This window comes from Zootoca vivipara, chromosome 7 (genome assembly GCF_965207765.1).
Source record: "Zootoca vivipara chromosome 7, rZooViv2.hap1.1, whole genome shotgun sequence".
NCBI lineage: Eukaryota > Metazoa > Chordata > Lepidosauria > Squamata > Lacertidae > Zootoca > Zootoca vivipara.
Genome location: NC_142590.1, coordinates 23111565 through 23232483, shown reverse-complemented (window position 1 = coordinate 23232483; position 120919 = coordinate 23111565). Strand labels below are relative to the sequence as shown.

The window sequence follows — 120919 nt, the reverse complement described above, 5'->3', positions numbered from 1 at the left end:
ATTATCTATGCGGATGCCGTTTTTGAATCACTCCAAATACAGTAAGAGTTTTGCTTTTCATTATCTGGAACAAGATCAGGGCAACGCATGCCCAGCAAACAGACACCAATCTACCAGTCTTACCAATTCGTGGGTAGGATTGAAAGAATCACAATATGAGCTGTCTGATCCCTAGAAACGCCTGACCTCCAGGTTGCACGCCTAGCTATTGTGAAACCAAGGGGGATTTCAAAGTGGTTTAGAGTATGGCATGGTTTGATGGGGAGAGATATGTCAGCCATTCAAACGCAAAGACATTCTGCAGCGCTCGTTGCGTGCACCCAAGCAAATACTTTGGGCCGGGCCCATGTCTCCAGATCTGATTCCACAGTTACAAGGAGCATGTTAGTGTTACAAGAGCAACAATGTTTTTCCTCACTTCTGTAATCAAATGACGTAGAAAGAACTTTCCCCCAGCTTCTAAACGAAGCATAAAACGAAGCCCAATGCGGCACTGCAGTTGTCATGACTGACAAGGTAATTAGAACCCTTCTAGCTCCTTGATCTCCGCAGATTTGCAGGTACGCAGGAGAGCGACAGGTGAATGCAACTAGCAGAACTGAAATGCAGGAGAGTGTGGACAGCTCTGTGTGGAGGTTTAACTTGCCGGAGACAGTTCTCTGTAGCCATCTGAAGCAGAGAGAGGGAGAAAGGGAGAGAGTTCAAACCAGGGATGGAGAACTTGTGGCTCTCTAGAGATTGGGGGACCTCTCCATCCCTGAGTATTGGCTGTACTGGATGGAGCTGATGGCAGTTGTTCAGGCAACATCTGGAGAGCCTTGCCTCTGGCTTAAAACCCAATTGAAGAAACAGACACAGAGCTAGCATCATACACACACACACACACACACACACACACACACACACACACAAGCACTCTCTTACGGGCTTGAACATGAGGGCAGAGCTAGCTATTACTAAAAACATGGATCTGCTGTAGAGAATGGAAGCTCTGTGTTCAGTTATTGCCTTTTGCTGCAGGATGCAGAATCTCCCCCCCCCCCAAGAATCCTGGGAACAGTAGTTTGTTAAGGATTCTGGAAATTGTATTGTTGTTAGGGGTCTACTACAGTTCCTAGAATTCTTTGAGGGAAGTAAAGTGCTTTAAATGCATAGCATATACTCAGCCATAGTGTCTTGACATCAATCCACGATGCATCTAATATTGTTTGTCCTCCTGAAGCCATTCAGCTTCTGGGTCAAAAACCACACATGATGCTCCCTTGTCATGAGGATGTTTCTATCTTCACCCCTTCCAATGCGTGCCTGCATTTACCCAAACTGGTTCTGGGAAGCTGCAATTTAGAGCAGAGGTTTGTACAGGCAAGCAGGTGCCTGGCTTCCTGTGCGCCCTTTTTTCTTATAAAAATCCACCCCCTGCAAAAATTTATTTTTGCCTCGAGGATGGGGGAAACCCTCTCTCTTCTTCTGTGGGGGGAAAAGCTGGACATGTGCCGTATTTGACAGGGGAAATTGGAGTTAAGCATCTCCCCCCTACTGTTGTGAACGTATTGCAGCTTAATGCGAAAGTGGGCATGCTCCGCGTGCCCATTTACTTCCACGTAAAAGCAAACTCCGAGATGCAGCCTGTCGCTCCGTCTCCCTCGCAAGCACCTGTGCAATATGGCAGTTACTGCAAGATCATTGCACTTCACTGTTTAATGTGTTTTATGGCCAACCTTCAACTGAATTTCTCATGCCACCGACTGAAGAGCTTTGCTTTTGCAAAGAGACCTGCAGCTGGTGTGCCAACGATAGACAGGCAGAGATACTTTCTAGGCAACCTCAGCTGCCCCAACACCAGGTGCAGAGGTTGTCAGCTGCTTATATTTGGATTCCCACTGGGGAAGGTAAAGCAGATGCAATCTACAAAGAAAACTAGACACAGAACTCAAAAACTATTTTTTTTGCTTTTGGGAAACGGCATCATTTTACATCTGAATGGGGGCCGCATTCACCCCGCAGTCCAGTGAAACGTCAACATTTGTTCGGAGAAATGCAGTTCAATGATTCCTGTATGCTGATAAAAATAGCGAAAGCAAAAAAACTGAAAGTTAGAGCAGCTCATAAGGTTGTTTAAGAATTTCCTGGATACCATCTATTTATATGAGCAGGCCTTGCAGACAAACCTATTTCTTCCCCTGTAATTTTCAGCTGATTGGGTTTCATTGTTTGGGCAGCAATCCTGTGTATGCTTACCTGAAAGAAAACCCAACTGAACTCAGTGGGACTTATTTCCAAGTAGACATGCCTAGGAGTACAGTGTTAGTAAATTAAGAACTTTGACCCCCCCCTTGAACTAAAGCAATAAAAAGATACCGTTCAGAAATACTGACATGCAGTTCAATCTTTGAAATGTTTGCTTTTATTTAATTTAGAGGGGCTTCTTTCCAGGTACATGAGCAAGTCTAAGCACTTTTGCTAAGTAAAATTTACTGAATTCAGTTGAACTTCTGAACACATATGATTAAAATCAGGGTACAGTGGTACCTTGGTTCTCAAATGCCTTGGCACTCAAACAACTTGGAACCCAAACACTGCAAACCCGGAAGATGGCTTTTTACTCCATTATAGTCTATATTTTTCCATTTCTTCCTGCAACCAGTCCTAGGTTTCTATCTTCTTCCTTGTACTCATTCTGAGCATCTGTGGCATAACATTCATTCTCCTGATTACTTTTGTTTATATGCTGCTTTCTGTTTCTATGTCTTAAGCTAAGTAATCTTTTCCTTCTCTTATTCATAATTGTCACATATCTCCTAAGTGTATTTTCCTATGAGCTGTTTAACATTTTTGTATGTTTTGTACTATTGTTGTATTTTCTCCTTGATTTTATTGTTAGGTAAAAAAGGTACCGGTAAAGAAAAGTTTGGATTTGATATCCCGCTTTATCACTACACGAAGGAGTCTCAAAGCGGCTAACATTCTCCTTTCCCTTCCTCCCCCACAACAAACACTCTGTGAGGTGAGTGGGGCTGAGAGACTTCAGAGAAGTGTGACTAGCCCAAGGTCACCCAGCAGCTGCATGTGGAGGAGCGGAGATGCGAACCCGGTTCACCAGATTACGAGTCCACCGCTCTTAACCACTACACCAATTAAGTCCAGTCGGGAACGACTCTGGGGTTGCGGCGCTCATCTCGCTTTACTGGCTGAAGCAGCCAATGTTTGTCTGCAGACAGCTTCCAGGTCATGTGGCCAGCATGACTAAGCCATTTCTGACGAAACCAGAGCAGCGCACGGAAACACCGTTTACCTTCCCGCCGGAGCAGTACCTATTTATCTACTTGCGCTTTGATGTGCTTTCGAACAGCTAGGTTGGCAGGAGCTGGGACCACAGCGCCACCCGCATCCCGCTTATTGTAAAGGGTAATAATGTTGAGCTGTTTTAATAAAATAATGAACAGCAAAGGCAGCTGGTGAGTGAAGTTAGATCAATACACATTCCCATTTGATGGACATCTCACCAGTTTTATTCAAGAGATTTCTACCGTGTTTCTCATATTATAAGACACGTCTTATATTTATTTTTTCCTCAAAAAAACACACTATGGCTTATTTTCAAGGGGTGTCTTATTTTTTTCCTCCTCCTCCTGCCGCGGCCGGCATTGCTGCTGTGCCTATCACTATGTCTTATTTTCGGGGTATGGCTTATATTCCTTGAATGCTTAAAAATCCTGCTGTGGCTTATTTTATGGGTATGTCCTAAAATATGAGAAACAGGGTATACCACTTTCAGTAAAATTCCCAGGGCAGTTTATAGTAACCAATACTGTATTTTGAGAAACACTTGAACAAGTAACTGTTTAGAATCTATTAAATCATGAAAAATTTTTATTATATAGTTACATATACACAAAGTTAAAATTTCAGTCAATAGTGTCATTTGGAACACATTTCAGTAGGGCAGGAATATGTGGGTCATTTGGTAAGCAGAGGTCTTAAACCTAAAATTAGTGTTTTTGCCATTTTTCTCATAAACATTTTCCAATTTTACTTGGTTTAAACAGAATTTCATTTCCTTTTAAAATGCTGAGACCAATCATATGGTAACATTCACACTTCCCATACAAAATTCAATGTACATTTTAATGCAGGGCCAAGGATATATAAATATATACAAAATAGACATTATTTGTAGTTAACACTCTCATCAGGTCCATTAGCAACACATCAAAAGCAGATGCACAGAACGGTTAATAAAAGGTTTTCTTTAATCCTTTACAACGAAGTATGACCATTAATTATTGTATAAAATAGCACAAGTAAAGGCTTTAGTTCGGAAACTTTGGTGGTTTCCAATAAAAGAGGTTATTTTAATTAAAAATAAGACATTCAACCAGATAAATGTCATATCTGTTACATCCATCGTGATCACAAACAGTTTATGTAAAAAGAACACATTTGTTCGCAGAGCATTAAATATTGCACAAGTACACTTTTCCTTTGAAGACTAAGGACTTCCCATGTTTACAAACTGTAGTATGGTCCTTGAGTGGGAAGAAGTTGTGAGTGTGCATTTTCTAGCATGAGAAGCATACGGGAAATATTAATACTGTTAAGAGTTGACATCCATCCAACCTCTTCCCAGTCCTACTCTATGGCAACATGAAGTTGGAGAGAAAAGATTTGGCAAATAAGGTGCAACACATCACGCGTCAGATAAGATGTAAGAGCCAGTCGAGTCCAAGAACTTTATGATAGTCCTCTTGACCGTGGAATAAGCTCCTAGAGAATGAAGGCCAATGACATTCACAGTGATCACACAGTAGTAGAGTAAGGCTCCGCTCTTTTTTGGTTATTTTCCTTCTGAACGATTGTGTCTGATGTTTCAGTGTTTTCAGTATCACTGTCACTACTGTTTGCCACGGTTGGAGTCAAGTCCATCGGACCGGTCCTCTTGTGCAAGTGAAAATGGACCCCCGACTCCTGAACGTGGTTCGATATAAAGTCTTCATCGGACGAATGCAAGGACTCATCATCTCCTATCAAATGGTTCACAATATGAATCCCATCAAAGGTGTGTGGGCCTGGGAAGGGTTTCTTGCCTTTTAGACATCTGATCTGTAAAAAGAAAGGACACACACACATATATATATGCATTAGCCAACAAGAAAGGAGAATATGCCCATATTCAACTCATCATTTGTATCTTAAAGTACACCCACAAGTTATAAGAGCAGGAGTAGCATTGGAGTGTACTCAAAATCACTGCTCACCCTCACCAGAAACAAAAACAAATGTGTGTATATAATGATCCCAAGTTGTCCGTCCTTTCATGAGCTGCTATCAGAGGTTCCTGCTGATTGAAGATGGGAGGTGATTTTTGCCAATTCCTCCCCCCCCCCCGTGAACCCCAGCAATATTTTCCTCCACTGTTCAGGAAAGTACTCCAATCCTCTGGAGAGTTTTTGGTGGCAGAGACAGCATTCCTAGACAGCATTACATGGCATGAGGATGGGGGTGGGAAATCTGGGATTTGACATGGTGCAAAGGCCAAAGTTCAGGGGGAAAAGTGTTATAGTAAAGAAGTACTTTCCCCTAGAGCAGGCACCCCCAAACTTCAGCCCTCCAGATGTTTTGGACTACAATTCCCATCTTCCCCGACCACTGGTCCTGTTAGCTAGGGATCCTGGGAGTTGTAGGCCAAAACATCTGGAGGGCTGCAGTTTGGGGATGCCTGCCCTAGAGAAAATAAAATCAGAACACAAGCACAGCAAGCTTTCACTAGTGAAGCCACACTTTTACTCCACCGTCTCCTTCAATACAGTGGTACCTTGGTTTGCAACCGTTTTGGATTACAACCATTTTGGATTACAACCACGTCAAACCCTGAAGTGTGTGTCCCTTTTTTTGGATTACAACCCTTTTTTTGGGGGGGAGGCCCCATTGGCGAAAGCGTGCCTTGGGTTACATACAACCTGTTTTGGTTTACAACCGGACCTCCGGAATGGATTATGGTTGTAAACCAAGGTATCACTGTACACCTTTAGTTTGCTATAGCGTTCTATAATCAGCAGAGTACATAAACACAGCAAAATTTACTTAATATTCATGTTAAATGCACCATCTTCTGTTCACATTGACTGGACAATTAAATTCTACTCCTGGTGCCCATTCTTAGAATTTACAGTGTAATGGTTAGAAACATAAAAAAGATAGAGCAAATACTCTTGCTATTGAAATAAAGAAAGAAAAAGAGTGTGGGGAGAGATTGACTGGGGGCAAGCTGCATTCCAGAGATTTCTAAAGCCATTTCACCAGCTTGTTGAACAAGCGCTTTTTTAGTGCAGTGATCTATACATTACAATAACACTGCAAATGGAACAACCTAGATGCCAGGCCAAAGGGTGACATGCTCAGTTCCTACATGCAGAGCACCTTAAGTAGGATGTTACACTGTAAACAGAGGGACTGCTGAAATGAAATCAAGATGTTTAGACAGGGGCGGATAACCTTTTTTTTTGTTGCTAAGGGGTGTGTTCTGTGGGGGAACTTGGTTAGGGGTGCATGCTGGAGGTGGGCAAGGCAAAAGGCAGACGTTTGGCAACGTATTTCCCTTTTCCCATTTTCCCCTTCCCTTCCCACGTTGAAATTAAGCTGTGGTTCATGTGAAGCCCCCAGGCCGCAAGTTCCCCCAGTCTTGAGCTAAGCCCTTATACGAACTGAAATTGCCATGGCTGCTTTGCATGAAGTTTATGCACAGTGCACGACTCAAGCTGAAGCCAAGTATTGAGCTATGAGTTTTATTTTAAGAATATTTCGCAAGTGACACTTTGTGGGACACTGCACTACATCTACCCTGTTTCTCATATTTTAAGACATACCCATAAAATAAGCCATAGCAGGATTTTTAAGCATTCAAGGAATATAAGCCATACCCCGAAAATAAGACATAGTGATAGGCACAGCAGCAATGCCGGCCGCGGCAGGAGGAAGAGGAAAAAAATAAGACATCCCTTGAAAATAAGCCATAGTGTGTTTTTTGGAGGAAAAAAATAAATATAAGACGTGTCTTATAATATGAGAAACACGGTAGCAATGGTGTCTGACAGAACTAGGAGCCCTCTCTAAACCTGATCTTGTGTAAATATTCACAAGCAGAGCTGTAGAATTCCTCTTTCTGGTTCTGTATTATGACAAAAAGAGGGAGACACCGTTTGGGACATTTCTCAACTTTAAGCATGAATAAACCAGCCATCTTAGGACCAATTTCAACATCTTATTTTGAAGCTTTCTTAAGTTTTAAAGTAGAAATATTCACATCCAAATGATCCTTAAAGTGACCCACACGCCTTCTGAATACCTTTCAGAATTTAAAAACAGCACAGTAATATAACCGAAAGGAACAGACGAACAACAAAATCCCTGTCGATAGCTCAGTCAGCCGAGCATGAGACTCTTAATCTCAAGGTCCTGGGTTCGAGCCCTACCTTGGGCAAGAGATTCCTGCACTGCAGGGGGTTAGACTAGATGACCCTCGTGGTTCCTTCCAATTCAACAGTTCTATGATTCTCCTTATGCTGCTATTGTAGTACTAGGGGTTTGAAATTTGCCTGAAACGTGCAATGATGCAACATGTCCATAACGGGCTCTTGAGTTAATGAGATGGTTAGTGTTCAGTATGTGTCAAGATTAAGGAAGGTTCCATAGGTTTTAGACTAAAAAAAATTTTTTTTTAACCGAGGTTCAACAGATGGAAAAGGAAGCTATTCTTTCCAACTCAACAAAGTTGGCTATGAGTTTATCCTAAGTGGGAAGAAACCACATTCCAAAATGGGGAAGAGTAGCGTGACCTTCCAGATAGAGGACAATTAATCAATAGTTATTGTCCCTAGTTCCAGTCCTTGAGACCCTCCTTCCACTTGTTTGAACATCACACAGAAGGCGGGTGCCATTTCCCAGTTTATAACTAAGGAAGAACATTCCAGGTCTTAGCTCCAACTGCAGGAGAGGGGTGTATTTTCAAAACCAGAACTGGTACAAGTCTTCCTGTTTGTATCTCTTTTGACAGGACAGAACTAGGGATACTGATCACGGAAGAACGTTCTTGTTAATACTAAAAAGTGGCAGAAAATCTCTTGTGTTACCGACATAAATCTGAATTATCCATTCTAAATAGATATGTGGACTCAAGCCCCTTTTAATTTGGTTTAATGGAAGAAGCATGGCATCAGAACACGGGGCTGATCCACAGCGCATGGTATTAAGGAATGGAAATTCTCAAGAGATCCTGCCAAATTTAAATATAAGACACCATAGTACGCTGGCTACTGTCCCAACTATCCCATGGCTATTATAGAGTTGTCAGAAATTACAACTGCCCATCCATTGATGGTTGAAAGTGGCAGAATTGACTAGTGGCTCAAAAGTACCTGATTATACTTACACTTTATGTACTCATTATTTACCAGGCTGTGGATTATTATATTTGAGAACACAAAGCAACCATGCTTAGAAAGGTAGTCAAATTCATTCCACTTGAACTTTCTCATAACATGCTCTTACCTGTTGCTGACTGTCAACCCACGCATAAGCAAAAAGAAAAAAGACAGCAGAGAAAAGTTTAGAGGTTTAAAACATTCCTAAATAATCCAGATTAAAAACGCACAAACTAAGGTAGCATGTTAAAATATGAATATTTGCTTCAATCAACTCAAGTTAATTTCAAGGGCAGATTGATTTTTCTGGAAAAAAATAGTATATTAATTTCTATAGTCATTTCCTTGTTAAGACTCTCTCTCTCTCTCTCTCTCTCTCTCTCTCTCTCTCTCTCTGTGTGTGTGTGTGTGTGTGTGTGTGTGTAGAACTGTAAACATTTAGTGCAAAATTCAGTTGCTAAGTCAAAGTTCGTGAAGAAGCCAGCTGTATTGCCTTGATATCAAACATGCACTTTTTGAAAGTAAGGTCTTTAGAATTACGGTACTTCCATCACCACAAATATAAAAGGTTAAAATCTTATCAGTTATTACTTCCTTCAAAGAATCTTGTAGAACTGCAGTTTTATGGTGGTTCTGAGAATTATTAGAGATCTCTGCTTTTTTGAACAGTTAGCATTTAACTCTTTCTCCTGTATTTCCCTGATCTAAACTACTCTCCCTCAAGTTGCTATTAGCTCCACATTGGTGTTTCCCACCATATGCAGGGATGGTAGGAAGTGGAAACCAACAACTTACCGGGGGGGGGCAAGTTCCCCACCCCCCATGTATATAACATATCAACACAGTTCACATGTCACACTAAACCATGGTTTCATGAGATGCAGACAACCAGGAAGGAGCAACCACAAGCCTCCGTTTCCCTGTCCCTTTCTGTGTCATGTGGACAGTTTGTAACAAATTTTGGTAACTTTCAAAACAAGCCAACTTCAAAACTGTGATTTTGAAGCTGCCTTTTTTCAACTGGAGTTTGTTTTAAACCTTTAACCCAGATCTCAAAATATCTCAGTTGGTAGAGCACGAGACTCTCAGGGTCATGGTTTGAGCCCCACATGGGGCAAAAAGATTCCTGCACTGCGGAGGGTTGGACTAGATGACCCTCGTGGTCCTTGCCAATTCTACAGTTCTTTGATTCTATGATCTAGATAACAGGACAAGCCAAACTTAATGTTGCTGAAGTCCTTCTCCTGACCACATGAGGAGAGGAAAGGGATGGAGTATGTGAGCCCATACTGAGATCAGAGTGGTTCCTCCCTGTTCACATTTGTCTTACAAAATAATAATAATAATAATAATAATAATAATAATAATAATAATAAGTTATTATTTATACCCCCCCAATCTGGCTGGGTTTCCCTTGTCACTTTGGGCGGCGCCCAACAGAATATTAAAACAGAATAAAACATCAAACATTAAAAACTTCCCTAAACAGGGCTGCCTTCAGATGTCTTCTAAAAGTCAGGTAGTTGTTTATTTCCTTGACATCTGGTGGGAGGGCGTTTCACAGGACAGGCGCCACTACCGAGAAGGCCCTCTGTCTGGTTCCTGTAACCTCACTTCTCGCAGTGAGAGAACCCCCAGAAGGCCCTTGGAGCTGGACCTCAGTGTCCAGGCTGAACGATGGGGGTGGAGACACTCCTTCAGGTATACTGGGCTGAGGCTGTTTAGGGCTTTCAAGGTCAGCACCAACACTTTGAATTGTACTCGGAAACGTATTGTGAGCCAATGTAGGTCTTTCAGGACCATAGTTTACTGTGATGTACACAACAGTCCACTGTAATGAAGCAGCTTTGTCGCAACAAACCTCCCTAGGTTATGCAGTAGGCAAGAATACAGAAGCACGAAGGCTATCTATTTAAGGTTATGTAAAAGACTTAATATTAAATTTCAAAATTTCCTTTGTTCTGTTTTAAAAAATATCAAGGTGATAGTGGTTGGGGTTTTCAGCTTTTAGCAGTTATCAAGAGCAAAACAGCCGAAAGGAAACAAGAGGCTAAGGCAGGGCAGCTGTACTGCTTACATGACAAAGATCAAAACTAGCGACACACTGAGACCAGAAGCTTTCAAGTCAGAACAGGAAAGCAACAACTTGATCAGGCAAGGTCATGACTTTTTGATCAGAGCATTACCATATAATCAAAAGTTTTGAAATCTTAATAGAAAGTACGTGATTGAAAAGATAGCAAGTAGTCAGAAGAACAGGCTTCCATGTTGTACTATGTAATTGCACCATCAAATTTTACTTCTCTCGTATGTTGTAAAGACGTTTAAAAGACTTTTGGTGAATTTGGCCCTTGGGTGCCATTTTTCAAGCAACACGTTTCAAAAGAGAGAGAAGTTACTTAAAACAACAACAACAACAAAACCCTCTCCTTTTTAGGTTGACAAATAGAAACTAGCAAAAAATAAATAAATGTAGGATTACAATCCTTGGCAGCTATTCAAGTGCCATGGTTTATTTTAAATCAATAGCTCTGAGGCTATTTCTAGATCTCAATCCAAGTTTTTTCTCGTAAACATCTGGGAAAGGAAAGGTTGTTTAAGGTGACAGATTATGGCCTTCATGTCTATAACTGGGCCAGGAAAAGAAAACGAAAATTTTGTTCACCTATCCAGTAATCTACTGATTTTCTGTGATCTGTGCAAATTCCAACTTATTCTTGAAAAATCCATTCAGCCCTACCTAACCATAGCTAGAATTATGTCCAGACTTCATTCAGTATTTCATCCCAACATCTCAATGCTGAAGTTAGAAATCTACAAAATACAGGCCCATTTCCGTCAATTTCTCTGAAGTGGGATGATTATAACAAACTCCCTTCTCTCTGCCCTTCTCTCAATGTTATTTGCCTATCAAAACTTTCTATTAAATGCATATATATTGATTTGATATATTTTTCAGTAGTTTCCTCTCTTTCTCCATCTCTCAGGTCATTTGTATGTGCTTTAGAAGTTCAGCAAAAGAGACATCTCTTCCACTAGATCATGGCAATGAACATTATTTCAGAGCTAAAACCATCAGCTCTGAAAGTGAAGTACTCTTTTTTGGGGGGGAGGGGGAACGCTAAACTCAGTAACGAACATGAACAACATGATTTTCTAGAATTCTGTAGTGTTTCACCGACATACTTATGTTCACCACCAAGATATAAGAATGAGGTTGAAAACAAAGTATGGAGCGAGACCCTATTATGAAAAATGCTAATGAATCCTCAACTTTAAGTTATTCAGCATGAACAGCAGCTTTGGGTCTAAGAACACAGAAAACACAGCTGAAGATCTATACTTATTTTAACTTAAGGTCCACCAAGCTGCTATTTTAGATTGGGTGTTCGCTAACCACATGACCTCACAAGCGCTATCTTATCACATCACAGTTTCCTCAGACTGACCACAACTATTGAAATCAGACTCCGCCAGCATAGAGGCTCAGTATCTGACACGTACTAGCAAAAACAGCAACTTTCTAGCTGTCCAATAGCTGCGCTGACTTATGGGAGGGCAAATCTGGTGGTCTTGCCCTAACTGCATTTGCAAGATACCATGTAAGGAAAGCGCATGATTTATTGCTCTGTAAGCTTCAACCACAAGTTGAAAAACTCACACTTTAAATCTGAGAGCTAACATGTTTCCTTTTCATGTCAGGGGGTTATGGGGCAAAAAAAAAGGTTTGCATTCTCTCCCATACTTGATTTGGGCTACAACACTGCACCGTTTTTTTTGTTTTTTTTTAATTCTACCTGGAGTAAATGGTGCATTACTTATTTATTTAGAGGGAGGAAATCTCACCCTTAATCTTCCGAGTTGAGGCAAAGCTTTTAAATGCTTATCTTAAGATTATCACAATGGCTGCACTTCAGCGTATTGAAAAAGCTTTGCTCGTGAAAGCCTGACAAGCATCACTCTGGCAGCGTGTGCCGATGAGCCCAAGGGCATGCAGATGAAGACAACAGCAAAATGCATGATAGACCCACAAAGCTGACGGAATTCCATTACAGACCATGATTACCGCAGGGGGTGGGGAACCTGTGGCTTTCCAGAAGTTTGTTGGATACCAACTCCCACCGACCTCGGCCAGCATGGTCAAATGGCCGGGGCTGATGAGAGTTGTCGCCCAGCAACCAGAAGCTATGAATGCCATCAACCATGGCAACCTTGTGGGATGACTACTGCTAAGCAGTAGCTCACTCTTACCAGTCTGAAAGGTCTCCTAAGATGCTGCTGGATGGAATGGCTGTTCCACCTCATGGAAACTATGATGCAACACCGTTTCATATTCCTTTACTCCAATATCCACATGAAGAGACTGGGAGAGATTATCGGAAAGGTTTGGAAAGCGGTGCCATCAGTACACAGATGACATTTATTTCCCATTCCTCTTTTTTTTATCTGAACCAAGTTTAAGTTGGAGAAGCTCTGGAGGTATAGGTAGACTGGAGATCAGCAAATGAACTAAAACCAACATAAACCAAACAAACACGTCATTGGCCAGTAGTTTCAGGGTGCTTCTGGGAGCTCAGCTAATGATTATAGCCAGGAATGTGTCTCTCCCCCCCCCCCAGCTTCAGCCAATTTTAGCTGCAGCTGTTCCTGGAAAATAATAATCCGAAGCCAGTTACACATGCTGCAGCAGTTATCTTCAGGATGTCCTAGCCTAATGTAATTCACCTGGGGTTGCTTAAGAGTGTCTGACAGTCAGCATGTAGGCAGGAGCTGGGCAGCGGGAGTTCCCAGTCAGCTTCAATGTGTTTACTCTGACCAATAAAACCATAAAACAGCTCCAGTGTGTGTGTGTGTGTGTGTGTGTGTGTGTATTTTATATATATATATATATATATATATATATATATATATATATATATATGAGAACGGTTCCTTTCATATATGCAGTTAGGTGGTCAGATGGGGCCCTGATCCAGACGCCAGCATGGTCTTAGACTGTCCTGCACAAAGGAAAGGGTATTTTCTTCAATTAACACCGTCATTATAGAATTCTCTCACTAGAAAAGTTTGGCAGCTCTGCTTGCTTGGTTTATAGAAAGGTGGTATATATGAAGTAGTTCCATCAGCATGAGGATTTTCATTTACGCAGTGGAGCTTATCCTCCTTCTCCATGTGCACCCCCACATCCCCCCCCCAAATCTGAAATGGAGGGTAATGGGAACCCCCAGAACAGATTCAGGCGGCATGCGGGCAGAGGAAAGTTCTGTTGCGCAGCCAGAGGCCACTTTGCTGGATACTACCCTTTGCTCTTGCTATATATTGCTATTTATGTGGCTTAAGTTAATTTTCGTGTCCTGATGACAACCATTGGTTTTAACAATGGGTAGAATGTGGCAGGCAGTGGAGCAGCTACGTAATTATAGATTCCCGACTCAAAAGGTCTTATGGGGCCGCCCCTTTAGACAACCATGTGTACTGCTTCCTTCGTGAAGCACAATTGAGATAGCATTTTTCAGTCCCAACTCTAGGGATTAGACACTGTGCAGCATTCCTTATGTTCACCATGGTTCAATTTAGCCAGCACATGATCTCTTCCAATACTCTGTATAGCCTAACCATGGTGGTGTTGGTTATCTTACTTCTCCATGTTCCAAGAACATCGTTACTCTACAGAGAGCCACGTTACCCCAATGTTTTCTGTTTTGGATCAGCCTTTTCTCAGGTTAAAGAGGAAAAAACCTGTCGGAATTCAAGTGTTTTGTCCAATGTATATTCTGCGAGGTCTCAAGTAACTTAACTTTGACTTAGGGAATCATTCTGTGGAAAGTAAAATTAGGAACCTCAACTTTAAACAATCTAGATGGGATTTCCCACTGATTTAAGGTTTATTCTGCTAGGAACTTTTCTGACTGAGATTCCTTTAATTCAGTTTCCTGGGTAAGTCTGGTTAGTTCTCTAGAATACTATTTCCTGAAGTCGAAGTTTTATTTAGCACATTTATGCCCTTTTGAAAAGCTCAAGGAAGTCGGCACTCTTAAATCAAACTCAGTAGAACAAAATGATCAAGTTACTAAAAGCGGAACAAAAAAATTGCAAAGCAGATATTAATGTACCTGGGCATCTTTCAGCAGTACATGTATTATTATTATTATTATTATTATTATTATTATTATTATTATTATTATTATTATTATCATTATTATTAAAAAGAGGGGGGGGAGAGATCACTACAGGAACTTAAAAACCATACATGCCCCCAAAAGCCTTCTAAACAGAAATGTTTAGCCAACCAGTAGAAGGAAATTTATGATGGGCAAGATGATCCTCCCTTGAGAGAAATTGCAGAGCCTGGGCACAGTGACTGAAAAAGAAAAAGGTCCTTTCCTGTTCCCAACTAAGCACACTTCTGGGGAAACATAGGGAAACCTCTGGTCATAACCAGCTTGCCTAGCGAGGCAGAGCTGCATCAATAGCTTTCCAGCAGCGGGATATCAAATCCAAACTACTACTACTACTACTCTTCTTCTTCTTCTTCTTCTTCTTCTTCTTCTTCTTCTTCTTCTTCTTCTTCTTCTTCTTCTTCTTCTTCTTCTTCTTCTTCTTCTTCTTCTTCTGTGGAGCCAACCTGGCAGACCACAGCTAAGCGGCAGTGATACTGCTGCCAAGAAGCCATTGCTGTGGCTTCACCTCTCCAGGCAGGCTGCTCCAGCATCTGATGAAGATCTCAATACATGGGCAGGCTTGTATGGGAGTGGAAGGTCCTCTGGAAACCCTGGCCCCAAACAGCTTTTAAGACTCTTCATCAGCACTTCATCAGGAACAAAACTGGGAGCCTGTGCAGCTGCTTCAATAATGGAGTTATATGCTCCCTGTTAACAGCTGCCACAGTCTGGACCGTTTATAGTATTGGTGCTCTTTTCATAAGCAGCCCTATGTATATTGTATACTACAGAAAGCCAAGTGTGATGTAACTAAGGCACATGTCACCATGAACAGATCAAGAAAGCAAGTCCCTACATATGCTTCCACTATTCAGCCTCGTCCCAAGGTGGCCCTTTGCATATATGGCCTGAATTATTTATCCACGAGTAATTACTTAGTGTTTACAATTTCATTTTTACGAGCGGAATCGTTTAAAAGCAGGGCATTTGATCTGCAGCTGAAGGTCGATCTTCATTAAGTCCATCTTGAGTTAGTTCAAGAGAAGCGCGATTTGAAGGCGAGATAGCGCCTCTATCAGAATCTGTCACTGTTCGCATTAGGTTGTTAGGACAGAAATATCAGATGGGTTGGAGCACAAGGTGCATGAAGATAGCAAGAATGAGCCTCGAGCTCTGACGCTGGAGAAAAAGAAAGTGCAATCTTCCTTTCTTTTTCACGGAAAATTTCCTATCTGAATAAGCCAAGCAAGTGTTTTTGGTGTGGTTGAAAGTCAATGATATACAACAACGATTGTTTACATATTATTTAGCTAAAAAGCATTCCCTTCTTATCACGGACCCTACCTGAGCAGTTTTAGGCCCCAGCTTATCTCATGTCCCCTTATGTGACAGCTGCCAGAGAGCAAAAGAAGTCAAGGCATCAAGAGGCCATAAATGGGGTTCTTTGGGGCTGATTATATGAAATTGTGTTGTGCATATAGTGGTTGGGGTGAGTGCACATGAACCACCAGAAAGAATATTGTTTTCCGGGCTGCAGCTGGGAACCACTTTTAAATCACACCAGGCATTATTATTGCTTGCACAGGCTAAAGAAGGGGGACTAGACAAGGTTTATTGCATGCATTTACTCTTCTGACAAGAAATTATACTAAGTGTGTGAAATATTAGTAAATATAGTAATTAGTAAATATAGACAGTGGTACCTCGACTTACAAACGACTCGACAACCAACCAAATTTTTCGACTTACGAATAGGGCAAATGGCTGCAAGCTTACAAATTTCTCGACATCAGAACGGAAACCGCGGCAGTTTTAGTTAGGGTTTTTCCGACTTACAAATTTTTAGATTGGGTTGCTTCGACTTACGAATTTTTCCGTTTCCAATGCATTCCTATGGGAAATCGCGTTTCCCACGGCACTTTTCGACTTACGAATTTTTCGACCTACGAAGGTGCCTTCGGAACGGATTAAATTTGTAAGTCGAGGCACCGCTGTACTTTTATAAATATCGATACCGATATGTAAATAACATTACATAATGTATCCATTTAATTGCAGGAAAAACTACAGTACTGCATACAGTTCATGTGATACTCAATCCTAATTGAGGACATCACAGAATCCAACAATTTTTGAACTGGAAAAATATAGGAGGGGCTGTTTCGGAATAGAAAGTTTTCAGAACAAGGTATCAGACGGAGCCTCAACTACTTGACCATCTGAAACTGGAGGTTCAATTAATTCTGCAAGAACGCACGATAGCAAACAATTTGCTTTCGGCTCTCCCTTGGAAGAGTCCCTCAACGTTATAAATCAGGTATTACTGCCATGAGATTTACAATGCAGAAACTAGCTACTGTTGTTGTACAGGAAAATGCTATCAGAAGACGGAAAGGGTCAGAATCTGCGTATCGTGGAACTACAGCAGACACAGAAAACTGTACGACACAAACATATTTTTTTTACGCGGTTCCAAAGTTCTTCTTCAACTCTACAACTAGAAGCCGCTATTCCATGCTTCTGCCTCCCAAAGTATTTTGTGGTCTGTTAAGTTTGTGTGAGAAAGGCTATCAGTTCTAATCTTATGCCCCACTCTTGTAATCTACACTGCACATTTGTTCCTTGCAACATCCAACAGGAAGCCAAGACAACTGTTTAGGAATACAGAGTATATAAAGAAGCAGCAGAAACTCCCCCACTCCCCACCCCGCCGGGCAGTTTAGGCAGTTTATAAATCAATCAGTATGCACTGGGAACTAATGCAAGTGAGAGAATATACTCTAACACGGTCAACAGTTTATTTTAGTCCAGACTGGATGAGGCTGTCTAGATATTTGTTCTGCTGACCCCTTCAAGACCCAATTTGAACTGATGATGGTTCCCAATGCATCTTCCTTTCTATGCATGGAACAAAAGTGCAATGAAGCCAATATGCCTGGCCTTTATGTCAAGCATGAAGCACAAAAAGCTCCTTTTGTGTACCCCGCCTTCTTCAGCTTTCTCATAAACAACAACCATTTCAAAGCAGTTGTGGCCTTGCCTTCGTAGAACATAATACTGGCCAAGAACAGGTCTGCATCGAGTGGACAGCCACCTTAAGTAGGGGTGCCGTATTTCAAAAAGTGAAAATCCAGACACAAAAGTTTTTTTAGTTTTGCCCAACATTTTTGGGGGTGTTTTTTTGTTTTGCAAAATCTCCTTTTAAAAAATGAAGTTTTTGAGCTACTTTTAAAATGAAATCCGCCAAAAATCCACACTTCCAACATGGGTTACATTTGGATTTTCACAGACATTTCAGAGATTTTTCACCCGTACGCTGTTCCTGAAGGCCAAATTCCGGATGTGTGACAACCCTATCTTAAGAGTAGATGGAAATCATTAGCCAATCTTTTTGGCAAATGTGCCACATGTTTAGTCCAAAACATGAGATAACGGCACTCTAGTCTGCGCACTACACAAGGCAGAAAGCTCTCACCCACAGTCATCTTATTATTTTGCATCTACTGAATATAATTTTGGAAAGACAAGCGAAAGGGCAAGCCTTATTAAGCCATGCTCAAGCCCAAAGACCACACGAGAGCCAGTGTGGTGTAGTGGTTAAGAGCGGTAGACTCGTAGTCTGGGGAACCGGGTTCGTGTCTCCGCTCCTCCACATGCAGCTGCTGGGTGACCTTGGGCTAGTCACACTTCTTTGAAGTCTCTCAGCCCCACCCACCTCACAGGGTGTCTGTTGTGGGGGAGGAAGGGAAAGGAGAATGTTAGCTGCTTTGAGACTCCTTTAGGTAGTGATAAAGCGAGATATCAAATCCAAACTCTTCTTCATTTCTTCCTAATGTTTCGCAGACGCCACCTACTCTACTGGCACCATTGGTATAGTTTCACCACCAATTATTTAACAGAGACTATATCATAATCTGCGGCATTCACATGGTGCCTTATTTTGCTAACTTTTAGGTGCAAAACTGATATTCACTTGGTCTTCCTAAGAACTTCCATTTAGGTCAACTCCATCCAGACACATAATTTAGTCACCTATAATTATTTTTAAAGGTTTATCTATTGTATCCTTTGCTTTTAATGATGATGCTGTTATATATATATATTTATTGTTTTGTGAATTTTAGTGGTGCTTTATCTATAACTTTATTTATCAACCACTCAGAGGACTTATTGGGTCAGCGGTTTATAAACAAATAAATGCTCTAACTGCTGTTTACTTCCATTTTTTAAACACTGTTGTAACTCTTGTATACATACATTACAATTTCTTCTTTTGGTTTTTTTTTTATTTGTTAGATGCCTTGGGAAGATTTTAATGGAAGGCTGGATAAAATGTTTTAAACAAACCCCCACCCCCCCACAATTTTTTTTTGCTTATAGTGAAGATTTTGGTGGTGGCCTGTCCAAAAGTGAAAGGATGAAGAGCAGAAGAGAGAAGTGGCTTCAAAAATAGGGTTGGGAAGGTGAAAAGAGGGGTTAGTAGTTGCATGGAGTGGGAGGGGAAGCTCTAGGGGGGTTAATGTGACTTTTTAAGCAGAGCACCTCATAAATACACTTTAGGGAAGATCTTCAACAGGTAAAACTCTGTTGTATACTATTTATAGCAGCTTAAAATATAAACAGGACCAGATTTTTGGGGGGGAGGGTTGTTTTGTTTTTAAAGATCAGGAGTACCATACACTGATTTGTCTTTCAAACTTGAAAGCTGCAGGCATGCACACTAAAGTAACTTCTATTTCTTTCACATGTTTTGCTTAGTCATCTGTGAATGTCTCCCTTATTCAGTTGGCCAAAAGGTTGTGGTCGCATTGTGTATGCCACAACTTTAAAAGAAAGATTAGCTTACAAGGTTAACCATAGCATGCCTATGAATGTTTAGAGAAGGCAAAGTGAGAGGGACCATTAAACATTTGGAGGGCTTAATATATATATATATATTTGCCTTTATTGAGTACAGCCATACCTCTTCTTGCAAATGCTTCATGTTGTGTTTTTTCGGGTTAAGAACACGGCAAACCCAGAAGTGTTTATTTCCGGGATTCGCCACGCACACACATGCAGAAGCGTTCTGCGCAATTCGCGCATGCGCAGAGGCACTCTATCGTGCTTTGCACATGTGCAGAAGCACCACTCTGGTTACGGACTTTTCAGGGTGCTAACGGCACCCCAAAACAGATCATGTCCACAACCACAGGTACCACTGTATAGTGTTGTGTAAGATATGCACTTCAGGTCAGAGTGTGATTCTGAGGAAATTCCTGCTTCAATATTTTTTTTAGTTAATATATTAAATGAAATTACATCCCTTTGAAGTTGTGACATTTCGTTGTCTCAGAACTCAAACCTTTTGTCAAGTGGTTTGATGGCTTACTGCCAGGGGAACAATGCCATGTTTGAGATGGACTGCTGGGTAAAACTCATAACTGCCACTCCCCTCATCTATCCGCCTAGGATGTCTTCTCTAGTTCTCCCTCTGGGTTTTGAGACTTCAAAAGACAACCTATAAATTTTATACCTCTTTACAAAAGCCAGGTCTGAAATTCTTGCAATCCCAAATTGCATTAAGATTCATTATAAGGTGTTTATGTAATGCAGAAAAATGTGTTTTGTCATCCTGAAGTGCTGAACAACTCCGAAAGAGAAGATAAAAGTGAGGTGTCTATCTAGAGTGAATAGGTAGATTTTTTAAACAGAACTTTCATTAGCAGGTCCTAATTTTCCACAGAGTATCACAGAAGTATTAATTTGACGAGAAAGCTGCGTTCCAATGCTTGTTTATCTGGGAATAAGCCTCACTGTACAATGGGACTTGGCCACTATTCTTCCTTATTCTCAAATGGTTTCGGGTTAAGAACGGACCTTCGGAATGAATTAAGTTCATAACCCGAGGTACCACTGTATACATTTGGAAATACCTCTACCCCACAGCCTAAATTGCTTTCCAAGCAGGTAAAGGTAAAGGTAAAGGGACCCCTGACCATTAGGTCCAGTCGTGACCGACTCTGGGGTTGCGCACTCATCTCGCATTATTGGCCAAGGGAGCCGGCGTATAGCTTCCAGGTCATGTGGCCAGCATGACAAAGCCGCTTCCGGCAAACCAGAGCAGCACACGGAAACGCCGTTTACCTTCCCGCTGTAGCGGTTCCTATTTATCTACTTGCACTTTGACGTGCTTTCAAACTGCTAGGTTGGCAGGAGCTGGGACCAAGCAACGGGAGCTCACCCCGTCACAGGGATTCGAACCGCCGACCTTCTGATCAGCAAGCCCTAGGCTCAGTGGTTTAGCCCACAGCGCCACCTGGGTCCCAAGCAGGTACTGGAGTGCAAACACTTGCTTGAACTCGCACATAAAATAAGCTCTTAACCTGCAACTCCCTATATTAGAATGGGCGTCCGGGATATGGATCCGGGATATTGCATCCTTACGTGGATGCAAATTCATTTCAGATGCATATCCGAATCTTTACTGTATGTCCACAGTTCCGAGTGATATGCACCTGTAGGCTGTTTGTTTGCACAGATGTCCTTAGCTGGATTGGAGTATAAATGTTTAATGCAAGATGGTTGGATATTGATTCCTCAAGTGAGTTTAACGATTGTTAAAGGTGCTGTTGATAAAAAGGCAAAGCAGGAGTTCTGCTATAATCTCAAGTGAGATGGGCCCTACAGAAGTCCCAGGCACCTCTGAATTGTTGCCGGTTTGTATGTTTATTCATACACACCAGCGACAAAGCTGCATCTTCCAGCTGCTTCTGTTGAAATCTACTACCGGTATGTTCATGTTTCGGACAACGTGTCCTGCTGCTACATTTTAGAAGTGTGATATTTTCGCACAAAATAAATCATTTGTACAAGTATATCACATTTCTTGATGGCAGAAAGGAAAGGATACAGATAGATCAACATTCACGTTAAGAGTGGAAATGCATAAAAAATTAGGACTGAAATAGTAAAGTCATTTAAAAACTAGAAGCTGTTTTATTTTCAATGCAAGAACTTGTGGAAATTTATTTCACATGCAGGCAACTGCCTCTTAAGATGAAAAATCTAAATAAATCAAATGTTACTGGACTATTACACCTCAACGCACATAATTCTTACAATAAATCTTAACTCAGTTGGGTTAGATGTTCCAGAACATTGTCAGATTATGGATGTTATCAAGTCATGAGGAATCATTAAATGAAGAATGTTAAAAACACTGAAACAGTAGTTGCCTAGGATCAGCAAAAAAGCCCCACATAAACCAAGTGGTTCAAGATAACTGAAAGAAACCAAAGTGAGCAAAAATTATAATCTTTGGCTTACCTCATGATTGAGCTCTGCTATCTGATCTTTCAGTTCTCGGATATACTGACTTGAGTCGGAATTATTAAGCTGTCCTTGAAATTTCCCTTCTTCTTTCTGTTCCAGAAAAGATTTTTTTTTTAAAAAAAGGTTGATCAGGTAGGACTTTACTCCCTTTTATACTACAGTATTTCAGAAAGGTGGATTCAGAAGATAACATCATACTTAGAATACACCATTGAAATCAATGAATTAAGTTATTGATTTCCACAGATCTGCTCCAAGTATGACTTACTGGATACCACCCAGAGCTTTCCAGGTTTATATAATGTATTACCTTTGTTTTCTTTATTATTAAAAAAAACATGCTTATAACTACATTAAAAAAACAGAATTTAAACAGAATACAAACATGCATTCTATTTCAGAAATAATAATACTATCCTTCATCCGCAGAACTTAGGGCAGTTCACAACTATATATCTATATATATAAGCACAAAATACATGATATAAACAGGAACAAAAAAACAAACCAACTAATATCCCCAGCCACCTCCCTTAACGCATTTAAAAGGAGTATAAAGTAAGATTAAAGTAAAAAGGTAGGGGTTGGGAGAAAGAATCTATTTCAAAACCTTTTAACAATAGAATAGTAATTAATTATCCTCATCAAACCTGACTTCAACACAGTGAAAAAACACAATATATTTTAATTAGCCCCAAATCTGTGGGATAACCAGCCTCATATAACCAACATGCTTTATTTAATGCCTTATAACCCTTAAACTTTTCTGACTCATTTTCATATTTTGGAAGCAATTTATACTTTCCTGAAATATAGTAATGATAATAATTTATTATTTATATGCCGCCCATCTGACTGGGTTACATTATTAGTGTTCATAGAATCATAGAGTTGGAACGGACCCCAAAGGTCATCTAGTCCAATCTCAGCTAAAGCATCCATGACAGATGGCCATCCAACCTCTGCTTAAAAAACCTCCAAGGAAGGAGAGTCCACCACCTCTCGTGGGAATCTGCTCCACTTCTGAACAGCTCTTATTGTCAGAAAGTTTTTCCGAATGTTTAGTCGGAATCTCCTTTCTTTCAACTTGAAGTCCAAACATACCCAGCTTCTTCAAGCGCTCCCCATGAGGCAGGCATAGGCAAAATCCGGCCTTCCAGATGTTTGGGACTACAATTGCCATCATCCCTGACCGCTGGTCCTGTTGGATAGGGATGGGAATTGTAGTCCTAAACATCTGGAGGGCCGGAGTTTGCCTATGCCTGCCATAAGGCTTAGTTTCCAGACCCTTGATCATCTTGGTTGCCCTCCTCTGCATATGTTCCAGCTTGTCGATATCCTTCTTAAATTGTGGTGCCCAGAATTGGACACAGTATTCCAGGTGTGGTCTGACCAAGGCAGAATAGAGTGGGACTATTACTTCCCTTGATCTGGACAAGGGCATTACTTTTTACGGCTGCATTACACTGTTAACTCATGTTAAGCTTGTGGTCCACCAAGACCCCTAGATCCTTTGCACCTGCACTGCTAGTAAGCCAGGTGACCCCTATCCTATATTTGTGCCTCTGGTTCTTCCTGCCTAAGTGCAGGAATAGGCTATTGGTGCATGGTTTTCTAGTATTTTGTGTTTTTAATGTGGGCAATTAACTTTACCCCAACATAATTTCCTTTTCTTTATTTAACAAGTAGGTGACATGCTTAAGATTCTCATTTGCCCCTCGATTTTTCATGCTCCTGCATACTGCTAACTGCATTTAAACAAAACCTCCTCGGGAAATAAAATGTGGAGTTTGTAAGCACAATTCTGTGGGGCAGATTTGTAGAAGCTGATGAAAGATAAGATCTACTTTAATGTAAGATTAGCATAGGGTTAGCATAAGATTAGCATCTGCAGCTGGTTATTCCTGCCTAAGTGCAGAACCGTACATTTGTCCCTATTGAAATTTATTTTGTTACCTTGCACCCAGTTCTCCAATCTGTTAAGGTCATATTGAATTCGGAGTCTTTCTTCTGTGGCATTAGCTACCCCTCCCAGTTTGGTGTCATTTGCAAGTCATTTATAAAGATGTTGAACATCAATGGGCCCAGGACAGAACCCTGCAGCACCCCTCTTGTCCCTTTTTTCCAGGATGACGAGGAACCATACCCTTTGGGTTCCGTCAGACAACCAGCTACAAATCCACCTAGCAGTTACCTTGTTCAACCCACATTTTACCATGCGAGAATATCAACTACCTTTCACTCAAGAGTAGATCCATTGAAATCAATGGCTGCAACTCCGATATGAAATAGGGTTTTTAAACCAAGCACGCTGATCCCTCAGGATAATTCTGGTTTGTTCATCAAAATGTGATTTTTAGAAAGTGTGCAAATACTTAATTGCATGCTTCTGTTTTTTTGTAGCCACAGAAGCCACAGAAAGGAGAGATTCTATATAGGCTTAGCAGGGGGAGAAAACCCTGCTTGCCAAAAGGCTTGGCCATGAGAGATGGGGAATTCTGACTTCTTCTAAAAGCTTGGTGGCAACATGAATCATGCTCACCTTTGGGGAAAACAGACACTCTCTTATTTCATATCTAACTAATCGGATTATCCATAGTTTAGTGGGGGGGGGGATGGATTGTGGAAGTTGAGTTACCTTGCAGCCCGTCTCAGTTTGGTCTGCTTTATGAACTTTTGCTATTACATTTTACACTGAACACATAAATTGAGTTTACTCATTAGGGCAGTTGTGAGGGATGCATGGCCTTTTGGTGACTGGGATGATTCATTTTAGGTTTTCAGAAAACACATCACACTGCTGAAGAGTACAACAGAGTTTCCTGTAATTGCAAAAATAGAAATTCTCTCTTTAGAACTCTGCAAGTCCTGGATATTGAAGAAAGGTGCTATAAGAGATAAAGACAGGCTTCTTTCCATGAAACGTAAGTGTTTACTGTTGGGAAGGTGCCTTTAGTTTTTCCTTAAAAGTGAAAGCTGGAGACCACAGATAAATTTGTTCTGCAGAACCTGCTAAACCTGAACACTGACACACAGCAGCAACACAGATTTCTTGTGTGAAGTTTAACTTTTTGTACTTTAAAAAGCATGAAAAAACACATTAACAGGTATATACATATACTTTTGACTAACTTATATATTAGTAGCCTAGAGTACTTATGTAAAAAAAAATAGATTGAGATCCTAGTATCAGTGTAAATACTCTCAATTAAATCCTCTTAATTTGGGGTTCAAAAAAATAAGGTCTCATCTTATACTTAGGGGCGTCTTATACATGAAAATATATGGTAGTTAGAAAAAGAAAGTACAGTATTCAAATTACCGTAGACCAGCATTTACCAACCTTGGGTCTCCGGTTGTTGTTGGACTACAACTCCCATCATCCCTAGCTAGCAGGATCAGCAGTCAGGGATGATGGGAATTGTAGTCCAAAACCCAGGTATGGGAAACACTGTCAGAGATTGACATATAAGGCATAAATTAAGCCCCCCACCTATGTTTTGCCTGGGTGTGTTTTTTTTGGGGGGGGGGGGGTAGCGGGGAAACCAAACACTTTTAGCTAATCCCCCTGACAGCCTTTCCAATCTGTGATTTAGATAGGGACTTGATTGTAATTTCAGTAGTAATGTAGGTGTAGCAATACTAAGGGCACTTCAGATGTTTAATGCCAACATGTCTTACACTTATACCTAAACTCTTCACAGAAAGCAGCATGCTTTAAGGTAATTGCTATGACCCAGCCCTGACCCTGAAAGTGGAACTCCTCGATTCTCAAATGAGTAAAACTACTTTGAAGAAGAGAGGCATCTGATACAATTATTTTTTCCACTGTATCTTTCGTATGCCTCCAGGCTTACGGACACCAAGAAGTTAGCTAGTGATTTGTGTTTTCAATTGCAGTCTTTTTATCATGTGTGCATATACATTTGTTGTAAACAAGTTTTGCCTTTTTTTAAAAAAAAATATTTCCTTATAAACAAGTAAATAATTCTGGAACAGCTTTAAGAAAGAGCTATGAACTATAGACTTCTGAGCAGCAGGTGCACTGCACACAAAATACTTTGCTGCAGTTTTATAAGACTTGAAGTATTGTATCACTGAAGGGATTTGAGTTCCTTGTGCTTAGCAACAGCAGCAATTAGATTTTGGCAGGGCAGGAAGCGGCCACCAGGATTTTGGTTTTAGAATCTTCACAGAAGTTTGACTTAAAAGGAAAGCTCTGTGGCTTCCTCAGAGAAATTGTTATAATTATTATTAATAATCAAATTAAGTGCTGTGTTTTAAGACACAGTTTAGCAATGTCTTCTCGGTCGCAAGTGTAAGGTAAAGGAGCCCTGGACGGTTGAGTCCAGTCAAAGGCGACTATGGGGTTGCGGTGCTCATCTCATTTTCAGGCTGAGGGAGCTGGCGTGTGTCCACAGACAGCTTTCTGGGTCATGTGGCCAGCATGACTAAACCGCTTCTGGCACAATGGGACACTGTGACGTAAGCCAGAGCGCACGGAAATGCCGTTTACCTTCCCACCGCAGTGGTACCTATTTATCTACTTGCACTGGCACGCTTTCGAACTGCTAGGTTGGCAGCAGCTGGGACAGAGCAATGGGAGCTCACCCTCTTATGGGGATTCGAACCGCTGACCTTCTGATCGGCAAGCCCAAGAGGCTCAGTGGTTTAGACCATAGCGCCACCCGCATCCCAAGTGTATGTCCCAATAGGCTCTGCCCACTTCGTGTACATCGTCATGCTTAGACTGGACAGCAAGTCTAAGCAGCTAAAGAACCACATCGTGTATGTACAGCCCCAATGCTATGTTTAACACGCTCCGAAGACTTGAACATACCTATATGCAAGTCCACTCACTTCTGCCTACTTTTGAATGCTGAGCCATCAGTCGAGTGTCTTAATAGAGACCACTGAAAAGCACTTCTCTGTGGTAGTATTCCAAGCAGTCGGTGAATCAGTGTGGCATAGCATGGTTAGAACATGACTAGGACCTGGGATGCCGAGGTTTAAATCCCCATTTAAGCTGGCTAGGTGACTTTGGGAGAGTCACCCTCTTCTCTCAGCTTAATTCACCTGGCAGGGTGGTTACCAGGATAAAACGGAGAAGGAAAACCGTGTGCATTTTGGAAGAAACGAAGTAAATAAAAATAAAATATATTATACCTTTTTTTAAATAAAAAAAGCAGAATTCAAGGTGTGGAGTAGGAGTCAACAGTGATTACTAGGCTCCTTTGGGCAGGGTATCAATTTAATAATAGATAAATAAAATGTTAGCATATCCCATAGTTAATGCAAGTAAGGCATGGCTATTGGCATCGAAAGGGGAGTTCACACACAAGGGCCATGGAAGCCTGTTGCCGATTCCTTAAACCAGTGTTAAGGGCCAGCAGAATTATGTCTACACAGAGAGGAAATGTTAAGAGTTACCCAACGTGTATCAAACTGAAGGGGGGGGAAAGTGAAAACACAAAGCGGTAGGAACTGATAAAAACAAAACAAAGGGAACAGTCGACATTCTTACTTGGATTTCTAGTTCTGCAATATGTTGCTGGAGTTCTGCCACAGCTGCTATGCTATCTGCCTCTCGGAGCCTTACAGCCATTACTTCTTCTTTATTCTAGGAATAATAATAATAATAATAATAATAATAATAATAATAATAATAATAATAATTTATTATTTATACCCCGCCCATCTGGCCGGGTTCCCCCAGCCACTCTGGGCGGCTTCCAAAAAAACAAATTCTAAAATACAGAAATCCATCAAACATTAAAAGCTTCCCTAAACAGGGCTGCCTTGAGATGCCTTCTAAAGGTCTGGTAATTGTTCTCTTTGACCTCTAGTGGGAGGGCATTCCACAGGGTGGGTGCCACTACCGAGAAGGCCCTCTGCCTGGTTCCCTGTAACTTGGCTTCTCGTAATGAGGGAACCGCCAGAAGGCCCTCGGAGCTGGACCTCAGTGTCCGGGCAGAACGATGGGGGTGGAGACGCTCCTTCAGGTATACCGGACCGAGGCCGTTTAGGGCTTTAAAGGTCAACACCAACACTTTGAATTCTGCTCGGAAACGTACTGGGAGCCAATGTAGGTCTTTTAGGACCGGTGTTATGTGATCTCGGCGGCCGCTCCCAGTCACCAGTCTAGCTGCCGCATTCTGGATTATAACAGGGGTGAGGGGGGAATAGAAAAAACTTCAGAAAAAAGGTGATTCCAGGTAAGTTACGGGTAGCAAGCTGACTCACGTTTCAGGAAAACTGGTTTGAGCCAGATGTATCCTTTTACTCTAAATTCATTCAACAAGCTACTTCAAGAGACTGACTGACCATGCTATCAAATTAAATACAATAATATTAATGATTTACTGGTGTTGCGGACTCTCCTCCCCCAAGATTTCCCCCTCCTTTAAAAGAATTTGACCTGTGAGGTTGTAGTAAGCAAGTATAGTCAATCTGTGAATACAAGGATATATAAAACATTTTTTTGGAATGGTGCTGCTCTATCGCCAGTTGAAAGCAGCTTCTAAAGTTACTTTTGCCACTGCAGATCTCTTTCCAGCATTCAAAACGTAAGAAAATTTAATGCATGTTGAAGATACACCCTGCTCTGTACTTCTGCAGTCTGAAGTAGTAAAAGCCGGTCTGTCCCCTATGTGTTACATTTCTGCTTTTCCCATGTGTGTGAGGGTATGTGCACAAGAAGCACAATAAAAAGGGACAAATAATTAAAAACAGGAAACTGTACAATGCAGAATCTCATCCTGTCTTCGGAGGCACATCCTTGACATAAACAGGCATCCAATTAGCATTTGCCTAGCCCTCAAGATATATTATAAAATTGTACATTAGACTCAGTTGTTGCAGATGAATATACACACTCCTGGAAAGTCCCCTCACAAATGATGCATGATTAAAATGTAAGGCGATGACTAGTTTTAGGGTGATAAATGGTGCCAGAAATCATCAAATGTCCTTAGATTTTTGCCTATGGCACCTTTGCTTACAATGGATTCTGTAATCCATCAAAACACTGAAATTGAACCGAACAACTTGCATTCTACAAATATGAGGCAAACAACTTGCATTTTACAAATATGAGTACAGAAATACACAACTCTCTTAATCATAAAGTGAAAGAGTTTTAAAAATCAAATGTGATGTCAGCTTATTTAATACAATTCTGTAATATAAATCAAATATCCATCCTGGGAAAGCTTGCAGGTAGAATTTGCTAGTTCTCCAAGATATCTTGATTTTAAAGTACACAGACAGTGTTCACTGCATTTCTATTTTAGGTTACCTTGCATTCAATCTCCGCCTGCTTTCGCTTTGATTCGGTCAGCTGAGCCAGAAGTCCTTTGTTTTGAGCAGACAGATACTGGACCTTCCCTTGCAAACTAGAAATCTCTTGCTCTGCCCTCCGCAAATGGTTGCTGTTTATCTGGTTCTGATGTTTAGGAGCGATAAAAAGGGGGAGAAAGAGGGATTACGTTAGCCTTGACTTCAGTCTTCTTATACATTTGCAGTAGTAAATATGTGAAAGCTAGTGTAAACCTAAGGGTTGTAACTTGCACTAGCAAAGCAAGACTATGAACATTTATTTGCTTCTGCAACGGTTTGGTCAGTCCCAATCTCTTAACTGTGAAAAAACTTTTTTTGGGGGGGGGTATAATTAATCAGTAACAGTGAATTAATTGAGGAAAAGGTTCAGAATTGATGGGAAGTTACTGTAATTCCAAGATGAAGAAAACGAAGAGAAGAAGAAGAAGAAGAAGAAGAAGAAGAAGAAGAAGAAGAAGAAGAAGAAGAAGAAGAAGAAGAAGAAGAGGAGGAGGAGGAGGAGGAGGAGGAGGAGGAGGAGGAGGAGGAGGAGGAGGAGGAGGAGGAAGAGGAAGAAGAAGAAGAAGAAGAAGAAGAAGAAGAAGAAGAAGAAGAAGAAGAAGAAGAAGAAGAAGAAGAAGAAGAAGAAGAAGAAAAGATAGACACCAAGGGGAGGGAACCAGACTCACTCACACAGAGGAAAAACCTTAAAAACAAAACAAAAACCAGGATTCACTACAAAACAGAAACAACTATCACACAAATAAACCAGAAACAGACGGCCAGAAGAGCACCAGTGGAAAGAAAGGTCTACTTCAAGGAAGGCAGAGGAAAAAAACCCAACTGTTACTCTTAAGGGAGGAGCAACTTAGAAGGTTCTAAGTGTTGGTGTTTTTTCCCTGCTTTCAGGCTAGTGCAGGATAACAATCCCCACTCGGTGGTGCACTAGTACCCATGCAAGAACAAAAAGTTACACATAGCAGTATTTTTGATGTACTTGTTTTGTGTGTGCACTGCTTATATGAATGTGCTGCTTATTCAAAACAAGCTATTTGTACTCAACATTAAGGGCTTTCCCACATCTCTCTTATGGGGACACAAATTGCACATGTGATCATACAGAACAATTGCACCCCCTACAGGCTGAAAGTATTATGGAAACAAGTGACGATTTGCTGCATAATATTAAATAGATTGCTCACTGGAAGGACAGATCGTGAAGCTGAGGCTCCAATACTTTGGCCACCTCATGAGAAGAGAATACTCCCTGGAAAAGACCCTGATGTTGGGAAAGATGGAGGGCACTAGGAGAAGGGGACGACAGAGGACAAGATGGTTGGACAGTGTTCTCAAAGCTACCAACATGAGTCTGACCAAACTGCGGGAGGCAGTGGAAGACAGGAGTGCCTGGCGTGCTCTGGTCCATGGGGTCACGAAGAGTCGGACACGACTAAATAACAACATTAAATAGATTGGTGCAATCACGGATGGGTTTTTAGTTTTGGTACTGATCTGTTTATTAACATGCTACACAGTTATTTTTACTGATGGAGGCTGCTCAATCATTCTAACAACTGTTTCTCGTTGTTGTTTTCTGCTACTTTAAGTAATTTAGTTTTTATGTTTTGCCTTACGGTTATTCGCTACCTTTTATGTGGAAGATATGAATGTCCTAGACAGTGCTTTTATTGCCAGAGAGCATATACTGGCAGGAGAAGCTGGATCAAAACACAGTTTCATGCCAACAAAACATACAGTGGTACCTCTACTTACGAATTTAATGCGTTCTGAACACACATTTGTAGGTCGAAAAAATTTGTAAGTCGAATCCCATAGGAATGCATTGGGAGAAAAATTCGTAAGTCGAAGCAACCCTATCTAAAAATTCGTAAGTAGAAAAAATCCTATCTAAACCACATCCAAGATGGCGGACAGAGCTCCATTTGTAAGTAGAAAAATTCGTAAGTAGAGTTATTTGTAAGTAGAGGTACCACTGTATTGCCTAAGAATCCACATATTTCCACCCAGTAATCAATTTTTTAGATCAGTTTAGGTATGATATAAGTGCCAGTCTATTTAGTCTGACCCCACAATATTCTAAGTGATTTTAAAAGTGGCACCACATTTTCAAGACTGGACAAACCCCACACACTATTTATTACAGGTTAGAATGTACAACAGTATCATTAAAGAATTCTCTTCTCTACTGGTCATTGCCAGCATCCTTCAGACATTAGTAGCACTTCGAACTTATACATCGGATCTGACTAAGATCTAACCCGTTGTATATCCGGGGGGGGGGGGGCTGTGTGGAGAGAGTCTCCTCCTTTAAATTCCTGGGAGTTTACATTAGTGAGGACCTCACTTGGAAAATCAACATAACTCAGGTGGTCAGAAAGGCCCAACAGAGACTCCATTTCCTCAGGGTCTTGCGAAAGAATGATGTTAAACAACAACTGATGAACTCCTTTTACCGGTTCACAATAGAAAGTGTCCTTTCATATTGTATCACAGTGCGGTATGCTGGCCTGACAGCCACGGACAGAAAGCCTCTACAGAGGGTGGTGAATGGGCTGTCCCTTGAGTCTGCTAGATGGCATCGCAAGGGATCGTTGCCTTAGGAGAGCGAGAAAAATTCTCAGGGATGATTCACACCCCGGCCATCACCTCTTTAATCTTCTACCCTTGGGCAGGAGATATAGAAGTATAATCAGCTGTACCAACAGGCTAAAAAATAGCTTCTATCCGCTGCTAGGCTGTTGAACAGAAAATAACATAGTGAAATTGACTTGCGAGGTGGTGTGTTGTTCAATAAGAGATTGAGTGTTTGGGGGGTAAGGGAGGCTCGTTTAATTTCATTGTACATAGGTTGTACAATGACAATAAAAGGTATTATTATTATTATTATTATTATTATTATACTCAAATTAATAGACCCAAGTTAATCACATCCATTATTTTCACTGGGTCTGCTCTCAATGCACAGAGCTCTATACTTCCCAGTTCCAAACCCAACATACATCATTTAGCTATGCAAGTGATTTTCATACTTTGCCCTTAAGGAATTATTTCCATGCAATACCTGACATTCAGTTTCCGTCCTTACCTGTGTTTCCATTTCCATCATCCTTTGCTTTACTTCCTTCAGCTCGGCTTGTGTTTCTGCTTCTCGCAGTCTGACTGTCATGAGTTCATCTTGCAATTCATTTACAGCGTTCTTTTTAGGGGGGTCTTTCCACCTCCCAGTAGTGCAAACTAGATGGCGCTAAAAACATTGCTAGGTTTTAACAAAACCCCCAACTTGGATTAAAATAAAAAAATAAATAAAAATATTCAGCTGGCATAAGGATGCAGGAGAATTCATTCAACTTGAGTAATCAAAAGCAGGGGAAATATGGAACATGGAGATTAAAGCAGCAAATTTTCAGCCGCCGAGCACTAAACTGTACATATACTCATAAGGACAAAAAGGCATGCCAATATCTTGAATGTTTTTGCTAATGTTTTTTAAAAATTGCCCAGCTGTGAAAACACTGTCTCGTCAAATTTTCTCACTCCAAGACAAGGTTTAAATTGCTTAAGACAGCATTATTTGAAGTCCTTGGTAATAGATGACTAAAAGCTACTCTAAGATTATAACGTGTAGTTACTCTCATTGAACTACTCAGTGGAAGTTACTTCTGAGTAAATAAGCTTCGAGACATTCTGCTAACACAGAAAAGTGCATATTTTGCAGAAAGTTTATAGTTATCTCAGCTGCAGAGGCAAATGTAAAACCTGTGTTTGCTAAAGGCATGGGATCAAAATGAATGGCAGGGGCTCTCTGCAATTAGGACTCATTCACTTGCTGTCTCTTCTCATGATCTCCAGCCTTTTCACGCATCCCTCTTGTACACTAGCTCTCTGCAAGTCCAGTTTACACAATGCATTGTCGAATCGATTTTAGGCTGACTTAGCCCTAGGTCTATAGCCTTACCTGCCAGTGCTCCTCCAAATCTTTAACTTGTTGTCTCAGTTCTTTTAGACCCATCAGAGCTTCTGCTTCTCTTAGTTTCACTGCAATCAATTCTTCTTGAAGTCTGGCAATATTGTTCTCATCAGGGAAAGAGCTGTTCCTCTGCAAACAAAGCAAGCCCTTAAGAAACTGAGAGTATAAGGCAGGCTATTTGCGTTAAACGGTACATGACGTAAGGGAAAGAAACGCAAGGGTCATCTAGCTCAAACCTCTTGCAACTGCGTAATACTTTTTGAGGTGGCATTTCAGAAATGCAAACCACAGAAGGAACCCCCTCCAAACTTTAAGGACATTAAAATCTTCGCAAATGAAAATGCATTGGATCAATGGGCTTAAAGTTTCAGTGAAACAAAACTCTCTTTCTTGAGCAGGATCATTATATAAGGAAAGGGGGCCTGCTAGCCTATTTGTTAGTTAGTTCATAAAATTTATACACTGCTTAATTTTAAAGTAAAACCTCAAAGCAGTTTACAAAAAGATACAAGGGGGGAATGCAAACCTACTCTAAGACATACAATATTTTAAACATTAAAACGGGTTAGTTATCTCAACTTTCTAAGCATCTAGGTAGGTTTGTCTAAACAATAATATTTTCTGCATGCACTGAAAAGAGTAAAGCGAAGGTGCCTGCAGTAGTTAATCTCAATAGGCAGGGAGTTCCAAAGTGCAGGTGCTGCCACACGAAATGACCAAGTTCTTACAAATGCAGAACATGTGCCAATTCTGCCGATTGAAGCAGCCAAGTGGGCCCATGCGGGGTAAGGCGATCGTCTTGTTAAGGGCTTTAGATACTAACAGCAGCCCTTTGGTTGATCTGAATTACATCCTATGCCCTTTTAAAATGGTGGGTTTTTTGGGGGGACGGACTATTGGGTTATTGTTTTTGTTTTTATTAGGTATTTTGTGGTTTTATATCTTGATTTTATTCTGTGAACTGCCCTTGAGACCCCCGGGGTGTAGGATGGTATATAAATTCAATAAACACCACCACCACCTTGAACTTGGCCCGGTAGCAGCACACAAGAATTCAATATGGATAAAACAGGCAGGCAGAACTCCAGCCCACACTAAAAGCAGCTTGCCTGAAGTTTAAAGAGAGAACCTCGGTCCAGTATACCTGAAGGAGCGTCTCCTCCCCCATCGTTCTGCCCGGACACTGAGATCCAGCGCCGAGGGCCTTCTGGCGGTTCCCTCGCTAAGAGAAGCCAAGTTACAGGGAACCAGGCAGAGGGCCTTCTCGGTAGTGGCACCCACCCTGTGGAATGCCCTCCCAAAGAGAACAACAACTACCAGACCTTTAGAAGGCATCTCAAGGCAGCCCTGTTTAGGGAAGCTTTTAATGTTTGATGGATTTCTGTATTTTAATATTTTGTTGGAAGCTGCCCAAAGTGGCTGGGGGAACCCGGCCAGATGGGTGGGGTATAAATAATAAATTATTATTATTATTATTATTATTATTATTATTATTATTCCCCAAACAACTGTGCTTCAGAGTAGGACACATGGCCTCCCATGCAAAATGGAGTTGTGCCAAAAGGGACCTACATTTTACGGAATGTTATGTGAAACGGTTTCACCCTGGCAAAGCATTCTGGTTTGGACTTGCCTTTTCCATCTCAAGAACCTTATCTTGCATTTCCTTCAAGGCACAGTGGGATTCTGCTTCACTCAGCCTTGCTTGCACCAACTCTTTCTCCAGCTGCAGGACGAAGTCTTCACTATAGCGGGGGCTGCACTTTTGCTATATGGAGGGAGTAAGTTCAGCATTCAATAAGAGGAAGCAGTGGCATTAAAAGTGCAAGCATGCTCAGAAAGCAAGAGGATGCAATGGGGGGTGGGGGATCTGCTGCTGTGAACGATGAAGGCTTCCCCCCCCCCCACTCAGGCATTTCCATTCAGACTTACAGCCTCACAGCAAGCAGAGGCAAAGTTTATTCCCACTAGGGAGCAGACACTAAAAAAAAAATCCCTTAAAAAACCCTGCTAACTTAGGAACCAGTCCTATTTTACAGTGATTTTTATAATACCCCAAACCTGAAATTTAAGTAGTGCAATAGGTTGCTTTTTTTAAAGCTGTGGAAACACACCTCCAGTTTTCTGAGGTTTTGTTTTGGTCATGCTGTGAGTCAGAATTTTTCAGCATTTTGTGGCGCCACTGCAAGTTTGTCCCTGTTGACAAACTAGACCCAATCTTCAAGATACAGCAGGGGCTATTTTAAGGATTCAATATTTTTACTTCGCCAGCTAGCCATTCAATCATTGTGTTATCCCAAGTACAGTTCATGGTGAGTCAGCCAGTCTGCTGTGGTGACTAATGAAAGGCCGGGCCTTGCAATTCCAGGCCATCTTTATTTGGCAAAGCCGCTAGAGCTATTCTCCTCAAAGCACAATGGAGCTTCGCAGAGCCCTTGCTGGAAACTACTCTTCATAGTAGCAGATCTGCATTTGTGCCTCTGTCGCTGAGGATCTAGCTAAAGGGTTATTAGGGTGGGTCTCCCCTCATGTCCTTCACCAGTGATATCACCATCGCCGCATTCAAGATGTCACCATTTCCTGCAAGTCGCAGCCATTAAACCAGAGAGTTTAATGACAGAATCCCAAAGGGTTATGCATAGAACAATTTAACACAGTACAATAGCACATTGTTTTTACACTATACATTAGTGGAAAGATGTATGAAAAGCGAAGGCGTGTAAGTCATGGGGGTAAGTATTTTCTTCCTGGTTTTCCCCGTAGGGCGGGGAGGACAGAGAGAATGCGTTTAAATATGCAAAGCTTATTTTGGCAAACTTAAACTTACTGCTTAAACAAAAAAACCTACCGTTTACAACTTAGCATATAGAATCGTGTTTCGTTGATTTAGGTTTACAGACAAATTCTAAGGATGTTTGCTCGGAAGACCCTACTTTCGCTAAGTGGCATTTAGGCCCAGGTAAGTATAGGCGGCAGCATCGAAAATATGCTAACCTTGACACTGCAATTCTATACCTGCCTACTCGGGAGTAAGGCCCATTTCCCCCCCAATGCTGGCTAGCGCTGATGGGAGGACAACGTTTGGAGGTTTCCCATTTCTGGTGCACAGGAGTGCAGAGTGAGGTTTCTTTTGTACAAGCAAAAGGTACGGGAGGTGCAGCAGACACGCTTCTAAGAAGCAAATCGTAAGAAAACAAAGGTCCCTGTTTGTTTTTCTCGTGAAAACAGCAACACTCTCCAAGTGTAGAAATGCATATTAGAGCTGAGTGTTCTGCTTTTTCTACAATCTACCCAAGATTTACCATTCTCTAATGCTGTGGGCTGCCTTGCATTTGAAAACAAACGTTCCTACGACACGTCTTGAGCGAATAAAATCTCATATCAAAAAGCATTTCACTCATTCCAAAAGAGAATATATTTCATAGAGCTTCGGGGGTGAGGGCGGAAATTGCAGTGCCACCTAAGTAGATACAATTCTTACCTTGAATCTGCATTTAAATGAAATTTCAGTGGCACGCACTCTCAAGTGAAAGGAAGTCTGAGAGGAAGTTCGTTGGAAACTAAGCTTAGCGAGCCTGCTTTTAGAGAAGTGCCCGATAAAAATGGGAAGGGTTCCAAAAATTGGCCTTTTTCAGAATCTCGGTGTTGTTGTTGTTTTTTATATAAAAAGCTATGCTAGTCCCTCTTCTTGTTCTTTGTTTTATCACCTCAGTTGGCACTGTATGTACGAATTGCTTTTTAACCTCCTTATCTTCCCAATCACCTTGCGACAGTGACTTATCCAAGGCCTTCCCCATTTGATTTATAGATAACTAAGGAGCACCAACCCCAATATGCAGCATCAAACACCAAGCAATTAAAAATGATTTCACGGTAACAATCATCCACCCAAGAACGAGAAAGAAACAAAGCCTAGAAATTTGCGTTTGGTGAGTATAATTATCTCCCCTTAGCTTTCCTAGGAATATGGCTTCTGTGTTTTCACTTGCGCAACACTCTCCAACACAATAGCAACACAACACTATGGTAATCCAAATCAATTATTCAGACTAGCTATATTTCTATCCCTTCCCTGTTCCCCCATCAGATGTATTCATTTACATGTATATTTTAATACCTATGAAAATATCCTTTTTAATTCCACATTTCATTACAAGACATATAGGTAAAGGTAAAGGGACCCCTGACCATTAGGTCCAGTCGTGACCGACTCTGGGGTTGCGCACTCATCTCGCATTATTGGCCGAGGGAGCCGGCGCATAGCTTCCAGGTCATGTGGCCAGCATGACAAAGCCGCTTCTGGCAAACCAGAGCAGCACATGGAACGCCGTTTACCTTCCCGCTGTAGCGGTTCCTATTTATCTACTTGCATTTTGACGTGCTTTCGAACTGCTAGGTTGGCAGGAGCTGGGACCAAGCAACGGGAGCTCACCCCGTCACAGGGATTCGAACCGCCGACCTTCTGATCAGCAAGCCCTAGGCTCTGTGATTTAACCACAGCGCCACCTGGGTCCCCTACAAGACATATAGTCAACACATAAATAAAATTTTGGATTATTCCATATATCGGTTACGAGAAAGCTAAATAACAAAAGTAGGACGTTTCCTGTTTTGGATTGGTTTCAATAATATTACTTGTGGAACAAATTATAGAACAAAATTAAAAGCTACCAGGTTCAATTATCTTTCAAATAAAGTTTATTATTCAGGGCAGGCTAGAAAGGAACATTTCTGCATCATACCAATAATTAATTACTCTTCTTCCAGTAATGAAGTCACACAAACAAACAAACAAACAAACAAACACATGTCTTAAACAATGGCCAGGTGAATTGAGGGCTCATGTTTTACCCAAGGAAACAATCATTCCAACGTTATCTCAGTATTTTAAAGTATGAGATTGAAACCACAGGTATCTATTTAAAAAATAAAAATAAAAATGTCAGATTATTGGTTGGGCAGTGCATTCACCTGTCAGTCACACAAAGTTCAATCGCCTTACTACCTATGTGGTCAAATTTAATTTCTCTTTTCCCACTAGGTGGTGCCCTGTAATTCTGAAACGGCCCTGGAAACTACTGTGCTTAGGATGATCAACCTAAAGGCCTGCTGTCAGCTCAGGCTACGGATAGAGGAGGAATCCACCTTTAAGCAGATTTTGCATTGAACTGTGTCCTCTGTTCAAGTTCCTTATGCATCACCAAGACTCTCAGTTCCCATCATCTCGATGGCTATATTGGTTGCTAGTGATGCGAGTTGGGAGTCTAACAACCTCCGGAGGGTTAGGAACCCCTTAATCTAATTATTAAAAACAGGCTAATTCGTTTTCACTTAATTTTTATTCATGCATATATCACAGAAAGCAATATATTTAAGAGGAACAGAACAGAGATCATGCCATGTCCAACAGAAATAACCAGAAGTGAATGAGAAAGGTAAGAGATTAGGTTACTACCAGGTACCTTACCCCTTGTTGCTGTTGCTGGAGCTCCCTGATGGTATTCTCAGCTTGCTCCAGTTTAGTAATGGCCTCATTACTCTGCTGTTTGATGGTGGCCAGCTCCCGTTTTATGAGGTAGTTTTCCTCAGCCTCCTGGGCCCTTGTGACTTGTCCCTTAGGACATAATTTTCTTTTTAAAGCAATTGGAGGACCGATCCAGGGAAGACCGAGAGTTTTACATATTTATTCTGCCATATGGTTAAAATCTTGCAAATCATCACAGAACTGTTACAGCCAGTACATCAATTTAGCGAAGTAAAAGCAGTTTAGCACTGCATCACATTAAACGCTTTTAGTATCCGTCAGCAAGGTCAATTGTGTATTTGCATTCAGCAGAACTCTGTTCATGCATATATTACTCCATTGTGCATGCACATCTGTTAGAAGTTTGTAGCTGGTCTACAGAATTAGTGCTGAAACAGAATTAGAGCCCAGCAATTACTCAGAATTTCAGGCGCCATTAGAATGAACGTGCAGAGATATGCCTAAATATTATTCTAACTAACACAGAACTGCTAGATTAAGTTGTTTAAATTTACTAGGGTAGATTTGCAGTTGTAAAAATGCATGTACTTATTAATGCATGCATTAAAAACAGAAAGCTGTTTTTTGAGAGTCGGAAAGAATGAGATACTAAAGAAGTATACCTGTATCAATCTATCTGCCAAGGAAGCACTTTCCTACAAAAAGGGAAAAAATTCAGATAGGAGTAAGAGAAAAAAAGAAAAACCAAGTGACAAAAATCAATGGTGGAGAATTATGCCCAAATTCTACCAACTTTCCATATACAACGAACTCCCAAATATTCATTTTTTTTCACCCATTAAAGGTGGTACAGTTTAACAGCCAAATCTCAGCAGCACAGGCAGAAGACTTAATTCAGAAAAATAACAGTGAGCTTCAAATTTAACAATATTGGTTTAAAGAGGGTAATCTGTCTAACTTTCAGTTGGCAGTTTATTGCATGGAACAAGCATTATGCAGATTTATGTAGAGCTCACTTGAGCAAGCTTTGTGAAGTGAAAGGAGGTATAATTTGAGCACATTTTAAAGTTCGGCTAGTGAAAGGGCAGAGCCATTTGTACAACAGCAGTATTTAAAAGGCAGGAGTCCAGTGATGCAAAATGTCAGGCATGAAGAACAGTGAATATATGCAAAGTATATCTGATCTGATTTCGGACAACTCTTATTACTAACGGTATTACAGTTTAATCTTCCCTTGCTCTGATTTTGCAGCAAAATAGAATCTTCACAGCAATCTAATAATCCGGGCAACTTTCAACCCGGAAAGGTACAATTTAACCCGTACACATCAGGTAGTTTACACCTCCCTTAAAGCACTTACAAATTCACAGAGAGGGCAGAAACAGTTAACATATCCACATGAAAATTGCTGCATCGAGGAGCCAAATGAAGCTGTATCAGCAGAAGTAGAAATGTATTAATTAGCATAAATTAGGTGGAAACTATTTTCAAGCTGAACGCACAATTGTTCTCTGAAGTGAGATTTGTTTAAGAAAGAACAGAATTTCCATCTTGCTTTCCTACTTACGTTTTATGACAGTAACGGTCGTCCTGTTCCTCTTGGAACCAGGAACGCACATTGCAAAAAGTTCACTTTCCACGCTTATGGGAAAGACCAAACCTCACTCCCCACATAGGGAGAACTCTTTTAAGTCACAAATGAAGACTCCTGCCAATTACAATTTCAAAAACTAGGAAGCTAAAGCTGTAAAAGATTTGAAGGCCTAGAAAAAAAATACCAGAAACAGGAATCCAATCTACTCCTATCCAACATCCACTAGAGATAGACAGTGTATTAATCAATGGGAACAAGTATTCTACAGCCAAGGGGAAAGGCCACAGTATCTTAAGATTATTGGGCAGAGGGAAATTTTCATATGACAAAGAAAAACCATGAGAAAGTGATTTGGGTGTAGAGAAACACAAAACCTGCCCTTCCAGAGTTGCCCCAATGCTTGAGGAAGAAACACCTGTATTAGAGATCAAGGAAAGCTTGCCTCCTACCAAAAGGATAGCCAGCCACTCTCATAATGAATATCAGTCTCCAGAAGCTTATAGCAGTATGTCGTGCTACAGCAAGCTTAAATTCTTGCAAGGTTGGCACAATGGCAAGAAGGAGGCTGTCAGGGTGTATTGGTGCTAAGGGCAATTGCAACAGACTGGAAAACAGTCTATAGAACCTTTGGGAGGACTGGATTAAATCTGGACTAACCATAGATAAGCAAACTAAGGCCCGGGGGCCGGATCCAGCCCAATCGCCTTCTAAATCTGGGTCATGGACGGTCCGGGAATCAACGTGTTTTTACATGAGTAGAATGTGTGCTTTTATTTAAAATGAACCTCTGGGTTATTTGTGGGGCCTGCCTGGTCTTTTTACATGAGCAGAATGTGTGCTTTTATTTAAAACGAATCTCTGGGTTATTTGTGGGGCATAGGAATTCATTCATCCCCCCCCAAAAAAAAATATAGTCCGGCCCTGCACAAGGTCTGAGGGACAGTGGACCGGCCCCCTGCTGAAAAAGTTTGCTGACCCCTGGACTAGACATTTCTATCACCTGCATTGTTTGGATGCCATCGTTTCCTGGACACTGGGAAAGTAATCAATGTGGATTTTGTTTGAGAACAACTCTGTACTGTCTTGGAATTCAGAACAATAAAGAAAAACATATCACAACCTTCCTCAGACTATAACAGGACAATGTTACAAAAACCTCCTCTTTTTAGAGAACCGTGTCCCTATCACTAAGGCAAAACAGAAAGAAAATAAAGGATTCATAATGGGCTCTCCTATTCCTCCAACTGCCCTTGCCCATTGAAAGAACTGAGAAATAAAAGCAGTAAAAATATTGCCATAGTAGTGGGACTAAAAAAAAAGCAGCAACACTGAATGAGAGGATCATCTAGAGGACAAACATGCTGCCTCAGGCTTGCTATCCCACTGTCTAGTCAAGGCCAATGTGACATGTAAAGAACAGATCCTCAGGAGAGGATGAGTTCCTAAGACTGTTTTCCCACCGGTGCCACAAATATACTCGGAAAATTTCAAGAGGCTGAAAGAATGGAACTGAAGTTCTTCCAAGGCGTCCAAAACACCCACCTACAACACAACTAGGTACAAACACAGTCCAGTTTTTTTTTGCTTCAAACGCTGCCTCTGCAACTACTCAAATTAACAGATTGCCTATACTAAATGGAACAGTTGGGATTTTTTAATAATAATAATAATAATAAAAGCATACATTCCTCGGTGCTTTGGCAACTGTTCATATTATTACGCCTGTGTCAGTTATTCTAAAAAAAATTACAATATAAAACGCTCAACTCTCCTGTTTCAAGAAGTGTTTGAGCACCAACCCAAGGGATGGCTGTTTCGTCTATCACTAGTTTGTCTGGTTCTGGCACCCTGCAGTCCTGTTTCCCCCTAGCCATCAAGTGATCACTAGTGTCCACATGTTTGGACCAAGAAGAAGGAAGCTCTAGTGGCTTTAAGAAGGAGAAGGAAGAAAATAAAGCCAAAGTGGGTCAAGAGATTGAGACGAGGCAGAATAGAAACAGTGAGGAGCCCTTATTTTCCACAGCTTTTTGTTGGAAAAAACAAGAAGGATTGGTCTTCTGCTCTCAACCTGCTTGGGAAGAAAAATCATAATCCAAACTAAGAGCCTTCCCGTATCTACCACACTTTATTACAGCTATCTGCTTTAACCTAAATTAAGAATGAGCTCTCTCAATTTCGTCATACTATTCGGTCCAGGGATTGAACTTGAACAGAATGCCACTAAACTAAGGAAGAAGACTGCAAGTCAAAGCTGTGTATGTGTTTTGGTTTCTATGGTGTGCTGAACAAAAATAAATAAATAGAAACTTGCTTTCGGTTTCTGAATATATATTCTATACGGTGGCTATGCAAAGTGCGAAATCATTTCAGGCACCTGGCTTAATGTTTCAGTGCATCTGGTGATGCAAAGAACCAAAATAACATTGGCAGAAAACTGGTAGAATGGAGATACCTTGATAACTGATCTCTGGTTAATGTGCAGTAGGAACAAGCTGGGTTTGCCCCAGCTTCCTCCTTCCAACAAGGAGATTGTCCAAGGACACTGATCTTCCATCCACAATTCATTACTGTACGTACATATTTCATTTTCATTTTCTGACTATTCATAAAACCAATGCCTTGTTCTTTGATAAAACTGTTAATTATTAAGGGGCCACAGAAGGCTTTGTTGAATTCACTTCTTTAGTTACGGTTGTATGGAACGCAAGTGCTGATAATTTAGAACCCTAAATTGTCTAATTATGAAGAAGCATCGTGACACTGCTATAAAGCAGGCATTAGCAGTGCTGCTATTCATATTAGTCCAGCTATTCAGAACTGCACCGGTATTGTAAAATTTGTCATCAAATACAGGATAATGGTGACTAGAATACTTACTTTTTCTAATGTTTCAATGCGCTGTTTCAAAAGTCTATTTTCTGTCTGTAATCTCTGAAAAGCAAGCAAAATTAACTGAGACCTAAATGCAGTGAGGAGAGAGGAAGAATCCAGTAACCTTCAAGGCCCACTGAAGTTACAAGATACAATATCACCTGGTAAACATTACAGTGGTGCCTCGCTAGATGAAATTAATTGGTTCCATGGGTCTTTTCTTATAGCGAAAAATTCGTCTAGCGAATCCCATAGGAATGCATTGAAAAAAAATTTGCCCATAGGAACGCATTAATTGAATTTCAATGCATTCCTATGGGAAACCGCGATTCACTAGACGAATTTTTCGCAAAACGCATTCATCTAGCGAGGCAAGCTCCGCTCGAAAAATCCTTTCGTTAAGCGGAAATTTCGTTAAGCAGGGCATTTGTTAAGCGAGGCACCACTGTACATGGAAACATCCTAGATTTCTCCCCTAATTACTCCCTTATAAGAGTTTCAAAGCAGATGGGCAATTTAAAATAACTGAGAAGTCCCAATGATCACCTTATATGCATGGTGCCTTATGGTACTGATTCCACACACTTGTGGCAAAGTCATGCTTCTATGAATGTTGTTATATTGGAAGGTCATACGATCAATTATAAATTATACAAACTAATGCCCAGCATCACAAAGAGCTAACTCCTAACCACATTTCCTTGAAAGCAAGACTGTGGGTACATCCTGTTAATTCAAATCAGTACAAGGCCTTCTGAAATTATCAGAATTTCTTCCTATCACAACGCGGATAGCTTTTTTAAATAAAAAAAATGAAATGTTGCTGGGATGCAACGTGGAACCTTTGAGAAAAATAGGTTTAAGGTCTGACGGTCACTTTGGGTAACGCTGCTGGAAAAAGCAGGGTGGAGTGTCAAGCAGCCAGGAGAGAACAGAGAGTTAAAAGAGAGCAGCTCACAGATAAAACTGTGAGATAATGCTTGGAAAGGACTTAGGGTGGGTGGATCGGGATTTGCTAGGCAGGGTAACTCGCGAGTATTTCCCTAAGGGGAAGGAAAAGATCCTAGAAGTGGGCTGGGAGAGTTCTTACTGGCGTAGTAGGACAAACAGCCACTCAAGGAGGAATCTGTTTAATTAGAAACAGTTCTGAAGTGGAAGTTTTTAAGTAAAGTTCACAGTTATTTCTGCAAAGCATTTCTGGCTGGAACAAAAGCGCCGTGCCTTATCAGGGTCACCGTTAAGCTTTAACCCTCATTGAGTGTGTTTACGTAAAATTCCAGTTTTGCTTCCATCGGGACTGATCCTTACTTTGAGGGATAAATGGTCACGGGTTTTCCTTTCACATCATCAAGAGTCATTGCTGGTCGATATTAGCAAACCCTGTACAGAGAATCTCAGACCTCTCAAGCGTTACTCCCAAACCCAGCCACGTTCCCTCGCTCGCATCTTTACTTAGGGAGCCTGCCACATAAGGGGTTTCTTTTCTCACATATCCCTCCACAAAACAGTCACATCCCAGCCCACATATCTTTCACTGCAGCTTTGTTTTTAAAATGCACCTTTGAAAAGTGGAAAGTTACAGGTACTATATTAGCTTTCCATAATAAATGAGAATGCACTATGGAAAGTTAATATGGTACTGGCTTCCACAAAAGAAGACTTGTTATTTATTCATTACCTTCGGATCCTGCCTTTCTTCCAAGAACCTCAGGACAGCATATATATAGTCCCTGCTGCCCAGGTAAGGATTGAAAATATCCATGTTAGTTACAACACTCTCTCGCAAAATTCCACTTACTTTAATTTCAACTTGTTCTTCCATTTCTCTTGTTTTTATAGTGGTATATTCCTTTTCTAACCTGAAGAAAAAATGTAAGACATTACAAACTTTTTTAGTACTGTGTGCATGTGCTGAACAGAATAAGTAATTTACCCCTATTATAAAAATTCACACCCTTGCAATATTATCTGGAATTTCCCCCGAAACGTTACGCAAATTCCTTCTGGAAGACTCTTCGAGCTCAGTATCCTACGCTGTGGCCAAATTCTGCAGCTTAGCTATTAAAAAACGTAAATCTCTTTTATTGAATAAGATATTATAACAATTTGTCCTGCCCTCCGATGATGATATTGCGGCTACAGTTCTTAGTTAAATTTCTTATTCTTTTATAGTGTTTTATTCCGCTGGACCTGTATTTTAAGTATTGTATATTGGCTGTTAAAACCCCATATCAGTTGCTTTCATTGTTCATTTAGAGAATTATGCAGAATTTCTGGTTTAATATGCTGGCTGTTTGCCATAATAAACATTGACTTGACTTGAGAATAAGTAATGTGCAGATGGGCTGTCAATATTGCTCGGCGGGACTCCCACCAAAGCTTTTGTTTTTCATTCACTAAACCTGATTTTCCTCTCGTTTACCCTGAAACTGTAAGTCCATGAAAAAGGCACGATTCTTTGTAATTCTTTTCACCATGTCTATGGTCTTAGGACTCATTGTACATGAGGTTTTGTCTAAAACACACATCACCATGGAGTAGTTCGCACAAGTGCCTATTTTGCTGTAAGTTTACTTGCTGGAAAGCAATACCGGCCAGCATGTGCCTGGCAAAATGAAAACTTGTGTAATTTTCACCCAACAAGGTAAACCTCTTCTCCCTATGTATATCCTTTAAAAGGTAAAGGTAAAGGACCCCTGACAGTTAAGTCCAGTCACGAATGATTCTGAGGTTGCGGTGCTCATCTCGCTTTACTGGCCGAGCTGGCATTTATCTGCAGACAGTTTTTCCGGGTCATGTGGCCAGCATGACTAAGCTGCTTCTGGCAAAACCAGAGCAGCGCATGGAAACACTGTTTACCTTCCCGCCGGAGCGGTACCTATTTATCTACTTGCATTTTTTCCGTGCTTTTGAACTTCTAGGTTGGCAGGAGCTGGGACCGAGCAGCGGGAGCTCACCCTGTCGCAGGGATTCGAACCACCAACCTTCTAATGCAGGAATATGCAGCTTTCCCATAGGGGGATTGAACCTGCAACCCTAGCATTATGAGCACCACGCTCTAACAACTGAGCTATCCGCTTGTAGGAAAAGTGTTGCGTGAAACTGTCGATATATGAATTAAGTGCCCATGTTTCAGAAATTGAGGCCTCATTTAGAACTCAACAGAAAACACACACGAAGTTGTACTTCTTTCAAAAAGCAATTATAAATGGGAATTGTAAAGCCCATTTCAAAAGTCCATAGCTAAAGTGCAGTGTGATAAGATTGCTTTCTAAACAAAACAAAAACTTAGCAGTAGATCTGCTAAGATTGTTTTTCTTAAAAGAAAGAAGTTAAGACCCCTTTAGTTCCCTCGAGATTCTTTGATCCAGTAGAGGCTTATATGAATAAAAGAGCTGAGAGGGAAAGCAGGGCACAGGCAAAAACAGAAGATTGCACTTGGCTCAAAGGTTTCCATGAATACAACAACAGGAATAGATGCTATCCAAAAACAGATTTTATTTTTTATTTTTTTGCCCTAAACAGTCTTAAACAGTAGCTTTGATACACAAATCTCCATCAAGCTCTTTTTTAGTGGCACGCTTGTCTGTTTTGCATGAAGGGTTTCTGAAGCTCAATAACTAGTTTGCCATTTTGTGACTTTCAGTTTATTCTGGAGAAAGTTACTTTGCTAACAAGGCTTTTGCGTATCTCCAATAGGCCAAGGTGGCTGGTGTATCCCCACCCCCACCCCCGGGTGTGATACACAGTCTAGTTAGTATCATTGGCAAAGAAACTGCCGAGACTCTTAAACAGAAGCATGTTAATATTTTAAAGGTTTTAAAGCAATTCAAAACCCAGGGACTGTTTTAGAGAACAGATGCTATTTTATGCAAAACGTACTACCTACTTTTTCATCTTCTTTGCATTGTATTTGACCTGGTAAGCTGCTTGGATTAATTTATCTGGCCCACCATCAAACTGACGCGGAACGACCTTCTGAAAGTGCTAAAAACAAAGCAAACCGTCACAGTGATTAATACCAACATTATATGCAAACATTCCAGCTATTTGATATGTCGACGTCACATTTAGCTTACTTGTAACATCCCTTCCATGTCGAGCTGCATCAATTCTGCTTGATTCATTTGGAGTAGTGCTAAGCCGACCCGAAACACTATCTCCAAACCCTAGGAATAAGGTATATGTTTTATTTCAGGTAAGCGTTTCTGATATCTAATATACTGTAGATATATTTTCCCATTTAGCTGAATACTGACAAAATTAATATTGACAGATTTCAGCGCCACACATAAAACAAATGAGGCTCTGCTTAGACTGACATACAGGTGAAACTCGGAAAATTAGAATATCGTCAAAAAGTGCATTTATTTCAGTAATGCAGCTTAAAAGGTGAAACCAATATATGAGATAGATGCATGACATGCAAAGCAAGATATGCCAATCCTTTATTTGTTGTAGTTGTAATTATTTGTCGTTAGGCGGGTCAATTATAAATGGAATGGAATTAATGAAATGTAATAGCGATGTTTATTTTTGTATTATTGTAACTATTTGTTTTATTACTGTGAAATTTCCAAAAGAAAGCATTTGCAAAAATTAAAAGAAAAAGAAAAAATAATAAGTTGCATTACTGAAATAAATGCACTTTTCAAAGATATTCTAATTTTCCGAGTTTCACCTGTAGAATGTCAACTTTAACCCAAGCATAGGAGCCAACTGCTAGGGACTGAGGTCCCTTCCACGCCCCCCTAAAATATTTAAGGGGACCGCCCCCCCCAATTGATGGGCATTGTCATTCAAATGGTGTACATGTGTTGCATCATGTGATCAATCATGCGGGGGGGGGGGCTTACCTGGACCCCTGTAATATTTTATTCAAGTTGGCACCCCTGAACCCAACTAACAACCACAGTCTACATCAGAAAGAGTTTCCTTGGGAGATACAGTGTTTTGATTGTGAAAACCGGCATTAGACAATAGCTTACCTCAGACATAAAGATATCAAATATTCTTGTTGCAATTGGTAATGGGAAAGATGTAAGAAAAATAGTTAAGAACCATGACGAGGCGTACATAGAAGTATGAAAACTCTGAGCCTGAAAATGCACAAACAGCTCTGGCAGTTGCTCCTGAAAGAAAATTTACAGTTGTTGGGTTTTTTTTAGTTAAGACTTTCATAAATCATACAATAAGTATCTATCTATTTAAAGGACTACACTTTGAAATGGTGGTCTCCCTCTTTCAAGAATACGATTTACAGTGGTACCTCTACTTACAAATAACTCTACTTACGAATTTTTCTACTTACAAATGGAGCTCCGTCCGCCATCTTGGATGCGGTTTAGATAGGATTTTTTCTACCTAAGGAATTTTTAGATAGGGTTGCTTCGACTTACTAATTTTTCCTCCCAATGCATTCCTATGGGATTCGACTTACAAATTTTTTCCGACTTACAAATGTGTGTTCGGAACGCATTAAATTCGTAAGTAGAGGTACCACTGTATATTGTCTGAAGGCCACACACTGATTAGACAGTTCTCATGCAATTTACCTCAGACTGAAATGCTCTGCATTCTACTGTGTGAAAGCATCAATACCCATCTAATGGTTATGAAGCACTCATGTTTTCTCTTACTGAGAGTATTAAAATAGGGATACAGTGGTACCTCGACTTACGAATAACTCTACTTACGAATGTTTCTACTTACAAACGGAGCTCCGTCCGCCATCTTCGATGCGGTTTAGATAGGATTTTTTCGACTTACGAATTTTTAGATAGGGTTGCTTCGACTTACGAATTTTTTCTCCCAATGCACTCCTATGGGATTCGACTTACAATTTTTTCCGACTTACAAATGTGCGTTCGGAATGCATTAAATTCGTAAGTAGAGGTACCACTGTGACAAGGGAGCATGAACAATATACTGGAGACAAAGGTGTTCATCTTTCTTAGTTCAGCAGGGTTTATAGACTGAAGAGCTACTCTCCACTTCCTGAACTCTGGCCATTTCTCTGCACACCATTTCCTTTTGGAAGTGCTTTTAATTTATGGCCTCCCACCTCTCTTCCACCCAGTTCTCCTAATCCACTGCTGAGAAAGTGGGAAATATCTGCAACTTTGAAAACAAAAAGAAATGAACTATGAAACATGCAACCGGTAAAAGATCTCATGTGTATATATATATATATACCTGTATCATGAATTCGAACTGATACATACAAAGGCCGAGCTCAGCCATACTTGGCTTGAAGAGTTCTCGAAGTCTATAATCTTGCATTAATTTAACAAACACGCAAAACGCTTCCTCCTCGGGCATCTGTTTTGAAGGAGAACCGAGTCAGGAGCTCGTTACTCTTTATCATATTGTCATAGTCACCCTGAAAAAGCCCAATAAGTTTCCAATACCTTGTGGCTACAGGAATCATACAGGGATACATCTGGGATGGGGAGAATAATGATGCTTCATAACCCTTCACAACCAATTTTCATCTGTAGCTTTTTTTTTTACTGCAGTATCTGAACAAGCGAAAAGAGAGCTGCTCTTTCTCAAGCCCTCATGGCTTGGTAGTGTCATTGCGGCAGCTGTGGTTACATGGAAAAAGCATTGCAGATACTCCTAGGGTTGCCAGACTCAATAGAGGACAGTACTCCTGTGCCTTTAATTGCTCTGCTCTCTTTTGAGTTTGGAAACCTTAAAGAGAAACCAGCAGACCCTTTGCTTGGAAATTAAACAAAGGGTCTGCTGGTTTCTCTTTAAGGTTTCTAGACTCAAAAGAGAGCAGGGCAATTAAAGGCACAGAAGTCCTGTCCTCTATTGAGTCTGGCAACCCTAGATACCCCCTACATTATAAGTTCACACCCAGGTTTGGAAGCACTGGCCAAATGATTATCCATTTTCAGGTTAATAAGCATGCACAAGATTTCGGCTCTTGCTCACAGCTGCTTCACTTGCTTCTCCACGGGAGGGAACAAGTCAGGAAGCTGCAGCTAACCATAGTTCATTACTGCATTTAAACCAGAACACTATGGCCAATGGCCTCCAAACAGGCAGAATAGGATGCCAGGAGGACTTGAAGTTGGCTTCCAAACAAGCTAGGATGTGGAAATCATGAGTTCAGATGTAAAGGCAAGCGATAGTTAGCTTCCTGGCTTGTTTTGTGTCTTGTGTGAAAGGAGCGAAGAAGCATTTCCACAAGGATGACTAGAGCTCAGGCATAACTTGGCTTATTAAACTGATATTTGTTTGTCTGAATGTTGTCATTGCCTTCAAACACTTGCAACATCTGGCCAATATTAAACACTGCAGTAGGTTTTTTTAAAAAATATATTAAATAATAATATTAAGAGCCAGGAGAGTTAGTGGGTTATGTAAGCCATGCTGGGGAATCTCAAGCTTCCCCAGGAATTTTTATCCCGTAGAACAAGTTTTCTATTACTATATTCTATTACATCTCTGCAGAATGAACGTCACTGTGTCTGGGGCCAGGGGGAAAGCTACCTGTGGCCAAATATTTCTCTTTTAACAAGCAGGGAACAAATACACATTTACATTCTAGGGGCTAGCTGCCAGAAGAGCAACAAGAAGCAAGGCTCCAATCTGACTCACATTAAGCCCGGGCTTAGAATTTACTCAACTGTTACATAAAACAATGTGCGTTCAAAGTCTGTAGTAAAGACTAGTTAAGATACCCCACAAGAAGAGCCCCAGTTCATAGATCCTGTGTTACCCTTTATCATCATCCCGTACTGCTTTGGAGAAAGCAAAATTTCAAAGTAATATATAGTTTCACGAAGCAGTGTGGTTTACTTACCTGCATAAGAAGCAATCCAACAATAAAAGCACTTCCTTGGCAGTAGCCAACCTCGCGGTCCACTAATGAATAAGCCTAGAAAATGTTTAAAATGTTTAAAAAACTGATAAGACCCCAAGCAGCAGAAATCACAGCACATCTGCTTCCAAAACCCATCACATTTATATACCACCTTTTCTTCCAAGGAGGTAGGTTAGACTGAGAGTTGGTGACTCACTCCAAGGTCACTCAGTGAGCTTCATGGCTGAGTGAGGGATTCGAACCCTGCTCTCCCAGGTCCTAGTGCAGCATTCTAAATATTACACCACACTGGTTTACACTACGAGGCAAACCACTTCCAATATCCAAAGGAGCACAGAATATGGTGGCGGTCACAAAATTCTGCTTCTTGGAAGGTGCCAACTACCTATTACCTTTTAAGCATGTTTTTAGCTCTTATTGTTGCAGAAGTGTGTGGGGACTGCCTGCTAACATTTCGAAACTCAGAGAAGTCGCTGGATAAGGTTTTCCATTTCTGCCCCTGCACCCCTGTCTTGAGCAGTAAATGCAGAAGTAACCAAAATAAATGGTTCGAATTCGATCAATGTGCACAGGGTTGTGTTCATGCACAAGAAGAATGGCTGTCCAGGCATGCAAAGGAAATTCCCCTTCATCTCCTCCCCCTGCAGCCAACCACGTGCCTCTTAAAATCTGCTTCAAAGGGTTGAGAGACCCTCCAGAACCAATTCAGGGAAAGAGGAGAAGTCATTTTGGCACCCTTTAATTCATACAGGTTGCAAACTCCAGGTTTCCTGGGCACATCGCTGTCCTCGCTGTCAATAGGTAAAGGTAAAGGGACCCCTGACCATTAGGTCCAGTCGTGACCGACTCTGGGGTTGCGGCGCTCATCTCGCGTTATTGGCCGAGGGAGCCGGCGTACAGCTTCCAGTCTGTGGTCAGCATGACAAAGCTGCTTCTGGCGAACCAGAGCAGCACATGGAAACGCCGTTTACTTTCCCGCTGTAGCAGTACCTATTTATCTACTTGCACTTTGACGTGCTTTCGAACTGCTAGGTTGGCAGGAGCTGGGACCAAGCAACGGGAGCTCACCGTCAATATTATCCTTCTTATTATTTAACACACAAAACACGAAGTGCACAGAGGCTCTGCTAATATCGGATTAAGTTTACATTCTACTGAAACCCAGAGGCTGTATGCATGCTAGCCTGAGAGGATCCTGGCTACAGGCTGAGAGGCTAGGATGCCACAAACGCATGGCAAGAGGAAGAGGCAAACAACAATTACTTGGAGGTGCTATAATGGAAGCAGATCTGAATGTCAGAGGGAAAGTACAGTACCCAAAGGTCAAATGACCACTCATAGAAAGTGTGGGGGAGTGAAGGAAGCAGAGGGCTTCAGGAAGGAAGACAGGAGGCAGCAACAGGTCAAGATACAAGGATTGGGGGGGGGGGGAATGGTGAGCAACAGATGCACAGTACCTGGAAATTTGCCTAATGGGCTCTTTTCTCAACCTTTGTACTAGTAGGGCTGGTATGAGGACACAAGCACAGAAGGGGCTGTGTGCAGGTTGTGAGAAGGAGTGTAGAGGCAAGAAATGTTTGCAATTTTACCCTTCTGCTACCCAGGTTAAAAACCAGCAATCCTAACTGGTAGGCGGTCAACATTTGCATGTGTGCTACTGGTTGAAAGTTGGGTAGTAGGCTGGATCTTCAAATTATCCTTGAAATCGTGAAGGCTTCCCTCTATCCTGTACAAGAACTCCCACTATAGCTGTTAAATACATGTACAAAACAGAGCTGAGATCTTTCTTTCTAAGGCAGACACCCCCAAACTTCGGCCCTCCAGATGTTTTGGACTACAATTCCCATCACCCCTGACCACTGGTCCTCTTAGCTAGGGATCATGGGAGTTGTAGGCCAAAAACATCTGGAGGGCCGCAGTTTGGGGGTGCCTGTTCTAAGGTTTCTGATTTGAGAGATATGAGGGCCAGCCTCCTGGTTATCCCCACCCTCCCAGCTGTATATTTGCATGTTTTATATTCCATGGCATTAGAAAAGGAACGTGTGTTGATCACGTTGATCACGTGTACTCTGATGTGCTGCGCAATGCACAAATAACGAGCTGCACCACATTTCCAATCAAAAGGAAACAGCAATCAGCAGGAAATGTTTCGAGTGCGTTCGTATGAAAAAGTCAATTGACAGTTCAACATGAGCTCATTCTCTTGGCTGGCTTAATGTCTAGAACAGATGTGCCTCACTTGCAACAACAGGGCAATTCTTCCCTTTGCTGTCCGAAAGTCTAATTGCCACTGATGAGCCCAAGTAATTCCCCAAGGGTCAGTCCACGTGCTACATTCCGATATTTCTCTCATGGAAATATTACTCACATGAGCCATACGATATGCAGGACCCAATCTGGCAGCAGTTAATGTCTTTGAAAGATGAAAAATAAAGAAAATGGGGCAGTCGAGATCTACGATATCCTGGCTTATACACTACACTGCTTGAGAACCAACAAGTTATGGGCGTTTCCTTTGTTTTAAAACAATAAACTTTTAACAGTGCCCTGCACCAAAAGCCCTCCTCTAAATCACTATGATTGGTACACCATAGGAAAATAATTCGCTGTGACTGAAAGCTAGTCTTATCCATCAAAAAGATCTCCCTTTCTCCCTTCAAAGATCTGGGACTTTTACCAGTCAACTTGTTTTCATTGCTTAGAGTGGCACATTTTTCCGTAGAGACAAACCACAGAGATACCTAGTAGCAGCCTGGGGAGTCCCTCATCTGCCGTGAGACACCTTGTCATAGCTGCCAAGTCTCCCGTATTCCCCGGGAAACCCCCGTTTTTCCAGCTGTCCCCAGCCGAAAAAACGGATTGTTTTGTTTTCCCCCGGTTTATTCTGGCGCGGCGGCCATTTTGGAAGTGGGCGGAGCATGCTCAGAAGCGACTTTTGGTGCGGCGACCAGAAAATGACTTCTGGTGTGGCGGCCATTTTGGAACAGGGCAGAGCAGCATCAAAAGTCGCTTCTGAGCATGCTCCGCCCAGTTCCAAAATGGCGGCAGCGCTACTTCCGGTCCAGTCCCTTATTTCTCAGGCCGGAACTTGGCAGGTATGCACCTTGTTAATGATGGGATCTGATGGGAAATGCAAAAACCTTCTGCCAAATACCCCATTTTGCCTTCTAATTTGGAGTACACATACAGCTGATGAACACTCATAAATATAAATTCATGTGTATGTATGTGCACAAGTGAAAAAAGAGTGAGTCTTATGCTAGGTTATACCAAGGGATATAAATATAATATAAATATAAATAAAATGGCAGTTTTAAAGCAAATATTTGCTTTAAACAATTACTTTTCCATTAAGAGATAAGAACTGCTGACTTACCTTCATTACATTAAATAAAACCTCCTGCCCAAGGCTGTCTTTTTCTTTAAAAAAGTCGTGCTCGGGGTATGTCCTAGCAATGTCCCTTCTTATAAGCTTTTCAGAAGGTGAAGTCATTTTCAAGAGTTCCGAATATTGATCCTTAATTGCCATATTTTGAGCTGTGCATAAAAGCTGCCAAACTATTGCTCGGAAATGATGGGGTATCCCTTTTCGAACAAGTTCCTAGAGCGTAAAAAATAAATAAATCGATGAGTGTTTATTTATTAACTGCTCCACTTGCAATAATCTCAAAGCGTGCAGTTTACCAAAATCTTCATATTCATGTGCACATGTTCTCATTTTTTTAAGAAGGATGTGATAGCAGAAAGGCGAAAAAGAAAAAGGCAAAAAGGCATAATATTGAACACATAATTGAACACAATTACATTTTACTGTCTATCGCAGTCTAAGATGCCAGGCATTACAGTCTGAACCGCCAGATTTTAGTGAGTGATCTTTCTAAATGCAGACACTGCCAATGACTAATGATGTTGATCACTGCCAATCAACAAACCTTAATTTGCTTCTCTTTCTTTTTGCGCACATCTTCCCAATCATTCACAATTCTTCCCCAAAGGATCCAGGAATCTTCCTCAAGGTGGCTGAGGTTGCTAGAAGCTGATGAACTAGAAACAAGTGAGGACCCGCTGTTTCTTCTTGACCCATCTACGGAGCGCAGCGATTTGCTGTCGGTCTCCAACAATCTGCGGCAAACACAAAACGCTTTGAATCTTCTGGACGAATTGAAAAGAACAGGCCAGATTTTGCATTTGAAACTGACAGCTCTGCCATGAACTAAACTTAAGCACGCTTGTTTGCACGACCTCCTTCATTATTACCCTTTGAGACTAAGCAAAGTAACAACCGGACCAAGTTAAAATATTTTAGCACTGGAATCAGAATCTTGTTCTTTGAAGTGGTCTCTTTCCCCCCCCCCCCAACGTAAGAGAGTATTTAATGAAGCTGATGAGTCAAAAGGTATAATTATTAAAGGGAGAAATGGAACACACAGGTGTGGGTGTGTGGGTGTGTGTCACAGCCAGACTCCAAAAATGGAAAGGGGGCATTTGCCAGGAAGAATCAGCAGGTATTGCAAAGGTCAAGTATGTCCCCTGCTCCGGATCTGACCATGTCTCCTCATCCCTATATTTGCAGTAATAGCATACACACATTTAGGGGAAATGTGTTTGCTGGTAATTCCATTCTAGTTGTAGCTAAGTATTAAGCACAACTTATAAGTGAGGCTGAAACCATGAACATACTAAGTAGTGACTAAGCCTCATTTAACAAATGAGTAAGTCCCGTTGATTGGACTGAACTGATGCTATCGTCATCATTATCATCTGCCAATAACTGGGGGAAAGTTCACTTTCCACTCCTCTTCTCGTCAGAAGCCCTATCAGCAGTTATATATTGCTTACAATTTTGTTGTTCACTTGGATGTCTTATGGTTCTACTTTGGGACATTTGATTTATCAATGGCAGAATCAAATTCCAAACTATTTTCTCATTTGCGGTTTGCTCTGTTGAGATGCCCAACTTAGTATTGTAACCTTTTCCCCAATGCACCCAATTCCCCTGCTCCATTCACAACCTCCTTTCTAAATATATTGGGCAAATGAGCTGAGATTACTAAACATAGCCTGCATTTTTCCTTTAAGGCAGCCTTTGCCAAGCTGGCGCTCTCCAGATGTTTTGGACTACAATTCCCATCACCCCCGGCCAGTCATGCTAGCTAGAGCTAATGGGGTAGTCCAAAAACATCTGGAGAACGCCAAGTTCGCAAAGGCTGCCTTAAAGGAATAGCTGTTTGCTCATCAACTTTATAGAAATACTTTAAACACTTGTTATGCTGAAAAGCAAATACCCAAAATGCTTCTACATTTGCAGTTGTTGGCTTAATGAAAATTGCCAGTTAACAAAGAGAACCACAAATTCTCATAAATTGCCGAGGGAATGAGCCACCTATGATAGAACTAGACCACTTTATGGCTTAACATGAATCCAGGGAATATAGAATTAATGTCCTGGAGGTGGGAAAGGGGGCTTACAGCAGGCTCTCTGCTCCATTTCTACTTCCTTAGCTTTTTAGCATTTAAGATTATCGTAAGCTTATGAATCAGCTGTAACAGTAGCTTTTCTGCCACTGTTTATGTTCAAAGCAACCTTGCACTCAGTTAAAACAGCAATTTACCTGAACAGGCAACACATGCGGATTATCTGTAACTAAAAATCAAGGTAAGGCACAGGACGTCACAGGCAGTTGAGCAGAAGGGGAAAACAGAGAGAAAAGCAAGTACAAGGCTCAAATACAAGATTTGGAATGGTAACTCTTACCATCAGTGTGCAAAGACGGACTAACTTTTGAATATTAAGACATGGCTCATTAAATTTAATAATTTCTTACCCGACTTGTCTACAAGGCAAAACTGCTACGTTCCTTACATTTGAAAAACACAAAGAAAACCTTTCCCTTACAAGCAGCGCCATAAACAAGTCCAAACTCCAAATAAGCATAGAAAGTGTGGTTGCCTACTCTTGAAGAATAAAAGAAAGACTTCACCATAGCAAGTCATAATTTTGCAAACAGGACTGTGGCAAACGTTTGTATTTTGAAGTATTTATCCCAATTCTATGGTGTAATCCTTACCTTGATAAGTCCATGGCTCTTTTTTAATTCAGAATTTGCAGTTTATGATAACGTAAGCAGCCAGTAGAAAAGAAAACGACTTCAATTCCATCAATGATTTACGTTCCTCAAACAGATTCCTGATTGGTTAAGAATGAACCGTTCCAATTTATATTGGAGGGGAACTTAACCCCGTGTAACTTTAAAAAATAAAGAAACCGAGTACTTGTCCAGAGAAAGGTTCCCTACTTCCTTTTTTTTCTCTCCACACTTCCGTTTTTGTCAAATCTTTTGCACATGCTCAGGTCAAAGTTTGTTTTCCACAGTGACGGAATGTGTAATCTGAATCCTGCAGAGCTCCGAAGAACTGTTAGGTTCATACATTTAGTGAGTGAACGCAGGCAATTCCTCAGGTTTCTAAGCAAGTTTTCAATAAGGCTTTCCAAACACTTGGTATTCCGCTTTTATCTCTTAGGATTAAATCTAAAGGAATTTCCCATTTTAAGAGCACACACATACCAGCACCTGAAAGTAGTTACTTCTGTTTTCTGAAGAATATAAGCGTTACTCAAACATTGAAAGAGAGCAAAAGTGAAACAGAGAATGGATGGACTAGGAGAGATCTGTGATAAAATGAAATGACACAAAAGGCACTCTAAAAGAAAAAGAGGACACACACACACACAAAAACCCTACTGAAGTGTATAAATTAGAAAGATGGGCACATTGATGTATCCTTGCTGGCATTCATGATTTTTAGGAGGACAGATAAAACTACTGTTCTCTTTGAGTGCTACAGGAAGAGACAGTCTCTCGGAGACTCACAATCCAATTAAGAAACAAAAATGGTTAAAAGCGGCCATCGAAAGGTAACAAATCAATACACAAAACATAAAACACCAGCTTCTTAAACAAAACAAATCAAAACAAATCAAAACAAATCAAAACAAATCAAAACAAATCAAAACAAATCAAATCAAAACAAAACAAAACATCACCAAACTAGAGGACACCAACCAACATACTGTACAGCCTTAGCACAGCAGGACCATATTCCATCAAGAAAAAAATGATTTAAAATACTTGGGCAATGACATAGAAGGGATAGTTTTGACAGTGGTGATACGGGACAGTTGATATACAATGAGTACCTGTAACACTCCTGTAGTTACACTGCTTATGCAGGGGTCCCCAAACTTACCTCGCTGAGGGCCTGTGCCACCAGCGCCGATCGTGCTGCGGGCTGGAGCACGCGCCCATACGCGTGACCACACACGATATTCGGCGCACTTCCAGGTTGCTGGAACACCGGAAATAGCTTGTGTGCATGTGCATGGGCCTCCTCCGGCCCGGAAGTGCGCCAGAAATGACGCTTGTGCATGCGCACAAGCTATTTCTGACACTCCAGTGACCTGGAAGTGGGTAGCCGTGCCTTGCCGCGCCGTTAAGAGCGGGTGGCGGCAGCGGGCGGCGGGGGTTGCCGGGGGCCACATAAAAGAGCCTCGTGGGCATCCGGCCTGCGGGCCTTAGTTTGGGGAAGCCTGGTTTATAGCAATCAACCACAACTACATACAGTGGTACCTCAACTTACGAAGTCGGCAAACCCGGAAGTATTTTCGCTGCGCGTGTGTGGTCTGCGCATGCGCAGAAGCGGTGCGCGCGGTCTGCACATGCGCAAAGCCGCGCTTCGCGCATGCCCAAAATGGACACTTCAACATCCGAAAACAAAAGGTTTCGACTTACGAAGAGCGCCGCAGAATGGATCACCTTCGTAAGTCGAGGTACCACTGTAGCTTGCTTTGAATTGTGAATGTTCCTCCTGCCAGCCCCTGTGGGTGACACATGCGTCACAAACCAACCATAGTCTAGCTTGTCTTGTTGCATGGCCCCAGATCGTGGTTTGCTTTATCTGATTCAAACAAACTACACGTGGAAAACTAGAAAGACAAGCTAATGTTTGTTCTTGGCTTATTTTTCTGCTTACTACTCACAGTTGGTTTGCAACAAACAAGTTAACTATGATCTAGGTTCACAAGACAGGGGAAACTGTTTGTGCTGCACGTAGCACCGGGGGGGGGAGGGGGGCTGTCACAAATTAAGCCATGGTTTGGTTTACCATGCGCACAAGGCCGAGGAAGAACACAAAACACCAAAGCACAGGGACCTTGATGAAGAGACATTGCTCAAGTCAATTGTATTTATAACTATTGTACTTTTAGGACCTTTTTTGCATTCAAGCCTATTGAGAAGGCATTAACAAAACAACAACAACAACAACAACAACAACAAGACAATTGAACTGCAGTCTTACGTACAATATTCGGGTAAGGTTGTAGTGTCACAACCCTTTATTGTGACAAAAACTATGGTCTGTCTGGTCACGGAGGAATATGAAACTGAACCGCAATGCAAGGTACGTAAGTCTTGATTAAGAAAGAATTCCCAGCGTTTTCCCGAAAAACCAGGTGGAAACTTGGGAGATTTAAAGGAAATTATATGTTCCACATCTTTGAACACAACTAGCTTAGCTTTCCAAGAAAGCACAGGAACGTGCTGTTGTTGTTGTTTTAAAACCAAGCCACCCACCTGCACAATTCGACATGCCGCAGGCTGCCCAGACTCACTCACCTGGCAGCAGACGCATATGACAGAACGGCTACACCCCAGGCTACTGGGATACCTTCCAAGCTGAGCTTATCGCCTTGCCAGGTAATTATACGGCTCGCGACCAATGGCCAGACTAATAAGCTGGAAAACATGCCCCGCCACTGGAACCGATTTCAGAACCTGAGCACCACCAGGAAAGCTAAGCTGCCACTCACCTGTTTTGCTCTTCTAATTTGGCCAATAGCTCTAAGTCATCGGGACTCAATTCCGCGGGGGACAACGGGGACATCGCTGGAGTCGAGAGCGTGGTAGAGGAGGATGCTGTGTGTAATGAAGCAGATGGACTTGCCACCTGGCTGGCCATTTGACTGACAGTGTTCTTCACCCATGAGAGAGTAGAACTCAGCTTCCCTGTAACCTTGTCTGTCGCCACCTGAGGAGGAAAGCAGACAAGGAGGCATTTAACAGCTCCCTGGTCAGGAAGCGAAAGCACATAGCCATAGGTGTTTAGCTGGATCTCTCCAGTGGATTCACACACCCCATCTTTGTTTTTTCTCCTTCCCTTTCCATGCAACTGTAATTTGTTCAGCCACATAGAATCATCTCAGGTATCTACTAATGATCACTGGTGCTTTTATTTAATGAGAAGAAAGAATTGATAGAAAAGCAAGCATTTGCCAGTTCTGAAAAAGCAACATCTAAAGCTAATAAGACTTCCGCAAAAAGGTCTAGTCCCACAGCCAAATTTTACTAGCTGGCCTGCTCACATATATCCATAGCTGCCAAGTTTTCACTTTTCTCGCGAGGAAGCCTATTCAGCATAAGGGAAAATCCCTGTAAAAAAGGGATAACTTGGCCGCTATGCATATATCTTACCAGTCGTTTGCGTGTTAACAAAGAAGGGAACCAGTGCGATGGATTTTTGAGCTTTTTTTTTTAAGGAAATCAAAGTTGTTGAACTTTTCTTGGGAAATCATGGGTAAAAAATACCCCATAAATAGGACATTGCAGGAGGCAGGCTTCTGCCGGGGTGGGGTGGGGGTGGGGGTGGGGAGAACCTCAGATAAGTGATTACTTTCAATGCTTTTCAATAATATTTGTGGATCTAAGGGGACCAGCCCTCCCTTGGCTACACCCATGACCTATTTCACATTTATAGTAAAAACAAAGGAGTTTTGTGGCACCTGAAAGACTAACCTTTTTTAATGGCATGAGCTTCTGCGGACTCAAACCTACTTCTTTAGATGCATGAAGTGAAATCTTAGCTGGCAGGTATATGAAGAAAAAAGAATCAAGGTGGGAAATGGATGGCAAAAAATTACAGCCGGTGATAATTAAGAGATTTAAATGTATGTTAAATACCTTTTACAGTAGCAGATGGGTGATAAATTTTTTCTCAGCATTGCTGAGATGATGAGCAGTGAGATAGCCAGGTTTGCTTCAGGATTAACCATGAAATCATTCTTGGTTGGTTCAAAATTCATTCTTGAGTGGTTCAAAATTGGGAAAGGAGTACGACAAGGTTGTATATTGTCTCCCTGCTTATTTAACTTATATGCAGAATTCATCATGCGAAAGGCTGGACTAGATGAATCCCAAGCCGGAATTAAGATTGCCGGAAGAAATATCAACAACCTCAGATATGCAGATGACACAACCTTGATGGCAGAAAGCGAGGAGGAATTAAAGAACCTTTTAATGAGGGTGAAAGAGGAGAGCGCAAAATATGGTCTGAAGCTCAACATCAAAAAAACCAAGATCATGGCCACTGGTCCCATCACCTCCTGGCAAATAGAAGGGGAAGAAATGGAAGCAGTGAGAGATTTTACCTTCTTGGGCTCCTTGATCACTGCAGATGGTGACAGCAGTCACGAAATTAAAAGACGCCTGCTTCTTGGGAGAAAAGCAATGACAAACCTAGACAGCATCTTAAAAAGCAGAGACATCACCTTGCCGACAAAGGTCCATATAGTTAAAGCTATGGTTTTCCCAGTAGTGATGTATGGAAGTGAGAGCTGGACCATAAAGAAGGCTGATTGCCGAAGAATTGATGCTTTTGAATTATGGTGCTGGAGGAGACTCTTGAGAGTCCCATGGACTGCAAGAAGATCAAACCTATCCATTCTTAAGGAAATCAGCCCTGAGTGCTCCCTGGAAGGACAGATCGTGAAGCTGAGGCTCCAATACTTTGGCCACCTCATAAGTAGAGAAGAATCCTTGGAAAAGACCCTGATGTTGGGAAAGATTGAGGGCACTAGGAGAAGGGGACGTCAGAGGACAAGATGGTTGGACAGTGTTCTTGAAGCTACGAACATGAGTTTGACCAAACTGCGGGAGGCAGTGCAAGACAGGAGTGCCTGGCGTGCTCTGGTCCATGGGGTCACGAAGAGTCGGACACGACTAAACGACTAAACAACAACAACATTCTTGGTTAAAACAAAACGAGATTTCAGGGAGCTCCAAAAAAAGTGAATTATCACTAAAATGGCAAGCACAATTCAATGTAAAGTGATTCACACGGAGTCTTTGTTGTTGTTGCCAACTTCACATATAAACTAATGGGGTCTGTACTGACCAGGAGCAAGACTCCACTGAAAGATCAATGGATATGTTGATCCAGTGTGTGGCAGCTATGAAAACAGGCAAATTCCATGTTAGGGATCATTAGGAAAGGGACTGGAAAAAAAACCTGCCAATATCACAATGCCATTATACAAATCTTATCTCTGCAATTGCAATCTCATGGGTGACGTGGATACCGTTAGGCAGTTGAATGTGCATGCGTACTCTGTCCGCACGGCCCCGGGGTATTGGTAACCCAAGCTACGCCACTGCATTCTGGTCCTCTCACCTCAAAAACGATGGTGTGGAGCCAGAAAAGGTTCAGAAAACAGGAACCGAAATGATCAAAGGGCTGGATCAACCCTCCTAAGATTAAAGGTGTGGGGGCTTTTCAGTTTCGAAAGAAAGTGAGCATGGTTGGACATGACAGGGGTGTCTAAGATTGTGCAAGGTGTGGAGATATCTCTGGGGTAGTTTTTGTTACGGGAACGGTGTCACCATACCCTCCGACATGTCCCAGCACAAAACCAAGCCACACTCTCATGCAAGTCACGTGACCTGCGTTTTTAGGTGCTGCGATCTCACACGCTTTTGGGCGCCATGCTCTCACACGAGAACATGCCCACCCCAACGAGATGACTCAGCATGTGCCACAGAACCCCTAGGAGGGTTACATGGACCCCTCTGTGGTCTGCGGACCACCAATTAGGAACCACAATTGTAGGCATCTGCTTGGTCACTGTGAGAATAAGATGCTAGACTATACAGTGTAGACCTTTGACCCAAGTCAACAGGGCTCCCTTTATCAAGGATGCTGGATTTTTTGCTTTGCTTTGCTACAGGGTGAGCTGTGTACTCATCCTGCAGCCTGTTTGCTCCTGCAGGCCTCTGGTGCCAATGTTTGTCTCTGATTCACCTCCATAAATTTGAATACAGAGAACAATGCCAACCCGGAACAGACGGTCTCATTTGCCAGCCGTATTTACATGCAAGAGGTTTCTTCTTGTTGGTGATACTTCACAAGCCAAGAGATTTGTTTTCTTTGGCACAATGGAAGCAACCAAGAGCAAGGCAGAAATTGCTCTGTGCCAAGAAAAGAGAAAAAACTTTCACTCCGAGAAAATGCTTCTACATTAGTGGAACCCAAAAACACCAGGTTGTGTTTTTTTTAATAGCCACTGACTGAACTTGAAAGGAGAAGTAAAAACTGCAGAAGTAAATATGCATAATTTTAATGTGATAAAAAACCCCCACAAAGCCTCAAAGAACAGCAAACGTTCTCTCTCTTTTTAAAAGCAATGACAGGTATTTATTCCCCCACAAAGCAAGTTTCCACAGAACTTGAAAATGTTGTTTGACCTGAGCCCAGGGGTTCTCTAGTTCACATGACTTCTTGAAGCTTTAATTTGAAATACTTCTGCAGAACCGCAAAATACGGTCACTATGTACCTGTAAATGCCAGCACAGGTTAGCATTTTTGTTTCTCAGGTAACATCATCGTCATGTTTAGCAAAAGCAAGAAAGGGGAAAGTGTCAAGGTACGCTTGGCCTTTCCAGTTTGTCTCTTACAAGTGCTGGGCACAAATACCCGTGTTTCCCCTTTTATAACTTTTTTCCCGCAAAAAAAAACACAGGGTGGCTTACTTTCGGTGGGATGTCTTATTTTTTTTTATTACTGGTGCGGTTTTTACGGCTCAGGGCACTGCTGGGCTCTCTTAAGTGCTCGGCACTGCAGCAGCCACCGGTTCCGGGTGGCGGGGTGGCAGACGTCCTTGGCCGGGCCAGGCAGAGGCCGCTGGCTCAGGCGCTCCGCCCGCCGCTGCAGGGCGCTCCAAGCTCCTTGGCCGGGCCAGGCAAGGAAGAAGCAGTGAGCCCAGCGGTGGCGGCAAGCACGGAAGCGGCAGGGACAGCAGTGGACGAGAAGGCGGAGCGCGGGGATGCAGACAGCAAAGCGGGAGCGCGATCAGCTGTTAAGCGAAACTCTTGGAGCGCCGCTTCACAGCTGATCGCGCTCCTGCAGTGCCGGCCGCATGGAGTGACTCTGTGAGTGAAGGTGCCTGTGGGGGTTGGTTTCCGCAGCGCGGAAGTATGGCTTATTTTCAGGGTATGTATTATATTTCTGAAATGCTTAAAAACCCTGCCATGGCTTACTTTTTGACTACGTATTAAAAAAGGGGAAACAGGGTATATCTAGGTTTCACACAGCAACCTACTGAAAATGCTCTTTGGAGACTTCACGTACAGACTCATGTAAGGGCCAAATCAGACAAGTTGAGGCAGCCTTGTTGTTTATTCACATGTCTTCTCTGAACCCACATTAAACTAGAGGGTTGTTTTTGTTTTTTACAACTAAAAGGACACACGGAGAAGGAAAGTTGTACTTTCCCCTGCCTGTTGCCTCAAGCACTTTTCTGCGCAGATTTGCTCACTCCAGGTTTTGGAGTCAGCTGAAAAGAAGTTGACAGATATTTAGTTTACCTCACCGACATACCACTATTATTGTAAAATTTAATCTACTTAATACATGTACGGTACCAAATACGCTCTCTGTGTGTTTGTACATATATGTAAACGTGATTTTTACTCCTGTTAGTAGATGGTACAGAATGCAATGCTTAATGGATAGCTTTAAAGGAAATTGATTTACATTATGCATTTGGGTAAAAAATGTTCAGATTCCTGCATTGTATTCCTGCAGGTCTACTCAGGGTAATAGTAAGCGTGTAAGTACACACTGTGCTCCTTCTGGGGTAGTTAGTCCCACACCGCGGGAATGACTTCGACCAGGTGGGCGTAGCCAATGGGTCTCAAACTCTTGGTGAGTTAGGGAGTTTCCCTGCATGTGAAGACAGACTCCGGCAGGTTGAGAGGACGAGACAAGTACAGTGGTACCTCTGGTTGCGAACGGGATCTGTTCGCAACCTGAAAAGGCCGCATTCTGAAGCGCTGCGCTTGCGCAGGCGTGTGACGTAATTTGGTGCTTCTGCGCAAAGCACAATTTAGCACTTCTGCGCATGTGCGCACGCCGAACCCGGAAGCAACCCGTTCCAGGACTTCCGGGTTCGGCACGCCCGTATCCCGAAAAGACACATCCTGAAACGGACATAACATGAGGTATGGCTGTAGTGAGTCCAGCGGTCAAGAATGTGGTTTCTGCATATGCTGTAGAGGGAAGTGAGGGGCAGGTGGGGCTCATCAAGCTGGGAAAGCAGCCAATCTCAGAGATGGAAAACTCTGGTCCTAAACCTCCGCTGCCTTGTGGGACATCTTCGGGAGAAGAAAAGGCTAAAGAGAAAACCCTACACAATTCCAGAGTAGAGTCCCTAAGATGGTTGGATGGCATCTTCTACACCTCCTTCCTGCAACTCCGACAGCCAAACACATTGCTCTGCTTTACTTTGGACCACATCAACGAGGACAATGTGGGGCAGGTCTTGTCTTCTGGGCAATCCAGGACCTCCGTACCCACTGTCCAGGCTTGTGTCCCGTGGAAGTCACTGCTGCTGCTGCTGCAGTGGTTTGACTTCACCCTGGAGGCACACTCCATTGTCTCTCGAGACAGACGGATGCCAACAGCTCTTGCTTTTCGCTAACCTGTACCGGAAATCACTAGCTTCTCCAATACATTTTCTTGACTTATACAAAGCATGTCAGATTTTTCATGACTCAATGAGGCTAATGGAATCCGCACCTCAAAATTCATTGCTTTTATATCCAAACTCAAGTGTGAATGCATTCGAACCTAAGTGAGGACAGCTGAAATAATGAGATGCGAAGGAAGAAAAGCACACCTTGGAGGGGGGAAAATATCACCTAGATTTTCCAGCGCGTAAACCAAGCGATGGTAAAATAATAATAATAATAATAATAATAATAATAATTTATTATTATTATTGGCCAAGTACATTTTCCAACATACTTGGAATTTGTTTCGGCTACATTGCAATGTAAACACACACACACTGTTCCACTCACAATACAAATAAGCAAAGAAACCCACCCATAATTGACCTCCCCTTCAGCTGCACATCTACAAATTTAACAATTTAATGGCACAAGGGAAAAAACTGTTCCTGTGCCTGGCCGATTTTGTACATGAAGACCTGTAGTGACGTCCAGATGGGAGTAAATCTAGCAGATGATGGCAGGGATGTAAAGGCTCTGCTGCAATTCTCTCTGCTCTCTTCTTAACTCTGGTAGCATAGATTGTCTCTATTGTAGGCAAGCTGGCACCAATTACCCTTTCTGCAATTCTTACAGCTCGTTGGAGCCTTTTCTTGTCTGTCTTGGAGGCTGTACCATACCAAGCAGTAATAGAATTACAGAGAACAGTTTCAATGATGCTTCTGTAAAATTGGATCAACACTTCCTGGGGCAATTTAGATTTCCTTAGTTGACGCAGAAAATACAACCTCTGGTGGACCTTATTAATAATACTATTGATGTTGCTTGACCAATTTAACTTTTGAGAAATAATAATCAACGAATATTAAAGTGTTTGCCCTCCAATTCATCTCAAAGCACCCAGGAAATTCCTATATATTTGCTGGTAATCTATGGAAAATAGGAATACACAACAGGGATGAAAGATGGACCCTGATACTTGCCAGTAACACCCACCCCATATTCAGCAGTGCAGTTCCAAATGGTATCACACCATATCTGTTATATACCAGTCACCCCAACAAATGGCAGCCTTAGAAATTAACACACAGTGGTTTTGTCTTATTGTTTGCGACCTCTGGATTAAAGACATAATCTAAGACAGGGGATACTAATATGTATTAAGAATGAATTTTCCAGTTAAGAATAAGTATATTCAAATTGCTGGCTAGCGATGTTATTAGAAAGTTACTGGAACGCAAGATCCTGAATATCCTGTTTAAAAAACGAGATGGAAGATATAAGTTACTCCTTTTCACATTCAGCTCTTCAATATGACCAACCATTATCATATATTAATATATTTTTCTTTATTCTCTTTGAACATTATTTATTCAGTAAGTGGATTGTGGAAAATGGAGCTATTAAACCCAACACTTAAGAAAAGACTTTTGTTAAAAAATAAAATGAACTGACACAAAATTACTGTTTTAGATAAAAATTGGCATAGTCTTGTATTTGCAATGACCTAAAGATGAACTAAACTTTCCCTTTCCTGCACTATCAGGGTAAGCAAGATAATATCCAACCAATAAAAACAAACAGGCAGAGCAAAAAAAAAAGTTATAACAACTATGACCATCAGACAGCTCTTGTTAAATGGGAAAGCAGCCAAGCAGAAAACAATTTATACTCAACAAGAACTGAAATAAGATTTACAACGGAATCCTATCTTTGACGTGCACGTGCTGAATGAAACTATTAAATCAGGCCAGACAAATCTCTTTTTTTGATAAGTTACAAGCTTGGTGGATCAGGGGAATGTTGTGGATCTTGATTTCAGGAAGGATTCTCACAAAGTCTCCCTTGTTATTCTTGTGAAAAAGCAAGTAAAACATTGGCTGGGCAAGGTAACTGTTAGGTGGGTTTGTATAGCTGGTTGACTGACCGAACCCCAAGAATGCTCACTAATGGTTTCTTATCATCCTGGAACAAAGTGAGAAGTGGGGGTGCCACCAGGGTTCTTCTGTCCTGGGCCCGTTGTTGTTCAACGTCTTTATAAATGACTTGGGCGAGAAGGAATTGAGGGGGTGCTCATCAAATTTGCTGCAGGTGACACCAAACTGGGAGGGGTAGCTAATGCCACAGAAGACAGAATCAGAATTCAATACAGTGGAACCTCGGTTTATGAACACCTCGGTTTATGAATTTTCGGTTTATGAACGCCGCGGACCCATCTGGAACGGATTAATTCATTTTCCATTACTTTCAATGGGAAAGTTTGCTTCAGTTTATGAACACTTCAGTTTATGAACAGACTTCCGGAACCAATTACACCCATGCTTCAGTTTATGAACGCTTCAGTTTAAGTACTCCGCGGACCCATTTGGAACGGATTAATCCACTTTCCATTACTTTCAATGGGAAAGTTTGCTTCAGTTTATGAACGCTTACTCCGCGGACCGTCTGGAACGGATTAATTCACTTTCCATTACTTTCAATGGGAAAGTTCGCTTCAGTTTATGAACGCTTCAGTTTATGAACAGACTTCCGGAACCAATTGTGTTCATAAACCGAGGTACCACTGACCTTAACAGAGAGGAGAACTGGGCCCAAACTAACAAATTAATTTCAATAGGGACAAATGTTAAGGTTCTACACACCTACGCAGGAATAACCAGCTGCACAAATATAAGATGGGAGACAGCTAGCTTGCCAGTAAGTAGCACATGCGAAAAGGATCTAGGGGTCGTAGTGGACCTCAAGCTTAACATGACTCAACAGTGTGATTCTGCAGCAAAAAAGCTAATGCTATTCCAGGCTGCATCAACGGAAGTCTAATGCCCAGATCAATGGAAATCATAATAATGTTCTATCATGGGCATACCCAGCAAGGGGCGGCGGGGGGGGGGGGGGCAGCTGCCAGTGAATTATGTTGGGGTAAATAAATAATAATAATAATAATAATAATAATAATAATTTATTATTTATACCCCGCCCATCTGACTGGGTTTCCCCAGCCACTCTGGGCGGCTTCCAACAGAAGAATAAAATAATCAATTAAAGATTAAAAGCCTCTCTAAACAGGGCTGCCTTCAGATGTCTTCTAAAATCTGGTAGCTGTTTTTCTCTTTGACATCTGGTGGGAGGGCGTTCCACAAGGCGGGCGCCACTACCGAGAAGGCCCTCTGTCTGGTTCCCTGCAACTTGGCTTCTTGCAATGAGGGAACCGCCAGAAGGCCCTCGGCACTGGACCTCAGTGTCCGGTAAAGTCAATTGTCCACATTAAAAACACAAAATCCTAGAAAGTCATGCACCAATTGCCTATTCCTAGTTAGTCTTCCTCTAGTCTTCATGCACCTCCTTAATACAAGCCCTGCCTTTCTATCCACTTCTTATCAACCATCTGCAGAAAAACCATGTAATTTCCCTCTAACCACAAAACACCAGGACTCAGCATCAAACAATGTGGAGACGATGAGGAAATCGGATCAAGGGGAAAACACAACAGTACCCCATGACTTTTCAATATGCACCTGACAGTCACTCTCCCAAACATTGATGTGAGCTTCTCTGGCCTGGCTCAAAATCTCAGCAACCATCAGAAAAACTACCAGTAAAAAATAGTGTCAAAATGTAAGTAAATCTCAAACTAGACTATAGTAGCCTGCCACAGCAAGGTAACAAATGCTGAGCTGCCTTAGGGACAAATTGCATGCTATGCTGGGAAATCTTTGATTGAGCTCCTGGTGTTTTGAGTTTGTTTGTTTTAAAACAATTGCATGCAGGGAAAGAAGATGCTGATTTGATCAGTAAAGCAGCATTGAAAAAATGCAGCGGGAGGGGGAAGGTTACCTCCCTCAGTCTCTAAATAACCCTTTTGCAAAAATACTATCTGCTGAGCTGATTTGCAGGGGGGGAGGGAGGGAGAGAGAGAGAGAGAGAGAGAGAGAGAGAGAGAGAGAGAGAGAGAGAGAGAGAGAGAGAGGGAATGAGAATATGCAGGCATGATACAGGCACTTAAATATTTCCCTGTGGAGCAGGGGTGCAGCAATTAAGAATGGGAAAATTGTGCAAGGGAAAGTGTGTTAAACAACATCTCCACCCCCGGCACCAGAATCAAATCAGTGCCCCCCCCTTGCCCAATCCAACTATATTTAGTACTGTACAGACAACGTGAGACCAGTGATAATAAACCAACTGTAATGTGTGGCTTGGCCTTCAGCCTATCTCCCAGAGTATTTAAGTTGGATATCCTAGGGGGATACCCCACCCCTCTCTTTTTAACTCAGCAAGCAAACATCGTTGTTCCAACTGGAGCAAGCTTTTGTTTTTCCCTCAAGGTCAGCTTTCTCCTCCCTACAAAGACGCCTGCACAAAATAAGATTTCGGCCTCCTTCCCACTCCACTCGCTACTCCGTGGGGGAATTCCAAACACCCACTGTCTGCACCTTTCCCCACATCTTTGTGGGTCAGCTAAGCCCCACAGGCAAATCAAGAGTGGGAGAAGGGAGGGGAAATGCCTCTATCCCTGTATACACACTGCCTCTAGATTCTGAAGTGCATCGTTTTCGGCTATGCTGAATGATGCATTTTCACCTAGGCCTCCATCATTGGTTTGAGCAACCCTCGCCGATCTGAGCATGCACCTCTGCTTTAAACATCATTTATTCTCTCAAAAGTTTCATCACGGTATCTTTTGGGGTGAATTTTGGAGGAAACATAAACTCTTCGAAAAGCAAACTGAACTTCCCGGAAAGCTATCCCGGACTGAACCTCTCGGCATGCCGAGTATACAAATAGCTGACTTAACAGGGATTTTTTAAAAACACCTTTTTTTAAAAAAAAAACAGGAAGTGGGTTATTATTCTGTGGAAAAATGACAATATCCTTATGCAAGCTCATCACTCTTATGCAAGCTTTCTGGTTTAGAATTAGTCAATCTGAAGATCATGTCTGTCCAAATTGCAACTCTGCAGAAGAACATTTGGTACATGAGTATTTATAATGGACAAAACCTGTTTTGAACTATAGTAGCGAGCAAAGACTCAGACGGATCAATATTTCCAGTGCCTCGGGGATGCAGGAGGATCAGTCACTTTTAAATATCTAGCATCTTCTGAAGGACCACCTCCTCAATTCATTCTACTGCCATTTAAGGAGGAGATAGGCATCAGTTAACATGGTTCGTGTAGAAACTTGTATTGATTCTGTTAGGTGCTTGCAAGCCAGCTGAAATCAACATGTTACCCCTCGTAAAGGCCACTGGGCTCAAACTAGATGTCTTGGGTAATTCACTCCCCCAGGCAAGATCCACACTTATCAACAGAATCTCTCTTCTTCCACTGCAAGGGTAATGGAATCTTCTTATGAGAATGAGCAGTATCAGTAATAAAAACCTTGCTGTTATCCCAGAGCGTCCTATGGGATACCATAGCTGGGCAAAGGGAAGGGAAAAAGCAGCTGAGGGGAAATGGTTCCAAGCCTTAAACAGGGAAAACATACCAGTCTCCGTAATGGGTGGTGCAACCAAGCCAAGTCAAAAGGACCAGAGGACTAGAGCTTATTTTTCCAAAACAGTGTCTCAGACATACTTAAGCTTCTCTAAGGAACTAACTCCACGCCTGAGCTCCTTTGGGGCTCCTTCCTCCTCATCTCAACCAACTGTTTTGCAGGAGAGAATGCAGAGATGTTAAAATGCATGGCATCATGTGTGCATGTATGTAGCTTGCTGCTGCCATAAAAGGATCTGCAAAATGGGCACATCTGATTTAAGACAGCTCCACCTCCGATCGAGAATTACACGCAGGATAAGAAAAATTCTTCTTTGCCATATGTGGTTGGGATGGGATTGGGGGGGGGGGGGCCTCGTGGACCTAGTGCGGACTGACAAGAGCCACTCAGTTCTTAGGTCGGGGGAAAGTTTCATATATCCCCCTTCCCGTACATGCATCCCATGGGTTGAAATCAATCCTCAACAACTGAGCTACAAGGCTGACCTTTTGTGTCATGCCATCTGCGGGTGCAACCTTTCTGTGGTTAAGCAGAAAGCGCTCTGCCCATACTCAGGGGCACTCCTGCTGATGGCTGAGCATCTGTAAGGAAAAACCCGGTCCCATCTCTGAGGGGTTATGCCCTGTCTGATAGTGCCGGGTCAGGTCCCTTCACTTGGAGCTGGTGCTCAGCCTGGGAGAGCCAAGAAAGGACGTTGCCACAAAGACTAACCACAGACACACACAACACAGGGGTCGTTCCCCCACCGCAGAGAGGAAATCCGGTGGGTGGAAAGGAGGAGGAGGAGGAGGAGGAAACCCCGACGAAATCCCGCACCAGCGCAAGCAGCGCGCTCTCCGATGTTTGCTCTGTTGCGATTCCTTTTGCAGCCAAGCGCCTGCAAGACGCGGGGAAGGGAGAGCATTCAGAGCAGCCCTCTTTGCGAGGCCACAACAGGCCCGAGGAGACAGAGAAAGAAAAGAAAGGGGGGGGGGAGAGACGTCCACACCTTCCTGTCATTCGCGTCTCTAGGGCGCGGCGCGGCGACGGGGCTCCGTGCGCCCCTGGCCCTCTCCAAGGCCACCGGGCTCCCCCACCCTGGCACCCCTTCCCCCGGGGTGGTGGGTGGGTGGGCTCTTCCCATGGGGTCTCTTCCTCCTCCCTGGGGTGCAAAGGAGCGATGGGGGCCAGAAGGGGCGCCGCTCGCTCACCTTGGAAGCCTTTGCCGGGGAGAGGAGGCGAGAACATCAGTTTCCTGGGCAGCCAGGCCGGCCCGGAGCCGCCGCCGCCGCCGCCGCTGCTGCTGTTTCCTCGGAGCTCGCTGCCCGGACGGCGTCCCGCCTTTCTTGGTCCTCTCTTTCCCCCTTCCTTCCTTCCTTCCCTCCCTCCTTCTCTCTCCACCCTTTCTCGAGCAGCTCCAGCCTCGAGAAAGCGGGCCACGTCCCTGGGAGAGACCCGCGCGCAGGCGCACGCGCCCCCTCCGCCGTCGGGGCAGGCGACTCGAGGCTGGACGAGAGGGCGAACGGCGAGGAAGGGAATGCCGCCGGGCAGCCGGGCTGCAACGCCCCGCGGGTTGGCTTGGGAGGAAGGCCGGCCTCTCGGCGGGGGCCGGGGCTGCCTTCCCTACCGAGGAAATAATGCAGGCTGCACGGCGTCAAGCAGCCGGGCAGGTTTTCTCGCGCGTGGTTTGGCTGCCTTGAATGCTAGCTCGCTTCTCTGCTTTCTCCCGGCGGGGAAAAGGGCACTATCTCCTTAGGAGAAAACAAGATCTATGATGGGAACTGTGTTGTCATAACACATGGGTTCTTCCTAACCATACTTCTTCCTCTGCTCCTTCCTTCCTTTGCTTCTTCCTCTTCTTCTTCTTCTTCCTCTTCTATTTCTTCTTCTTCAAATTTGTATACCACCCCATAATAAAATATTTAAAATTTTAAATAATTCCGTTTACACAATTGCCTTCAGACGGTTCTGGGGTCAGAGAACTCCATGCCCTCCAACATTTCTCCAATGAAAACAGAGACATCCTACCACACCCTCCAACATTTCTCAGATGAAAATAAGGGTGTCCTAAGGAAAAGCAGGACATTCCGGGATCAAACCAGAAACCGGAATGGCTATCCGGGACTGCCCCTGGGAAACAGGGACGCTTTCGCTTTCTTTGCAAAATCTCAACAACAAAATAGTTTTTGAGCTTTTTAATGGGAAATTGCCAAAATCAACCTTAATTAGAATCATAATATAAAACCATTCTTTCACTCTCCCTTTTTCATAGACACACACACAAGCAGTTCCATGATCCTCTTTGACATTTCCCAAAGCCCTCCCCCCTGTGCTAACCTCTAGAGTGGCACCATTGAGACTCCCAGCCTGTTTGTGTGTGTGTGTACACAAATGCGTTTGGGATGCCAAACTTGGTCTTTAACCCAGGTGAAATCATAGCTTCCAAGTTATCCCTTTTTTACAGGGATTTTCCCTTATGCTGAATAGGCTTCCTCGCGAGAAAAGCGAAAACTTGGCAGCTATGGGTGAAATAAAGCCTAGTTTCATCGCTGTCCCAAGTCAGGAGATCCCAGTTTTGTTGGGCCAACCTATTACCAAACCAGGTAGCGACACTCAAAATTCATTTATTATTACTTTTCCATTTATTAGACTTTAATTAAAGTCACTTGTCACCCAAAAGTCTAAAATAAACAAAACCTCAGCCTTCCCCTAGTCCAAAAAATGTAGGAAGGTTCCAGCCACTAAACAAGGCAGGAATCCTGTACGGACAAGGGAGTTAGCCTCATCTGCTAATGTTTGTGCACTGAAATGTTTTTAAAGACTCAGGAGCAGATGGGTTGATTTAAAAGATGGCAGCTCTAATTAAAGGCATGCATATTAATGTTTTTTTTTAACTATTTTGTTTCTGGTATGTTACCATAAGAAAATGAAAACATTAAAGGTAGCTTTTCCTTCCAACATGGGAAGTAGCTTCGATTGGTTAAACTGAAAGTTCTATTTTTTTAATTAGTGTTTGGGTTAAAAGCCAGATTGTTAAATGGCTAAACTTCTTGAGTGTAGTGACAGCACCAACAACACAAATTCATACATACCTTTTTTTTTGCTACAGAATATAGCTTCATGTCAAGGAAATCTTTTAATACGGTACTGTACTTCCACTCAAGTTACTGTGAAACAACTTGGAGGTTGTTGCATGAGGTGTACATCAGCAATTTAAACTAGCCTCTATTATTATTTATTAAATTTCTATACCACTCTTCATCCGAATATCACGGGGCAGTGTACAATATAAAAACACAAAAATACATAGCATAATAACAAACCAAAAGAATAACCGCTCCGATACAGTTTAATAGGCCAAAGCACAAGTCAGCCTTTTTATTTAAGAGGGACTTAGTGATGTTCAATTCATCAGAGAATTGGGCTATATAAATTAGTCGACCTAGCCTCAGTGCCAGTAGCAAAACAAAACGATAGAGTGGTATTCAACTAAGTTTTACCCAGCATAGACCTACTGAAATTAATGGACCTAACTTAGCCATGTTCATTGATTTCAATGAGTCTACGATGAGTACAACTTATTTGAATATAGTTACAGGTAGATAGCCATGTTGGTCTGAGTCAAAGCAAAATAAAAAAATTCCTTCAGTAGCACCTTAAAGACCAACTAAGTTTTTATTTTGGTATGAGCTTTCGTGTGCATGCACACTTCTTCAGATATCTTCACACTTCTTCGTCGTATCTGAAGAAGTGTGCATGCACACGAAAGCTCATACCAAAATAAAAACTTAGTTGGTCTTTAAGGTGCTACTGAAGGAATTTTTTATTTTATTTGAATATGTCATTTATACTACTACACAAAGCACAACTAGAAATAACAGTATCAGAACAGGCCCTAAACTTTTTGATAACCAATAAAACTATATTCTACAGAACCATATTTACAGAAGTGAATAAAACCCAACCATGTAAGTGTGTTTCTACTTATTTCATAAAATTTATATACTGTTTGATTGTAAACAAACAAACAACCCTCAAAGCAGTTTGGTTCTAAACTTTCACTAGGACGTGATTCTGAAAGTTAAGGAGGAGGGACGAAATCACTTTAAGTAGATTATTTGTTGCCCTCTCACAGAACCTTTAATACTGGACTTGTATACATATTTTTTTTAAAAGAGCACAACAACTACTAGCTAACTGGGTTGTATCCAACATTAGTCATACTCGGAATAAAACCATTGAAATTAGCAAACATAATTTAACTTCATTGGCTTTGAGTAGAACTTGGTTGACTACAACCAACTATCACATTAGGGCACACAAAAACCCTCCATTTCATTTTAAGGACTTTAATGTATAAAGCTTATTAAAAAATACTTTTGTGCTTACTACCGCCTTGAAACCCCTGCGCCTGGAAATAGTATCCCTTGTAGAAGAAGCGAGCATTTCTCAATGCTAAATCACACACCCCAAAATGGAAAAGGGGCTTTAGGGCTTATATAGATAACTCACTCCACCCCCCCCCCAGAAGAGGCGGAGCTAGTGACTTGGCTGGATTCCTCCTACAGTGGTACCTCGGTTTACAAACACAATTGGTTCCGGAAGTCAGTACTTAACCTGAAGTGTACTTAACCTGAAGCGAACTTTCCCATTGGAAGTAATGGAAAGTGGATTAATCCGTTCCAGACAGGTCCGCGGAGTACTTAAACTGAAAATACTCAAACTGAGGCGTACTTAACCCGAGGTATGACTGTATATGGAATTATCATGTCTGCTGTTCTGTTCAGCATAGCATTGGTTGGGGAGTTCTAATAGATTATGGGATAATAGGTGTTTAAAGATCATGGGATTGATATTTACGTGAGAGTGGGAATTCAGTGAAATTTACTTATGAGTATACCTCTTAGCCTTTTCTTCTCCTGAAGATATCCTGCAAAGCATTGCAGGTTTAGGATCAGAGTCTTGAAATTTCTGGGTGAGGTGGGAACAGTGAGGAAAGAGGAATAACTTTTGAGCTGCTTCAGTAAGTGCAGGTCCAGAGAGGCAGGAAGGCAGAGCAGTGAATGAAAAGCAGAAGGTGAAACAGAGTCAGGTTCTGTGTTCTGTGTTGAGAGCTCAGGTGTTCAGGTAGCAAAGTGATTTTTTTGGGCAAAGGATGACTTCAGCATCATACAACAGAACTATAATCCGCATAGAATTGGAGTGGCAGAACCAAGGTGGTCCCTGAAGCCCTGTGTTTATTTGGCTTTCTGCCCAAAAGCTTCAAACCATATTTCGGCACTGAATAGATAGATGTTCATTGGTAGAGCATTTGCCTGCATGTTGGAGGTGCTAAATTGGATCCACCTGGAACCCGGGAGAACTGCTGCCACTCAGTGTAGACAAGACTAGATTAGATGGACCAATGGTCTGACTCGGTAAAAGGCAGCTTCCTAGGTTACTATGGAAGAAGCCTCCTTCCCTATGCAGCCATGTTTTTTCCTAAAGACCAACATAGCCATGTCAGAGCCTTGGTACAGTACAGTCTTTGAAAGACTTTGGTCAGTATAATTAAATTTAGACTCTTGATTGAATCTGCCTATCTCCAGAGGACATTCCTATTGGAATGTTGTCTTGATTGTATTACTTTTTTCCTGTGCTAAGGTGATCATGACTTAGGACTTCATCTCCCTTGAGGTGATAACTTAATACCATCTTCATGCTACTGATAGCCTCCCTTGCTTTGCTTGCATAGGAGAGCAAAACAGCACTGTTTTAAACTATTATAGTAGGCAATATCAGAGCGCTGAGTCTCCTAGGCTCTTGTAGCCATTAATAGTTGAATCTGTCCTGTCCTCTTTCAAAACTGTCCAAGTTGGTGGCCATTACTGCTTTCCGTGGAAGCAGATTCTATGTGCTATAGAAGTAGCGTATTTTGTCTATCCTGAATCTCCCAACATTCAGCTTCACTTAAGGGTCCCTGGGGTTTAGCATTTTGAGAGCAGTTTTCTTCCTTATCTGCTTTCTCCACTCCATACATACGGTAATTTTATACACCTCTATTATGTCTCCCTGTTTTTCTGAACAACAACAAAGCCCAAAATGTAGTAACTTTTCCTCACAGAGGCTTTGCTCCAGCTGCCTGATCATTTTTCCTTGCACTTTTATAAAGTAGGTTTACAGGAAGGTCAAACAGCACCTGTAGAAACCTCTTTCTGGTTAGTAGGCTTACATGTACAATGTTTATGTGACAAGTTCATCCGCAGAAGAATTGGGACTCTGCTGTGGTCCCAGTCCTTCTGCTCAGACCATCTTAATTATAGTCCATGTAACAGTTGGTGTGGTGGAACATTCTGCAAAGGAGAGAGATGAGAGGAGGAATACAGCACTTAGATTCCTTTTGCGGCATCCTTGTTAGTAGGCTACCCCCGTCAATTCTGCTTTGTTGATCCTGTAGCCCTGCATCTTTCCTTTGCAAAATTGCTATCTTTCTACTGAACATGCTTATAAGTTTTGACTTGGACTTTTGAACAGGATACCTGCTTGGGCAGGAGGTTGACATATGAAGTATTTCTAAACAACAGAGGTCTACAGTAAGCAGGGCAGCTAGTTCCTTTTCAGCTTGTCGATCGGAAAGCCAGTGGTTCGAATCTGCGCGATGGGGTGAGCTCCCGTTCCTCTGTCCCAGCTTCTGCCAACCTAGCAGTTCGAGTGTGAGTAGATAAATAGGTACCACTGTGGCAGAAAGGTAAACGGCGTTTCTGTGCGCTCTGGCTTCCGTCACGGTGTCCCGTTGCACCAGAAGTGGTTTACTCATGATGGACACATGATCCTGGAAAGCTGTTTGCGGACAAACGCTGGCTCCCTTTGGTCTGAAAAGTGAGATGAGTGCCGCACTCCATAGTTGCCTTTGACTGGACTTAACCATCCAGGAGTCCTTTACCTTTACCTTATTCAGCTTATAAGTGTAACATGGATATGACAGTGTGACAAACTACAGTATAGTTTCAACATCCTGACTGGGGCATGGGCAGAGTATCATGTCTGGTGGACGTACAGCACTGAAATAGCTTCACAACTGGTTGTAGTATAAAACTTGAAGTGTTGTGAATGGTGGATGTATTGTACTATTGTGAGGGACATTGTGATTCATGGGCACATCACAATTACTATTGTCTATAGGGGAGAGACTGTAGCTGTTTCCTCATTTCACATTGCTTGAAATTTACTAGAGAGTTGGATTGATGATGAGCATAGGAATCCTGCCCAGCTCAAACTGGATTAAGCACCACTGCACCAGCAGTGAACTTTCTGAAATTATGAGCTCAGGTTTCATAATCCCAGTGAAAATGACAAATGAATCAAATATATAAAACATACTTTTAAAAATTCTTCAGGAGACCACAGCATTCGATTTCTGTTTGTGTACTATTTAATACTGTTTTTATATTGTATATTTATTTTATATTGTAGTATATTTTTGTGTGTTGTATATTTACTTTATCAACATAATTGAAATAAGATATTTAAAAAACCCTCCTCCCTCAACAGATCACTCTCTCTAAAAGCATACAAACTAACATTTGACAGACGGAGAAACAACTGAGAGTGGTTCTGTTATGGAATAGTGCAGTATTGGCCTTGGCCGGAGAAGATCCATTCAACCTCAGTCATAAACTCATTGAGAGAAAAAAGCTTTGGGTAAATAACCTATCTCAACCAACCTCATAGGGTTGTTATGACTATAAAAAATGGGATAACCACATATGGCTTCCTTTAATCGAATAATAATAATAATAATAATAATAATAATAATAATAATTTATTTATACCCCGCCCGCCCCCGCCAAAACCCAGTATTTTTCCTCCCTTTTTAAGAAAGTCATTTTAGACATTTTCGGCAGCAAAAGAGCAGGACACATTCTTGCTGCTGGAAGTTTTTCTCTGCTTCTTCCAGCAGCACAATGGGACACATATTCCCAGTTTTGATCAAGGGACCCCATTAAAAAGGGGGCAGTTCTTTCATTATAGTCGTTTTGGAGGATGGTCCCTAAAGGCCCGCCAATCATCCTCTCTGTGAAATGGATTGAACTTTACAAACACATTCTCCTGAATATTATTCCCACTCTCAGCAATGCTCCCGCAGAGAGAGTGAGCATTAATGAGAGACGATGTGGTTCTCAAATGCCAACTTTTTTAAAAATGCAAATAGCATACAGCTGACGGAACCTGCAGGTCTCTGAATGCTTCTGAACTACAACTCCCAACCACCCCTGAGCATAGGCTAAGCCAGCTGGGGCTGACGAGAGTTGGAGTCCAGCAGCTTCTGGAGGACCACATGATCCCAGTCCTCGGTATGAAGAATCCGCGTTGAAATGTATGAGCAAAAGCCGCTTAGCGCCGAGGCGCCACTAGGTGGCGCACCCGCCGGTTTTCTGCTGAGCGCGTTGACGCCACACTCAGAGCCGCGGAGGACACCATGAGCTCCGACGACATGGATTGACGTCATCGCTGGCGGCGCAGGAAAAGGGACGCGAGAGCGGGGGGGGGGAAAATGAACGCGCTTCCCCTCCAAGCCTCCAGGGGGCAGCGCTCCCTCCTTTTGCGGGCGGGTAGGGGACCCTCTCTCAGCCTTGTCGGCCAGGTGACGTGTAACGCCTGCGCGTTGAGCTCGGCCTTTTCCCCCAGCGCTACGGCTTGCGGACGTTTCGCTGAGCGGCCCCGGGCCTAAGCGAAAGCGGACAGAACCGAGAACCATGGTCAGTACCGGCACCAAACGGGCCAAGATGAGAAGGGGAGATTCGGCTCCGCTTTCTCGAACCCCGGCTGCCCGCTTACTCGCCCGCTGCCGGCCGGATGGATTCGGATTGCGCAGCTGGCAGGCCCGGCTGCGGAAGCGAGTTCCAGCGTGGCCTAATGGCTGCAACCAGCCGCCTTTCAGCCGCTGCCAGTAGAAGGGCCGCGGCTGGTGCTCCCCCCAAACGCGCCTCCACGGGTCGGTTTCTTCGGGTTCCCCCCGCCTCGGGTTCCGTTTTGGTTCCGTTTGCATTCCCCTTCTTCGGTCCCTCCCGCACAGCGCCTCTTTCCCCCGCTGTCCGACTTAGTTGCATTTTCTCCTCCTGCCTCCCAAAATCTTCCGGCCCTTGAGCGCAGCAGGGTTCGGACCTTGCGTGTCTGAATGCCCCCCCCCCCCAAAGGCGTGCACACATGACTCCGGGCCTGTTTAAACGATAGCTGCGCGATCGAGAAGTGGGGGTGGGGAGGAAGCGTGTGGATAACTTGCAGGTTAAGACCCACGCCGTCTGAAGGCGATGCGGGGAATTGTTTCTGGAAGCTTTGCGCTGTGTTAGGTCCTGGGGGGTCAGCGATGCTTGGGGCGATGCCCTCTTTGGACCCGTTTAAAGACTGTCTTGGAAGAGCCACATGTCTTACCGCGTGTAAACCTCTACATCAGTTTCATCCCGACTTTGTAAAATACGTGTCGCTGGCAAAGCTGGATTTGCCAGCGTGTGTGTAACTTGCCGAAAGGCAGGTCCTAGAGCAGGCATCCCCAAACTGCAGCCCTTCAGATGTTTTGGCCTACAACTCCCATGATACCTAGCTAACAGGACCAGTGGTCGGGGAAGATGGAAATTGTAATCTAGAACATCTGGAGGGCCGAAGTTTGGGGATGCCTGCCCTAGAGCTTTAGCTGCCATCCCAACCCAGGACTTGTGGGAAGGGCCTGTGGACCTGTCGGAAAATGTAATGATGCCAAGGTGTAATGACTCTTTGAAGTAAGGCAAGGCGTTGATGGGATAGTTTTATTAACGTCGTCTCCCCTCTAGTGGATGGTTAGCATATATCCTTCTGTTTCGGGAAGCCTTGATTTCCATGTTGCTATCCAGGCACCTTGCTACTTTCAAACTTAGTATTTACTATATTTTCCTCATCATTACCATAAATGCTTTATGTAGTCAAATTGTAGTTACTGGATTCTGGAAAACCTTGAAACTTTCAATGGCATGTTATATTAAAACAGTAAGTGTTTTATAATTGAAGGTGAAGGTGTCATTAATGGGTGCTAAGCACTTTCCTACTGAACAAGTTTGAAGACTTTTTCCTCTGCAAGACAGCCATAAAGAAGTCTTAAGTTTATAATACAGTCATACCTCGACATCCGAACGCTTCGACTTCCGAAGTTGACAACCCCGGAAGTCTTTTCACCCCGTGCGCGGTCTGCACCTGCGCAGAAGCGCAAAATCGCGCTTCGCACATGCGCCGACCGCACGCTTCGACTTCTGAAAACCTCGTCTTACGAAGATGGCCGTGGAATGGATCGTCTTCGTAAGTCGAGATACCACTGTATGTGTTTTTTAGGCTGTGTGTCTGAATAAGTGTGTGCAATTTTCAAACACATTTCTATTTTTCTGCTTGTTGACTTAAGTTCCTGCTATCTTCACTAGCAAGATTGTTATGCAAACATTTTTGACATTTCTGTGTCGCATTTATTCAAGGGGTTCGTGAAAGTTGTCAAGAATAAGGCCTACTTCAAGAGGTATCAAGTCAAATTCCGAAGAAGGAGAGGTATGTTTTATTTCTTTGCAAGCTATCAATAAATCAGATGGATGTGGCCTTGAACCTGCAGTTCTAAATACATTCCAATCTGTCACCTTTCTGTTTCAGAGGGAAAGACTGATTATTATGCTCGTAAACGTTTGGTGATTCAAGATAAAAACAAGTACAACACCCCTAAATATAGGATGATTGTTCGTGTCACCAACAGAGATATCATTTGCCAGGTAAGGTCTCCTTTCTGTCCTTGATTGTACTGCAGAGAGCTGCTTTGCACTTCACAAGTTTCCTTCATAGAAATGCCTATGTAACATGTATAAGCCTTTATAAAGGAAGAGAAGAACCTAGTATTTTTCTAAGATAGTTCTTGGGCAGAAACTATTCTAAACTCTAGAACAGGCCATATCCTGTGGCAATACTCTCCTTTGTAGGAAAGCAAGACTTGGTAATAATTTTTGTCTTCAATTTGGCTGCCGTGTGATGATGTCCCACTGACTTGAACATGTTGTAGTTGGTCCTTGGCATGTGCATGAGAGAGCTCAGTGTTTCAAGACGGGACTGATGGTGGCTGAAATTTCTGGCTGTTCTTGACTGATTTTTTGCTTAAGAAATGCTTTCTCCCAAATGTTCCTTTAGTCTACACATCTCTTAATTTTTGGCAACAGTGTTCTAAAGTCTTTGTCATTTGCGGTGCAAAAACTGGAATAAATGGACTAAATATGTATAACATCACTGGAAGTCTTTCGCCTGTTATATTTTCATATTAAAATGCCTTGGAAAACCTGGAAAAGGTTAAGCATGTGCCATACAGTCCTGAGGAACCAGCTGTCCTGGATGAGAAGCTGAGTGGCAAACTGTCCTGGTCTTATAGCAGCACTTGCCTAATTGCACTTATTGCTGCCGCCACCATTCTTTTTAGTTGGATAACTAAAATGCTGGACTATTGTAGCTACTGTGTATGTGTATTCTCCCTTTGTCTATGATGGCTTAAAGTACCAGTAGTCCTTCACAGTCAAGAGAGTCTCAACATGTTCCTCTGAAGGCATGAGAAAGAAGGAGCAGGATCAATAGATCAACAGTAGGGGGCAAGGTGGGAACTGAGCAGATGATGAAGGCCGAGAATGATTTGGTCAGTGTCTTTTATAAGGTTTTATTATTCCGACAAAGCTCTAGCTGATACGTGCTTTACTCACTAAACTCACTCATGCTTCTTAGGTAGATATACAATGTTTACAGACACTGTGGGTACACTCTGGTTTGGGGGAAGAACATGGGGGAAGGTTGGCACTACAGGACTGCTGACTTAGATGGCACTCCTGTCAAACAGAGGGAAGACTGTGGTGAATTAATATTGCAGCTGTTTGGTTGGAGGTCGCCCACTAACCTTGCTTTTGTTGTCAGATCGCATATGCCAGAATTGAAGGTGACATGATTGTTTGTGCCGCATATGCTCACGAGCTGCCAAAGTACGGAGTGAAAGTAGGCTTGACCAACTATGCTGCTGCCTATTGCACAGGCTTGCTGCTGGCCCGCAGGGTATGTATCTCTTCTGAAAAATCAGAACCTACACCAGCTTTATTTGACACAAATTGGGACACACGATTTACAAATAAAGGAAATTTAGGGTTTTATAGTACTGGCTTACAGGGACCCAGGTGGCGCTGTGGTTAAACCACTGAGCCTAGGGCTTGCTGATCAGAAGGTCGGCGGTTCGAATCCCTGTGACGGGGTGAGCTCCCGTTGCTTGGTCCCAGCTCCTGCCAACCTAGCAGTTCGAAAGCACGTAAAAGTGCAAGTAGATAAATAGGAACCGCTACAGCGGGAAGGTAAACGGCGTTTCCATGTGCTGCTCTGGTTCCAGAAGCGGCTTTGTCATGCTGGCCACATGACCTGGAAGCTATACGCTGGCTCCCTCGGCCAATAATGCGAGATGAGCGCGCAACCCCAGAGTCGGTCACGACTGGACCTAATGGTCAGGGGTCCCTTTACCTTTTAGTACTGGCTTAAAGTGTATGTCTGTAGGAGGTGGGATGTGCACCTACCCAGTCTGTTTCTGTTTTAGTCCTCAAGTACAAACCTGGGATTTTGTATGTATTATGATGGCACCTTGTAAAATGAACTGGGCAAGAAATAAATACTGGGTTAGAGAAGATGGCAGAACATTGGGTTTGGGTGTATGTGTCTCTGCTTCTGTCATTTCAGCATAACAGCCACTAGTTATTTCTTAGTACTTTATGAAAGTAAAATTGCTTTCGCAGAATTCTTATATCAGTAGAATTTCTTTACTGCAAGGTTCTATTTCCCTTCCTCTGTAGCTCTTGTTATGTTCTCCCACCTTTCAGCCATGGCTTTAAAGACTTCCTTCCATTGTATGTGGTAGAGGTATGGCAAGCTCAACTTGCATTTAGTAACTTGGAATTCTCACATTAGGGTGTTATCCAAAAGGCAACTCCCATGCTGAAAATGGGCTGAAAAAAGTTTTGCTGACTGTGGTCTCAAAAAGTTGCTTCTGTAGAATCACTTGTGCGCACGATTGACTCCTAAAATATTTTTGGTGCATGAGTTTTTTCCAGCCCTGGCGTTTAAGGTTTTAATTTCTTTAAAATTAATAGCTTACCATTCTGGTCACAACTGGCCCTTGGAGTGGGTTGCAAACTGCCTGTCTTTCTGTCTCATGATATGTGGAATGTTTCAACGAAAGCCTGTTTTGGTCTCTAGTGCAGTAGATCTATGAAGAACTTAGACCTGTCTGCCTTGTTTGTTGCAGCTTCTGAACAAGTTTGGCCTTGATAAGATCTACGAAGGTCAAGTTGAAGTGACGGGTGATGAGTATAATGTAGAAAGCGTGGATGGGCAACCTGGTGCCTTTACGTGCTATTTGGATGCAGGCCTTGCTCGCACTACCACTGGGAACAAAGTTTTCGGTGCTCTGAAGGGAGCTGTGGATGGTGGTCTTTCCATTCCACACAGGTAAATCCCCCCCCCCCCCCCGGGGACTGATAATTCAGACACTTCCTTTAGAAATGGAGGTGTCTGGTTTGAAATTTAAATTCAGTGAATATAACTTTTGCCATAAGTGGTGGTGCTTAAGGCTACTTGCTGCATCTTAAGTCACTTGGCCCTGGGTATGATATTCCCATTGCGGACTTCACTTGTCAAAGAGATAAACAACTACCTGACATTTAGAAAACATCTGAAGGCAGCCGTGTTTAGGGAAATTTTTAATGTGTGACATTTTAATGTATTTTAATCTTTGTTGGAAGCAGCCCAGAGTGGCTGGGGAAACCCAGCCGGATGGGTGGGGTACAAATGATATATTATTATTATTATTATTATTATTATTATTATTATTATTATTATTGCCGCTTCCTCTCTACCACAGTCTTCCACATACCAGTGGTCTGGCTCAAGCGATAATTACCACCATTCATCACTTTGATGGCAGCAGTAGATTGTACAAGTAATACCCAAAATAGTAAAGCAGGTTGTCCACAAAAAAAAACCCTTTATTACAGCGCTCTTTAATAATTCACCTTTTTAATTTTTGTCTTCAATCTGGCTGCCGTGTGATGATGTCCCACTGACTCGAACATGTTGTAGTTGGTCCTTGGCATGTGCATGAGAGAGCTCAGTGTTTCAAGACGGGACTGATGGTGGCTGAAATTTCTGGCTGATCTTGACTGGTTTTTTGCTTAAGAAATGCTTTCTCCCAAATGTTAACGAGGGTTCCTCAATTCATGTCTCACAGTACCAAACGTTTCCCTGGTTATGACTCTGAGAGCAAAGAATTCAATGCAGAGGTCCACCGCAAGCACATCATGGGCCAGAATGTTGCCGATTACATGCGTTACTTGATGGAGGAAGACGAAGACGCTTACAAGAAACAGTTCTCCCAGTATATAAAGAACAACGTGACGCCTGATATGGTAAGATGCTTGATGTTCACAGTGATTGAAAAAGCAAGTACTAAGTGTGTCTTGCGTTGAACTGATATTGCTGGCAAGGGACACTTTTATGGGAAAATACTAGCAAGTATCTGGGATCTTTCAGATCTCAGGCCTAGTATTTCTGTGCTATGAGCCTTGCACAACCCTGAAAATATCTTGTTAAATAATGACCTATCGTTCCATTTGTAAATCCACCACAAATACGTATCCAGTTTCCTGACTGCTTGAAAATTCCGTGGGTAACTCCTAAATTGTCTTCCTTTTTGCTGTTTAAAAGGCTCAAAGCTTGCTCAGACCTTTGGAGTTCCTGTTTGATAGAGAATCTTGATAGTAGTAGCCTTGGATTAGGAAGCAGGGGGTGCAGAAAGCACTGGGATTTCAGTTGGACGTGAACAGTCAGAGGTGCACGAATTCCTTCTTTCTTGCACTGCTAATTGGATATGAGGAAACGTGTCTTAAATCCAGCCTTGCGGGTGGCCACTCATCCAGCACCAGCACTCTTGTTTTGATTCACAGATAAAAAATTGCTGATATGCAAGGCTGCTTTAAACCACATGAGTACTTTGGTTTGTGATAAATTTTTAGCATAATTTGCCCTTCAGAGGAAATGCATTTGTAGTATTAAGCCATTTGGTGTACTTGGGAACTCCAGAGCCCCTGTGGAAATTTTGCTTCCCCGGGTTCATGGGCTGGTAACCAAGAAACTGTTGGTTGGCTGCTTCAGAGTGGTTAGTTAGAAGAACAGATGTTCACACATTTGGAAAATCATAATTTATTGTTGAAAGTAAGATTCAAGTTTCCTAGTTGGAGGTGTTTGTTCCCACCCCCTCTGTTGATTTGGAGGAGTCTGAAAACCTCTGGACCACATAGATCTGTTTGTGTGTGTGAAGTTAGAGCCCGGCTAAGCTACTTTTGCTTCTGTGAAGGAATCAAAACATTCAAGTGGCAAAGTGGCTGACCGCTTCTTGTGAGGGATGTTGGTACTCAATGGTCAGTGACAATAGTCCCAGCCTGCTTGAGTACTGAAAATTGTAAAAACTAACTAGTGCAATGCTTATGATGGATGTTCATACTCAGGTGTTTCCCACCCCCCACTTCCCCCAAATGTGAATTTGCCCCCAAGTTCCTCTAATTGTGGGTCTCTTTTATACGTACTTAAACGTTGGAAGAAAGGTCATACTCACGAACTCCATATTGATTTGTGCGTTCATTCTGTGTCCTTATCTAGAATAGATCTGGGGTATGTAGTTATGATGACATTGAATACGAGTTAGTTTTAAAACATTACTTCCTATAATACATTACAGGGCGGGGGTTGGGGGTTGGGTGCCACGTAAATTTTGCTCAACATGTACAAAATGTAAAACTGATTTCTAAAATCCTTATTTCAGATAGAAGAACTGTATAAAAAAGCCCACGCTGGAATACGCGAAAATCCAGTCCACGAAAAGAAACCCAAGAGGGAAGTCAAAAAGAAGAGGTGAGATGGTCATTTTCTCTTCCTGCAAGATGATATCCTATAAAGAAATGTCTGTTGCTGAAAGTGCATTTTCAGAAACATTTCGGCTTATTGGGCAGCTTAGTGTTAAAGCCCTGTGTGCTTTAACAGCTTGGGCTAGATCGTGTTAGGCTTGAGGGTTGCATCCAAGCTGCTACGGCTCCTCCTGTGTTGCAGCCTCCTTCATGAGCTTGGTCCCGGCAGGAAGTTCTGCCTTTGCAAGCTGGGTGCTGCTTATGGACCTTGAGATCTCTGCTTAATGTAGAGCAAAACAAAAAAAGGATCTTACAAATGGCAGTACTGGCAGTTTGAATGTGAGCAGCAGTAGAACAGAACTGATAACAATTCATTAAGTTGGTTATCACTTAACATGTATTTCATGGGCTACCCTTAATTCGGTTGCAGGAGAAAAGCAGCGGTTCCACTTAGTTCCTATGATCATTCTGGCCTGCTTCATAGGCCAGAGGTGTTTTGGCTTTATTTGTTATTAGTGTTCTTTGATATGACAAACACAGAGTTTTCCATTCTTCGTTGAAAGTTATTGTCTCAGAGGACAGTGGTTGCTTAGTTTTCAAGTTAATAGAACACCTTTTGCTCTGGGAATGTCATCTTAACTTTCAAATCACCTCGTATCCTACTCTTCTACGAGTCTCCCACAGGCACTTGTATTCACGGGTCCCAGCCATGTTCATTTGCCTACCTAGTTTAGTTAGTGGTGAGTGTAAATCTCACAGAGCAGTAAACACTTGAGTGATGGAATGGGGCCATCTTGCCCTGAGGGAGGTGATCATACATGTGCAGCCATTTCCTATAGCAAGTGAACAACCTGTGGCTCTAGCCCACATGCAATATTTGGCTAAATTTCAAAAGTCCCAGTTAGGTGATCTTTGGTTCTCAGCACAGCAAACAAGGGCTCCCCACCTCTGCACTATATCCTTGGCCGCAGTTAAGTGATTTGAATTATTTTATGCAGCCACATAAGGAAACTTTCCCCTTCCCTTCCATGTTAAGACTCACATCAGGTAGACTTAAATATAGTTGAAAAATTGAGCCAGTGCAGAACTGATAACCCCAGAAATTGGAGAGGGGGGAAGGCAGTGGCATGGTAGGTCCTCTGCTGTAAGCATATGATGCTGAGTTATAATAATATAATATGATGCTGAGTTATAATAACCCTGCCTTCTGAGGATGGACTGTATTGATGTCATATACTTGCTGTTGGAGTTATAGCATACAGGCATGTTTAGAATGATCTGACATTCCTGGGAAGAATGTCACTACCTCTCAATACCTGACTATGTTACATGGTAAAATAAGATAGCCCTGAGTGGCACAGCGATGGATTAAAAGGGTAGACAAAATCAATGGTAGCCTGTAGAGTGGCACTTTAAAATAGTAGGTTGGTGTCAAGTTTTTCCTTTTTTTTTAAAAAAAAAGATTGTTCATAAGACTCATGATGCTTAACGCATCAGCAACACTAACACAATCTCTTATTTGCAGGTGGAACCGTCCCAAGTTGTCCCTTGCCCAGAAGAAAGACCGTGTGGCTCAAAAGAAGGCTAGCTTCCTAAGGGCCCAGGAGCGTGCGGCTGATAGCTAAGAGGCCTTCCATAATTTTCTATGGAGCTGTCAGCAAAGAGAATAAACTTATTGAACCAATGTTGTAAACATTGACTTACTGATGCTACATCATAGCTGCTGTTGGATAACTGAACACCTGCTGGCTTCTTCTTTTTTTACCTGCTTTATTCTTTTATTTAAAATACAAATTCCACCCCTTTGCATTTATAACCCTCATTTTCTTCTGTCGGGGAGTCCAAGGTGTCATAAGTGTGGTTTCTGGGCAGTTAACCCATCTAAGTGCTTAGCTTCAGGAAAGTGGTGGTCTCACGTGGCCTTCAGACCACACCATGTGAGAAGATTGGCGTTTGCTTCTTTTGCATGTGTTGGGCTCCTGCCTATCAAGTACAGATTAATTATGGAGAATGATTTCTGAGCCAATCAGGACAAAAGCTTTAAGTCACACTACCAGAATCCCTGTTCTGTCCAACTTCCATGGCTTAAATTAGGGCTTTCTCAAAATGGAACCTTGAGAGGGATGCAGTTCAGAGTGGCCCTTGCTCTATTGTGGAGTCTGTTGGTGCTCAGCTGAGGACCTCTTTGGATATTCGAAGTCCACTTTCTTAGTCCATTCAGGTCTTGGAAATGCAAACCAACCCCAATCCCTCAACTGGGTCCAGCTCTAGGAACAGTAGTAGTTTTTCCATTTTTCAACCTGGAACTTAGCATCACTCCCAAGCCTTAATGACATGGTGCCAGTACGGAAGGAGGAAAATGGGGTGGGCTTTAGAGAATGGAACTGGCATGCAATTATGCTTGCTGTATGTGTGCAAGAAGCATCTTCCGTATTGCTTGTCTAATTTAGTCAAAGTGACAGGCGCTTTGGAGAAGAATGTTGGCTCTCCTTTTAAAACAAACACCTTCCCTTCTGTAGGGTAGAAGGCTGGAGTACTGCAGGGGCCAAACAGCAGCACAGTTCTAACGTTTGAGGTTCAAGCCATGGAGAGAGATGGCAGCACCCTCCTCTAAACCAAGCAGTCCTCCTTAAAATATGAGTGGAGAGTGGGAAGAGTCAGTCAGAGTAGACCCACTGAGTGCTGCCATCTATGTCTGAATCCAAAAGGAAAGTTGTGCTGTAAATACTTGAAGGAAAAGTGTTAGAAAAACCTGCCTACTTCCTTACATGTTCCACTAAAGAATGACGTGCTGTTAGACCTTGAAGAAATTCCAGTGTTGAAGCATTTGCTAAGACGCAGGAAGGATAATTTGATAGAAGATTTAAGGGCTAGATGTGCCAGGACCAGACATAACGCCCAACCGTCTCTAGCAGATTTACTGAATTTCTTCTGGAAGAACACATACAAATTTGAGAAACTTGCCCAGTATCAGATTCCCTGTACATTTCTCTGTAGCAAGACTTGCTTTATCCACTTCATCCCTGATGCTGAAGGTGAGCAGTGTGACACAATAGATGTTACATGAGACTTTGGGTGCAGTCCCTACTTTGCCTAGGTGCCTCTGTTTCTTGAGCAAATGGTTATCTCAAAGCCTCAGTTGTGAGGATAAGTTTCCATGCAGCAGCCTGAAGTTCCTGCTTGTCCCTATCAAAAAGCTATCCAACACACCAAGGCTATTAACAATTACAGAATAACTGCCCCCCCCCCCTCCAATTACAGTCACTGGAAGTTTTGACTGCGTACTGATACAAAAAACATCTCCCATCAAAACCCTAGGGGTAAGTCCAGCTGGCACTGAAATGTCATCAAAGGGGCTAAGCAGACCTTTGCTGGGGAGATCATTCCATCAATAAGGAGAGTGACTAGTTGTGGCTCTTATTGCCACACCCAGCGTCCCTCAGAGGTGAGACCTGTAGAGGGCCTGAGGATCTAAGGGTGCAGGCAGGATCATGCTGGAGAGACATTCCAGAAGATCGTGAGGTCCCGAGTCATAAAGAGCTTCATCTGTTAAAACCAGCACTTTGAATGGGTCTTCGAAGCATACAGGCAGCCAGTATAGTTGCAATTGGTGGTCTATAGTCCGTTCACCTCAAAGCTGTCAATAGGCAGCCCCATCTGCACTATGAAGCATTCAGACAGTTTTCAAAGGCAGCCTCATGTAAGGTAAAGGGACCCCTGACCATTAGGTCCAGTCATGACTGACTGTGGGGTTGCGGCGCTTATCTCACATTATTGGCCGAGGGAGCTTCCGGGTCATGTGGCCAGCATGATAAAGCCACTTCTAGCGAACCAGAGCAGCACACGGAAACGCCATTTACCTTCCCACTTGGAGCAGTACCTATTTATCTACTTGCACTTTGACGAGCTTTCAAACTGCTAGGTGGGCAGGAGCTGGGACCGAGCAACGGGAGCTCACCCCTGTCACAGGGATTCGAACCGCCGACCTTCTGATCAGCAAGCCCTAGGCTCTCTGGTTTAACCCACAGTGCCACCTCATTGCAATAGTCCAATACTGATGCTACCCAGGCAATGGTACCCCTGTCCAGATACAGTAATGGTTGGGCCACTAGGGGGCAGTACAAACTAATGACAAGAATTTAAGTTGATCCTTTGAAGAAGTGAGGCAAAGTAGCATATTCCTGGAGAGTAGTGACTAGTGGGGTGCCACAGGGTTCTGTCTTGGGCCCAGTCTTGTTCAACATCTTTATCAATGACTTGGATGATGGGCTTGAGGGAATCCTGAGCAAGTTTGCAGATGACACCAAGTTGGGAGGGGTGGCTAACACCCCAGAGGACAGGATCACACTTCAGAATGACCTTAACAGATTAGACAACTGGGCCAAAGCAAACAAGATGAATTTTAACAAGGAGAAATGTAAAGTACTACACTTGGGCAAAAAAAATGAAAGGCACAAATACAGGATGGGAGACACCTGGCTTGAGAGCAGTACATGTGAAAAGGATCTAGGAGTTTTGGTTGACCACAAACTTGACATGAGTCAGCAGTGTGATGCAGCAGCTAAAAAAGCCAATGCAATTCTGGGCTGCATCAATAGGAGTATAGCATCTAGATCAAGGGAAGTAATAGTACCACTGTATTCTGCTCTGGTCAGACCTCACCTGGAGTATTGTGTCCAGTTCTGGGCACCACAGTTCAAGAAGGATACTGATAAGCTGGAACGTGTCCAGAAGAGGGCAACCAAAATGGTCAAAGGCCTGGAAACGATGCCTTATGAGGAACGGCTTAGGGAGCTGGGTATGTTTAGCCTGGAGAAGAGAAGGTTAAGGGGTGATATGATAACCATGTTCAAATATATAAAAGGATGTCATATAAAGGAGGGAGAAAGGTTGTTTTCTGCTGCTCCAGAGAAGCGGACACGGAGCAACGGATTCAAACTACAAGAAAGAAAATTCCACCTAAACATTAGGAAGAACTTCCTGACAGTAAGAGCTGTTCGGCAGTGGAATTTGCTGCCAAGGAGTGTGGTGGAGTCTCCTTCTTTGGAGGTCTTTAAGCAGAGGCTTGACACCCATCTGTCAGGAATGCTTTGATGGTGTTTCCTGCTTGGCAGGGGGTTGGACTGGATGGCCCTTGTGGTCTCTTCCAACTCTATGATTCTATGATTCTATGATTCTATGACTCAATGGATTTCATGCCAGTTCACGTTTCCCATTGATGAACTGGCAAGGTCTACTGTGAAGCAGTTTAGACTTTGATCTGTTTATTATTTCACTACCAGATTGGGTAATACACTATATAATTGCATCAGGCCTTGTAAAAAGGAATACGTAAGCAGATGTTATCAAGCAGGTATAAAATGGAAACCTGATGGTACAAATGGACCAGTTTTGCCCATTCTATCTTCCCCATTTGATTTCCTGTATTTGGAGGGACCAACTAGAACACATGGATCCATGAGTGCTTAGCTTTCATGCCCAGGAACCAGTTAAACTTGCCATTTCCGTTCTCTTATGAAGAACATGAATACTTTACTTTCACCAGAAAATTGGGGTCTTTTCCCTCTATTAGAAGTTATTGTTCCACACCACTGCCAGAATGGGGAAATAATTCCAGTTTATTGTAAACAATTCATATTCAAAATGAAGTCTCCTGGAGATGGTGATTTAACAGCAATCAAAATGAAATACAGTACAAACTGCATTGCTGACAAGTTCCATTTTTCGAAAATTTCAACTATCTAGAAATATTTGGCTCAATATTTCCCCACCGCTGAGCAATGACTTTAACAATATTGACATTCAGGTTTATCCAGCATGGATATGCCTAGTAAGATAAAAGATTTGTTTAGTGGTTGCAAATATTAAATGCTGCCTCTTAAATAACATCTGTTAATTTAAAAACAAAGTGGACATTGTGCAAGAACATTGTTAGTAAAAATATTTACACAAGGCAAAAATGTGCAAGATTCTAGAGCAAATTATTAACACTTTACACATTGTACAGGGAACAAAGATGGGTTTGCTTTGTTAAGTGCATGTTCATTATGTGGGGAAAAAATCTTTTAAGTTGTGTTGACAAAAGAGCATGTTAAATACAAGAAACCCAGATGAAGAGATACATTAACATAAGAGACTTCATCATTTTTTCCCTCTTATAACAGAAATACCAATGAATCAAGTGAAGGGTGGAGAGAGTGAACTAGTGTCAAGCTGAATATGCTGAAGAGCTCTGCCAAACAATGGCAAATGTCATTTGAATAGATAGAAGTGGATGATTGTTTGATGCAACATGTCAACAAAAAGGAATTAAAGTAAAATACCACCTACAGTATATGTGTTCAAATTTGCCATATTTGTTCAGAACTGGAGACTGTGCCCCTAGCCCTAGAAGAACATATACAATAGATAATGGAAAGTACCACACAGTTCTGAAAACAGAACTGTGGTGGGTGGCTTACCATTGTCTTGCTTCACTTTGCTATTTTGTAAACAACATTACAACTCAGGACCACTAAATGCAATTTCCTTCCAGTCTGCCCCATGTTCTAGAAAAAGCTTAGATACTGCATAATGTGTTCCAGAGTCAACTTCAAAATATCCAGATTTTCAAAGTAACATGATAAGTTTGACTCACAAAGCCAGAGCAATTAACTTAAACAACTTTTGGATGAATGGGTTTGCATTACAGAATTTTGGCTTACTTGGTTCAGGAACACAGCTGCGTGAGATCAATATTAAGCATATTTGTTTCTTCAATATCAATGCTTAAGCATAGAAATTGACAGGACTTGGCCTATATTTCTACACACACTTAGGAGTTGCTGAGCTGTAATGGAATCACTTTAGAATAAACATGTGACAGAATTTGGCTGCTGGATGCTTACCTTTGGCCAGATTGGTTTTTAACATTTTACCATTAGACAAACCACAGCTGGGTTATTAATTGCACTAAAGTTATGAGTTTGCCAACTCATATATAAATTCAGATTTAGTGTCCCACAACTCTTTGCCTTCAGACTGTAATACCTTTTGTTACACATCTGCTTATATTAAGACCCATATGATTGCAATTTATCAGTTTAGTGTCATTAAGTATTGCTACTACAAGATGTGTGGGTGCATAAAATCAACTGCTAGCATGGGAAAATATCTACTTTTAACTAGGAAGTTTCAACAACTTAGTAACATTCAATGTACGCATGAGGTAAATGTGTATACAAATGTATAAATGTAACAAAAAGTTCTGGTTTCAAAAACCTCCAGTTAAAACATGTTTCAGTTGTCACACTGAGTTTCTTTCTTAAAAATCACTAATGTGCAAATTCTGCCATGCTAAAATTAGTAAACAATCTCAAAAATATTATTTTCATTTATAAACAGTAGCTTGGATTCTACCATGTTAACTTCTAGTAGTGGTGGGTCTTGTGGACAATGTTTGTAAAGTTACTTTCACTTTTCAAAAAGTCCTCAATTTTTTAAAAAAGCACTACAACCCATTTTGTAATTTGGGGAGTGACAAGAGAAGAAGGGATAGGGAGCAGCAAGAAAAAGGGTAACTTACAACAGTGTTCAAGGGCTGCAGCCTTCTTTGGGCTTGTGGGATTCCTCAGTACTCTGCTTCAAAAACCTCTCAGGATGCAAACAGCTAGCATCTCAGGTTGAAGGTTACTTTACAACCTTTTCTTTGACAAGCTACATTTTCACATGCAGGGAGTATCTGAAGTGCCTAAGTACTTGAACGTGATTTGTATTCAGAAGACAGGTCATCTAGGATTGTACCATGTGAATTTTTTCCTCAACAAGCTTTGCTTTAAAAAAAAAAGTATCTGTTGATTCTGCTCTTCTAAAATTATCTTAAATGTGAATAAGGGCAAGAGGAGAATGTGTAACCCAGGCATCCCCAAAGTGCGGCCCTCCAGATGTTTTGGCCTACAACTCCCATGATCCCTAGTTAACAGGACCAGTGGTCAGGGAAGATGGGAATTGTAGTCCAAAACATCTGGAGGGCCGAAGTTTGGGGATGCCTGGTATAACCTGTATTCTTTCCCTAATGGGACTGTTACAGCCATATGGCTTCAGTAGTCTCTGCCAGGCAGATATTTAGAGAACATACATTTTCCAACTGGAAAAAAAATCACTGTGGTGGCTGTATTTGAAGGAGCATTGATGAGAGAGGAGGCTAAATAAAGATTTTTTTTCAACATTGAAGCTGTGTTTGAAAAAAAGTAGTCAGCTCCTACAGTAGCAACAATGTTCTTCTGAGACAAAGAAACTAAGAATCATTTGTATGAGATATTTTCTTCCACAGTAGAGTTTTCAGGTTGTTGAGTATCAAGGAATGCTCCATCTCCATCTGGTTTGCTGAAACTTTCAGGGCAATGCATGAGTACAGCTGTTTCTCTAACTCTTCATGTATTTCCAGAGGAGCCCCACGAAGCAGGTAATCTTTGAGCAACTGGCACACCTTTGCCAAATTTGGCTGAATTATTTCTGTGGTACATTTCATTTTACTTTGGTCACATACAGTTCTACAGTCCGATCCATACACACAATCCAGGTCAGACTCACAGTGACGATCTTTAATTAGTTCTTTCAGGTTCATTTCTGGCACTATTTTTCTCATGTCCACCATTTTTAAGTCATATTTATCATTGTAACCCAGGTTTTTGGCACTCGTGTCGCACATAAGAAAATTCCCATAAGGTCCATGGAAAATGTCTTCCACAAATTCTAGAAGCCCTATGGCTATTTTGGCCTTTCTAGGCCACGATGGAGTAAACCACTGATCTATGCTTCTTCTGAATCCAGAGGGAATGAAAATTTCTATGATCCATGGAAGGCTTATTCCAAAAAGAGAGGTATATTCAACTTTTTCCATCACATATAGATCTCCACAAAAACCTAACAGTTTGGGAGTATGTTCTTTATCCTGGAGAATTACCATGAGCAGAAATTCATTCAGCTGGAGAAGCGCCCATGCTGACTTTGCTTCTGGCAAGGAAACTCGACCATCTTTGTTCCCATCAGCAACAGACAAGATGAGATTAACCAGCTCAGGAAGATTCCCCTGTTCTCCTAGTTTTGCCTAGAAAGAAACAAAAGATTTATGATAAAATCATGTGTGTGTTTTTTAATAAAAAAGTAACAACCAACATAAATCTGTAAATGCTGGTGTGCATTTCTCATTCTCAGTTCCTGTTTCTAGCAATGTTGGGGAGGCATTTAGGAACAAAGTTTATTACCGAGCTTCACAGTGCTCTGTGCTAAGTAGTGCAGCCATATTAGCATAATTTTATTGTTCTGCAATAACAGGTGGTATTTTTACAGTCACAAAAGAATTTGAAAATCTCAACTCTTATTTTCAGACAGAATTTTGTCCAGGTATCCATTTAAAAGAGAACTCCAAAACCTCTTTACAACGGCTCACCAAATGGAAGTTTTACCCCCTACTTTATAATATGTTATAAAGTACATTATAATATGTTAAGGTAATAATAATAATTACTTATTATTTATACCCCACCCATCTGGCTGGGTTTCCCCAGCCACTCTGGGCGGCTTCCAACAGAAAAATGAAATAAAATAATCTATTAAACATTAAAAGCCTCCCTAAACAGGGCTGCCTTCAGGTGTCTTCTAAAAATCTGGTAGCTGTTTTTCTCTTTGACATCTGATGGGAGGGCATTCCACAGGGCGGGTGCCACTACCGAGAAGGCCCTCTGCTTGGTTCCCTGTAACTTGGCTTCTTGTAACAACGAGGGAACCACCAAAAGGCCTTCGGCGCTGGACCTCAGTGTCCAGGCAGAACGATGGGGGTGGAGACGCTCCTTCAGGTATGCTGGACCGAGGCCATTTAGGGATTTAAAGGTCAGCACCAACACTTTGAACTGTGCTCGGAAACGTACTGGGAGCCAATGTAGATCTTTCAAGACCAGTGTTATGTGGTCTCGGCGGCCGCTCCCAGTCACCAGTCTAGCTGCCACATTCTGGATTAGTTGTAGTTTCCGGGTCACCTTCAGAGGTAGCCCCACGTAGAGCGCATTGCAGTAGTCCAAGCGGGAGATAACCAGAGCATGCACCACTCTGGCGAGACAGTCTGCAGGCAGGTAGGGTCTCAGCCTGCGTACCAGATGGAGCTGATAGACAGCTGCCCTGGACACAGAATTGACCTGCGCCTCCATGGACAGCTGTGAGTCCAGAATAACTCCTAGGCTGCGCACCTGGTCCTTCAGGGGCACAGTTATCCCATTCAGGACCAGGGAGTCCTCCACACCTGCCCACCTCCTGTTCCCCACAAACAGTACTTCTGTTTTCTCAGGATTCAACCTCAATCTGTTAGCCACCATCCACCCTCCAACTGCCTCCAGGCACTCACACAGGACCTTCACTGGTTCTGATTTGAAAGAGAGGTAGAGCTGGGTATCATCCGCATACTGATGAACACCCAATCCAAACGGTGTTTCTGTGCACTGTTCTGATTTCGGTGTTCTGTTGCGCCAGAAGCGGCTTAGTCATGCTGGCCACATGACGCAGAAAAACTGTCTGCGGATAAATGCCGGCTCCCTCGGCCTGTAAAGCGAGATGAGCGCCACAACCCCAGAGTCGTCTACGACTGGACTTAACTGTCAGGTGTCCTTTACCTTTACCTTTTTAAAAATATAATATGTGGTGGCCTTTATGTTTTCAAATAATCCATCATGCAGTCTAGTCCTGAAGCAATACCTATATTAGGGGTGGTGAACCTCAGGCCCATGAGCCAATCTTGGCCAGTGAGGCTATTTCTCCCAAACCCCACTAACCTGTCCATCCGTTAGTGACATCAGCTGGAAGGCAGGAGGGTGTCACTTTAGCCAAGCACTGCTTCATGGGAAACATGATGGCAAAGCAGACCTCAGCAGCCAGCTAGATTGAAACTTATGAGTCATGGGGGTGTGGAGAATGTGTGTATGAATTTAACAGTGCTTTGTTTTTTGGTTGCTATTTTGTTAATGTTGCTAATGTTGTTCTATTTATTATATATGCTGTATAGATTTGTTATGTGTTCAGCTTATTTTGTTGCTTGTTGCTTTGTTAACAATGTTCCATAGACTGTAATTGTGTTACTGATGATTTGTTATTTATTCCATATGATTATGCTGTATTTGTGTGATGTTCCGTTACGTTCTATCATGTTATTGCTATTTATTGTTTGTAGGCCTTGAGATTCATTTGAATGAAAAGAGGCATAGAAATATAATAAATCAAATCAAATCAAACCTTCAGCTTATCAGCTGGCGAGCAGAGGGTTCAGCCTTGCGTGGCGCACTTTGCCAATGGATTCTATGCAGGGAACGTCCTGGCAAAGCAAACCCCTCAGCCCACCTCCACAGGTCAACACCTTACATCACCAGGAACTGGACTGCTGGGCCAAAAAAGGTTCCCCATCCCTGGCCTTTGTAAAAATTGGGTGGTGGGTGGTGGGTTAGGGTCATCACCAGTACTTTGAGCTCACTAGCCACCACTGGAGGGAGGTGGTGAGAGTAAATACTCACTTTAAAAAGTCCATAGACCATCTCCTTGAATTTCTGAACTGTAGTTCCTCTAGTTGGTTTATCAAACAGAATAGTTTTCTTCATCGGTTCTAGTTCAGCTCTGAGATCAATGTGAGGGATTTCTTCCATTTGGCATTTTATAACACCTTGTAGATTGCCCCAGGCTCCTAAATACATCTACACAACACAGGAGAGACAGATTATTCTGGAATTGACTAAATTTCCAGCTTAATTGATGAAACAACTTTCATTAGCATGGTGCCTCTATTAATTGGACAGATTTAATGTTTATATACAAGTACTAACAAAAGTAGCGCAGGCAGCAAGTGCTTTCTTAGAAACGTTCCTGTTCTTTTCATGCACAGAAGAGAATGCCATTGATAAGGTAGTGCAAACTGAGATGGGTGCATGAATCATAAAAAGTATGCTCATTTTCTTCTTCAGGACTAGTGATTTTAAAACCGTAGAAATATGCCTAGGAATAGTCACGTAACACTCAGATAAACTATTGTCTAAGATTTCTTTAACTTAGTAACAGTCCTGCTCAGCATAATACTTTGGGGCTAACAGAAGGCAGATTCAGGGTAACTGCCTGTGTATCAGGGATGGGACTGTTAAAGTACAAAATATATAGTATTTAAAAGCTATTCAAAGCTTTTAGTAGTCTAGCAGTAAACTCATAGCATGTATAAGGATCTCAGTTTCTCAACTGTGTACTTCATTTTGTGCTGATCATGGTAGATATTCAAAATGTACTGCATTGGAATGCAAACACTATCTATACCACCCAGATGGTTATTTAGTGATATACTAAACAAGCATATTTAGTGATATGCTCACTTTTTAAAGTGAGCACTATATTCTACCACTTTTATGGGGAGATTTTTTTTTAAGGGCTGAAGTTCCTACATAGAAAATACCGTAATGAAAAGAGGGGTGTTTTGTAGTCTATCAAATAAATCCATCTACAGAAGTTTGAGTATGCATTCCAGCATTGAATTTAAATCACTGTTTTAAAATTCTTCCATATTCATTTTCTTTCCATTAACTATGAGTGATGACAAGCTCAGACACTTATTGAATGTAAAGCAAATCCAAATGCCAAACCTTAGTTTGAAGCATTAGCCTTTAAAATATTACTACAGTATATTAAAAATAGATTATTCCATAAAAAGATCTAGACCTAGCTAAAGTTCAATTGTGACTAAGCAACAGAACTCATTTCATTGGGTGGTATTCAACTGTAGACTTATAGAAATTAATGGAACTAACTTAGTCATGTTCATTAATTTTAATGGGTCTAATCCAAGTAAATCTTAGCTGAATACCACCCACTGTTTCAATGATAATCACAAGTAGCTGGGTTGGGGTCATAATGTTCTCCACTGGCTGGCGATTCAGATTTCTTTTTTTGCACCCTAACAGGTGCTCTTGTTCTGTGGTCCAGCCAACCTTAAACATGTCACAATAAGGGGTTTCTGGAAGATGAGTTATGTGCCCTTTTCTGTTTGTCAGGAGACATAACTTCCCAGTCACCACTCCCCCTAGTGCTATAAAATGTTAAAGGCTACTATCACCAAACCTGAGTACCCTCTTGCTATACAGTGAGGGGCTTGGGGGAGTTCAGCATACTAAGCAAATTTGTCTTTCCTGAAGCATTCTAGTATAATATAGAACTAGTATAAGCTAACAAGAGGACTTCCCAAAATCCTAGTCTTCTAGCCAGAATTTCATAAGGTGCTCAAAATGGCCAGTCTCCCAACTCTTCAAATGACACCTTTGACATCCCATAAATCCCGGAAGTCACTGAACACACACCGGGTGGTGGTGGTTGTTTAAAAAAGGTTAATTTTCTTTGAAATTTACAAATGAATTACAGTAACTTCAATACACTGACGTAGTCTAAATATGCAGAAACTGTTATTTTTTCAGGTGGAATTATTTTCCTGCCAAATTTACCACCCAAGTTCAGTATTAGAAGAAATGATGCTGCCAGTATCCAACATTTTTAAATCCTGAGGCAGTATATATAACATGAATACTTTTGAGTGGATTTCTTCTTCATTTTAATCAGAAGTCCTTTTGACAGTAATATACCAAAGTTGTCCATTTACCAGATTTATCACTGCTTAAGATTTTTATGAACTTGACAAAAATATAGAGCAGACATACCTGATTGTTGGGCTTGGTTGACAAACATTTTCCAAAATACAGAGTTTGTCTTGTACATAGGCTACTACATGCTGATCCATCAATAACCCCAGTCTTGTACTTATCACACTGGAAAAAAATAGCAGAGAAGACCACTATATGAGTATCAATACATTTTCTACCTCCAATGATCAGGTATCCTGGGGACCCAACCACCTTGATTCACTTTGAAGGTTCCTTTGGTCTCAAGATTCCAGACATTTTATTTCTATTTTCATTGTCTAGTCTCCCTTTGCTCACTATCTGCTCCCACTGCCTTAACCATTTTATTCTCTTCCAACAAAACAAAAGAAAGGACATTTTCACTTGTTGAATGCTCTTCTAGAAGATGCAATGATAACCACCAACTCGGATGGCTTTGAAGGAAGATTAGGCAAATTCATGGGAAGCAAGGCTATTGCTGGCTACGCTATGATGGCTATGTTCTGCCTCCCCTGTTAGAGGCAACATGATTCTAAATTCCAGTTGCAGGGTGCCAGAAATGCAGAAACTCTTGTCATATTTGAAAGCTTCCCATGGGCATCTGGTTGGCCACTGTGACAAGAGGTCACTGAACTAGATAAATCTTTGGCCTGATTCAGCAGGGCTCTTAGAATCATAGAATCATAGAGTTGGAAGAGACCACAAGGGTCATCAAGTCCAACCCTCTGCCAAGCAAGAAACACCATCAGAGCATTCCTGGCATATGACCGTCAAGCCTCCGCTTAAAGACCTCCAAAGAAGGAGACTCCACCACACTCCTTGGCAGCAAATTCCACTGCCGAACAGCTCTTACAGTCAGGAAGTTCTTCCTAATGTTTAGGTGGAATCTTTCTTGTAATTTGAATCCATTGTTCCGTGTCCGCTTCTCTGGAGCAGCAGAAAACAACCTTTCTCCCGCCTCTATATGGCATCCTTTTATATATTTGAACATGGCTATCATATCACCCCTTAACCTTCTCTTCTCCAGGCTAAACATACCCAGCTCCCTAAGCCGTTCCTCATAAGGCATCATTTCCAGGCCTTTGACCATTTTGGTTGCCCTCCTCTGGACATGTTCCAGCTTGTCAGTATCCTTCTTGAACTGTGGTGCCCAGAACTGGACACAGTACTCCAGGTGAGGTCTGACCAGAGCAGAATAGAGTGGTACTATTATTTCCCTTGATCTAGATGCTATACTCCTATTGATGCAGCCCAGAATTGCATTGGCTTTTTTAGCTGCTGCATCACACTGTTGACTCATGTCAAGTTTGTGGTCTACCAAGACTCCTAGATCCTTTTCACATGTACTGCTCTCAAATCAGATGTCACCCATCCTGTATTTGTGCCTTTCATTTTTCCCCCTCAAGTGTAGTACTTTACATTTCTCCCTGTTAAAATCCATCTTGTTTGCTTTGGCCCAGTTGTCTAATCTGTTAAGGTCATTTTGAAGTATGATCCTGTCCTCTGGGGTATTAGCCACCAATTTGGTGTCATCTGCAAACTTGATCAGGATGCCCTCAAGCCCATCATCCAAGTCATTGATAAAGATTTTGAATAAGACTGGGCCCAAGACAGAACCCTGTGGCACCCCACTAGTCACTTCTCTCCAGGATGAAGAGGAGCCATTGATGAGCACCCTTTGGGTTCGGTCAGCCAGCCAGTTACAAATCCACTGAATGGTAGCATTGTCTAGCCCGTATTTTACCAGCTTCTTTACTAGAATATCATGGGGCACCTCTTCCTAGGTTCTTATATTAAAATGGGTTAATTATTTGAAGAAATATTGAGTGCATAGAAAAAAGTTATTGTTTGAGCTATACCTCATTTTGATACACAGTACTGTAGTGTGTAACAACAAATAGCTGAAATTGGTTTATTTTCTATATATAATAATAATTATATATAAAATTAAAATATTTTTAAAATGTACTTACTATTATTGTCTTGCAATCATGCCCTCTACAAAGTTCTGTGTAAGATGAATACTGAACATAAATAATCCAGCTGCCAATAAATACCCCTAGCCAGGAGAAGAAGAGATACTTCATCCGCATGTAAGAGAAGCGAACCTTTAGCCAGAGAGACAAACGGGGGGGGGGGGAGGGAAAAGTTTCAGTAATATTTTATGACATCTTGCATAACCTAATTTCACTGTGCTAAGTAATTGCTTTGGTAGTAAATAAAATGCAAATTGGCATTAGCTTCAATCCAAATAAAGTACGGTATAGAATTTTATTTTACAGCACTGCAAGCAAACTCAATTACATCTATTTTCAATTCTCTCCAGAAACCTCTGGGTGAACCATTGGAAGTTCGAGTTTTGTCCCTAGCTAACAGGACCAGTGGTCAGGGATGATGGGAATTGTAGTCTCAAAACATCTGAAGGGCCGAGTTTGCCTATGTATGCCTGTCATATAACCAACATGTGAAGTAGGTAGGATTAACTGGAAGGAGAATTAGAAGTAACAATTAATCACCACTTGTTAAAACTGGTCCAGAATAATCCAATATCTATTCAGATTGATATATACCAATAACACAGAATTGTAAAGGTAGTTCTTTTATTTTAACCTGTGTAGGGAAAGTATCTTATCATTTATATCTCACTTGTCAGCACCAGCAATAGCAAGAAATGACAGTTTCTGAACTTAAGAATTTAAGGATTTTACACATGCACACGTTTTCTATGGAAATTTTAGGTACTATCGTGACTAAGATTAAGACTTGGGGGAATGAAGATTCAAATTCCCACTTAGCCATGATGCTCACTGGGTGACCTTGGGTCACAGGGTTGCTGTGTGAATAACATTGGAGAAGGGAAGAACCATGTATACCACTTTAGCTCCTTGGTGGAAAAGTGGGCTATAACTGTAGTAGTAGTAGTAGTAGTAGTAGTAGTAATAACAATAATGATAATAATTAATAATAATAATAATAATAATAATAATACTATCACAACAGTATTCCAAGTAGCCTGACACAGGAACTAGCCAGCTGGCACTACCAATGTTTTAGAATATCCAATATCTATGTCCATACATATCGGTAAGTGTAGCTCTGGAATTCATGTAACAAGCCGCTTTTGATTAAATACCAAATTTGAAAAGAATGCAAAGGGTGGCAGGTTAGCCCCCTTTGCAAAGTGCTTCAGTACCAATATTTCTTTACTCTCCCACTTTATTGGCCTAGGTCGGAAGCCAGCTTACCAGATATGCCTCAGAGGTATTCACTCACCACTTACTATATATTGCATATGCTATGCTTATTTTTTTTCAAACAAAAGGCATGCAATATTATTGCTCAAGAAACAAAACTATCAAAAGCCCCAGTTGATGAAGGTGTAGATCAGAGGTATGTGGAAGAAAACCTAATTGCCTTTTATCCTTGAAACATGATCCCTTCAAATCAAGTTTCAGGTCAGAGATGGGTCAGTAAAAGAAAACTCATTCTTTGCCTGCCTGCATTGTACCCAACTTGTGAACAGACAGACTTCAGTTTCCTTTATATGAAGAGACAAACAAAATACAAAAAGCACAATTATTCATATATAAAGGTTTGCTTGAAGTTAACAGGAGTCAAAATTGACTGTACCTGGCAAACTAGTTGGAGTATTCATGCCTCACCTTCCACAGGCTTTGAATGCATTTCTCTCCCCACCCCCCCGCAAGAAAGTGAGACTTATTGCACTACTCCCCCTTTTAAAAACATTGGCAGACTTTGATCCACAGAATGAATGTCTTATCTCCCTCTCTGTAAAATTCATTCATACGTTGCTTACTTATGCTGTCACTCTTTTTTAGTTCCTGTTACAGGTGCACCACTTATGTTTTTAAGTAGATTTTGAAGAGAGAAAAGAAACTACTCCATTCCACACTCCATCAAAATATTGTGAGACAGAGTTGCTTTTTATTCCCAGACATCTAAGTCTAAGGCTGAAACAGGCATTTAATGTGAAATCATATAATGAACTACCCTCTCTCCCCATGTCAACTTCAAAAAGAAGCAAAATGGAGAGGGCTGCCCCACAATTCTCTGCTCAAACCACCCCACTACCACTTCAAATCATCCCACGAAACCTCCTCGCCCACAGCATGTATGGAGTCTGATGGGGGCTGGGGAGGAAGAGTGGTTGTAAGGGTTAATTAGGAGTGGATATGCAACAGGCAGGGGAAAGAGTTGAGCACCCATGCCTGCTGATTCTCTGTTTCCTTCTGTTCTTTCCAAAGGTGCCTTTAAAAAATGCCACTGTGGATTTGCATGCAATTGTTTGTAATGCCAATGCTGTTCCTTGGAGACAACAATACAGTACAGGTGAAGCTGCATCCCTTGACTAGATAGCCGATCCTGATTAATAACACCATTTTTTGTTAACCCAGAAGTACTGCTGTAAGGATCTAGCATAGTCTTAGATTTACATTTATACAACTGGCTGAAATTTAACAATATGCAGCATTGTGAAAGAAGGGAAATGAGAAGAGAGAAGTTACAAAATAGGAGAGCAGAAGTCTACTCACAACCCATGACATGGATGGCATTCACATACCCTCCAACATTTCTTCAGTGAAAATAGGGACGTCCCATTCCATAATGATAATTTTACTATTTATACCCCACACATCTTACGGGGTTGCCTCAGCCACTCTGGGCAGCTTCCAACATATATAACAACATAATAAAACAATAACATTTTTAAAAAAACCTTCCCTATACAGGATTGCCTTCAGATGGCTCAGGGGTTGGATAACTCTGTACCATCCAACATTTCTCCAATGAAAATAGAGACATGCTAAAGAAAAGTGGGACATTCTGGGATCAAATCAGAAACCGGGGTGGCTTCTCTAAATCAGGGGCATCCCTGGAAAATAGGGACACTTGGAGATTATGAATTCATATGCACAGACATTTTAAAAAGGAAGAATTTTCAGGAAGTTGATGGACCTGTTTTCTCTGATTGTATAGTCTAATTTTGGCTTATATTTGTGTGTCTTGGATTTGGTTTTGTACTAAACATGAGTTACTGAAATTGATATACTGGATATAAGTCTTAGTAGGCCCCAAACCTAAACAGACAATGAGGCTGAACACTTATGAGCAATCATAGAAAAGTTATCACCAGTGTGCTCTGGTTATTTTTATGGGGTCTAGGAGATAGTCAACTGGCCACTACTGGAAAAAGTATGGTGGATCAAGCCATTTTTATGTGCAAAGCAGGGCTCACTGACAAAACATGGAATTAAACAATTAGACAGATTACACTGAAGCAGATACCAGGTCCATTGGAAAGAAACTAAATATATTGTTTGCATCCTTCTTCTTTATTATTTATTTAAAATATTTCTTATCTACTTTTCATTGCCTTCACCTACAAAGATATCACACCAGGGAAGGTACTTCCTCCAGCAAATGAATTGGTCCAGCATCAGAAGAGGCTTATGACAAAAGGAAATTAACCCATAATAACCAGAACGGTAATCTCCAAACACCAGACTATATTTCCTTTCTCCACAAAAGAAAGTTATGAAGGAAGTCAGATTAAAGACTCAACTGCTATCTATGGCATGCAAGAATGAGCAATAAAACTGCAGACTAATCTCAAGCCTATTAAGTGCACATCAACAAGAGTTAGACAGGATGTTTATTTTTTAACATTAGAAAAAGATACTGCTAAAGAAACCTCTCGGCATAGCATTTACTGTGTGTATAAAGCCTACTGAAAATCACATTTATGGCACAATCAAAGTCATAACCAATAGTATTACTAATACAGAGAATTTCACATTTGCCAGTATCACAAGACTTCGTTTATTTATCTTCTACTTCCCAGTGTGCTTTGAAAGACTATTAGTTTAAAAGCTACAATGTCAAAGTTACCAGCCAGTGAATCCCATCATAATTTAAAGTAAACCCAGATTATTATAAAGGTCTATTTTTACCAATGTCCTCAATATAGAAAGGCAGACTGACTGGGCAGGGGTTTCTTTAAGCAGGAAGCTGTTGCTAAAGAGGCTCTGACCTTGTGATAGCCAAGGCTCTTCACAGACAATCCTGATGATGCTTGTGTGGGGAGGGAATATGGTAGATTACAATAGCTCAGAGGTAGAGCATCTTCTTCGCATGCAGAAGGTTCCAGGTTCAATCCCTAGTGTCCAGACACTATTGGGAAGGAATACGGTCATTATTTGTGCATTGCTGTACATTACCTTGTTTCATAGAAGATCACCCACATTTCTATACTTGGAGGGGAAAACAATGAGCTGCTTCTGTAGATCACATCAAATTATCCCAGTGGTTTAACCCCCATTTTAAATGGTCCATTCAAATCATAGCATATGCAATATAAGCTAACTTTGAAGCCTCTGTTTTTCTCTTGATGCCAAATATTTCTGGTATCTGCTAAAGTTCAACACTCCAAGTTTTGAAAAGTTCTCTGCAATTTTTCTCAGTCTCGATGTGCCTATAAGGATAAATGCCCTTATGAGAATGAGAAATTAAGTCTAAATTGGGGGAGGGAGATGATGAAATGACTGGAAGATAAAATGTGCCCCCAAAGTGATACCATTAATTGGACATCTTGCATGGGTTTAGCACAGTTTATTTTCCCCTCTCTCCCACCTACCCCCCCCCCATATGTACACCAGTAAAGGATATTCAAATAGGGCTGTGGCTATATCTGGTGTAAAGCCATATCATAAAATTAATTATACCCATCATAAATTTGGCCCAAGGGCAACTTCTCTCTGTTGGGAAAGATGTCAAAAAGCAACTAAAATAAACCTGATAGGAAATATTATTGAATTCAATACTCTGGTCTCCCCGGCAAAGTTTGGACAAGTTATAAGAATTTATAATGACATTCAAAGGTGCAGACCATCATTTTCAATCTAAAGACATGTGGTGTGTGTGTGTGTGTGTGTGTGTGTGTGTGTGTGTGTGCATGTGTAGGTGTGTTGACTAGCTAATCCACAACTATTCTAAGCCTGTTAAAATAATATTAGAAAGGGAAGGCACATTGCTAGACCTGGCTACCTTTTAACATGGAAGTTCCATGTGTGTGAAGGGATTTTTGAAAGTCCAGTGGGTGTGCTAAAGACTTAGGACAGGCCTGCACAATCTGTGATCCACCATACTGAATATAGCCCACCTGTCATATGCAGTAAAACTTCCATAAACGGGGCTGCCTTGGATGTCTTCTAAAAGTCACATAGTTTATGTCCTTTACATCTGATGGGAGGGCGTTCCACAGGGTGGGCGCCACCACCGAGAAGGCTGTCTGCCTGGTTTCCTGTAACCTCACTTCTCGCAGTGAGGGAACCGCCAGAAGGCCCTCAGAGCTGGACCTCAGTGTCCAGGCTGAACGATTTGGGGTGGAGACGCTCCTTCAGTTATACTGAGCCATTCATGGGGCAGTGCTGGATTAAACCCTGTGGAGGCCCCTTGGCAGCCAAAATCTGGGTGGGGGCAGGCCTCTTGCACACGTTGGAATAACCTTGAACTAAGAAAGCTTGATTGTTATTTTCTTTCAAGATCAAATCAATATTATTTTGATCAATTTACCCCTAAAAAGTGTGGGGCCCATAGGCCAGTGCCTACTCTGCCTATTTGGTAATCCAGCCCGGCCCCTTTGGCTGAAGGAGAGAAAAGAAACGGAAGTTGAAGGACGCCTCCTGATGCGCTGCAGCTGTTCCCCACAATGAAATGGAAGGCTCAACATTTGTCAGGCACTTTCAGATGCTCAGCAGCCCTGTAAAGTAGGCCAGTGCTATGTGCTCCCCAAATTGCAGCTGAATCCCTCGCAGATTGGCATCCAACCTCTTCTTAAAAGCCTCCAAGGAAGGAGAGTCCACCACCGTCCCAGAAAGTTCTTCCTAATGGTCCGAATCTCCTCTCCTGCCCTCCTGTCTGGAGCAGCAGAAAACAAGCTTGCTCCCTCTTGCAGCCCTCAGATGTTGGAAGATGGCTCTCTTCTCTCCACTAAGTCTCCTCTTCTCCAGGCTAAACATATCCAGCTGCCTCAACCGTTCCTCATGCGGCTTGGTTTTCAACTGCCTCAAACGTTCCTCATGAGGCTTGGTTTCCAGACCCTTCACCATCCTGGTCACCCTCCTCTGCTCACCTTCCAGCTGCTCAATATCCTTATTCAACTGGCCTGCACTGACTGGCAGCAGCTCTCCAGCGTTTCGGTTGGGGGGGGGGTACATTCTCAGGCTCCCCCTGAGATGCCACCCAGGACAGAAGACCTGCATGCAAAGTAGATGTTCCAATCCTGCGCAATGGAGACCCCGAGCCTGCCTTGAAGGATGTGGGGATGGTCTCCCTTTGGAAATGGGGCTGCAGGAAGAAGGATGTGAAATGCCGACATGAATCTGCTACGAGAAGATGCAGCCCAGCTGCAGGCGGAACAGAAGGTGCCTCCAAGTTCTGACAGAGACACATCACCTCTCAGGAGGGGCCAGGTCCAGGTGGGGGGGAGTTGCCACGGTGACAACTGTCCTCCTTTGTGACATCTCTTGCTTTTCCCTTAAAAGCCACTGACTTGCAGGTGGCCATTGTGGGTTAGTGAGGAGAGGTCAGAGGAGAGAGGAGAGAGGAGGTGGTGGTGGTGGTTGTAGAAGAGAAGGAGAGGTGTTCATTTGCTTGTTATTTTGATTTTATTTGTCATGGGCGGGGGGGGGGGGGGAGAGAGGCACCTAGGCCTCTAGGAGTTGGCTGCTATGCCTAGGAGTAGGACAATTCAAGAAAGCAGAATGATGCATATGCTATGGTAATATATCAATAGAATAATAGAATTGTAGTCGGAAGGGACCACAAGGGTCATCTAGTCCAACCCCCTGCAATGCAGGAATTTTTTCCTAAGGTGGGGCTTGAACCATGGTTGAAATATTATGCTGATATGCAGCAACGCCTCGGAGCTGTCGTGGCTGCGGCCATGCCTTGCCTCACCCTCGCCCGCCCTGCCACCCCCTCTCGCCTGCCCGACCATCCCGTCCTCTCCAGCCAAGCAGGGTAGCCGCCAACGCTGCCAGCCCCAGAAGCACAAGGTGGCCGCTGCCTCCGCCACTGCCATGATGTCATCAGGCCCGCTGGCCTGTAGCCCCGCCCACATTCCCACTTCGTGGCCCCTCCCCTCCCCTCCCCTCCCGTGCCTTGGCCCCGCCCCTGAACGACCATGGCTTGCCCCCCCCTAGTTTTGATCCTGGCTACGCCCCTGTTATTTGTTACTTTTATTTGATTCATTTTATTTTATTTATCTTTATTTTATTTATTCTTTTACTTATTTATTTTCACATTTTTATTTTTATTTTTTTGTTCTTTATCTTCATATATTTTTTTACATTTTCATTTTATTTTCTGTTCTTTATTTTATTTCAATTTTATTTTACATTTTTATTCTGTGCACATTTGTGCACATTTTTTATATATTTTGTATATATTTATTTTGTTTATAGAGTAGTAGTTAGGGGCAAGTGTAGGGCTAGGGCGGGGGTTAGGCTTAGGTTTAGGGCTGGGTTTGGGGGTGGGGTGGTGTCAGAGTTAGTCTTGGGTGGGCATTTTAGATATTTAGTTAGTTTAGAGAGGAGGGAGGAATTTTTTCGTAAAGAAGATGTGCAGGCTGTAAGTAGCATTCCTTTGCTTTCTCTTGGTCTCCTGGGGGTGGGGTGTGAGTCCTGGGTTCCCCTGCACAGCTTTAGCTCTCTGGTCCACCAGAGGTGCGAGGGACCCCCATGGGGAGGGAGGGGCAGAGAGGGACTGGCGTTTGGGGTCAGAGTCGTCCTCTAGAGACTCCCGGAAGGAGCCGACTTTCCTCCTCTGCTCTCTTCCAGGATATCCTTGGCCACTTGGAGTACTTCAGGGATCGCCCCCTGAGCTTGGCCCTGGCCTTCGAAGCCCTCCTCCAGCTGAGGTGAGTTGGGTCTTTGGGGTGGGGTTGGGGTTGCAGGGGGTTGGGGGGCAGAACTCCAGGGGGAGCTTCGGGTGGGCAAGTGTAGGCAGGAGGGAGGAGGGGGCAAGGGAGACTTGGAGGAGGCAGCGTCTAACCCCTTCCCTTCCTCTCTCCAGCTTTATGAGACCCCATTTCAGCCTTGCTATGGTCAGAGCTATCCTGCATAAGACAATGGAGGCAGTTCTAGGGGGCGCAGAACAGGAGGAGGAAAAAGAGGTATGTCCTCTGCTTTGCACAGCTCTTTCTTTTTCTCACACCTTTACAAGATTTAACCCAGCACTCAACCTCTCTCCTCTCTTTTCCCTTCCAGAGCCTGCTGGGGGGTCTCCTCCTGGAAGCCCCCAATCCTGGTACCCTCCTTCAGCTTCTTACTGTAAGTATCCTGATGGCATCAGGAGTGGTTTTAGGGTTGCCCCCTGTCCCTTACCCAACTGACTGTCCCATTTCTTTCCTCCCGCAGGACCTCAGATATTACGCCCTTTGGGGAAGTGAGGACGAAAGAAAACTAGCGGCCAGCAGCATCTCACTGCTGCTGGCCGTTTCACAAAGATTCCCCCGCCTCAGAGTAAGTATCCTGCCTTCCTGTATTCATTTGGGGAACCCGCAATAGGGAGACTTGTCCTTCCTGGCATGGGGCTGCTTCACTTCCACCCATCCAGGGTGGGGTTCATAGTGTCATCTGACTCAGATTTTTCTTTCCTCTGCAGAACACTGTAATTCGGCCGGAGTTAGCCTGTTTCCGGAAAAATCTGAAAGAAGGTGAGCCCCACACCTTGGGGACAGTGAACTCCCTTGTCCCTTGTTTGCCCAAGGTCTTCCTGCTGGGAATCCTGCAGGACCTGCTTCCTGCCTGGCAGGCCTTTCCCACCTGGCCTTGGAGGGCAGCACCCAGACTGACTCCAGCTACAAAAAGCGGAGAGGACTGAACATATTTTTTCTCTCTTTTTCATTCTCTTCCATCCAGATGACCTCATCATCGAAGATATATGATTTTCCTCCCAGAAGGAATTGCTGTCTCTATTTGGACGTCCCTATTGGCCGAAGACTGGCAGAATAAGAGGTGCTGAGAATCAGGAGGGGGGACAAATGATTTAACCAGCCTTGAAATATGGACTGAGATTGGGTAGAACAAGAAAGAAAGAAAGAAAGAAAGAAAGAAAGAAAGAAAGAAAGAAAGAAAGAAAGAAAGAAAGAAAGAAAGAAAGGAATCCATGACATATGGTCATCTAATCTCTGCTTTAAAACCTGCAAGGAGGGAGAGTCCTTCACCTTCCAGGGGAGTCCATTCCTCTGATGAACAATGTTTAGTCAGAATCTCCTTTGTTGTATCCTGAAGCCATTAGTTCGAGTCCTACCGTCCAGAGCAGGGAAAAAAAAGCTTGCTGCATCTTCCATGTGACAGCCCTTGAGTTATTTGAAAATGGCTCTCTCTGGTGTCACTGAATCAAGCTGATCGATTTCCTTGCATTACTTAAACTTAATAGTTTGCAATGGATTTTGAATAAATGTGCAATAATTTGTTACTATTTTAAATTTCCTTGTGTTATTGTCTTCCATTGATCTGGACACTTTTCTGTTGTTGCAGCCTAAAATAGCATTAGCATTTTTTGCTGCTGCATCACTCTCAGGTTGACTCATGTTAAGCTTGTAGTCCACTAAGACCCCTAGCATCTCCAGCTAAGGCTGGGAGGGAACCCTGCCTGAAATCCTGGAGAGCTGTTGCCAGTCAGTGCGTAGGCAATGCTGAGCTACATGGACCAACAGTCCAACATTGTATAAGGTAGCTTCAGGGCAGTCTCGAGCAGGTCGCGCGCCCTGGCGCTGAGGGGCGGAGATCGCTCCGGCGCCCCTGCCCTGGCAGGGTGTAGCACGGCTTCTGCGCGGCTTTGGCGCAGCGCCCTGCCTACCGGCCCGGCGCCCTGGCGCCCTGCACCACCGGGACTCTACCTAGAGCCGGCCCTGGGTAGCTTCCTATATTTCTGCAGGTGACCAGAGTTCAAACAATGTCATTATTTTAAGAGCGCAGAAAAGGCATCTTCAGATGCTCCAGGTAACTGGAAACTAGTACAGCTAGCCTCCCAAAGTCACTTTCTGGCCATTGCATTCTGGACTCTGAATAACCAGACAAACTGCCCCACAAAAATGTTGTTTGATACGGTTGATGGCTTCTTTTCTTTCATTTCTACATTAATGTGAATATAACAATTTTCTTTTCTTTTCAAATGATTCAAAGACTATACTATGTTAATTATGAAAACTTTAAAAAGGCTATAAGTAATAAGTAATAGCTTTATAATTGTTTAAGTTAATTTCTTATTTTCTCTAGGATGTTGAAATGCCTTTCCTTTCCTTCTCTTTCATATAATCTTTCTTGAGACAAAGATCTAATGCAGATTGTAATTAAATTTAACTACGACTAAACAACAACAACTGTGAAACTTTTCTGTTTGCTAATAAAAATTATGAAAAACAAAACAAATTAAAATATCCAGGAGGTGTCATGGAAATGAGCTGGCAAAGAGCACTTCCATTGATGTGACCTTAAAATAATTAGATGTTCAATATAAAAACTTACACATCTACGAATACTAAAGAAAATGGCTTTGTTAAGTGATAAGAGGTTATTTACAGATATACAAGCCAACTCTGCATCAGTTCCCCACAAAGCTTTAACTAGTCATGTTAAGTCAAAGTAAAATAACAAGTATTTTGAAAAAAACCTGTGACATCAGAATAAAATTGTTTCAGAGCTAGCAAATGATTTTCTTTCCCTTACTGCCTTTCTCATTTCCACTAATCCTCTTGGAAATGAACCAAAAACCACAGAAAGAAAAAATGCAAATGACGACACCTAGCAAGGCATTTACAGAGTCAATATTCTGCTAAACAGTGTGAACTGCATGGTAATTAGTTATTCACCATGTGAGATGCATCTCAAACAGCACAATTTCTGGCAAAAGTCAAGTCTGGAAAGGTTCCAGAGCACATTGATACTAGAAACAGAACTAGTCAGAGATTATGATGAATAAGATGCAGTGCTTTGAGCTATTGTATTTTAATATTAATGGGCTACAAAAGAAGTTTAGAGCAGCCTTCTACTGTTCTGTATCTCCTTGCTTTAGTTCCCCAGATCCTTCATCTTCTACTTTCCCTGTTGCATACAAGATTTGTCCTGCTGCCAGGAACTAGAAAAAAGTGCAGCCAGGGAGCTTCATAATCAGTCACCCCTTCCCCCCTCACTACCACAACCAGGGGAAACACAGCAGAGATTTGTGAATACAGCAAGTCTTGGCTTTCTCTCTGAAACAAGATAGCCAACAAGTCAAGTCCCATGGCATGGCTAAGGAACACACACAAAAATTCTGTTGTGGTTGCCAGGAGCAGCCCAAGGAAGCAGATGGTGGCAGGACACGGACATGCTTATTCAGTTGCCACTCAGCTGCTCACGGGGTGAGGGAAATTCTACTTCCCCAGACAAGCTGTAATTACAAGGCTAGTTTTAAGTAAAACCTGGTCTGGTAAAATAAAAAAAGTGTTTTATCACCTAGAATCATGTTTGTTTTGCACAGAGCATGAACAGTAATTCTAAACTAACAGTTCTATCAAATTTCCGGCAATTAATAATGTAGTTTGGTCAAATAACCAAATCAAGCAATTGAAATATGTGGCTTCCTGTGGATTTCTAGCTTCAGTGTTTTTACAGAAGCCCATGAGATTTAAAATCCAGATTAAATGGGAATCTTAACCACATGCAGCCACAGTTAAGCTCAGTGCCAACACATCCCCTAATTACATTTAAGGCAGAAGACAGAAATTAAATGCCAAGAGAGAACAAGCACCCATTCTAGAGGCTACCTCCCAACCTCTTAACCATTTTAAAGAGGGAGCCATCAGCCCTCCTACAAGGATTACTAACCCATGAGAGTGGAGATCCCTATAACACTTAAAGTATGTACCGGTAAGTCTTTTTTTTTTTAAAAAAAAGCAACACAACAACTCCCTTCCTTCCTCTCTTTGTCAAGGCAATACAAGGGTAGGGCAGCAAACTTCATCTACTACAAAGTTCTAGAAGTGAAGATGTCAGATCTTCAACCGCAGGTAAACAAATCAGAAAACATTAGTGTTCTCCATATAATTTTGTTGTCATAAAAGATGTCAAAGTCATTATTTCTAATTACCATGTTTTTAGCATCCACACAAAGCAAACACAAGGCAACTGTATCATGATGCCTTTCGAAAGCAACATTCCTACCATAAGGGCAGTTCTGTGTAGTTTAAAAGTTGCTTTCCCTTTCTCAAAAAAAAAAAAGGACTTATTTTATACTCTGTTCCTTTTGGAGGGGTTCTCTACAGTTACAGAACTAAGTTAGAATAAGATTAAGATGCTAACTGGATACATCAGAAATGTGTGTATTATAGAAAAAAACTTACAAATATGGAACCAAATACATTTGTCAATTATAAATCTCTAACAAGTGTTTGAATATGGAAGTATATTCAAGTACTGGAACTGAACAAAGAGGCTGCAATGTGCTTCATTGAATCAGATAGCTTCTAGAATTACTTGTGGAGGAGGAAAAACGATGGGGCTTGAAACTGTTGCAAGGACACAAAGATTTGAGAACAAGCTAGAATAAGGGGGCAAGATGGAGATGCAGTTGTGCTGGATTTCCATAGTAGGGAAAGGCTTACAATCTGTATGTTGGAAGAAGAGCAAGCGATAAAGCAAAAATGTAGGACAAGGGCACAACTATAAGATACCTATACTTTGCAGGTGTTATGTTTCACCAAAATAAGAAAGATGGCAATTTCCTCTGCTTTACAAATGGGAAAATGCATGTGCTCAGTCATTTTATGACTGAGCATATATATTCTATGCTGCCTACACCATATGCAAATACACAGGAACACACACAGTGTGAGAAGCATCTGATACAGAAACAAGATATAGTTCTTGCCCAGAGCAAAATATAGATCCCTGTTAATGCTGTTTATTTTTAGGACAGACTTACACACATACACAAAGATAAAATATTGAAGTATCTTGACCTTAGACAGAGAGTTACATTTGTCTGACCTTGCAAGTAGCCACATCACCCTGTTTAGCAGAATGTTTGCACAGCTCTCTCTCCAATGTACCCTAACCAAAAATGGTTTAAATACTGGCTGAAATGTTTAATGATGTTGGCTTTGTTACCATAATCTTGATTTATTTGTAAGCTACCTTGATTATTATTAATTTTTTTTTTACTGAAGGGCAGATTTTATAAATAAAAATAAAACAGAATACAGTTATCTGAAGAAGTGTGCATGCACAAGAAAGCTCATACCAATAACAAACTTAGTTGGTCTCTAAGGTGCTACTGGAAGGAATTTTTTAAATTTTGTTTAGGCTTCCTAATTGTCCGCCTTAGTGCCAAATGACTAACCCCTTCTGTGTTCCATGTTGCTACTAGATAGTAATTTGAAAACACAAGGCAAACTGAGGACAAAAACGATGCTGCTCTTCCTTGCTTTTGCCTCCCTAAAAGTCTGCACAACAAAGAGCCCCAATTTTATCCAAAGTAGCTCTATTGTACTAATATAAGTTTTCAACCATGTACAAAAATGCAAAATAGCAAAAAAATACCAACAGATACAGATCACCAGTAAAACACCCGGTTCAATAAAGTATCACTGAAGTGCCTTCAAATGAGTAACTTCTGACTGCTTGGGATACGTTTCTAATCAATGAAGTTGTTCAAGTTTCCAGCTTGGACAATGAAAAGCACCAGTCTTTCCAGGAAGCTTTGTGATAGATGCAATTCTTCCAACTTCTTGTACTTCTTTTAAAAGACACCCCTCCAAAACTGTACATAATTCTCTGCTTTACAACACAGAGAATTAAAATATATTTTAAAATATATTTAAAAATTGCACATGAACCAACAAGATACCTGAAGTTCTATCCTCACTTCACCAGCCAAAGGAATGAACCAATCTCTTCTCAGTTTATACCAGCTATAGCAGCCTTCAGCTGCTTCCTTCAAGACACCATCACGAACCTGGTGCCCTCCAGATATTTTAGACTACATCTCCTATCAATGTAGCCAGCACAATGCTGCCTGGGGTTGATAGGAATCATAGTCCAAAACACCCAGGGACCAACAGCTTGGCAAAGGAACATTTCATTAGTGCCATATAGGTTTTAATCAACATAAATACTAATTCAAAAAAATTCAAAGTGGAAGCAGACACCACACTGACCATGTTACAAAAATACCGATAAAACAAACATTTCTGCAGTGCCTAAGTAGAGAATTGTGCATAACGTGTTGGAAACATTAAAAAAAATAAAAAATAAATAGTACACAGCACATTGGATGAATTAAATCAAACACACAACTTCCTGGAATGACTAGTATTCTTCCTCATTTAAGAGAATATGGTTAAGAACTTTAATTTCCTTGGAGGAAGTTATTATTCTTTGTAGGATACTTTGCTGCCTCCATTGCATCCTCAATCACAGTCTGATCTAAAGGAGGCAACTGAATTGGTGGTAGCTCACTGTGGCCTGCTTGCAAAGCATTTTGAGGATAAAATCGCTTGCATCCACCAGGATCTTGACTCCAGTGTTATAGCAGATGAAACCAGAGCACTGTCTAGTATTGTTATATTGGATGAGTTTCTGTTAGCAAGGCTCAAGGATGTGGACAAGGTGCTTGGATTAGTTAAGGCAGTCACTTGCGCTCTGAACCCTTCCCCTCTTGGCTGTTAAAAATTGGTAGGGATGGGACAGCTGGCTGGGCCAGGGAGGTGATTAATGCCTCCTTGTGAGAGGGGGTGGTCCCTGCCTGCTTGAAGGAGGCAGTAGTAAAACCACTCCTTGAGAAACCCTCCCTGGATTTGGAAAATCTAAGTAATTACTGGCCAGTTGCCAATCTCTTTCTTGGGCAGGTGCTCTTGGAGGAAACTGATTTTCTAGATCCATTTCAATTGGAGTTTAGGCCTGGTTTTGGCACAGAAACTGCTTCAATCTTCCTGTATGTTGACCTTTGTATCCTTGTTAATTCTCTTTGACCTCTCAGCAGCTTCGACTATGGTATCCTGATAAGACTGAGGCACTGTTTGTAGGTGGTTCTCTAGACTGGATGAATGGAAGTTTGCTTGCTCTTGATGAGGTTACACTCCCTCTGAATCAGTGAGTATGTAGCTTGGGGGTAATTTGGGGTCCATTGCTATGACTTGAGGCTCAGGTGCCCTCAGTGAAACAGAGTGTTTTCCATCAGTTTCAGCTGGTAGCCTAGCTGTGCCCCCAACTTCTGTTGTCTGTGCTCTGATAACATCTAGGTTAGATTACTGCAGCATGTAATGCATAGGGCTACCTCTGAAGATGGTTCAGAAACTTCACTGGCCAAGTTGCTCACTTGGCCAAAATGGTTTGAGCATATAACACAAGTCCTGGCCTGAATACACTAGCTCCCAATTAGTTCCCAGGCCCAGTTCAAAGTGCTGGTTTTGACCTATAAAGCCTTAAATGACTCAGGACCACAATACCTCAGGGATCCCTTTTCCCCATATGAACCACCCCAAACCTTGTGACTATCATCTGAGGCCCTTCTTCATGTGCCTCCTCCATGAGAGGCTGGAGGTTGGCAACACAAGAATAGGCCTTCTCTGTGGTGGTTCCCGGCCTGTGAAATGCCCTCCCCAGGGAGGTTAGGGGCTAGGTTAGATAAGTGAAAGCATGTGGATGTATGATAAAAAGCATAGTATTTCTTCCACTGCTATTCTGATACAGATTTATACATAACATACATACATACATACATACATACATATGACTGTCAAAGAGTTCTGCTGAATCAGGCCACAGAGGCTCGTGTAACCCAGTATCCCATTTTCACAACAACCAACAAAATTCATACAGGAAGTCCATAGGCAGGACATGACTGCAACAGTATTCTTTTTACTTGTGCTCTCAAAGAACTAGTACATAACCAAAGGCAGATGAACATGTGTAAAACTAGTACATCTGGCTGTTTCTGTATTAGTCTCTCTAACAAGATTAACACTTTCTAAAGCACATTTTCTGCCTTCTAACATTGTGTCTTATCCTGCAGCTGACATGAAGCTGCAGCCTTTCAGCGCAGTATCTTTCTGTAAACTGCCTACAGGTTTTCCTAGAATTAAGTGGCATATAAAAGTTGTTGAATTTATATATATGCAGTAATATAGATTCAAACTGTTGAACTGTGGAGGCGAGAAACCAGCACGGGCACATGTGAAATCTGGAAAAAACAGTATAAATTCATTGTGCAAACTAAAAAAAATCAAGTTACATAGGGAGGACGCCAGAACCACTGAGGAGCCCCGGCACCACCAGATTAAGCAAAAAAACCACCTCCAAAACAGCAGGGACTGGGAAGGAGTGAGTGGGAGGGAGGAGAAGCAGAAGAGTGGAGAAAGCTTGGGCAAGCAAGAGCCGCAAATGGCCAACCAGGGGCGCTAACATGAATAAAATATTGGGGGGGGGGGAGTAAGCCCTGCTTCACATAATCACAAGACTTGGCACACATACCCCATTTGAATGGCAATGCCTATCAACTTTTGGGTCGGTGGCCCCCTCAAATATTTTAGGGGGGCGCACAAAGGGTCCTCAGACCCCTAGGAATTGGTTCCTATGTTACTACCTCCATCTCTCTCCATGACAACGCCTGGTAGGTTGGCATAAGAGCCAACTCCTGGGCGTCTTCGCTCCCCCCAATATATATTGGGCGCCAGCCCCCCTTGGCCTCCCCCCCCCCCATGTTTTTGGGCATTACCATTCCAACAGTGCGCGTGCAGCGCTCCTCTCATGGGATCGATTATGCGGGACAGGGCTTATCTGTCTCTCCCCCCCCCCCCAATCCAAAAATAATTTATTTTATTCAAGTTGGCACCCCCGTAGGTAGGCTTGTTAAGGGGCAAAAAAAACTCCAATGGAGCGGGGTGCCGGGGTGGGAAGAAAAAGGGTGGTGGATTTGTTGAGCGCCGGCGACAGACCTAACACGCGTTCGTGGGCGCGTGTTCCCCTGCTTCCCGTGGGAACGGCGCCCTGCACGCCTCCCTCCCCTCCCGCCCAGGTGCACCGCACCCGCCTCGCGCACCTGCCGGCCTCCCTCCCTTCCGGCGCTGCGGCCGCCGCCGCCGCCTTGCTCCTCCTCCGCCGCAGCCCCTTCTCCTGACCCCGGTCTCCGGCCCACCCCGGACTCACCTGGCTGTAATAGAGTTTCCTGAGCCAGGCCCCCGCGAAGAGCCTCCTCGCCATGGTAAAGGATGGCACATCCCCGCAGCGGGCCGCGGCGGAGTCCCCGGAGGAGGGCGGAGAGGGAGAGAGGCGCTCGCTCTCCCCTGCGTCCGCCCGGCCCTCGAGCCAAGCGGGGCTGTGACTGAGGGGGACGAGGGGGCCGCCGGCCTTCTTCTGTCACCGTCGACCAGGCAACGAAACGTGCCCGAGTCGGGGCGGGGGGCGGGAGCGGGGGGGAGGCGGCAACGACTCTCCCAACCCCGCCCCGCTTGGCAACTGTCAGAAGGCAGAGGGCGGCTTTTTCTCCTCAGCCTTAAAGGGACCTGAGGGACTCTAGGAGGCGCCGCTTCTGCCGACACACACGCCTTGTGGCGCCTCCTCTTTTCTCTCCCCCTCAACGTCGGAGCGGGGGCGGGGAGGCTTCCGGTTGCGGAGGGCGGCGACGTGGCGCGCGGCCCCGAACCCCCCCCCTGCCGGCAGCCGCATTGCCCTCGAGTGCGGAAGTGGCCCTGGGTTGGTGGGTGGGTGATGATAGGAGCCAAGTCCTGGGGGCTTCAGGTCCTTTCAGCACCCAGAGACCGCCGATCAAATATTTGATTTCCCCACCCCGCAGTTGATGAGAATTGCCATTCAAATAATAGTGTGCATTTGAGCGATGGGACTCACCTGCACCCCCAAATACTTTATTCCAGTTGGCACCCCTATGTGTGTCTTAAGTTTAGGAACCCTTGCCCATTCCCCGCCTCGCTAGTTTTG

The 120919-nt window shown here is 42.4% G+C and overlaps 3 protein-coding genes and 2 non-coding genes across 9 annotated transcripts; 3 read left to right on the top strand and 2 right to left on the bottom strand.

Annotated features, from left to right (window-relative positions):
- Positions 1-3852: 3852 nt before the first annotated feature.
- Positions 3853-72784, bottom strand: EVI5 (ecotropic viral integration site 5). Of its 5 annotated transcripts, XM_060276732.2 has the most exons (20): positions 72508-72784; positions 59854-60071; positions 54917-55106; positions 54361-54585; positions 50964-51038; positions 49343-49468; positions 48136-48279; positions 47227-47316; positions 47037-47134; positions 44946-45006; positions 43154-43207; positions 39345-39377; positions 38665-38811; positions 34831-34965; positions 33186-33326; positions 32316-32474; positions 29190-29336; positions 27417-27512; positions 21887-21982; positions 3853-5100 (listed from the first exon to the last, which is right to left on the bottom strand). In XM_060276732.2, exons 2-20 carry the CDS (start codon positions 60000-60002, stop codon positions 4798-4800), a joined length of 2469 nt encoding a protein of 822 aa, XP_060132715.2. In that variant the 5' UTR covers positions 60003-60071; positions 72508-72784; the 3' UTR covers positions 3853-4797. The 5 variants fall into 5 exon arrangements, with proteins under 5 accessions (XP_060132715.2, XP_088529930.1, XP_088529931.1 ...); XM_088673804.1 differs by lacking the exon at positions 21887-21982; XM_088673805.1 differs by lacking the exon at positions 38665-38811.
- Positions 72785-79966: 7182 nt separating this feature from the next.
- Positions 79967-88933, top strand: RPL5 (ribosomal protein L5). The gene is made up of 8 exons (XM_035123807.3): positions 79967-80034; positions 81772-81841; positions 81941-82056; positions 83231-83365; positions 84597-84799; positions 85578-85755; positions 87168-87256; positions 88775-88933. Exons 1-8 carry the CDS (start codon positions 80032-80034, stop codon positions 88872-88874), a joined length of 894 nt encoding a protein of 297 aa, XP_034979698.1. The 5' UTR covers positions 79967-80031; the 3' UTR covers positions 88875-88933.
- On the top strand, positions 82302-82398 carry LOC118089590 (small nucleolar RNA SNORD21). Its single transcript, XR_004693145.1, has one exon. It is a non-coding gene; the product is annotated as a small nucleolar RNA SNORD21 (small nucleolar RNA).
- LOC118089592 (small nucleolar RNA SNORD21) lies at positions 85391-85487 on the top strand. Its single transcript, XR_004693146.1, has one exon. It is a non-coding gene; the product is annotated as a small nucleolar RNA SNORD21 (small nucleolar RNA).
- Positions 88934-92849: 3916 nt separating the features above from the next.
- Positions 92850-120565, bottom strand: DIPK1A (divergent protein kinase domain 1A). Its single transcript, XM_035123806.3, has 5 exons — positions 120131-120565; positions 102890-103024; positions 100956-101063; positions 98784-98960; positions 92850-96337 (listed from the first exon to the last, which is right to left on the bottom strand). Exons 1-5 carry the CDS (start codon positions 120182-120184, stop codon positions 95525-95527), a joined length of 1287 nt encoding a protein of 428 aa, XP_034979697.2. The 5' UTR covers positions 120185-120565; the 3' UTR covers positions 92850-95524.
- Between the last annotated feature and the right edge of the window lie 354 nt (positions 120566-120919).

Coding starts and splice junctions, on each gene's coding strand:
- EVI5 (XM_060276732.2), bottom strand. CDS start 60,002: ATGGCCAGCCAGGTGGCAAGTCCATCTGCTTCATTACACACAGCATCC. Junction 54,586..54,916: donor AGAAAGAGAAGCAAATTAAG/GTTTGTTGATTG, acceptor TTTACGCTCTAG/GAACTTGTTCGAAAAGGGAT. Junction 48,280..49,342: donor AGTTCGAATTCATGATACAG/GTATATATATAT, acceptor ATTTTCTTTCAG/GAGCAACTGCCAGAGCTGTT.
- RPL5 (XM_035123807.3), top strand. Junction 81,842..81,940: donor CAAATTCCGAAGAAGGAGAG/GTATGTTTTATT, acceptor TTTCTGTTTCAG/AGGGAAAGACTGATTATTAT. Junction 83,366..84,596: donor GCTTGCTGCTGGCCCGCAGG/GTATGTATCTCT, acceptor TGTTTGTTGCAG/CTTCTGAACAAGTTTGGCCT.
- DIPK1A (XM_035123806.3), bottom strand. CDS start 120,184: ATGGCGAGGAGGCTCTTCGCGGGGGCCTGGCTCAGGAAACTCTATTAC. Junction 101,064..102,889: donor ATGATTGCAAGACAATAATA/GTAAGTACATTT, acceptor ATTTTTTTCCAG/TGTGATAAGTACAAGACTGG. Junction 98,961..100,955: donor CAACCAAGCCCAACAATCAG/GTATGTCTGCTC, acceptor TGTGTTGTGTAG/ATGTATTTAGGAGCCTGGGG.